The 108,197-nt window shown below is 36.0% G+C and overlaps 1 protein-coding gene across 2 annotated transcripts; it reads left to right on the top strand.

Moving 5' to 3' along the window:
* The first annotated feature begins 27,353 nt into the window (after positions 1-27,353).
* On the top strand, positions 27,354-107,908 carry elfn1a (extracellular leucine-rich repeat and fibronectin type III domain containing 1a). 2 transcript variants are annotated; one of them, XM_032588336.1, is made up of 3 exons: positions 27,354-27,878; positions 82,944-83,034; positions 101,288-107,908. In XM_032588336.1, the coding sequence occupies exon 3, from the start codon at positions 101,674-101,676 to the stop codon at positions 104,038-104,040; it is 2,367 nt and encodes a 788-aa protein (XP_032444227.1). In that variant the 5' UTR covers positions 27,354-27,878; positions 82,944-83,034; positions 101,288-101,673; the 3' UTR covers positions 104,041-107,908. The 2 variants fall into 2 exon arrangements, with proteins under 2 accessions (XP_032444227.1, XP_032444230.1); XM_032588339.1 differs by lacking the exon at positions 82,944-83,034.
* Positions 107,909-108,197: the final 289 nt, after the last annotated feature.

The following is a 108,197-nucleotide window of genomic DNA, read 5'->3' as shown; positions in this document are numbered from 1 at the left end:
AAACTAGTTTTAGTCAGCAGCATACCAACAGAAATAACCCCAGTCCTAATCCGCAGTGGAGGTCAAGCCGGTTCCCCTCACACACTTGCAGACTCCAGTCTTCACCCTGTTTCACTCTAGCAGATGTTTGGCCCCACTCACTCTACCAACTGGCCCCAAGTCCTGATACAGACTTTCCCTAACGGAGTCAGGTGCAAAATTGTGCTGAAAAAAAAATGTGTTGATTTTTATCTGAAAAATCAACTTTTTTTTTTTTCAGCACATCAACATGTTGATTTTTCAGCAAAATCAACATATTGTCAAATTAACTCAATATTGGCACACAAGACATCTTCTATAAACATCTCAGTCTAAATACATCGATCGTATTGAAAACCAGTGATGTGAGCTAAAGAGAAAGGTTAAGGTTGCAATTTATTAACAGCAGGGTTGCCACTGGCTGTGATACAACTGATTAATATGTAAATTCAACTCCACTGATTAAAGGTTAAGAATTAAAAGTTGGATTTCTACATCTTTTTGAGTAAAAGTTTAATTAATTTTAAGGATTTTAAAACACCTCTGCCAGACTATCCAATAGTTTTGGACAGCATTGTTTTAGAGATTATAGAGACAAAGAACAATCAGCACAGAACAGTCTGTGCTTATTGGTGGAAATTGGCATAACAAATACTTTACTGTGATGAACGCATTCAGAAATAATATTCGTGTTGAAAAAACATTCTTTCATTCTTGCTATCTCTGTAGACACTTTCACCCATGAACTGAGCAAAAAAAAAAAAAGAAAACGATCGTTAGGCTCTGGCAAGCGAAAAGCAACAGCAGACACACAAACACACACAAAAGCAGAACTCCAAGCAGAGTTCATCTTTCCTTGTTTTCTTTAAACCAGCAGCTCAGTTGAGCTGAACACTCTGGCTCATAAACACAGCACAAAAAGTCCCATATGCACAAACAGTGTTTCAGCTGAGTTCACAAATTGTTTGCCCTCTTTCTTTCAAAACTCTGTGTGCTTACAAATAGCACGCCTAAGAACCAGAACAGGAGAGTAGACCCAGAAAGCATCTGAACTGTAAGCAACTTGTTTTGTTAAAGTAAGGTTAGTAGGTAAAAAATATATAATTAAAGACAGTTTACATGAATTGATTTTGACTGTATGAAGAACATTTAGAAAGGTTTAATGGGGCTTTCTTTTCTCAGAGTTGAATTCAAACTTCTAGTCAAACCTTTTGGAGTCTTCTTTTCCTGATTTTTGTACATTTTTGGATGAGTTGAAGGAAAAATTACTTCAACATTGGATCATCTATTTGAGAACACTTCTTTGTGTATTCATATAGAATCCAAGCATTGAGTGTGTATCCAACAATATTAGATTAATGGGATAATGCAGCCCAGTTCAGTTTTTTTCTAACTACAATAACTGCAGCTTACAAGAGTTCTTTCAATGGAAATCTTTTTGATAGCCAGAATGAATCTTTACAAGGTTTATATTGGTAGTATCTCTACTTGTCTCAGAGGTATTGCTCTAATCAGACACTTCAGTATGAACTGTCAGTTATGAGTGACTAACTTTCAAATATTAAATTAAATCTTTCCATTTTTTGTTTCGATTTTCTGGTTTCTTTCCATGAGCTTCACTCTATCAGTCAGATTATTTCATTAACAAACTCCTGTATTGTAGCACAGACGTGTGGAAAATAAATGACAGCTGAAAGCAGTGCTGTGGTAAACTAGCAGTACCAGCCAGTGTGGCCTTGTCCTGTTACTTGTAGCTCTCTTAAGCACTCAAAATGATTAGCTATTGCCCAACCTGAACCAGTGCCAGGGTCAAAGCACAGTTTTAATGTAGTACAGACTAAACTGGGCTTGGGCTGTATTCCAAAAGGACAATTTAAGGGAATTACTGGAGGCAAACAAGTTGTCAAGATACCATTCCATCAATGAAAAGCAGCAAAAAACATTTTGCTACCTCAGAAAATATACCCCTCTCCTGTGGCCTTTACTAATTAGCATTCAGGCATATCCTGAATTACCTTTAAGCTACAATTCAGTGGCTAAACGATCATTATGTGCGTAACACCCCCCTTCAAACGACCACTGGTGCTTCATATTGTGTGATTCTCTTGTACATGTGACAAATGACTAGTGGGTTTGTCTGTGTGGGCTGATGCACAGAAATCCATAGTTACATAATAGCACCAGTCCCCTGATTTCATTTCAGTACCTTTAAAGAGCTCAATTATTTGTGTTTTGAAAGAGGTGAGAAGAATCTCTAATGTTATTTTGTGCATTCTCTCCACTTCCACCGCCATTATCTGTAATGCTTCAAGAGACAGCACAAACAATTGGCTTCAAAAGCACCAAATGACCTGTTAGATTTTTCTTTTTTTTTAATGATTTTGTTTATTGATTGTAAAATTGAAGTCACTGTTGGTCAAAATGATTGACAAAATCAAACAAAAGTAGTTAGTTGGTTGTTTTTATGTCTCAATTGAATAATTTGTCTTTTATTTCTGTTGGTGTCAATGCAGGGATTTCAGTCATGTTGTTCCAAACCAATAAAACCATCCTGTAATCACCTAAAGACCTTTTTTAGTAAATCAAATATCTGTTAACATGTAAATGTTTCTAATAAGTATATACTAAAATGATCCAATTTAATTTATGACCATATACTTAACTAGCTTATTCAATGTGCTGATACCACCTAAAATTGGAAATACATCATTGTTTAATTTCAGAATTTAACCATAAAATTTTCTTAGGAAGAATGCCACAGAAATGCCTTTTAGTTTCAATGCAGAATTGGTTTTCTGCTAATATATTCAATGGTCAACATATCATATTCCATTGGGATGAATGTGACCTTTTGGTTGAATAACATAAATGATTATTACAAGTCAATTAACTGCCAGTTATTCTAACCACAAAAAAGTAAGAACATTGGTAATAGAAAGATGCGGTCTATGGAACAAGTTAGTTGAAAGATCTCAAATATTAGGCAAGTTCAAGGAAAATAATAGATAATAGCATAAATAATTTATGTAGCAGAAACATTTTGGAAGTATCTTTTGACCAGTTGTACAGTGTATCAATTTTTAATCATCAAATAAGTACATAATCAAGCAAATGTTTGTCTTTCGAAACAGAAAACAATGTCTTGTGTTTCCACCACAAAGCAAAGTACACACAATATATATTTATTGCATCTTGTGAACTTCTTTTGAAACAAAAATGAAAAAAAAAAAAAACTTTGACCAAGACTTGTGTTTAATCAATGCTAAATGCCTGCACTGTTTTTATGTGATCTGCATTACAGCTATTGGCACGGCTCAGGCAAAGGTTGTGTGTAGAGGAAATGATCTCTTCTGCTTCATGGAATCTTACTATAGTTACTGATTTATAATTGTAACAAACTCCGTAAAAAATCTTGGAGGTTTCTCAAAAATAACTCACATTTTAAAAATCCTGAAATATCACAGTTGAGCAATTGGTCAGGAAGCCAGTTGGGGGCTGCTTTGGCTTTCAGTCTAGATGCGAAGCACATCATGCGTGAGACTGATTAGCCTCGTCAAAGGACATCAATGCCAGTTCTGATACATGTTAAAAAAATTATTCTACATAAAAGAAGTGAACTAAAAAAACTGCTTCTTATCTCAGCTGTACAGCTACCTCAAGTAAAGCATACCCTTACCTCCTCTGACTTTCATTTACCAAACCTTCTATCTTTTTGTCCATCGAGCATTGCATGTAAACTAAAGTCAAGTACTGTGTGAGAAAGTTAAATTTTTATATAGCAAAGGTTTTTTTCTTCCACTTTTCCACCGTTAATGCCGTGTTTGACCTATTATGAGACTCTGGTCTGAGCTGATGGACAACACCTGAGCATAAATATTCAAACGCTGTGGCACCATCTGTGCCGCCACATTTGATAGAGAGCACTCATTTCATGAAACAAAAGCTGTAATGCTGCACCTACTTGTAGAATGGCAGTGCTCTTGTTGCAGCTCCGTGAACAAAATGACATTTTTCAAAGTGGAAAATCATTCACTCTGTTTTATTTATTTATTTACACAGAGCAAAGATTTTCAAGGGGTACCTCGCTATTACTGTGGTTGACGAGACAAACACCCCCACATATAAGACAACACCATCACAAAACTGAAATTAAAGAAATTTATACATGTTAAATATTTTTCGTTTCTCTCTGAGTTCAATTTATGATTCAGAACAGAAACCACAGCTACATAAATAAGAAATACTGTCACATATTTGTTCCATTGATCTCTCAAACTGTCATATATTATCTAGAAAGGCATTTATTTCTGAATAGATACAAAAGCACCTTAGATATTTAGGATTCTCACTAAGAAGTCTTAGATGTTCAACCCCAGAATGAATTGTTGTTGTGATTCGCAATGAATTCTGTAAAAGGTTTGGTATCTGAAACTAATATAAAAGTTTCCAACTCAGGATTAAAAATGTTTCAAAAGGAGACAATTGAAGTGCATTAAGAATAAAAGCAAAGTAAATGAAAAAAAAATACTTAAGAGATATTTCTTTTTCCTTCATTTGTTGTGCAATGTCTTAATTGGGGGCCAAATTCAAACAATATACAGAAACCTTGTGGATGAGAAGGTGTGAAAAATTGTGATAATATGAAGTGCAAGCTGGAAACAATAGTTTATCACAAAAAAATAAAAGCACTTACATTCCCGTAACAGGTAGTCTCTCTTTTTTTTCTTTTTTTTTTTACCAGGTATGATTATTTTTAATCAAACCCAAACCATTGTAGAAGTGTATTTTTTAAGAGACATATATGATGGCACCAAAATAAACCAAACCCCTCTTGTACAAGGATTTAAAAGGTATAGAGAATGTGTGCTCTTGGAATGAGAAATGTTTTTTTGCAAAACCAATCTTGGAACTAGACACAAGTGGGAAGCATTTTAAAAGCTTCAACAGATGTCTAATAAAGGAAGGGTTCAAAATATTCTGCGGACACAATGAACCACCAAGGGTCAAAAAACCGGAAGTCCTTCTTGACCAGTAGGGAGCAAAGTTGATCCAAGAGGAAATGGGAGTGAGAGAAGTGAAGTGTGTAAGGTTTGAATGAGGTCAGTGAATTTGGTAACTCTCAGATGGAGTCAGAGAAAACTTAAGAGTCCTGTTCCTTTCTGCACATTAAAGATCAGCTCTGTTACAGGACAGTGTTGGGTTGGCAAAGCACATGATTGTAGTCATGGAATGAAAGTCCTAATGTTGCAAAAAATATTAATGGATTATTAGAATGAGCACAAACTAAAATTACCTTGTGATGAAAACTTGCATTAAACTCGTATTTCTGTGTTAAAATGTTTGATTTTTATTGGTCTGGTGTAATATTTTAATTTTAAATGTAGTGTTTTCATTAGCTGTAAGCAGAAAATCATCATAATTAACAGAAATAAAGGCTCGAAAACTTCAGGCTGTGTGTAATTAATCTTTATAATGTGTTTCAGTTAGTGAATTGAATTACTGAACTAAATGAACTTTTCAGTTTTATTCGAATTGATTGAATGGGTCTGTAATGCTCATCATGGATTTTTTTTACATTCTCATCACACTGAAGACTTATATTGAGATAAATTTCCTTTGTGAGCCTTCCAGTTTATCAACATGTAAAGTGATATTCAAAAAAGCTAGATGCAGTTCTGAGGAAACATCTCAGAAGATTTTTTTTAAATGTGATTTTTTTTTTAAAGGAATAGAAATCCAGGAAGCAAGAGTGAAAGTTTGTTCCTTTTATTCCTCATACAAGTCTTCTGCTGCTTGATATCCATCCTGCATCTCATTACAGAACACACGTATTGTCTCTGTTTAGTTTCTACGCAAACTGTGAAATATTGAGAAACACCTACCACCCAGTGATATCCTTAATTAAAGTTTAAAATGTAAAACATATGGCCCACTGCATGCTGTTGACACAGCAGGAAGTAATTTGTTTAAAGTATTAGCAACTGCAATAAACAGTCATACCTGCAATCCAAAAAACAGTACATTGTAAGCAGAGAGAAAATAAAACTGCAGATTAAAACACATTTAGCGATATGCCCTGTATCTACTCATTGTAGAAAGAAAAAATCAAGGACTGCTTTACAGATGGAGTAAGTAACCTTACCATTATGTTATGGTGCAGCAAAAATAACATTTAAATCTCATTAGATATTCATAATTTAGCTTATTTTAAACCCTCACCAGTTATTTGTTTAAATAAAAAGTTCCACCTACAAATAAACAGCACAGTGGGGGATTTCTTACATTTAATTAGTGTTATATTGTTATGCCACTGTTATATGTATAGCTGATTAAGCTGCATAAACAGCCTTAAAATACATTCAGTTTTTATTAGCATAGCCTAATCCCACCCTGGCAGATTTAATAAAAGTGAGCTTTGGCCATTTTTTAGCTGCCTTAACGTTCTGCTCGCTGTGCATGGCACCAAGACAAACCCGGGTCCCAATCCAGCCATACCTGTCACAGTTCCAGTTTTAATTTAAATTTTTTATTGCTTAAGTTACATATGGGGAGGTCTTATAACCCTTTATTCTCTTGTTTCCATTTCCTGGCTTATGAACATTAGAAGCTATTTGCCTTACTTAAAGGGAATTTATTTAGTTTTAATTTCACGGAGTACTTTAACAAATATTAATGTGGATACATAATCAGTCTCAATAACTCTCAGAATATATCATATAATAAGGTATACGTAATCTGTTGCTATTTTACACTAAGGTTTATTTTCAAATGATTTAGCAACTCATTGAAGAAAGACCAAAAATACTAATACTAATAGGATTAACTGTTTCCACAGGGAATTGTAGGATGAGAATAAATTTTCAATACGTTATCTAAGTTGATTAAAGATTTACCTTCATCAAACATTCTTTAATTTCTCTGACTGGAGTTGCATCTTGGCTTTTTTGAAAACAGAGGGAAAAAAATAGAAGGAACTCCAATGGCTGGGACATCTAGCAAACTGAACAAAAACAACAGAGACAGAAAAGGAAAACAGTAGCCACAGTGTGTCAAACGGTGTGTCAGTTTATTTTCTCCAGATCCCTTGTGTTTCTGCTCCATGGGTTTCTTGGTTTTCTTGGTTGGAAGAACAGTCAGCTGTGGATCTAACAATATCTATCTTCTTGGAAGTCACTCCTAAAAAGGCAAGCAGGTTTTTGGTATATTTGGAAGCTCCTCGCTTTGGATTTGGAGACACTTGGTGACACTCTTCAAGTCACTCAGGGATGTTGAAAGTCTTCCCAGGCATGGGAGCAAACCCCTTTTAATTTGTGAATTCTTTTGTGTTCCTCCACTGTGTGCTACCTGTGTTAATTGGTCTTAATTGCTCTCCTCCACAAGCTGTACAGAATTTTCCCTCATTATGCTCTTCTACTCTCAGCATTATTCTCCAACCTTCCTCTGTATTTCTCTGGTTTTCAGGTTTCATTTACTAGTTTTTTCAGTTTATTAACCAGGTTCCATGTTCTGTTCTCCCTGTGCATTGCCTATAGGCTTTAGTCCGTTTTTATTATGAAAGCCTTCAAATCAACATGCTGCTCCCGAGCTCTTGTTTGCATTTTGGCACTGCACCAAACTCACAATTCATGACAATTGTGTCTTGGAATACAGCCGTCCTTATGAGATATAGGTGAGATTTGTGGTGTTAGTAAGAAGAATTTCTTTTTTCAATTTTGAAGAGTGGCTAGGAGAACTGACCCCAATGTCACATTTTAATTGTACCCACAAAACATAAACTCATAAAAGTTCATAAACACTGTGGTCATTTTCACAAATGGAGGTGTTGCACATGTCAAAGAAGATAATGTTTGTTTACGAATAAAGTCCTCTATATATCCCAGTGCTTCTTTTTACCACTTCAATTTTGGAGAGGACCAAATGGAACAATATTTTATTTTTATCCTTCATTGCAGTGAAACCACCCGTTAACTTTTTTGTTAGCTGCCACTATCAACACACTTCATAAGAAAAAAAGTTACATTTATGATATAACTAATGTCGCCTGTTTACAAAACTACTAGCGATAGACATCATGATTATTTTTACGATAAGTTTCACCCTTCATTTGTACACTCACCTGTAAAATGTCACACATGACCATGTCAAAGGCAAACCTTTTTTTCCCACTCATTGAGGACCTGATAAAAGATTTGCACAATGAGTTCTGACAATTCCATTTAGACCCATGAAGCATGTTGAAGAATACACTTACCAGTCTGTAGCACAGTGTGAATGCTAATTGATCAAAGTTTATCACAATGATGAGTCTGAATGACAACAACCCTGTTTGGCAGATAAAATTATCATTTTAAATGTCTTTCTATTCTGCACCCTTTTCACCCTCATGACCTCTTCCCTGAGTGAAGATGTCCCATTGAATATTAAATAAGCAATATAAAGATTCCGACTGTTGAAAGGTCACAGGGTCTCATTTTTCATTTAGCCTTTGAGACCATCTCTGTCTACTGAATTACAGTATCATTAGCAAACTAACTCTCAGTCCAGCTCGCTCTGTCTTGATGTATATGATGACATTTAGTTTCTGAGTGTCACTTCAAATGTTCACTGGAATCTATGATCTTTCTTTATAATAGAATAAAAATACCATCTGTGCAACTAGAATTGAATGATTTATTGATTTAAAAAAAAAAGAAAATTAAACATTCCTGAGTCTTTGAAAAGCACAATCGCATCCTGTATTTTTCACCCATCTGCCATGCTGAGTTGCCAGCTTCTATACACTAGTTTGTTGTTTTTCCAAACACATTATGCTTCAAATTCAAACTTTTGCCAGAGTAATGTCTGTCTTTGATTCAGAATAGATGAGGAAGACTGCCTGTTGAGAGTCAACCCTCTTTCAGAAATTAGAAAAATCCTCGCTTGCAGCAAATTTAACTCATGTGTAAATTCAGAATATAATTGGGTGCACACCAGCTGTTTCTCATCAGAATAATGAGTCTGTTTTCCTTTAAAGATAAGAATGGGATTTTTATTTTGAATGCAGAATGCTCAGCTTCAGTTTTCTGTCTTTTCACTGATAGTGTGTCCTAATGGCATCATTGCAGCCTGAGGTACCCAGAATGTGTGTCAGATTGCCATCTGCCTAGAAAGAGACAAAAGGAAGGTTTTAACATGACAGGTTGCTCTCAGTTAGATCTGAGCTGTGGCAAGCCTGTCTTTGTTGGTCAGAACACAGGGGATTACTTCGTAAGTGTCCCAACTCATCTCGGTTTCTCTTAATGGCTCATTGCACTCTTTGATTGTATGCAGATGAAAGAACCTGATGAGGTCAGTTTTTGTGCACATGCATAACTGCAGGGTCTTAGATCTGCCACTTGAGTCCAACCTATTAATGATTTCTGGGACTCCAACGCTTACATATGCAATGAGAAATATAAAAGGTTAATAGGTATTTTATTTTCTCTGGCTGAATGATGTCTGGAGATCTTGGTCAAATCAAACTCCTTTCTAAATAAAAGAGCCTTCCGGCATGGTTCGTGATTGGGAATAATAGCTATTTAGTAGCCATATTGAATAGCAGATTTAATGTAATGCATCTGCTTGCACTGAATCAGGAAAGGGACCATATACAGTCTTTAACTGGATTATTTCTCCTTTTGCCTTTTTAATGAGCAAACACCTGAAGAGACTTATCAATATGTGCTTTCTACTCACATTTGGTCAAATTACTGCCCCACATTTGAGAAATAAAATACAATCAAATCAAAGAACAAATAACTGCGCAATATCTGATTAGTGATCTAAGTCCTCTTCATGGTATTTGAAGTGTTGTTTTTTTGTCCTTATTTCAACATCAACCAAACAAGGACATCCTACAGCCATGTTAGCATCTCTCTGAGGGGTTGATTTGAGTTAAAGGGTAATATAATCATGCTTAAAAGTATGAAGTAGAACAAGCTCAAGAAAAATTAGCCACATCTGCACTCTATATTTATAAACCAGCTTAAAGCATTTCTACTTGTTTGTCTTCTCTCCCAGTAAAGAATATTTGTGAAAGCCAGCGGCAGGCAAATTTTACACCTGATTGTTTTGACATTTACCAGCATAACACTGCAAGGACTGAACAGCAAGATACAACAGATTCTTATGCAGTATGATGTAAAAGCATATTCTAGATACCACTGTAAGCCCTTATTGCTGATTTCCATCCCCAGCAAAATAAATACATCTTCAGGAGTGCATGCACTTTTATTGGCTGGGAGAAGTAGACTCACAGGTAGTGCAATAAACTGCCAAACATTATGTTGCTGCAGTTTGTCCTTTATTTTGTCTTCCAGAAGAAAGGAAAACTCATCCCCTGAATGAGGAACAACATTTACTACTTTTCACACCATCATAATATGAAGGAGAAGAAGGTCAAATAAAAAGAGAACAATGTAGGTTATCTTGGAATAAAATCAGACAAGTTCATTACATCTGGACAAGGAAGAGTACCTAAACATCTGTTATTTTCAATATTTCACTATTTAATCTGAGTTATAACATCGGAACCAAAAGTGTTTAGTTTACATTTCAAACTGTCTCAAAAAAGTCATTTGTAATGCAAATGTATGTTTAATGGAATAAAAAACATTTTTTTTAAAATTACAAATAGATCTGTAAATCAAAAATACATACAAAAATTGCTACACAACCAGCAATTTGATAGTTAATTGTGTTGCTTTATGGGAAATTAGACATATCCCTCAAAAGATAGCAAAACAATGTCAAAGAATCTATGAAAAAAGAAAGTTTTAATTTACATTTTACTGTAAAATGGCAAGTTGAGAACTATTTAAACACTCTCAATAATCAAATTAAAAATCTTTATTGGCATTATGCTAATCAAGCCTGTCATATGACTCCTGACCAGCATTTTTCTCTTCTATTCTGACAATTTATCTTCTTTTGATGCACTTCAAGTATTTTAGGTTGGAAGATCTCCGTGTTGTTTTTTTGTTTTTTTTCCTTTTGCTATTATCAGAATTTTATTTTCTGTTCCATATTTAATGATTGAATGGAGATAGGCACCAGCACCCCTCCCGACCCCACTAGAGACAAGGGTGTTAGAAGATGGATGGATGGATGGATGGATGGATGGATGGATGGATGGATGGATGGATAAAAAGTCATTGGTGGTAGCATAGGTAAAAACACACATAGAATCTCTTGATTAGACCTGTGTAGCACTTCCTGTCAGGTTATTGTGGGAGTCATAAATCACAATACTGGATGCTGAACGTAAGGTGACCTCAACCTTGGCAAAGCAAAGACACCTGAATACTTTCATGTGTAGAACAGAAAATAAAATGTACTTCACTGAGTGTTGGCTCAACAGCTCAAAACTTGCCATCTCGTTCTGACCAAGCTATTTTGTTATTTATAAGAGCACTGTTTATTTCTGCTTTAGCGGCAAGAGAGTCGCAATCTTGCTCCTGTCATTTTGAAGGGTCTGGTTTTAAACTAAGCCAGAAAATGGCTATTGTCAGAAGGAGAGTATTTGTAATTTCTCTCTGCTTTGTCTCAATGAAACCCAGAATCTCCCACATGCCTGTTCAGCTTGACACAGAGCAGTTTAAAAAACCTAACAATGAAAGCTCAAACTCCATTCTCCAGACAATGTTGCCAACAATCTATTTGGAATAATTTTGTAATGTTTGTACTTTATTGTCAGCTAACAAAATATTTGTATCTATTTTATGCTAGGCATAATTTCCAGATAATGTCAGTAACAGCGACAGTCAGTCTCTGCATGACAGCAGCTCGTTGCCCCTGCAAAAACTAATCAACTGCTGTGAGGACATAAATGATGTTTGCACTAGTTGCTTGATGTTTTTCCTTTGAATATTCACGTATGGAACAAAAATAGCAGCATAATGCAGTTTAAAACAATGGAAAGTGAAACAAAATTATCTGCCTGGGAGCTTTGTTGCTGAGGTTTATTAACAAGTAACTTGCTGATCCACAAATTTATTACAAACTTCTGCAAAGCCTTTAATGAGAATTCTTTAATTTGGTGTGACAGAGCAAAACCAAACACTCGAAGGGAGCCTCCGCAAATTTCATTTGGACTTTAATTTAATACCAAGACATTTATGGATTTGACGTTCAAAAAACAATTGAAAGAGGAAAGAAAACTTCTAGGTGTCAGAGGAAACTGTATAATTGAAAATGAAATCAAGAAGCCCCCGAGGAGACCCAGTAATTTACATAATAATGAATAAGCATGTGTTATTGTGTAGTCTGGTACATGCTGTTTAACAACATGAAGACTTTGAAATGGTCTGTTCCCGGGCTTTGAACCTCTTGCTGCAGAGCTGATGACTTTGCTCTCAGCAAAATGACAGGAAAATAATGAAAAACCATGTCGCTCACATCCGAGTTCTCTGTAAATTCATTTGAACACATCTGTTCCCCTGGAGTGTCATCAAGTGATGCAGCTGTGAAATGTGAAAGCATCATCTCTTAATGGATAAGAGCACAAATGGCTAACATTACCCATCAGCCCCTCATTTATTTAGAAATAAAATGGGCCTATTTATGTACTCAGTCAGCTTTCTCTCTTCAAGGGCCGACTGAATGATAAATAAAATGAAATTGTCCAAAAATGTTGAATTTAAACCGGCTATCTAATTTATCAATTAAAAGAACATGCTTTGCAAGGGCCATATGCCTGTCATTAGCAGTCTGCTCCTCATTGTGTTGGCGAGCGAGTGTTTTTTGCCCTTGACCTGGATAAAAAACACACACACGCTGAGTTTGTGAAACACGTGCAGGTGTTAGCTCGGGGTGGGAAGTGAGTAGACGTCTTCATCACTAGCAGTCAGTCATCAGGGTTGTTATTGCTCCTCTCTGACCTGCTCTGGGCTACTTGACGCCTGAATCATTTTAATAGTTTCATCTTGTGGAGCCGCAGACGTACAAGGAAAGATCACCGAGATTGCATCTGCCTCACTCCAGTGATGTCTGTCTGTGTCAGGCCAGTGAAGGGTCAAAGAGGTCTGGGGCTGAGGGAGCTGCAGTACGGTTTGACAAAGTGGCAACAAAGCCAGAGTCTGGAGACAAAAAGGAATCTGGCCTTTTCAAAGTCATTGCACACACAAATGTGTGTGTGTGTTTTTTCTGTGCTCCAATGTTGAAACACATTTTCATGTTGGTTATGAAAAAAAAAAAAATCCAAAACAGGGATTGATGGAATGAATATTTGATCATATTTTTTGGTCCTTTGGAACTACAGTAGTTGTCAGAAGTGGACTGACCAACAAATACCTTCTTACAGCACAATGAAAACAGTACTTTCTGAAATATCTTGATTTGTCTTGTTTGTCAGATAGGATTCTAATTTTAAATGTTATGTGTTGCCTCAGCAACCACCCGAGCTTTGGGTCATGACCGAAAGAACGAGATCGCGGATACAAGCGGCCGAAATGGGTTTTCTCTGTAGGGTGGCTGGGCTCTCCCTTAGAGATAGGGTGAGAAGCTCAGTCATCCAGGAGAGACTCAGAGTAGAGCCGCTGCTCCTTCACATCGAGAGGAGCCAGTTGAGGTGGCTCGGGCATCTGGTCAGGATGCCTCCTGGACGCCTCCCTGGTGAGGTGTTCCGGGCACGTCCCACCGGGAGGAGGCCCCGGGGAAGACCCAGGACACGCTGGAGGGACTATGTCTTTCGGCTGGCCTGGGAACGCCTCGGGATTCCCCCGGAAGAGCTGGAAGAAGTGGCTGAGGAGGGACTATGTCTCTCAGCTGGCCTGGGAACACCTCGGGATTCCCCCGGAAGAGCTGGAAGAAGTGGCTAAGGAGAGGGAAGTCTGGGCCTCCCTTCTGAAGCTGCTACCCCCGCAACCCGACCCCGGATAAGCGGAAGAAGATGGATGGATGGATGGATGGATGGATGTTTTTATTAGCTGTAAGTAAAAAAAAAATACCCAACAGAAATAAAGGCTTTCAAACATCAATCTGTTTGTAATTAATTTATATAATATGCTTTACTTAGTGATAAAGTAATTGAAATAAATGGGCTTTTCAATAATATTTGAATTTATTGAATAGATCTGTCAAACAGCAACTGATGATACAATCTGAACACATTACTAAAACTGGGAGGTTAAAATGACTTATCTTGATAGAACAATAATGCAATGTTAAGAAAATTACTTTTTAACAGTTGATATATAACTTTAACCAGATAGCTTCTCCACATAAACGAAAGCAGTAGAATCTACTAAAATTGCAAAGGATGTGCTCCGAGCAAATAAAAAAGGAGCTGAGGTTCATCGGGCTTTTACATATTAGTCCTTTGAGATCTCATCAGGGGAGAGAAAGCTCAGTCTACAAAGAGCCCACAATACAATCAATAAGACCCCAAGAATCTATTGCTAACATGACCAAATGCCCGAGGAAGTCCTTAGATGTGGTAGAGACTTTGCTTAGTTTGATTTACAACAGCAACTTTAGAAGCTTAAGCATTAAATATATATATATATAATTTTTTTTCAGCTTCCCACATCACAAGGTAATGTGATTTTTGTTTTGTCCTTAGATCTTTCAGTTATGGAACAATCTTATTTCAATAGCAAAATATTGGACGTAGAAATGCATAAACAATGTTTTGTTTCCTTCAATCTGCACTCTTCCCTTGTTCCCTGTTAACTAAATTATCTGTAATGAGTTAAATAAGGATAATGAAGCTTTTGACGTATCCTTGTGGAATTTCTGCCTTCAGTGAAATGCAGTGAAAGTCAATAAATGTGATGTGTGAGTGCAGTTGCAGTTTGTGTGTAATATATGATGCCTTAATTAATGGTCTTGGAGCCCTTGGACAAAGTAAGACAAGCTGTTCCTGATCCTTATTTCAGCTGTCTGTGCTACTCATGCGAACCATGGCCTCATTTGGAAAATGGCTAAACAAAAGGCAGGTATGAGTGATGCCCTTTGACTAGGAAAATTGAATAAACACATTCCCAATATCATGAAGATTAAAGGTGATTGTGAGGTTACAGAAGGCTCTGTATGTATATATACAGCAAGGCTCTTTTCAGATGAATACCCCCATATGCTGCATGCTTCACTCATAAGTGCTGCGGGCCTGAAACAAGCTTGGAGCGGTCCTCAGCATGCTTCACACATGCTGCTCTGTCTCTAAGGCTCTTGGGTTTGCATGTGTGAGACCAAGCACAGGCAGAATTTAAACAGATTTGGAGACACCCTCATTTCTGAGAATCAGAACACATTTAGCCCTAATGAATATGATCCTAATTTTCTAGCTTTTTCTGAGTTAGACTTTCTGAAGTGCGCTGGAAAGGAAACATTAAGTATTTTACAATTTTCTTTTTGCTAACAGCTTCTAGCCATTATATCGAACAGCAACACCAGCTGCTGCCCTTAGCTAATCTGTACTTTTGAGGCTTTAGTAAATAATGAATGTGGAAGCATTTGCAGCTCTTCCTGCCACACCGAATAGTTTCAGAGAACTAAAGCATTTTTCCTAATGTGCAGCAATTATTAAATGTCACTTCAGCAGAAGAGTCTTTCTGATCCATTTTCCTTGTACCTTTGGAATGCTCTTCTTAAAGAGAGTCAGCATTGATGTAGCCTCTTGATTCAAAGCGGGTTCCTCTAAGAGTGGCTTCTTTAAAGAAAAATGTGACTTGTGATTATCTCCACTACTTTAAAATTAATTTTGGATGTAATGGGTTGCCAGCATTATGAGGTGCACACAAGTAACATAAAAGGTTTTACAGTATTAATGATACTTCCATGAAAAAATGATGCAGTTTAATAGAAGTAAGACTCCAATATGACATTTAACATTTATTTGAGGTTTGGAGTTTGCAGTTCAAAAATCCATCACCTTTAGTGTGACTTGTTAGGACTCTAAACTCAGACTGACTCCCTGCATTGCGGAAACTGGTCACAGACTCCGCCCACAAGATGACAAAAACACAAACAAAACAAACAGACAAAAAAACCAACTAAACAATTATTTCTAACTAAAGTAAACTCTTATCAAAGTATACAAAATAAATAAAATAATCACGGAAAGAAACAATACTCAGTTAGAAAACACAAACTTAATGCAACGTATTGATGACGCAATTATTATGTCATCACGTGACTCCCTGCCGGCGCGCTTAGATCCGGAAATAGCTTTGTTTGAATATCTGAACTGGGAAAATGTTTAACGCTGGAAATTACAAGCTGGAGGAATATGACGCCTGAGGCAATAACACCGTGTGTGCACCCAGTCGAACCGTGATTGTGCTGAAACCAAAAAGTAAGTTATGTTTGGTGTGCCGATGTATTCAAGCCTTTGTGTGTTGGCGTGGTGCGGGCGTATGCTTACATGTCGGCACGGACTTTGCTGTAGCACTGCGACCAAAGTCATGACGGCTCCTCCTTCACAAAGAGACAAAGAGTAAATTTTCTTCTATGCCATGTTTGATACAGCCCGTATTTTTATAACTGAACGTAAACACAGTTACTTGACTGTGCTATCAAATGGCACTATGAGCCTTGGAAATACATAATATCGTGACCATCCAAGCCAAGGGAAAAAAAAACAGGAGTGGATCAATGAAAGTCCTTAAATCTTAAACCAATTCATCATTTGAATGATGAAGTGCTTTTTTGAAAACTACATTCTCTATTTAGGTATTTTACTTAGGTTAGCTTCCAGAAAACTCCAAAATAGCAGAAACACAGTTCCTTAAATCAAGGTTTAAAACCCACCAGAGTGGGTTGATTAGGAGGAGCTACTAGCTAGAAAACTGCTCAACATATTTGATGTATTTGCTTGATGATGTAAAACATCTTGAACTGTCTTGTTGCTGAAATGTGCTGTACAAATAAACTTGGCTTATCTTTTCTAACTGTCTCCATGTGTTTTGGTGTGACAAAATACAAAAAAATCAAGTCTGTGCCGGGACAAATACATTTTCAGAGTGTTGTTTGATGTCCATTGTAAACTATCAGTTCATAAACCGGAACTATCTGAAAATCCTGCTGTGATTTCAGCGTAATCTCAATATTTGTCCATTTTTTTTAGTCTCCAGATAAAATATATTTGATCCACAAAATACTCATGCATGACTTCACTTGCAGTCATATCATGTTTAGCCAGGAGTTACAGTCTGAGAGCCATATCACTACAATATTCTAGTTTCATAACTCATCACTTAGTTATTAGCCATTTTCTTATGTACTGCATTTGTAGGGTATTTAAGTTCTTAATAGTCAGTCTGTTTTCAAATATTACAAGGTGGCTGTCCTAAACAAGATTTGTTTTTGTCCCTAATATGAAAGAATATACACTTGTCTGAACTATTTCTGACTCTTAAAGTCCAATAAAGTAAAATTTTAAAGAAATCTTACTATTCAATAAGCTTTGGCATCTATAATTAGAAGGATATTGCTGAAAATCTATTTCTCTAACTTTAATTTTCTGTGAAAATATTTTAGCCCAAAAGCAATATTGACATTTTTATAAGTCAGCCTACAGAAAACGTATAGATGCACATGACAATGTAGATGTTATTGCTGCTGGTTTTGGGTAAAAACATCATGTCATTTTTATTAAAGCAGTGATTCGCTGTAGAAGGACATTTTGAAAAAGATTCTTCTGAAAAATGTACAACTGGAAAAAAAATTTTAAGATTAAATTCCCATGTTCATGGTCATTGATTGCCATTTGAAGCTTGGTTTATTTTATGTGGCATCAAAACCATGGAAAAAGTCAGCAAGAGAATGGTGCTGTCATCTGTCAGTGTAACAGTTCAGCTTTGTATCTACCCCCTCATGTCAGTGTGCGCGAGTGTCACGCTTTTATTGCTTTATAATTCCTATAACAGCACCTGTAATAATAGCTGAACATGTGCCTGCCGTGTATGCGTGCACTTCACTTACCCTCCCCTCACCTTCACAGAACAAACAGTGTTCAAAAAGAATCACACTCTTTTGGCCCGGGTTTATCAAACAGTCCCTTTTCTGTTCACCATCGGTCAGGAATCGCAGACCAAGTCACAACCTTTCAACCTCATTCTCTTCTATTCAAGCAGCTCTGAGGTGCAGCAATGAAAAGTTTCAGAGGAACTCAGGCTTCTGTTTCTCTAAACTCATTTTCAACCTCCACTGATTTCACAATCTACTGAGCTTTTTTCATGATTACGTGAGCTGGGGAATCATTTAGACAACACGGTGTAGGTGGATGTCCTTTTGTCAGTATGCACAGCATCTGTGTGGGCTGCCTGCTGGCCTCAGCTCTCTTATGGATGGGGCACTGGAAGGCACAGGCTCCCTGGCTGCAGTCTGACAGATGCAGACTGGTGGGCGCCTGATTGCTAACAGCCCGCAGACAGACGCACAAACAGTGGATGCAGTGAACCAACTCTTGGTGTGAAATCATGGCCACTGTGGGGAAGAGATACCACACATGCGTGCCTGAGTCCTCCTTGACCTTTGACCTGGCATCACTTTGTTTGTATAATGAGTCATATGTTATGAATGAAAAAACAATATTGTGTAGGATGAGGAATGTGTCTACAGTTTTGATGCATATGTTAATGATATAATTACTTTATTTGTTGCTTTCAGAATTTACATGAAAAGAAAAATATGCCTTTTGTTTGGTAATTAAAATAATGTCATCCCTTTGGTTATAAGCTACAGTGAACCAATCTTGGATTGCATTGTCTATACTTGTTGCATTTAATCTTGAATTACTTAAAGCACAAAGCCAGAACTTAAAATTGCATCAGTTTGGATCTGTTCTGTTTTGGCATTCATTTAGTTTACCCTTCTTTAAATAGAGCAAATAAAGCATTGCATGTATGTTGTTTTGTGTTAATGTCTGGTTTGTAGGATTTTTTTATGAAACCAAAATGCATGAATGCACCATTTGCTCTCACAGAAAGTCTAGGCAGGTTAATTGTATAATTTGAATAATAAGGTTTTGAGTTTTCTGCATTTAATGAAGTAGCTAGAGAGAAGGACGTGGCTAGATAGAGATGCTGGTGTTGGATTTCAGAGAACGTGTGATTATCAGAATTAGCCTTACCTCACACAGGTAGGTTTCTGGCACAGGGCATAGGTTGAGGATCCTGTAGAGGCTTAACTTGATGGTGGGACAAGTAGGCTGTGTTTTCCTTTGCAGGTTTGCTGATGGCGTTTTTGGGATGGATGAATAAGAAGGAGAATGTTGGCTGGTTAATCAAGTATTTAGGTCTAGCAGTGAAGAAATTAATAATGAATAAATGAATGAAGGTAGGATCCTGTAGTCTAAGAGACCAATATTCAAGTGGTCTGAATCAGGGAATAGTTTGTAAATTCAGAAAGGAGACCTAAGGAGAGTTTCAGGTGGAATATTGTGACCATGACAGTAGAGCTAGTGAAGGCGTCCAAAAATGTGGTTATTACAGTTAATTCATAATTTAAAAAGGTGGGCAAACACTTTTTCACATGTAGGGCCAGGTTCATTTGGGTCACTTTTTTAACCTTACTAAATTAATAAATAATGTTTTTAAAATGACATTTTGTAAAAAGAAATCTTTATCAGGGTCAATACTTTTTAACCACGCTTTATGTCCAAAGATGGAACCACACATGGAGGAAATCGTCAAAAAAGGAAAGGAGGATCATTTTTAAAACATCACAATGTTGGATAAAATCCATTAAAGGCAATAAAATGCAAATGTCAGTTTTTACAGAGTTCCTAACTAAGGAATGTCAATTCTTGTTTTTGTTTCCTTTTTATGTGAAGGTAATTCATATTCCTCAATTACTAAATTATTGCCAGTGAATTGGTATGATGTAAATAAAACCCATAAATATTGCCATTTGAGACAAACATATGACGATGCTTATCCACAAATTTTTAACAACAAAATAAAAAATTAACTAAATTGATTGAGTTGGCGTTTTGAACACAAAACCAGTGCACACCCAGAAGACCAAAAGTGCTTTTTGTACAGTTATGTTCTTGCCTTGACTCAGGGCTAAAGTTTCAGAATGTTAGGGACATTGTAGAGTCTTATTCAGGCAATTGGGGTTAAGGAGAGTATCTGTGTAATCTGTCTCTCTGTGAAATTTAGTCTACTGTGACCTGCCCATGTTGTAACTGACTCATGCTTGGTACAAGCTAGGATTGGCTAGGACGGATGGATGGATCTTTAGTGGTGTCCCAATTCTACAGCACAATCATTACTGGACCAATTTTTGCTCAGTGTAAATGCTGAGTAATGGTTGCCCCATTTAGTTTCTCAGGGTGTAAAAGTGATGTGTTCTGGGTGTATTTATAAACTCAGAAAGTAAATGTCGAAGTGTCAGCATTTTCATCATTCTGCAGACGTGGGTTTGACATGAAGTATCAGGATTATTATTTCCTAGTTTCTTTTTATATTATCCATAATAAGTTCTGAATAATCTTAATGGGCAGTACATCCTTCACAACTGAGAGATTTTCCTCTCTTTCACATCTCTGTTGGTGTGTGTGTCTGCACTGTCTGGTTGAGATGTTTCTAAAGACATTTTGTATGATGAAAGAAGGCATCGGTTCCACTGGATGAATAATTAACTGGTTATTTTTACCCTTTTGGGGGTATGAAGCGGCTGCCAGTACGTGTGCAGACAGGTGAGAGGATTGCTGACTGTATAAACGATGGCATTGAGTCAGAGGATCTCATGGCTTCATGGGCGTGCAGCCAAGCTTGTTAATAAAAGGCTCCATGAGCGGCTTGTGCTGAATTCAGAGTTTCAAGTTTGAATAATTCAAATGCAAATGTATTGTGAGTTTATGCGACAAACTGCAATGCTGTTCTTGTAAATAAAGCCATTAAAACACAGAGGAGGGATCTAATCGAGTGTTTGTGTTGTATCTGCTTTCTGTAAAGATTTCTGCATCAAAGTTAAAGTAGTTGTCATCACAAAGAAAGTAAAGAAAAGTCAAAATATCTCTTGTGAAGAAGAGATAGCCTTTATGCTCAAAAGGTTAACACTAGCATTTTCTTATACTGTCTAATATACACAGTTTTCTATCTAATTTAATGGATGTGGAAGGAGAGGAGGGTAAAAACAGACTTAAGGGGGGATAGAGGCAGTTTTAATTATATTTGTTTTGAATCCCCCTGTCAAAATAGCCTCTCATAGTAATCTCAGTAAGCACATTTGAGCTGGACACTATTTAGAGCTCCGTTCCCCTGGTAATGGGGGAGGGCAGCCAACCCTAAACCTAAACTAGAGTATCTCAGCTGGGAGAGCTGAGAGTGCCACCATCGGGTATGTTCAGCCTTTCTTCCATCAAACCCGTAAATAATCCTCGTTCATTTCATAGTCACAGGGTGCAGTCTGCATGTCACAGCTGTTAGAATAGCCTTGTCTTCTTTGCAAGGCTTTTAGTGTAGGAGGTGTGTTTATACCAGCGGTCATGCTGAGGCAGCCACCATAGGAGCTCGGCCTTCCTCCCTGAGTGTTGGCTGAGTTTGCCCACGCTCCCCTCTCCACTTGTGCTGTCTGTCTCTTCCAGCACCCAAATTGTCAACTATCTACACAGGGAACATGTAGGATTAAGGGTGCCAGGAGTGGACATAATTTTACAATACAACATAGCAGTTATGTTGTTTTTCCTCCCAAGTTGTTGGGGAAATTATGGTGTAAGCTTGACACCTTGACTGCTGGATGATAAGTGCAGACGCAGGGAGACAATAAACATCATGGACGGTAATACTTTGGTTTAAGTGACATTTCACTTTCCCTGCAGAGCCACTGATAAGATGATAAAATCTTGAATTTTTCCACTTGTCTTTGTCGACAGCCGATTGATATTTCAGAAGCACAAACTGCATTTCAGACCTGTGGAGATGCGTGACATGAAAATAAGTTCATTGGTTGTTCACTTGGTTGCTTACTGCAGACCTCTTTGTAGATCAGAAACGGAAAGGCTTTTTGAGTCTTGATGTTTGTGCTGACTAAGTATTTAAATGAATTTAAATGGCACTTGCACAATTACTCATGGCTTCAGATCAATGTCATTCTGTCTCACTCAGTGGGCTACTCAAAGTAAAGGTTACGCCAAGGATTAGTAAGACTTCAGCGGTTCACTGCATTTGATTTAATAAACTTGTCAGAATATATTATGATCAGACTTCCCTTTGTTGTTTTGATGTTTTCTTGTATCATTATGTGACTCATAATGAACAAGAATAAGACACATGTTAACTTCAACTCAGATATCTTATATTGTGTGCTCTCCACAATTATTGACTCACTTAAAGATGTCTGAAAATCATTAAATATATTACTGTGTAATTGCAGTAGTATGTAGTTTGTCACATGTTGAGTTTTTTTAAGTTTCACTTTAAGTTTCACTCTGCATAGACTATAAGAAATTTAATTGTGGATTATTTTTTGAAGGCACAGTTTTGAAGACCAAAACACTTAATGGAATTCTCTCTTGTCTTACCCATTTTGAAGGGTGTCTAGGAAAAATGCACATCTGTATCATGTTGTGTTTAGAAATAATAATTGGACTACAGCATCACAGATCCTCCACCGTATAAACAGTAGACATGATATGTTTTATTTCCGCGGATTCATTTTTTGTTTTATGCCAAATCCACTTGTTTATAATTGTGCTAATTGGACAGAAAAAGCTTCATTTTGGCCTCAGCGACCATCAGTCCTGATGGAGACTGTAATGTCCCCAAGGTGTCATTATTTGCTGCAATTTTCTATCAGTCAGCTTTTTAACTTCCCTGATAAAAAAAAAAAAAAAAACCTGGGTCCTCATCTAGCCTGATGGCTAGTGGCTAAAAAAAGGGCATCTTAATTGTGTTATATAAGAAAGAAAGTCAAACATTACTGATGAAAGGTTCATTGAACGCTGTTTAATTTTTAAATGTAAAGTGCAATTTAAAATGTATATCAGTTACATTAGTTTTCAAAGCATCGTTTGGGGTTCCAGCAATTGTACCACATGGTATATTTTCCTAAGATGGATTTTTTTCCCCCCCAATGGATGGTGTATCCAACTTGAAGTTGTTTGTGTTTCTCTTTACGATCATACTGTTGCGGTAAAATAGTAATTTATTTTATGGAGTGTTTTTTGACCCATCTTCATAGGGGGTGCCAGTAACTGTGGAAAACGCATTACAGAGGCTAAACAATATGTTCCACTCTTTAGCCTCTAAAATGGGTTCCCCTGCACTTCACAAACATCGAATATCCCATTATGCAAACCAGCAGTCACTGCCTCCTCCTCTGAAACCTGAAATATTGCTTGCCCTGTCACTTGTCTCAGCACCAAATTGACTTAGCCAAATTTAGGATTTGAATAATGTTTCCCACCTTTTTCATCTCCACCTAAACTGAGTCAACTCCATTCAGTGACACTGTAATGCTTCTTTCATTTCTGAGCATCATCTGTCCTCTCCAGTACAAAACAATTCAACCTACCTCAAGGTGAAATCAGGACTATTCTCTATTAAATCAATTCAAATGACAGGTAGACATCCTCACAAAACCACAAAAATATTTTAGAGTCTGGCTCTCCAGCTCAACTAAGCATCCTCACATAGAAAACTTTATAAGTGGTCATATCTATGTTTAAGCAAAATGATGTATGGTTTTTATGTTATTTTTAAAATTAAATCCATTGTCATCTTGCCATATTCAACAGAATGGAAAATGTTGTTTTATTAGTCTCTAAAAGGCCCATGGTAACTATGAAGGAGCTGCAAAGATCCACAGTTAAGGTGTGAGAATCTGTTGACAAGACAACTGTGAATAGCTGAAAAAAGCCATAAGAAGTCTCATTCTGGGTTTTTGACATGCAATGTAGTGGGTACAGCAAATGTGGAAAGGGAGACTTTTTTGAAATATATGGGAAACATTTGGTGTGGTGCAAAACTAACACTGCAGATCACATTGCACATTGACACCCATGGTGAAATATTGTGGCAGCATCATTGTGTGGGAATATTTTTTAGCAGGTCAAAAAACACCAGCCCTAGCTGATAAAATGCATGGAGCTAAACACTGTTTAGACCAGAGGGAAAACAAGAAGCAGACTGCAAAATCTGGGATTGTACCCAGATTGCCAATGTGCCAACAATGGAATGGTTAAGATCAATGCATATTCACACATTTTAATCATCCACATAAATTTCATATTTGATAATACATTAGCAAGAATATCTGGCAATACATGGAAATTCATTTTCAGAGACGCTCACCATCCAGACTGAACTTGAGCTATTTTGCGAATGACAATGGGGAAAAAATGTCTTACTTCAAAAGCCTTGTAGCTGTAATTACAGTAATGCAATCAATTATTTAAGGGGTCTAAAAACAAATGAAGTCACATTTCTTGGATTTTCATTAGTTACAATCTTGAAAACCCTATATGGTTTTTCAAATGTTTTCCCAATAAGCACCACTTTTGTTTTGGTCCATCACATAAATTCCAATTAAATGCAATAATTTGTAGCCATAACATGACATAATGTAAACAGGTTTTGGGGTAGTATAGATTAAACAGTGAACTGAGAGGCTATGGTTCTTTTAGCTTACATGAAAATGTCTTTTACATGTTTCTATATTGGCCTGTGCATTATGAATTATGAGTGTGTCATGACTTTGACTTATATACATAAAGGGAATTAAACCTTATAGATAAATGTCATGTGAGCAATTGTGTCCTCAAGGTAAATTTAACTGGAAGATTAATCATTATAAATCTTCCCCACAACCTGCTTCAATCTTTGCGCTACAAAAGCCTTAAGTTTCTGAATTGTCATATTTAGATCATACCTGAACAATTGCAATAATTGAATTTATATTTTTGTAATACAGGCAGTTCACTAATCATCTTTTTTATGTAAATGTTTTAATCTTTACATTTAGGGGATTAGATGTAATTGAAAGTGTTAAAGTTTTACTCATTTTCTGTGGCTGTGCCTCTTAGCAAGAGAAAAATGACTTCTGAATACGACTAAGTCCTCTTCAGTCTTCCACCTGTTTGTCCTGATATCATTAAAGCTTTGCTTTTTTCATTTACGGTGTTGTTCAGTGACAGTGCAGGGCTTTGAGGCTGCAGTGTTTGTATGAGGCCATGTATCATGGGTTGTGAAGACATTAGGGGGCATGATACATTGCGTCTGTCATTCTCTGAGCTGCAGCTGCATTGCTGTGACTTTCTTGGCCAGGCCGTCCATCTCCACATTTCACAGCTCCAACGTGACTGCAGCAGGGAGATGAGGAATTTGCCTTGTCCTTGCCAAGTCCCCCGTGCAGTCACTTGCTTCCTCTCAGAGAGGAGCATCTGCATCCTGTTTGCCGCTTCCTGGCTTGCTTGGGTCATCCCCCAGACTACGTCATTACAGAGGACATCAGGCTGTATTCTCCATAAATTAAATCTGGGACTGCATTTGCACAGGGACACACAGTCTGAGTTTAACCCTTGAGGTGCACTTCAAGTAGCTGTTCTGTTATTGTTTCTTTTTTTATTTATGAAGCCTATGAATATGTGCTGTCAGTTTGATCACGTCTATAAATACCCCTATGGTGGTGTTTCTTGTTTGCACACAACATGTAGAATGTAGAAAAACTGTTTAAATAAATAACGTGTGCAGTATTATGAACTTTAACTTTTTTCTAAGCAATATTTTGTATCATATTTTGTTCATACAATTTCACGTAGGTTGGAACATGAATTCTGCATTATTGTGTTAAATAATTTATCAAAGATCTCTATTGACTTTGTATCTCGGGGGTGGTGGCATGACCTCTCTTTGAAGTGAAGGCTTTTTCATTGGATTCTGTGATTCTCTAACATTTTAACCCTTAACTCTAAAAACCACAAGCTTTTATTTTGAGTGTTCTTTGTCAATCTAAAAGGGGGCAAGTTATGTTTTTGTGTACCTGTTCACTGCTTGGTGCAAGTCTTTATTCTATTTTCTTGAAGGTTACGGCTGAGGTCAATAAGAGTGGTTCAATAACACTACACTGCACAGTTTGTTGTCATTCGAAACCAACATTTACCTGCCACTTTATTAGGTACAGCATTTGAACTCCATGCTGGCAGTACAAGGAAAACTTTACTCATTTAAGTATCTAGATGTGGTGGAGATGACTTACAGATATTTAAACTGACTATCAAAATCATCCAAAAATTCTCACAGAATCAGAAAAACAGACCATTTGCTGTTAGATAATAACAGTAAAATGTGGTTATAACTCACACAACTTTTTTGGTTGGATGAATCTCATTATGAGCTCATATGCTAGGGTCAGAATTTAGCAAAGACAACATGAAAGAATGGCTTTATTGCTTCAACTTTTGTCTTACACCAAAAGTTGAAGCTGGTGATAGTAGTATTGTGATATGGGGAATATTTTCTTGACACACGTTGGGCCCTTTAGTACTGGATGAACATTATTTAGATGCAAAAGCCTGTTTGGGTAATGTTGCTGACCAGGTCCAACCATTTTGATGGATACGGCATTCAGAATAATTCACCAGAATGCAAAGTTAAAATCTTCTCAGAGTGGTTTCTTGAATATGGCAATGAGTTCAGTGTATTCCAGTGGGATCGGCAGTCGCCAGATTTGAATCCAATAGTTCAGCAATGAGGTAGAATAGATGTGTTAATAAAATGCAACTGTAAACTCTGGAGCATCTGTGTGACGCTGCCATGTCCAAGAACCAATAAAGTTTCAGAGGAAGGATGATATTTTGCTAAGTCTATCCTACAAGAAAATAACACATTTCAAAAGCCAATTTTGGGTTGGATTTGTTACTAACAGGCTGTACCTAAAAGGTGGCCACTGAGTGTGGAGCCCATATTCTCAGACAGATGTGCGTTCGGTTCAACAGGCTCCTCTTTTCATTTTTCAAAACACAGTTACCAAATAGTGATAAACGATCATATTAAAGTGGCTTTTGATTTTAAAGGAGCCCCCTGCTGGTTGCATCAGTAGGCTTATTTTTCCTTGAGGAAGAAACTAATCGCTGGCTTGCCATACCAAATGAAACACACCCCCGACCAGTCTGTGAAATTGGATAGTTTGAAACTGTTTTAAGTGTGGAGAAAAAGTTTGTTCATTGATAACAGTAAGTTATTGGAGCTCCAAATCAATAAGGCATAACTGTCTTTTCCCCTTGTGACTTGAAAATGGTTTTTCTTTCTTTCTTTTTTTTGTTTTTTAAATCAAAGGAAAGTTTATGAAGCGTTTTTTTCACGATGTCAACAGGGGCTGCTGCTATAACCCTCCCGGCACCCGTCTTCAACCAGCAACCATTTATAGCCTCGCGGTGACAAACAATCTTATTATGAGATTTAAACTTTGCCTCTGCCAGTCTGGAGGATCAACATGCGCTCCCCTCCCCTCGCACCTATTCCTCGATGTTTCCCCAACTGATACTGTAATATCTGCCTACCTACACGCCTCCCCGTGACAGTGGTTAAACGCCGGTGTCAGCTCTCGGTGTAATAGAAAGACCCAGGCAGGGCTCTGGGTCTCTTCAGAATAACATGAAGGCGAGCGACGAGAGGAGCTCAGTGCTGAATTAAATCAGTCTCCGCTTAATGGATCTCCTAGTCTCGCTTCAGGCAGGCAGTTGCTGCTGAGCCGTCCTCAAACCGACAGCAGCAAATCTGGATCTTTTTTTTTTTTTATTCCGATTATTAATTTTACTTTAAATCGTTGCTTTTAATCTTCAACGCAGTAAACGACTCAGTTCTGTTTGAAAATGTGTTGTGCTCGTGGTGAGATACAGTAAGCCCTCCGCTTAGTATCGGGACGAAGGTTCCTGCTCTGCTATCACTCAGCAGGTAAGCTGAATTTTGTTTCTTCTTTTACCTAACTTTAACGTTGCAGACTTTGAAGAGCATTTATTATGATCTGCTTCTATGCTTTGCATTCACATGTTGCTAGCGGTAAATCTCCAAGCCCCATGTTGTGATTTGAATAATAACGCGGCTGAAGTGCTTTGGCAGTTGTGTCAGTGTGTGGAACAAGTTAGTAATGCTTACCTCTTAAAAATTAATAGTTCAACTTGCGCACCAGTCTGCGCAAGCCGGTGGATTTTGCACTAGTTTCAGTGAGAGCTCATGCGCCCTGACATCAGATGGATGGAAACAAGGCACGGAGAGCAATTTGTCGCGCCTGTCGAACCATCGACATTTAGTTTCAATTTTTGTCACCCGAAATTGTTATTTACTTTGAGCATAAGATTTGTATTTGTTTTTCAAGTCCGTTTAAAGCATATCGGGTACTTGGAAGCTGTAAACCTCATACTTCAGCCGCTTCAGCACCATGGCCAGCTCCAGATCGCTCTATTTGATTTACTTTACTAACTTTATTTATTAGATTCATAGAAATAAACAAATATCAGATAATGGGAGCTGTTTTCAGAACTTTGTTTTCTTAAATATTTATTTAAGACATAAATACCGCTATTTTCCTGGGCCCTCGCACATCCTAACAACGCATACAAAATGAGAGCCTGCATCACAAATCTGCACTTACTTTTGACACCGCCAAGAAAAGTCAAGTAATACAAACTGAGGCAACTTTAACAGAGTCATTTTAAGCGATCAAAATATTTCATGCAATGCTATGCACTATAGGTGCCCTGTTCTCGGAGTTGCCTTGTGCAGTCTCATTCAGATTAGCTGAGGATTTTGCTGCATGTGTGCCATCTGTCTGAAGAAAGCCCACTAATTGTTGTATCCTGTACGTGTCGCTTAATTTTAGCAGTGGAAGTCTTCATATGGAGTGATTTCTCTTTTTGTAAGTCAGTACAGAATTAATCTTATCGATGTTGAGCCTGCTGGACAGTCTTTTCTACAAATAAAGAATTACTGGTGAGATTGAGAGGGGCATCAGTGGGGTCTATAACGCCAGGTTCACTGTAATGACAGGTTACACAAAATAATAAAAAAAGTGTAATCTTCTTTTATATTTTTTTTCCTTAACTAATTCTAAGTGATATCTATTAGTGGTATTAAAAAAAGCTAGACTTCCTTTAAAGATCCTAAGCTCATTCTAAGCTGCTGTCAGTGTTAATCTTCTTCCAATATTTTTTTTAATTATTTTTGCAAAGGATACACCTGTATTAGGATTTACCAGCCAAGTGAATCTTCCAACTTTTGATGGTAGGAGTTGTGACAGTTCCAAAACATCTCCGTTTTGCTGTTGCTGCTAAAGATGTCTCCTGCATTTGCCTTCCACATCTCCCTTTTCCTGTCCCCGTCTTCCTTATCTTGATTATACAGCTGGATGATTGAGTCAGCTGTTTTGTATGCAAGCTGCCTTGGCTCGGCTCTTTGTGGAGGAGAGAGAACGAGATCGTGCTGAGGATACTGAGAGAGAATTACAGAGGCTCATGACCATGAGAAGCAGAAAAGACGAGGCTGCCCTGTTCGATAAATTGCTATTTGAGGGAGACCGATATCCTGGGGGGGACAGTGGTTTTAGAAATATGACTAACCTTTCTAAATGGAAATGGCATTGTGCATTACAGTTTTCCACAAATCCTCACGTGTATTGATGAATCCAGATCGAATTCAAGTTGACAGTTTTCGGCATAAAATCTGGTTTTGTAACTTAAACGTATGCATTAAAAGTGCTGTGCCGATACAAAAAGGTTTATTCATGTATGCATATTTTGTTCTCCTATCTTGTCAGTTCTGATCTTACACTATATACTTTGCCCAATAAAGCTGATATAAACATTTTTAATCCGTTAATCAATTTATCAAACTAGAGTAATATTATAAAAAAGTTAGAAGGGGCTAAATAAATCAATGGAGCACTGGTTGTTTGGTTAGCAGCGTGCAAAACTGTAATCAAAGGGACCAAGCAGGGTTTGTAGACAAAGCTGTGAAACATATGGTACAACAGCATGGTCTAATTCAGTGGCACAGTTCTTGACAACCATTAATACTTATTGTGCTGTGAATACTGTGTGCCATTTTACAAGAGCAGTTCTGCCACCTCAGTTGCAAGTGTCACATGTGACTCTCAGCTGTTTTGTTAAAAGGAATAATGAGGCAAAGCTTCTTGGTTTATGATGAAAGGACGGATCATAGAATTAGCCACAGGAGGAAAGCGAATGAAAGGGACAAACTGTTTATTTGGCGGAAAATGAATAAAAGACGCAACATTTCACTGAAGCCTAACAGCGTATAGTGGTTGCACGATCCCCTGTAACATTTTTCTGTATTACAACCACAAACTTCAATGCATTATTTTAGGATTTTATGTGCTTGACCAACTCATGAACAGAAAGATAAAATATGTGTTCTAAATGTTTTAAAAATCAAATTCTCGAAAGTGTAGCCAGCAGTTTAATTAACCTCCCTTTATCTCTAAATAAAAAAACCATTTCAAACACTTGCCTTCAGAATGTACCTAGCTAATAACGATAGTCGGAATGTGTCAAATTCAATCGCTTAATAAATACAGCTACTCTCTGAAAGCCTTGGAACTGCTGTATATCAGAAAACATTAGTGAACATCCAGCATCGTGATGACAAAGGAACCCAACAGACAAAATCAGAAATAATGATGTCAAAATATTTTAAGCACGATTATGGAGTAAATATTTGGTAACTAAATGTACCAATTTGCCATACAGTACTGTGGTGTCCAATCATCTGAAATGGATGACCAACAGCGTTTCTTCACACATACATCGTTTTCATATAAAGACTTTTAAAATAGGTGTCACAATTCATGATGTGTGTTTTGACAGCAGCTGCTAATCAATCCATCAGCCTCTAAAAGTCTAATCTAAGAATTGTTAGTTTTCATTGCTTTTGACAGAGTTAGCCTTTTATGTGCAGAAATCATAGTGGCATTATAGTGTACCACACTTCACTGGAAGCAATGCAAACGTATAATCAGTTACTGTTCCTTTTAATCTTTCCTCACTGGTATCAGTAATGAGTGAGATGCTTGCTATTTTGAGGACACAGAAGATATGAGTGAGCACAGTGCAAAAAAAGACAGAAATAAGTTTGATAAGAACCATCGGCTAAATGTTTTTTGGGGTCGTATTATAAAATGTCAGCTTTAAAAAAGCCTATTTTCCACATCCTTTGCTTTCAAATTTTATACTGCAGATTTCCATCCTTCCTATCAGGTTTTTCACTTGAGTCCTCTCAACTAATTCCTATCCAAATCAGGGACGTCCACGCTTTCTGTCCTGTGGCCAAAATTGTTGAGTCAAAAGTACTCAATAACAAAACATATAGGAAAACTAAAAGCAAATAAGGAAGTCAGATTTTGTTGTTGTTGTTTTGTAGGAAAGGGATGTTATCCATCGTAGATCCAAAACTCCAAAATTTGTCTGGGCTCGATTGAACAGGTTTATTTTCAGTTTTAAGAGCAGGATTTAGATCACTTTCTTTCAAAACACAAGCTATATTTAGTCAAGTTTAATAAATTGGATAAAGGCTGATTTGGTTGCAGCAAAGTTGGCTTTTCAGTAAAAGTCTTTGGATATACGTGTTTTTTTCCTATTATAAGAGCTTGGTTATAAAACGATTAGTACTTTGTCTTGTACTTATTAATTCCACTGTAGGAAAATTATGTCGGTAATTTTCACCCTGATTTAAAAAAAGCCTCCATCTGCATTCGCCACCTGTTCTGGACAGACCAAATTAGCATCACTCTTAAACTGCAGTTGAAGGCCTCACAAAATCACTACAAGGTCAACAAATGGTCCCTGGGCCACCCTTTGGAAGCCTCTGATCTAAGTAATAATACAGACAATATCTGAACGTATAATAAGGGGGAAAACAATCATGTGAAAAATTAGGATTTGAATAGTAATCTCTCACCTGCTTTAGTGCAGTGATTCCTGTTGGACCATCTGTTTAGAGATGCTTGTGGTAAAGGACAGGCCCACCAGAAACGTCCTCTGAGTTCTGCTTTGGGACGATTGGTATTAAACCGAAGTGTTAAGGAAAGTAATTTAGTGCTCTGTATAGAGGAACTATTTGCTGAGGATTTCCAATGTTTAACGAAGGCTGTAATGAGCAGATAAGGCTGAAAAGACAAAGAAAAAAAAGACTACCTTTCAAATGCAACCACCCTCAGGCACATTTTCCTTTAGACAATGCAAAACAAAGATGTGCTGTTCCTGAGATTATATCTCCTTCAACTCTTAGAAAAATATTAACAAACTCCATCTTGAATCACCACCTTATGAGTATCTGCAAAGAGTAATTTCAGACCTGGGATTTAAGCCTATTTAGGGGAAATATGTTTATAAATTTACCCGGAGCTGTTGATTGAAAGTGGCAGAAGTATCTCAATAAATTCAAAGCTTGTCTCAAGAGAAAGGAAACATGGCAGATGCAGCTATTATCTCTTAAAATTTCCATTTATTTACCTGCAAACTTGTTCCTTATTTCTTTTTAAAGAAAGTACAGTAATGTAGCAGAGGAGTTTATATTTTAAAAACTGATCACCTAAGACAATATGTATTGTGCACTTGAGGGAAAAAAATGTTCAGCAGACTGTAAGACCAATGAAATGAGGGGGGAAATGTTGGAATGTGCAGATTCACTCTGGGATGTGAATCAGTCATCATTCATTTGGAAGTGAACAAAAATGAATCCACCGCAGAATGCCAGAAACGTTCGTGTAGTTTCCTCAGCCACCTGCTGGTTGCCTTATGATGCACAAAACCCTTTAGTAAACAAGCATCATGAAATGGCAGAATGAGGCATATTGAACGCTGCTCTGGCTCTTATTTGCTATCTTTTTGCAGAATAATTAGTTGCTGGGTTGCATAGCAGTGTATCTTCAGGCACCTGCATCGCTTGATGAATATCCTTTAGATAACAGCCCAATACAGCTGGCCTGTGAAAGTCCTGTCAAAACCTAGTTTAGGAACGCTGTTTCAAGTGTTAGGGGATAATCACTATCACTGAATGACTTTTCTAGCTGCAGATTATGCATGTGTTAATAAACATAGAAGAAAGAGTTGTGTTTTATGGCATCTCACTTTTATACGCGCTGTGAGTATAAAAGTAAATGAGACAACTGAGAAACCTAAAAGATGAGCATAAAAAAAATCTTACCAGAGAATAGTCTTTAGATTATTAGAAACGGAAACGACACATAAATGCAGTGCTTTGTGGCTCCATGGTCCATGCTATTTGCTGCATGTATTTGGCATAAAACAAACACATAGTTGAAACAGATATGTATAAACACTGCGTTAGAGGACAGTTTTTTTAAATCTGTGTTTTATTTATGGCTAAATACTTCTTTTTTTTTAGCTAAATCATACCACAGTGTTTCATAGTTTCACATTTCTAAAACAATTAAATATGTTTTTGTTTCCACATTTGTTGAACTGAAATTATTCTACAGGCCTCACACATTCTAGATCCCAACATGTCAGCTTTTGAGTGCAGTTTTGACTACTGGCAAGTCTCTTAAACACTAGTCTTCAGTCCTGTCACAATACCTTGTGAATCAGAGTATGGATAGTTATAAATTACATTACAAACTGTCATTCCTGTTTTACTTAGGTATCTATTTTTTTCTTTTTACAAAAGTCATCATGTGATTTCTTTAAAAGGCTTCTTGGACTGAAACAGAGATCATATGAGAAATTCAGATTATTCAGAAACAACAGAGTGAATGGTATGGATTACAGAGGCACTCAGTCTTTACCGCAGCTTTATGATGGAAAAGGATGAACATCTTAGATAGGATGCTCTGCATAAATTTTCATCAGCTATACTTGCAAGGACAGAGGGTCTTTTTTCTATGCGGTCGTGATGCTTTTCTTGAGCACACTTGAGCTTGAAAAGCAACACATTTTGCCTGCTCAATCAAACTGAACCTAGAAGAAAACCCTAAAGGCTTCCATGAATTAAATTCAACAGAATGAGTGTGAAGTGCATCACTAGGCTTGAATGTACAAAGCATACGCTGTTGGTTTGGCGAAATTGAGAGAAAATAGTATTTCATAGTCCAATATAGATTAGAGTTTAAGGACATCTTCAGAACAATAAACATGCTTTCCGCTACATTTTCAACTCAGATTTAATGATCGAGTTGTATTTAATGGACATACAGAAAAACATACTCTTTATCAGTAAAAGTATGAACAACACAAAACTAATTGGGCCTAAAATAAAGTTTGTTAGCACCAAAGCCACTTTCCAGTTTGTTTTGCAGACATCTCTTAAGAGCAGTGACAGTGTAAAAAAATCAACTGATTAGATCACTGATTGGTAATGCAGCATGATTAAGCAGTTTGTAGTTTCATACCAATTAGAAACATTTTAAACCATCAGCCATTGAAGATGACAGATGCTCGATGAATGAAGCAGCTTCCATGTGCCACAAAGACTGCTTTTCATCTAACAGGAACATCGTGGTGCCATGAGTTGCTCGATGGTAATCAATACATGGCCTCTCCTGTCTATAAATGCTGGGAGACTCTAGTCTTTGCTTCGTTATGATCTAATGCTGCGCTTGAGAAAATTAACCAGTTACATGGTGTCAATAAACATAAAACCTTAATTATAACATTTCTCATTCATGCCCTCCACACAAGAGTTTATACCTTCCTGATCTGTTGAATCGTATTCTTTGTCAGCTATTCAGTCTTTTAAGGGTTTTTTTCAGTATTTCTTTGCAGTCAGTGAGTTTTTAAAATCAAATAAAACTACCTTGAAGGTTTTTAATTTCACACTTCATGGCAACTCATTCTACCTCATTCATGCTATGATTTAAGACAAATGTTGTGTTAGAGTAAATGAAAATACTTGTCAATAACATCAATAAACCTGAGTTTGTTGCTAAATATCTCAATACCTTTGTATTATCTTTAATAATACAAAGGTAAAATTTGTCAAATTTGACTGGATTACTCCTGCCTGTAGCTTCATGTTCCATGGTTTGCCCTGTCATGAAGGCTAACAAAATTAGCTTGCTTCTGAAATTTGTAAGAATTAGGAATGCCATAGGATTTAGAAAGTTTGGTGGATATCAGAAATGCAGCAGTATTAGACATTTTCTTAAATATGTTTGACTTTGTCGCATGTATAGATAGAAACCATATTTATAATCAAAAGATGCAAAAAAACACATTCTAAAGATGATGAAATGAAGGGGATTTTGTGGAACATCAAGTTTTATTGAGACAATCTTTAAAACAAAATGGGTGTTGCTTTTGGTGAGCTACTATTACTAACAGTGAATGTAAGCTGGGATTAATTGTGTGGAATTCAAAATGGTTTTGACCTGGAATGCTACGTTTTTCATAATATCACTTATCTAGTATGACTTACTATATGTACTCTATTTTTCATCCCTTAGATGTTTCACATGGCCTAGAGCTATTTTGTTTAGCTTTGTTTCTGGCTTGAAGAATCCACTGGCAGAGCTAGTGTTGCTGTTAGCTCTGTTTTTCTTTTCCATATAAAGTACACTCGGACCAGTGCTTCTGTGTTTTTACTGGGTTTGTTCTGTTGTTTCAACCACCAGTTGACTCACAGTCACTCAGCCTTTTTTTGGTGGTTTAGGACTGGGACAAAATATGATCTGCTTGTATTAAAACAAAAAAGAAAGAAAGTTGAGAATGCAGAGAGTCGTTCCTCTTCACTGTCGCCAAGCGCTTGCTTAGAAACAGGGATTGCTGCAAAGTCAGAGAGTCAATGCAATCCTCTGCTTTCCTTGATAGATAAATTTATGATAGTGGCTATTAAAAACTGAATATGTCTGCACTATAACTCAGATCCAGGAATTACTACTTTATGATATAAATCTATCATATTGATTAGAGTATAGATATACTGTATATGTATTTTGGGGATTTAATAATAATTGTTCAATGGTTAATTGAATCATTTGTCCTGTGAAGTACCTTGAGATAATTTTTGTTGTAAATTGTTGCTGCATTAATAGATTAAGTCCAATTTAATTTAAATAAAATACGATAGCTCACTCCTAGCTGCTCTTTTACAGCAAAATCAATAATGAAACACCCCTTTTGTGCTGAGTGCTGCAAAAGATTTATGCTCATTAAGGAAACATACATAATAATGAAAACAGAAAAGTGCAAGAGGGAATACATATATACATACTTTTGGAATTAGAGAACAAAAAACACATCAGATTCTCTGATGTTAATATATATATATATATATATATATATATATATATATATATATATATATATATATATATATATATATATATATATTCAAAACAATGTCAGTTTCTGAGACTTCTGGCGTTTTTCTTCTTCTAAGCTGTCACAACATTATCTATAAGGCTGTTTATTTTAATGTTTGCACACCTAATTGCCCTTTAACAGCTGAGCAAACATTTTTTAAGTGCACAATCATCCGAAGTGAAAACTAAGAAAGCGAGTAGCAATCAGATGAACCAGCCCAGGATTCATCTCCACTTTGATGCTGTGCGAAGGTCATAGCTTAATCTTCCTCCGCACAACAGCCCAGCACAGTGTAGAAATTTCTGATGAATAGCCTGAGCAAGTCTATCGCTTCATGTTGAAATGCCTCGTTGAAATGCTTCTGAGAGCTCAATAGCTGTTGGGGACTCTTAAAAAAACATTTATCTGACACGAGAAACCGGATTACTCTATAAAGTATCAGGATTAAAAAAAAAAATCTGATTAAACTAATTTGCCTAAGTAAATTTATTCAGTTGTTACCATTTTTTAAGTCATTTAACTTAAATGGATAATTTCAGAAAACATCCTAAGCTAATACATTTGTGGTTGTTTTATGTATATCTATTGTAAAGATAATGCTTTTTAAGTTTTATTTCTACTTAATTTAAATTTAAAAAAGCTTGGCACTTAAATCCATATTTTAATTAAAAAGAATGTATAAAAGTGACTATTTTAATTTCTTGCAAGTTAAATCTCTTGGTTGTCTTGCATGTGATTTATCCCATAACAATCCAGCCATATGTTTATCCTCTTAAGTTTGTTTTTTCTGCATTCATCTTTATTACAGCTAAAAAGATTTAAACTTATCTCCAGTTAACTTTCATTTAGCACTTGTGTTATTGTTGGACCAACATGATTAAACCCATAAGATTTGTGCCTGAACTGAGCTCTTAAAATGGGGATCAGTGACTTTGAGACTTACATGGAGAACTCACAAAGTCAATCTGCACCAAATATTAAAACATTGCAGCTTTAAAAGTCAGGTCAGAGGGGCATTTTGTACACAACAGTGTGAATCACTCATCAATAATTCTAACAACTGCATATCAAGCCTTTCAAGCCTTAATTTTACCTTGGTTCTTCTAGTATTCGGTTTAGAAAGCAGTTACTTAGGGTATTACTGTGAGGAATATGTTTTAACAACTTCTGAGTGTGCAAAATGCCACAACACCTCTAATGCATCTGTACAAATGAAGCACAGTTTTGGTTTGTGAGTCATAACTAGTCCAACTAATTACAAAAATAATGTAAGCCTGTGAAATAAGCATTAAGAGTTAATGGTCATTTCAAAAGGAGATAGTGATTAAATCTGGAAATTATCAGCAAGCAGTGAACATGGAACACTGTTACCATAGAAACTGCTTCCAAACTTGGACCAAACATACTAGCAACTACTTATAAAAAATGTGCCAGTATTCACACCATTTGCAGGCCATGGTGTACTATAGCACTCATTTTTGGAGAGAACTGCTGAATACTTGACTTAGTGTTCATTGACACTATCTTGAGGCTTTAGTAGTAATGATGAAGCAAATTATTCAGATATATTTCTACACAGTCACCCCAGTAAAGCCTAAGTCAAATGTCATTTGAAAGTAAAGCCTTCAAATGTTAGTTTTGCATACGGTCTTTACTGAGACATATTGCACTGTAGAAAAGCATTTTTTTTTTTACAATTCACACAGTTAAGTATTCTGCTGTAAAGTTGTTGAAATTGTCTGAACTACACTGAATGTAAATTCCCTAATTGGTGTGCCATGACATCTGTTTTGCTCTGATAAATGCTTTGGTATATAACGAAGTTTGTGATTCAGAATATCTGAAAGTCCTTTTCTTGGCAGATTTTGTACAGCTTGTAGAAACATCACTATTTACCTTGATAACGGTTGTGTCGGTGTCGGATGAATGAACAGCAGCAAGACGTGAACATCTTGTGACCCCCAAACTCATTCTCCATAGTCTTGACAGCACGAGCACTTCTGCTAACATCCCCTTTTTGATTATTATTATCTTCAAGACCGACAGCTGGCAAGAAAAATGGCCCATCCCCAGCTGCAGTGCATCAATCTGACACCCCACCTGTTGTTTCTTCACTCATGCCCTCCATCGCTCATTAAACAGCACTGCCTTCCAGGCCGAATCAGCTCAGGCTGGTGATTACCCACTGGGAGACCAGAGCAGAGAGATGGGAGGGATCTGGGGTGCCAGATTGTCTGGCCTATGAGGTGTTATTCCTTAACTAAAAATTGAGATTATGTGGAAAGTTTACATGCCAATTATGCTTTCTCACTTTATTGAGGCCACTTAGAGTTTGTGTGAAGTCATGCACAATGAACACAGCAGGCGCAGTCCTTTGAGATTTATTTCAAACAAAATCGGGAAATAGAATAAAGTGGAGCATTAAGTTTTTTCAATAGTCAGTTGTGTTGGTTTTACATTCTACCCTCAACAAACTAAATTTCCGGGACAATAAGAGTTATGAATTAGTCCCGCTTATGTAGCCCAGGTCTTATGTGAGTTTTCAATCATACCCATTCAGCTTTCAGTCATTGTAAAATAAACCCCTTTTCATTGATTAATTAAATTTGCTGTTTATAAAGATTTAATCTTTGGAAAATCTGGATTTTTTTTACCAGTGTTCTCCTTGGACTGCCATACTTTAGAGTGGTATGAGCCTGCCGAGGGCCTAAAATATTGGTTTACTAGCATGTCTTACAGATTGTATTTAGTGAGATTTTGAATTTAGTTCAACTCCCAGAAGGGTTGTTTTAAATATATATTTTTTTCTGTCATATATAATTTCTTTTTAAGAAAAGAAAGGGAAACAGGAAAAAAAAACAAAAAAACAAATGGAACATGCAATTTCAAAAGGCATTATAGTTTCCTCTCACTGAGGTGCAAATACAAGTCTAGAGATGTGATTGGCAGTAGTTAGCTTTTGAATAAGTTAAATGCTATAATAAGCAAACACATTTTGCTTGGGGGATTTTATTCCTCATCTTTACAGACATTGACTGCATAATAATGTGCTTTATACCTATGAAACACTATTGAATTTTGTATAAATGGGTATTTTTTTTATTTTGTAATGCTATGTTATTTTTGACTAGGTGCAATGTGCATTAAGGTAAATAATGAATTAAATACAAAATTATCTGCTCCTCACAGAACACAGCTTTATTCAAAAGCCTTACACCTGTCTGCAGATTACTCAGGCAGTTTTATTTTTTCACTTTTTCTTATTTAAGAAGTAAAATATATCAGGTGTTAAGGTAGTCCCTCTGCTGAACCCTTCTTTTAACACTCATGTAAACCTGTCTTTTTCTAAAATCTCTTCTGCAGATTCTTCCTTATCTAAAATTCTGTTACAAGCAATAAAATTCATGAGTTCTGGTCAAAAATCAAAGCCTGCCCGGCTTAACCTAAATTATTATTATCAGGCAGCTTTTGGTCAGTAATTTGCAGCTGCTAAATAATGATAGTGTCTCTTGTATAGCAATTTCAGCAAAGTGATTTCCAGAGAATGTTTTAAGACCACAATTCGAGTACATTTTCATTCAACACACTATACAAAGAGATCATCAAAGAGCACAAATAGTGGAGTGGAAACGTGTTTAAAAAGGTTTTGAAGTGCAACAGGAAAAAAAATAAAATAGTTACAACATGTTTATACCAAAAAAGACAACATGTGGTTCTTACTTTGTTTATCCAGTCCCCAAAGGCTGATGTTTTTCAACTAAATGTGTCCTTCTTGGTCAGTGCAAAACTTGAGAACATCATTCAGCATTTGAATCAAGACGCTAGCTACTGAGACTTTGAGTTTAACACCACTACTTTTTAGCCAGATTTTACAATTTCACATCATACTTTTCTATAACCTTTAATAATGTTAATGTTTTAGGGTCAACTTATGAGGCTGTAAAACCATTATGGGTACGATAATGTTGCCTTCAAAGATGCTCAAGTTACCAATGTGATTTGCACTAATGAACCTCTGTATTGGTGATAAAAAGCCTTTTTATCATTTCTATCCTGTTCAAGTTGGGCACCTTAATGAAGATGGGTTTTAATTTTGCCCACTTATGTTTCTGGTGTTTGCACCAAAGAAATACACTGTTTCAGAATTTTTTTGAAAGTGTTTTTTGTTTTTTTTAGTTGCAATGATCTCACTTTGTTTTAGTTGTGTGTTTTGTGTTACACTTTCACTAGGAATTTGAAAGTCTTGATATATCAGCATCCCCCTAAGATTTGTTATTGCTGTGACTACATGTATCCATGAGTGACATTTTCTGTTAAGATGCTGTATGGAATACCTGCACTGTTACAACCAGTCTACTACCACAGTTACCGACCTGGACGAGCTGTAGATCTGCTCCACTGGTGTAAATTAAACCTAACTTATGTTTTTTCTATCTTTAGGTTGAGAGGCCTGGAAAGTCTAGCCTTAGTTTTTAGTGTGTTTGAGTTTCTTTGTGAGGTGAGCTAGGACAGCAGTGAAGAGAAAAGTGGCTTTAGATTACTTTTCAGGGCACCAATATGCCTGGCAAATAGAAAGCTCCCTGTTCTATCAAGGGCAACTGATAAAATCTTCATAAGAAAGTAGAGAAGTTTATATGAAAATATTTAATAATGTGATCGGGAGAAAGCTATACAGTGAACAAAGCTTGGCTCGGAGAGACAAGGGCAGTCAGAGAGAGGACGAGTCTTAGGTAAGTTTGCTGATCTTTTATCAGTGTTATGAAACATAGGAACCAGTTTTTATTATAAAAGCAAAAAGATGACAGACTTTGTGTGCTGAAATACAGTGCTTTGTATGAATATGGATGACATCTTATGTCCGTTCTGACAGAGAGACTCGGTGTAGTGGAGCATAAGTAATCTTGAGTCATCATAGAGTATGCCCACTATTCTTTTGATCCGCATCAATTTCAGTAATTTACAGCTATTGAACTGAACATCATCTCTCCCTTTTTAGTTCTGGCGCTGAAAACACAGGTTTTTACCAGACAAAGACTGTATATTGTTTCACAGTTTTGACAAAGAAAATGTTTTAGAAAAATATTAAACAAAAGCTGTGTAAATAAAGAATATGATCAATCCCCTTTGGACCACTATGCTGCTGGCCACACACTGGTCAGATTTGAAGAGACAGATGGAAGGATTGGAGTCGGGGAAAATAGACTTGAAAATGACAGCGTAGGGAACAAGAGAACATAAAATGATGAAAAAACTAATAAAGCAAAAGTATCCCCACAACACTTGGTTCTAAAAAAGGCTTTTATTAATTCATTGATCTCAGCTCTTGTTTCTCTTCTAAAATAATAGTTTTTTTCATACTGATTTATTTTGATTTAATTATTTAAACATGTAACATTATTTTTGTTTAAACCTGAAAGAAAACCACTATAATTGTCTGTGAAATCTAGTATTTAAGTGTTACTAAGCGTTGGAATTTCTTATTTTTAAAATTCAGTAGTTTAAATTAGTAAAACAGAAGAACTCATTGAAAAACTAAGGTCTGAGCAAAAAAACTGTAAAACCTTACTTTAAAACAGTTGGAAATTTATGGAATGAAATGTTAGAATAACAATAGAAACAAAAATAAAAATCTGGATGCTCTCCATGATCTGCCTGAATTTAGAGCCGCCTTAGGCAAAACACAGGTCCTCACATTCACAACTTGTTGCCAAAAACGCATGTGAAATCTTCATAGACTTGAGTAGGAAAACCTAAAATCATTTAGATGTAGAGAATAAGGAATAAAGTCCAATGAATTTTCTTAAGAAACACAAGCGATCTTTTGCATGATTTGGGATAAAGTGAGGATATCCGACAGACTGGGTCAAACTGTTGTTTTACTATTTTGCTGTGAAATCTTTACAAAATACCCACGTATACAAACAACCACCTTTTCATTCTTGTGGATGCAATGAAATGATAGTTTCCATTTAGAAATCTAAAATATAAATTTCTTTACCCTTAAAACTGTGACTCTAATTCTAAGGATGCTTCCAGGAGAGCGGGTGGTAGTGTAGAAATATGTCTGAGCAGTTGTTACAGCTATATGTATTTATATATATACTGTATGTTTTATTTGAGGACAGGGCTTCCCTTGGGGGCCTGAGAGCCTATTAGCCCTGCGGGGGCATCTGCTCTGGCTTCAGTCCGCCTCAGGCACACACCCTCTGTCAGTTCTTCTGTGCCCTGCCTCCGGTCCCTCCTTCAGGGGGCTTCTCAAAGTTCTACATCTGTTATGTCACCACAATGTCACTGTTAAAATGACAGAAAACTTGCTTTATTGCAATTTATCTTAATAACTCAGTCGCTGTAGCTTCACTAGACAGTTAAAACAGATAATTATAAGGAAATATGATCAGAGCAATCTATCCATCATATAAGAAGCATAATAAAAACCATAATTTGTATCGGAATTGGGAGAATGTATGTTGGAGATTACCCTTTTAGTACAGCATGAATAGTGAAAAGAAGCTTAATCAGAACATAAGAGACTGAAATTTCAATTAACTTTTTCTTGATAGTCTTTAAAGATACGAGCCTGATTAAAAAGTATAATCCATTTTGAGCAGCATACAATCCACATCAGACAAAGAGGACATGTCCAGAAGGAAAAGTGCACACAGCAGGAAGTGTTGGGCTCTGTACCTTGATATTAGCAGTTCAAGACGGAGTAAATGCTTCCATTTCTGTCTAATCTGATTTACAGACCAAAATGCATGTGCCTGAGTCTATATTTCAGTGTCATGATACCTTTAATTAAAATGTTCGATCTTTCACTTTTGATTATTCCCAGTGTTAAAGGGTTTCTAATGGCTCTGTTAGATCTGGTTAAGAAGAGCACCATGCTCTGGTGTGAGACATGGAATACTGTAAACAAAATAATGTTTTGCTCAGATACTGCCTTCCCATGTGGGACTAGTAATTAGAAAACGGAAATGAACACTGTCACTATTGATGTTTTTCATGTCTTAGCCAAGAATCCAGATTTTACAACTTTCCCAAAGTTGTTCCCTAAATGCATAGATTAAAAAACAACAACAACATCAAGAAAGTGCATCAGAGAAAAAAAGGTGCACCATGTTACAAATGTGTTTTTAGGAACAGATTTCAAAGTGATTACTTTGCAACTTTTGTATAAAATATGCAGACTTCATCTACTAAGCTGTAGAAAACAGAAATAAATGAAACATAGGAAGGCCACTTGCACATGAAAGCTTTTAAAGATTTTTGCATCTGAATGCATCAGTCACCATGAGCCAATAGACAGCAGTCAGGTCCCTTGGGCAATCTTGGCTGTCGTCCATGCAGTTCGGACAGCTGCCAGAGTTTCAAATGAGTCAGTGGTTGCGAAAAATTGAAGGGACCTCCCTATAAAGCGGGCAAATTTGAACTTTCTCTTTTATTGATTCAAAGTTAAGCTTACTGTGGAAATTAACTTCTTGTAAAGTCATTTGGAGCTTCTCAGCTCTGATCTGGTGCTTTCATTTTATTCTATAGAAAATTGATTATGTTTAAGGCAATGTAATTTTGCAAAACCCAAAAGAAAGAAACTTTGCACTCATGCATTAATGCAGTTATGCAGTCAAAGGGATATTTTGACCCTTTCAAAGTTAATCTTTTCATTCTAATGTGAGCAGCGATATCCAAAAGGGGCTTGTGTGATCCCTGCAGTTTATTTAAAGCAAATCCTTATCACTAATATAATGTATATTTTGTTAATTGTATGTCTTATCAAAACACCAATCTGTTTAAAGAGGAATATTGATCATCTTTGGAAAGATTTTATTAATATCTCTATTTTGACTCCAGATTTAAAGTCTTTTGCACCACTCATTCATCCTTCATATATTTTTCATGCGTCAGCCTACCTGCCTGCTGCACCCTACGCTGCACTACCTTGACTCATTTGCATTGTATGCATCAGAACAAGTGTAACCCATGTCCACACGGGGCTTTATGCTGACCCAGTGTCACAACACACATCCTATGTAACCCACAATGTCCTCAGTAGGATTTTGGCTGTGGGGCTCCGTCAGTTGTCATATCATGTTCTCTTCCCCTCATGTCATTATTCTGAAATGTCATATTAATGCAAAATATCACTGAATCTTAAATAATGAATTCAAGTACCTTAATAAATGGTATATTTTTTAATAAATGTGGGAGAAAAGATTGACGATTTAGAAGTTATATAGATTTATATGTTTTTTATCATTATTGTTATTGATTTACTTTGCAGATCACTGCCTGCAGCGTGTGTGGCAATCATGTTATATCCAGTAATTATTCTGTCAAGCTGGACCTTCAAAATGTTCAACTGCTGCTCCTCATGAATTTGCACTCAATTTACAAGTACGGCTGACACGATGAAGGATTCGGTGATGGCAGACTGTAGGCAACAGTACAGCTCTCTTAGTTTTGCGACAAAAAGAAATTACATCCTTCAGAAAATACGAAGCATTGATTTTTGTTGTTGCTGAGCTTAGAAGCCTTCTGGGACTAAGTGAACTAAAGTTACAGACCAGTGCTGAGTAAAAGAAAGAACTTAACTTGCTTTGCTTTTTATGTTTATTGGCAATTTTCGCTGTCTGGTTTAGATTCACATTTTGGCTGCTAATCAATTCAAGAAACCTTGAAAATACATGTTCGACATTTTTCATCTTATTATAATCATCGTGCTGGCAGATACTCTGTATTCACCACAATCATGTTAGTTTTTGCAGCACAGAATGAAGAAACAGGTTCGTATAAAATTACACAAGAATCCTCTTGCAAAACTGGATGGATGCCAGCGGCAGCTTTTAAGGGAGCAGCTAGACAGATCTTCTCTTTTCTTTTTAATGTGCTCTGGATACTCAGCCATGAACGCTTCCAACACTTGCCTACACACACATTCTTTTTTTATTTTTTGTATTTGTTTCTCTGGAAGTGGCCTTTACATCTACATCTCACTGTCTTTGACTTTTCCCAAAACACCAATGGTGGTTTTAAATGGCCAAGCAGGTGGAGTGCTTTCCCTTGTATATTGTTTTTATTGACTCAGACAGTTGAGGAGCACACTGCGAGAGGCTTGAAGATGGAAAAGGGAGTGAGATAATACGCTGGGGGTAGTTTCTGTTTAGAGCGTTGTCAGTTCTCTGACACTGGACATGGATAAAACACACATTTGTCTTGAATTCAGTGGGTCCTATAGTATTTAGTTTTTTCACAATAATTAAAATACTTTAGTCATCTACTTCAAAAAAGAATGTTTTAAAAAAATCCCATGCCTGATAACTTATGAACAAATAAATGACTTCAGTGGAACCTGGAGGGGATCTATATGTGTTTTTAGCACGTCCAAATCCAACACTGGACTCTAACTTCGGAGACCTTACAGTTTTTTTTTCTTTCCATTTTAAGCTAAATATGAAAGGAAATATTCAAGAATACTTAAATTTTATAATTTAATCAATCATGAATCATGAAGAATGTAATTTCCATGTGTTTTACTTTACAACAAAATAGGCTGCATGATGGTCGAGCTGTTAGTGCTGTTGTAGATGTACTATTCTCCCCAAATCAATGTGGATTTTCTCCAGCCATTATGACTACTCAAGTTTCCTTCTGTAGCCCAAAAACATGTTCATGAAATAAAGAAAAAAAGCCATTTAAACCAACGTGGCCCTGTGTGAAAATAGATTTATCACCCTTATTAAATCATGAATAAAGTGTGAATAATCACATTGTTCAGATGGCTGAATTCCATTTCACCAGCCACACCCAGACCTGATTAGATCCAAACCGGGAGATTATAACAATCACACACAGTTAAACATTGTAGTCGTAGTGTGATGGTGTGAAGCTACTTTGTTCCTTTGTGACAGTTGTAAAATCGTTATGTCCTTCAATTCAAACACATTCAGGTTAACAAGGGTGATAATGCAAAACACAGCCATTTTGGTTCCAAAAGCACAAGATGAAGGTTTTGGAACATCTTGGTTCAAGTCGAAACTGAGATCAGATTTAGATGTTTGTCAGGACATCAGTCAGTCTGTTCATACAAAAAAATCCAAAAAACCCTCTAGTCTTGTTAAATTAAAACACTCCTGGAAAGAAGATTGGGGCAGAATTTACTTTAATTTAGTGAATTCTTCTTCTTCTTTTTTTTGTTGTCAGATTTTCACCATGGCGATCGATTTAAGTAACTCATGCAGTTGTTGCCACTAAGAGTTTTGGAATGGATTTTTGTCTTTGTTGTAGTTTATAAAACCTCCTTAACTCTGTTGTTTTGATTGTGCATCATTTAATCCTGCTGTGTGTTGCACATAATGATCTTGCAAATCGAAAAAAATCCACAGGTTATTTTTTATCAGCATCACTGTGTATTAATGGGCTCCAGGCTAGACTGGGTCATTATAACCAAAAGCTTTTAATAATCTCATCTCGGACATCCTCCATTTAAGGGCCTCATCTGATAAAATGTAAACAAAAACAGCCTGAAAACAGTCAGGGGGAAGTAACATTAATTGTATTAATGTATGTTGTATTAATGGATGGATTGATGGACCACAAATGTTTTTTAAGCCTTTTTTTAAAACACAAACTATATTTTGCAGTTTGTTTGACTGCATCTTTTTTTCAAGAGATCTTCACTTTGGAGAGAAGGAAGCACATTCAAGATCTTTTAAAGCACCTATCTTTTTGTTACTATCTGAGAATTTTTATTGCTGATCTCAAAAGAAAGAATATATGATATAATGGAGAAAGTCAAGTTCTAATATCACTATCTTAAATTATTTTTAAAAAAATAATTGCTTGACTATTAAAGAACTAAAAAACCCAATGGCATTTACTAAATATTAGTAATTAGACATTTTTATGTAAAACAAAAGAACATGAGGGACAAACGTACTATTTTTAAGATTTTTTCATTTTAAAAAAAATCTATTTTTACATGACATTAAAACATAACAATAATAAAAAAGGTATTTATTTGAAGACATGTAAGAACTGCCGGGTGCTTTTATCGCATGGATTGTAGATACCAAGGCCACACAAACGCCCTGCCTCTCTGGCAAGCTGTGAGCTCTCCCATGCACTCCTCTGAATTACCTGTCAGCATCGATTACAGAGAGACTCTGTGGATGGGATCTTGGATTTTCTCTCCCTCAGAATTAAGATAAGCTCCTGCCTGCCTGTTTGAGTTGCCCCTTCTTGACCCACCTGTTGAGTGTGATGTGAGATGTGAGTTCCACCACTGTGGCCATATTATCCTCCAGCAATGCACACACATGCACTTGTGCCAAGCTGGCAGCACTCACTGTCCTCATCTGTTTCATTTCTCATCGTCCATGTTCCTTGTCTCCTCCTCTCACCTTTTGTTTTCAGGCCATTGTTTTTCTCCTCTCATCTCTAACCCCTCTTGCTAAGCTATCTGTCTGCTCCTATTCAACCTCATCTCTCTCCCCACACTTTGTTGACAGCAAATTTCAAAGAGAATGTTCTCCTTCTGCTCTTATCCATGCAGAAATAACACATTCTGCTTTTTGAAATTGGATATATAAGAATTTAAATGGGCCATATCACTGATAGCTGGGGTGCACAATATTATCTGCCATTTCAGCTTAGATCTGAAGTATCTAATTTATTTTTTTCCTTTGGATTTAGTTCAAGGTTGCCAGTTTACACCTTGTACATCGTAGTGATTGTCCCCAGGGTGTTTTTACATCCTACTAAGCTTTCCAAAATACTTCAGTTGGCTTCCTCTTTGTTGTTCCTTTCTTCTTTTTCTTTAGATAGATATTGTACACGTTCTTACAAGGTTAAACAAGAAGTGGAAGTCGTCAGTGTCCTTGATTAGTACTGTATATCTTCACTCCACTGCAAAAGAGCTAGCAGAAGTGCTCATTTGAGATGTTAATCAACTATTTGATTAGATGAATGGATGAGGTAAAGGGGGGAATGTTAGGGGGTGATAAAATGTATGTTATGATGGATTTCATTTGTGCCCTAAAGTTGAAATTTACAGCTTGCAAGTCATAAAAATGTACTGGGGAGCCGTTTAAGATCAGAAAAAAATTACTTAAAATGTAAGTAATTTTATGTCATTTTTAAATCAAAATTTTATGTGGTGATACATGGAGCTATTATGTAAACTGTATACTCCACAGTGTTGTATAAAGTACTGAAATCTCAGAGTCAAGTAAAAGTACAAGTACCTCTCCAAAATATGACTTTGGTAAAAGTCGAAGTCACTGACTGAAATGTTACTTGAGTAAAAGTCTTAAAGTATTTGAAACTTCTTGTACTTAAGTATGGAAATTACTGTAAAAATGGATGTACTCAAGTAATGTAATGAAAAGTACAAGTAAAAAGTAAAACAAAGCAAATGCAGTTTGAATGACATTTTTTATATTTTGGTAAACTTGTCAAATACACTTAAAATAATGTACCCAACCAAGTGCAGGCAAAATTAAACCTGCTAATAGATATACCTGCAGGCATCATTTAGTTAAGAAAATTAGGTGCTTTACCTATAGCACAAGGTTAACTTAACCTGCTTTACAACTGAACCAGCTTCTTAGTATACCCTCCAGGACAGAAAATACAAAGTTTTTGTAAGGCTTAAGTTTTCCCTTCAAGTAAGGTCAGTGCTGAAAATGAGAAAAATAAATAGTACAGAAAATGCGGCCAACATGAAGAAAAAGATCTGTTACGATTACTCTACTTCACAAATCAGTGAATCAGTCAATGCTACAGTCAGTAGGTGGTGCACACAACTGGTCATTATGCAAAAGAAAAAAAGAATTGGGAGGGAAATACAGCTTATTGGCATCTGTAAACCTGGTTTTGAACTTGCATGCCTTTCCTATATTCATTAAATTTAGTCTAAATTGCTATCGCTATGGCTTCTGTCCCCCCTTGAACAGAGGAGTCTAGGTAGCCTGCTACAGTCAACATTAGGCCTAAGCTAAATACACCACGTGTGGAACTGAAACAATGCCAAACAAAGTTCATTTATGGTCAAGATTTCACAATACAGTAGTGCCTAGTGACCAAGCTATAGTTACTGAAACAGGAGGATTATAACCATTTCATAAGAAGTTACCTCGATGTGTTTCTTCAAGTTGGACGGGGAGTTTTTGTAAGATAGAATTTCCATGTGACTGCTACTGATTGCGAGACTTGCTTTGTGTTTAATGGGAGAAGCGAAACAGGTGTATCCTAATTAAAAGTAAAGAAATCAAGAAATGGCAAAAAATGTGGAATGAAGATAAGAAAGGAAGAAGATTATATGAAGTACAAAAGTCAGTTTGAATTCGAAGCATTAATGAACGAAACAGAAAAGAAGAAATAATAATTAGTAGATTAAGAGTAGGTCATACCTACTTAAATGACATGCTTTATACAATAGGGAGGAAAAATAATGATAAATGTGAGAGATGTGGAGAGAAAGAAAATGTAGAACACATATTGAACTGTAAGTCAAATGAACTCGAAAGGGAAGAATTAAAGAGAATAGTTAGAAATATGGGGCATGAATGGAATCTTAAAGGTATATTAGGAAATGAAGGAAACATAACAGATATTCACAAATTAAGGAAAGCATTGTTTATTTATCTTAAGAATACAAAATTAAAAAGTAGAATTTAATAGATATGAAGTAATGCTTCTACACACTCATGTACAGTAGGTGGCGGTATGCACCTTAAAGTTGCTTGTGATCCGCCATAATAGAAAAGAAGAAGAAGAAGAAGTATCCTATTGGTGGTGATGAACAAGCCCAGGCAAGCAGGCTACAGACTTTGTTCGGTAGCCTACTTGCTACTTGCTAATCAGTAGGTGGGGTCAAAACACTTGCGTTTCTCTCTCTCGCTTTTTTGTAACGAGTAACTAAACCACACATTGAAAATGTATCGGAGTAAAAGTACGCAATTAAGTTCGGAAATATAGTGAAGTAAAAGTGAAAGTCATCAAAAATTTTCATACTCCAGGAAAGTATGAAGTACTCCAAAATATACTTAAGTAAAGTAGTGAAGTATTTTTACTTCGTTACTATACAACACTGATACTCCAATGGTTTAAATCACATTAAATCTGTTTTACAGGCACTATTTCGCAAACTTTGTTTGTGGAAAAATATATGACACTCTTTGGATGTGTTTCTACCTGGCAATCAAGATACACATCAGAGAATAATGCTCCTGAAGTCTGGCTCTGTACTAAATGAGACAAGGCAGGTTGCCATGGATTTCTTGAGTATGTCAAAAAAAAAAAAACTCTAGCACATAAGTGTTGCAACTCTGAGACTCCATATCAACATTTATAGACTGGTTGAAAAACCTAAAACCTGGGAAATGATGCTTGCTTTTTGTGCCATTGGATCATAAAACAAGAGCACAAAAAAACAAAAAAAAAAAACAGCCATCCAAATGTTGAAAACAGTGTGTAAAGTAAAACAGACATTTTCATGAGCTGATCAAAGTGTAAGTCCATAACTCTTAGAGTCAAAGTGTTCATGTAAATCCAGCTTTAATGTCATTTTTTTTACAGGCATTAGCATAATCATCCTCTGATTGCAAAGGCAAAAGGCTCTCTGTCTTTAAATGTGGCCAAATTGTCCAGAAGCACAAGCAAGGTCTCTTCACTTCCTAAATTAGAAGCAGTAAAACAGTTATATTGAATTTCTTAGACAACCCTGAAGGTTATGGGATAAAAGAGCATAGTCCAAAATTTTCAGCTGTGCCAAATCCAACAGCATAGCTGGTTTGGATCCTCATACCAAAGTAAGACTCTTTCTGATGCTAACTGCAACCCAGCAGCATAATACATATTATGCTGTAGGACTTTATATATCATATAAAGCCCTACAGCATAACAACTGAAAGTAACACTTACTGTACATGACTATGCAAAAAAAATGCATTTGGCAGTGCTATAAACTGTCAAATCCAATTGTTTTGTCCCTTGCTTCTGTTTCTCCCTTTTGCATTTTGAAGATCAGTTTACAACATAAATTGCAATACGTCTAACTTGCTGCCTCTTATTTTGAAAAAAATAAATAAATACAAAAACATTATATGGCCTGATAATCTCTTTCTATATAAATATATGTTGAACTACCAGTGCACAAGTGAAAAACAATGTAGAAGTGACCTTGAAATCTACTATACTACCATAAATTTAAACTATTATTTCAATTTAAACTAACTCTTATTTCCATAAACACAATGCCGGATCCATTAAATGATCTAAAGACGGAATAAGAAACAGAAGCAGCCCAGAGACTTTTTTTTTTTTACTTTGTCACCTCTTTGATCAAATTTGTAACATCTGAATAATGTAAAGCTCTTTAATCTGTGGTTCAAACAAACAATTTATGAGTCTTTCAAGTTCATTTCCTATTCATTACCAATGAGGGAGCTCCAGGCTGTGTATCAGTTTGACACTGCAGTAAAGTATTGGTTCTCTGCCGTGGAGAGGTAGTTAGTCAGCTCTTGGAGTTTGATTATTCCCCCTAACACCCTTGGAAAATGATATGTGACTTTGTAGTGTTCCTAAACCATCTGGAAAGGTTTCATCAAGGAAAAGAAGTTGGTCCTTGAAGGAGTGCTTTCCATAATTTGTGAGGCTTCAGGTCTAATGTTGAGTTGATGAGAGATTTGTGAATGGTAGTCTGAGATCTGATATAATTTCAGCATAGGGCTGATTACATTCTCAATGGTGTGCTGGCTTTTCAATATGTTGGGTTAAGGAGACATGGGGAAATTGCATCTTTAGCGTTCTCAGGAGGAATTTCATTTTTACTTCCACTGATTGGACTTTTCAGCGCAAGAGGAGACACGCTAGGACTTCATAATGTGGTTTTCATAAAATTGAATTTTGAGGAAAGGCTTTTCAAAGAATTGCAAAACAAAGGTGGTTGGAGTTTAACGAAAGCCATTTCACTGAAAACTATGACGTAGCACAATATGGAATGTTTGGGAAAGTTTGTTCTACTTTCTATTTGAATTGTAATGTCACATTTTTTATCTATTTTTTCATGTTAACATAATTGTCCCTGTGTCCACACAACACATACACACTATATATAGTGGAATTTATATTGCTTTACTGAAGACTTTTAAGTAGTATAACATATTTTGAGTAACTACTGCATGTTCATTTTTCAGCAGAAACCAATTTTCAAGTGTAACAGTGAGTCAGGTAAAAAATTCTCATTCCCCGCCTTTATCAGCTTGTCTCAAACATGGCATGTAATTGTGTCCTCGTCGAGCCATATTGTTATCGTACTTAGAGCTCCTAATCCCCTCTGGTAATCCCATCGACTTCACTACGACTATAAACCCCCTGGTTGAGCTTTCCTGAACAGCTGTCAGCTGCTCACATTTCACTGTCAGACTGTTTCTGACAAAATATGAGTTTATTAGCAAGGTGTAATATGCATTTTCTTTTCTTGTTAGCTTTCTTTGACTGACTAAGTGTGCCCTTATGAAGATGTGAAAATGTGTGAGGTGTGAGAAGAGCAGCTCTGTAATTGGATTCATATGGAGATGATCATTGTACCCATTAGTGCCATTTGTGTACAGTGATGTAGACTCCATCTTTCATTGCCTCTCATTGCCTCCTGCTTTCCCCTTGGAAATGAACAATTATCTTCCGTAAATTGATTTCTGCAACACACCAAGTTGCACATCAAATACAGGCACATAAAAATCACTCTGTTCATCTATTTTTTTTTTTTTATAGCATGTAAAGGCGTTCATTTTGGGCTTTATCAATTCATTTGTACAAATAAACATTTTGATCAAGGGAAAATTCAGAACATACAGTTACTTTTATGTTTGCTGGCCTCTAAATCTGATAATCTTTATGCTTTGATTTCGCCTCCTGCGTTTGAACTTTAGTAGAATTGAATAAAATAGATAAAGGACCCAATAACTGTGTTCCTAAGGGTCAATGCTTGATTCAATTGATTCAATTGCATTCAATAGAAAAAAAAAAAAAGCAAAAAGCCTTAAAGTAGAAAAAACACACTAAGACAATTTAATCTTTATGGAAATTAAATACTTATCAGCCCCTAGTGAATCAAAAACTGAACTACTTGGGGTTTGAGCTGCTGAGGAGATACATTTAATTATCTTGTTAAATAAACTTGGCCAACCAATGGCCATTTTGCACTTTCCCTTAATGGACAGATTACCAGTCAGCCCTTATATATTCACAAGTTTCTGAAATGGGAATGGGACATTTTACTTGGGCACAGCAGATATATCCTGGGGCACATGCCTGAATAAAACTGCTGATTAGAAATATTTGGATTATTTATGTGTTACTAATTTACATCACCATTACCAATGATCTCCTGAGTCTTTAAGAATATAAAATCAGCAAGCTTGTATTGGAAGGAAAATCACCTAGTACTTCTTGTAGCTGACATTTATCTTTAATTTATGTCTTTTTAGAAACAGCCATGCAGATTCTCTTCACTTCAGATGTTACCTCAGCTTTACATACTTTTGATGAATCCTGCTAAAGCTAAAGCAACTGCAGTAAAAGTGATTGTCAAAACTCTTAAACTTTAAATGACATGCAGTAAACACAAAAAATCATGTCAATGTTAAAATAAAAACATTCAATTAAATAATTGAGTTGTGGAAAACATTCCGTTGTTTTTTTTTTTTTTGCATTATACATTTTTAAAGCAGATTAGCATACAAGACCAGAACTAAAGAAAGAAAATGAAATCAATTTGTTCATGCAGTGCTGGATTGGGAGTGCTTGTAGTTTGATCTCCACACATATTCAGAAGAACATTTTTCTTGTGTGGGGTTATAGAAGTATGAAAGTGGTGTGCTTCTGTATACGAGTTGGTGTGAAGTATAATATGTTCTGAGAAGAAAGAACGTTGTTCTTGTAGCCTCGGGTAAATTAACAAATTTCTCTGGTCTTGCAGAGTATGCATTGGTCTGTACTGGGAAGGGTGGAAGATGTGTTGCATTTAGACACAGTAGCACAATAAGAATTTGTTTACATATATATGTCAAATGTATGAAGGTAACATTAGTTAAACATGAATAAATTAATGTTTTCTATAGTTTTCATGAAAAAAATATGCATTTCCAGTGTGGGGTTAAAGTAGCAAAAATACATTTCTCAGTATTACTTCCATAGCCTCCAGCAGCATGAAATTTTGAGGAAAATATCCCTGCAACTTGTTTGCGTGGAGGATTAGAGAGGAAATCTACAGGAAACTAGAGCTAAAACTCAACATTGTTTGTTTCTGATCTTGAACAGCTTGAGATTTCATTACATACAGCATGTTCACAAACGCTGTCCAAATGCTGAAAGAAAGCCAAGTACCTTAAGTACATCCACAAAGACTGTCGGTTGACAAGTCCCAGGGGAGAGGTAAAGAAGCCTTTCCTCAAGGAGCCAGAGGCAGGACGTGCTCTGTGGGTGCATGAGCTTCCCAGGTGTTGTTTAGGATGCAGTTTAGACCTCGAGTCTCCTTTCTGCTGCTGCCTCCAGGCTGCCCAGGCTCAGCTCAACTCCACAGGCTCTCTGTCTCTCTTTGTTTATCCATCCTGCCTCCACAGATTCCCACAGCAGAGAGAAGAGCCCTGACCAGCACTCAAAGAGATGATGTTTTATGTAGCTAGTTACATGCATTGAGACCGGGTGTCTTTAGAGACGACTGTACGTTTATGCTTTTAGGAGCATCTGTTTCCAACATGTCTCATTCTGAAGGTGTTGCTTCTTTTCTTTTATAGTTGGTATGTGAATGTGTTGAGTAGACAATAGATATGTGCTTTACATAGCCCCTGTAAGGCATCTTCATTGGGCTGACAAAAGTTGAAAAAGATTGCATCATTAAAAAAAAAACCCTACATGTAAGACTACATGCAATGTAAGAAGAGATCCTCGGATCAGAGATTTGTGGCCAATTTCCAATCACCTTGGACCTCTGACTTAACAATACCAAATCTTTTTGATTCTGATTTCTCTTTAAAGAATTAGATTTAACAAAAGAAAAAGTAAAACAATTCTACTCTTTCCCCCTGTGAGCGTTCATCAGTTATTTATATTAAAAGGGAACTGAGTGAGAGAAAGCAAACAAACTGATTTGAATTTATCTGCCTCACTTAGTCAAGCTATTTTTGTCCCACCTGTTAGTAGGTATGATGCATTCACTGAAAGAAAAAGATAGGATTTTTTAATCTGGCTGCTCCCTCATCAGGTTTGATGAAGTTGAAAATCATTTGATTCCAGTCAATAGCAGCCTCCTCAATGCTTGTTTGTCAAATATTAAATAGGATTCAGCAATCATTTTTATATTCACAGTACAACAAAAACATCGAGTAAAGACCTTGTTCAAGGAGACGTTGATTTTGTTAAGAGACTTGAGTCTATTTCTATCTTTACTCGTCCCATCACATACTCAATATATTGATGTAAGCTAACCTCCTCCTTGCAATTTCTTTTTCTTCAGAAAACCCAGAAAATTAATAGTGTGCTTTGTTCAGTCAATAAAAAAAGAAGCATGAACCCATCCTATTAATGTTTCATAAATCCCTGTGTAGCAATTAGCTACTGTGACTGATACTGCCAAAAAGCAAGCAAGCCAAATAAGCTTTGTCATCATAATAAACCTTACCGTGTCGCTGATGGTTTGTGTGGTCTTTGGGGGACTGGCCTGGCTCTCACTCAGGGGCTTATTCTGGCTGCTCTGTTGGGTGTCTGCTGCCATCATCTTTGCTGTCTGTCTTACTCACAGTCTTACCGCTAACACTGGCATCTTCACTCCAGAAGTCAGAGGAGCAAGCCAAAATATGTAATTCTGAGATTTGTTGTGCAGCTACCTCTAGTGCCATTAATTTATTCATCGCATTTATGGCACCATTTTTACATGGGGGTACATTCAGTTGCATTTGTATCTTCATGCCCTACCTCTCCACATTGTGTTTTGCAGGGGGTATCTGGCATATCCATAATAAACATAGAACAGATACTTTGATAAGATTGCTGTCAGCAAATGTTACCTTGCTACAAGCTGGGACTCATCTTACTTGATTTGGTTACATGCTAAATAGCAGCAGAACTAATGCAGAAAATGTTTGTAGTAGAAAAAAAAACCTTCTGCTGCTCATTTTTTTCTCTCCTTTCAACAGACAGATTTTTCACTCATGAAGTTGTTTTCTAGTGATATCAACCACATTTAGGTTACCATTCATGTTCACCCAACTGTATTCACAACATTCAAACACTGCTACACAAATCACGTCGAGCTCTTCAACATATTTTAGTTGTAAGATAACCAATGTTTCAACTGATCAACAGCAGGCCCACAATTATTATTGCTGCCTTTATTCTCACTTTCCTTTCCTTTCATTTTAAGTTTCTGTTTACTTTTTTTTACTTTTTTTTTACACAGAGACAATTACAGTGAAACCTACAAAGACAAATTTAATTTCTTTCCCTGGGATGTTTGTGTAGTTTAAGTTTGTATTTGGAAACAAGATAATAATGGAAATTAAAATGGTTCAATCTAATTCCCCACCCACACCACTGTCAAATGTTCACACTCACAATCACAGTTGTTTTTGACACAATTAATCCTACACTATATAATTGCTACAAGCACTGTCCAGAGAAATAATGATGAAAAAAATAAATATGAAAAACAGTTTCTCTGGAAAAAACCAGATGGATAATTAAGGGGAAAAAATAAACAACTTCTACTATGACTTAAGGGTCGACATCATGGCGTGTTTGCTATCCCTAAGCATTCTGCACCCAAAACCCAACACACAACCACAAATTTGGTGTCACCGAGGTGCCATACATACGCTTTAAAGTGTATGTCAAAGCTTATAAGTAAAAAAAAGTGCACTTCAAAGACACTGTTTTTGTTGCACTTCAAAGTGTTAGATAAATTACCAGTATTTTGTAATATTGTTTTTATATAAAGTTTTGCTGCAAGAAAGAGCTTTATTTGGGTGATGCTACTCACAGAAGTATTGCTCTTTTTAAAACATCGCACGCACTTCTGATGGCTCTGAAAGTGAGCATCTGCATCATCAACTGTATTGCGTACAAGAAGAATCAAGGGAAGAAACAAAACAGAGAGTGCATTGTAGAAGCAGCACATGGAGCATATACTGACAAAACAATGAACAGGCAGCAAGAGGGGTGCCTTGGGCTGGCTTTCGCTTTGGATTGCATGCCTGTTGAAGTTATCCTACACATATTTTTGAGAAAAATGTATTTTCAAATCCACTGTATTTAGTGGTTATACTGTGATATATAAATATATATATATATATATATATATATATATATATATATATATATATATATATATATATATATATATATATATATATATATATATATATATATATAAACACGTCCAACACTTGTTGCCAGGGGTGCCAAGATTAACCGATTTGTGTGCGTTGTTTGCAAAATCCACAGCATTGTTATGCTGTGGATATAGCATAACAATGAAAAACAGGACCTAAATACAGAAAGAAGGTAGTTGAAAAAAACCTTATAAGTTTCGTTTTTATATGAAAAAAACTTATAAAAACTAAGGTCCAGAGAGGAATTCAAAATAAGCCACATAAGACCTACAAGGGAACAGGCTTACACTTGGTAGTTTGATTAATGGACTGCACAGGTGAGTTAATGAGCAGATGGGAGACTGCTTGAGGGTGTGGGAAGCTGAGAGACTGAAGAAAGCTACTGGGCAGCTCTGGGAACACAGACACTAAGAGAAGTAAACAGTAGCAGTGATATAAACCTAGGAGTACACAGAAACTCAAATACTACCGATCCTGAACAGAGTTAACAAAGGACCAGGTAATCAGGAACTAAGATAAAGTAAATGAAACTATCAACTGCAACTCTGAGCAGAGAAAAAAAACCCAACATATTATATATTAGAGTTGAAAACAAAACAACACTGAATCTTAAGACTAAGGTTTTAACTAAATATGAAAAGGCAGAAAAATACTAATATAAAGAGAAGTCCCAAATATTTGATAGAGCAGTTGTGATTAGTTTTAGGTTTTGCATTAAAACTAGGTGAATAACTATTTCAAGTCTGTCCAGTAAAAAATTATGAAATTAAGCTAAACATACCAAATGCATTGGTAGTTTTTATAGTACACCTGATGTCCCTGATTAAAAGACATTGTGTTTCCTCATGTGGATTAAATATTGTGCTGCACTTTCATGTATGACGCTTTAATTTGGTTGGTGTTCTACCTGTATTTCAGGGCAGTGGGGGGCTGGGTTGTCTAGTTTTAAAAAAGAAATCACAACAAAGCTATGATATTCTGTATCATAATTGTGATTTTAACTAGACTTTTATTCCCTTTACATTTTCCATTTGTGAGGAGGTATAAAGTCCTTGCTTTGAAATATTTGCATATTTTTTATTAATCATAATCTATAAAAAAAATAAAAATTCTGGCCAAAGTTGTGTTACTGAAAGACTGATAAACTTATCTGCTGCATGGCAGACGTTTCATTTTGCACTTAGATATCCCTGCAGTGGAATTGTGTAAAAAAAGAAAATCTACAAAATGTTTCCACTTAGACGAAAGGCCTCAAGCCTTTGCTTGATTTTATTTTATTATATTTTATTCTACAGTTTAATATTCCACTGAATTAAAGCACCTTATTGGAGTGAATCTTGAGTAGTAATGTATTATTTTATGACATAAATCCTCAGAAAATGAAACAGATTTTTGTATAAGATAAAGATAATCTCAGTAAACGCAAAATGTTGTTTCCATATGATGATTGTATTTATTAAAAGAAAATTGCTTCCCAATCCAGTTTGATTATATGTGAATAAGTAATTACAAATTTTTCTGTATTATGAATAACTGTAATTAATTATACTGTTTCAGTTTTACTAGCTACACCCAAGAATGTTTACTGCCTGATATAGTGTGATGGTTTTGGACTGGTTTGGTCCTTCGGGGCCTCTATGAAATACCATATTTGATGGAACCATGAATTATGAAACTTCTGAAGGAGAATGCTCACCAATCAGTCCATGACCTTGGGCTCGAGTGTACTTGGGTAATATGGGAAGACATACATAGAACAGAAGCAGTCCACTTCTTAATAGTCCAAAAAAATAAAATAAATGTTTTGAAGTGGCCTAATTCATAAATCTGAACTTAAATCAGGCTGAGGAACAGAATTATGAGTTTAAATGGGCTGTTCAAATCCAAAGCCTTTAAATCTTCCTGAATTACAATAATTCCACAAAGACGACTTCTTCCACAGTGACAGACTGATTGCCAATTATAACAAAAGCTTTTTGCAGGTTGCTGCCACTAAGGGTTTCACAACCAGTTATTGGGTTTGGAGTAATTACTTTTTTTTTTAAAGTGTGTTGATTTTTTATCTCTAAATGATCATTGGAAAACTCCATTAAGCATTTCCTTTGGTTATCTCTGTCTGATATTAACTTTTGTTTGTTTATTACAGTTATTATTTACAATTGTTAATATCTGTCACAAAAAAAAAACCTTTCCCTTTCCCACCACTGTGTATCTAGTATATCAGACTGTTGGCAGTCAAGGTCTGTAATGTAATAAGATTGTGATTTTTCTGTTACCATCTTAATGAGATTTGGTCTTGTTACAATGATTCTCTGTGAAATTACAGCATTTTGACCTGTCATAATTCTGTAAGATTATAATTCACATTGACACATAATTACTATATTATATTGGCAAAATTAGAACTGAAGGGCATAAGGAGTAAGCACCAGTTCCTCTAAAGTTACTTTTCAATTACCTGCGCAATATTGCCAAAAGTGCCGTCCTCTCACAGAGGAGTTTCTAATTTTCAGTTCTGCTAAATAGGAGCTGTTGTTTCTAACTGTGCAAGTGGATTCATCATTTTTTTTTGCTTAGTGACACTGGCAAGGATCTTACATCGTTATCACTAAGTAGCAGTCCTGTCCTGAGGCTCAGAGGGAACATAGGCCAGTTAGCTTGATGCAGTGTAATTTTACAGGATTTTGAACCTCTATATGTTAAGCTACGACCTGCATGTTGAGATAACATGCCTCCTCTCCAATGCTTGCTTGGGTCCACATCGGCACACCGGGTTAACACAGCCGAGGAGTGTGGTGAAAAATAAAAATGCAGCAAACTGTGCATGCGTTTTCAAGATTTTGACAAATGTGCTGCATCTTCCTGGGTGCTGGGGCATGAGTCAATCACAAGTCTATAAGCACAGTACATCTCTGCATGTCCTATCTTCCCCGAGCTCCTTCAATACATTACAGGGACGGACGTGTGTCAGGTGATGAAAAAAAAGTCAAGCGACTTACACCAATCATTTGCTGCCTGACATCTTGGCAGTTCAGCAGCTTCATGTAAAAGGAAGGATATATTGAGGTAAAGTGTTGCTCGGGTTTTCTTGGAAAGGACGGACCTCTTCCCACAGATCAGCTGTTAAATTCACTGAACTGAAAATCAGTTCTCTTCCTGCAGTGCGTGCCTAGCTAGTATGTGTGAAAATATTCCATCTTTGATAAAGTGTTTCTTGCACTATATTCCTCTGGGTGCTCTTCATATTTGGAGAATGCTTTGTGTTCCAATAGTTTGTAGTTTAAGGCTCGAGTGTTCTGGCAATTTGTACACCCATTCAATATAATCATACACTATTCTACAGCAGATGTTTTAGCTTAGGCAGGGTTGGCCTTGAAGGTGCCAACAAACATGAGTGCTAGCATTTATCTTGGACGAGTTTAGATGAGCAATATACCTTTTGAGAGACAGTCTCATCATTTCTGTTGTGCTTGTGGGAGGTATTCCATGAGTAATTGCACAAACAAGCAATAACTGGATAATAACAACAATAAATGTAAGACTTGTAAATGTCGAGGTATATCATGGACAGGCTGAAAGCTCATCTCAGGGTTTGTAAATGTTTGTAGTGGTAAAATTATGTTTTGATTATTCGAGATGTAAACCTGTTTTACAACTGTTTTATTCTAATAGATTTTTGCAAGAAGAAATTACAAATTTCAGGATTTTGAATTAACTTTTTGTATATTTGTCAGAAGGATGAGGACTGACCTAATTTTACTTCAAATTTTCTCATCACTTTGTTTCTTAATCTGAATAGAAATAGAATAATGGTCAGTATAGTCTGTAACTTTTGTTATTAATCACAAATAAACTAACTTAAAATTCCTACAATTTTTTTTTACCAAAAATAAAACATACACTTCAAATAAGATTGTTTTAAATAAAAGCAGAACAATGATCTTGGAGAAATGTGATTGCTGACAAGTCTATTTCCATCCAGACAGAATGATTCATAGATGTCTATCTATGACGTCTACACTTACATGTATCATCAAAAGCTCATACTGACCCAGTGTTCAAAGGAATATGCACCCCTCTTTGATCCTTAGCTGGCACATTTTATTCATATTTTCTAATTACACAGATGCATCGTCACAGAACCGAATGTTTCATAATGTGTACTGGGGGGTTGAGTCATTGTTTTGAAGGTGAACTCTTGCTGACTTTCATGATGTTCATAGATCCATTCATTTGGTACAGCTCAACAAATTAGCCAGACTGATGAGAAATTGCCATGAGGTTCAAAGTTGAGAAGCATAACTGTAACTGAAATCCATACTCGGGGCCTTAAAGGCAACTTTGCCTCAAACTTCTGCATCTCGCCAAAGTTAAATCAGCATGTTCAGTCAGGCAGGAGCCTAAGTCGGTCCTGCGGGAACAGATTGAAAACTCCTCTTTGTTACAGTTTGTGTAGTGAAGTGCAATTACAGAGCCCTCTGCCCTGACATAAGAACTGTAACAAAATTATGCTTTGAAGTTGGTCCAATACAACTTGCATTGTTTAACCTCCAGTAACAGGTCAGTAGCTGTGGCCGGTGTGTTCCAATACATCTTGAATCATAAGCACATCTCCTTTAAACCTTGACCAGAAAACTACATAAGGGGCCAAACAGGAGCAAATCAGTATCCTGGTTTGTATTTTTGTTTGCTGAGGAGTGGACCTTTTTTAATATATATGCAGATCTTTTATGTTTTTATACAATTTAAAATGTTAATGCAGCAATGGCAGTTCTATAAAAAAATAAAATAGTGCAGGTAAATAATCTAAAATACATGTGGTAGTGTTTATTTTATTGCATCCAACAATAATATATTTTAATCATGACTAATTCAGAAGACAAAACTGAAATTTCAGAGGTCCTATGAACATGCTGGCCGTTTATTACTGATATTTGTATAACTCCCGCTACGATTCACAGATATTTTTCCTACACTTCTCTCACACTGAACTTGTTTTATTCATGACAAAACCTCAATGAAACATTAGAGGGCAGAGTATATTGAATATGCATTAAGGCGGTGTACCTCTTTATGAACTGTGTCATATAACTTGGTTTAAGAATCTGGTAATTCTGCACTCTCAGGTAATTTTACACGTTTCCTCCTGGCTGGGTGTTAAATTTTGCAGAGATTTCCTCCTCGTTGCACACTGATGTAAGGCTTTCAGCTGGCTGGTGTGTATCCTGGTAGAATGACATATGGCAGGGAGGCAAGCATGAGTGATGGGCAGCAAATCACATTTAGGTGAACGCAATCTCTGCCTCGACTTTCGTGTTTCATAAATGATGCAGCAGACAGAGGAAAACATTTGGATTCCCCTGAAGCAAAGACAAATACCTTTTTATACCTCACTTTAGAGTGCACTTAAACACGATGGGGATATTTTTGTTGACCGTCAGTGCAGATAGTAGAGGATTCTGTCCAAGCATTTACCAGAGTAGGTCAAAAATACCACTTGGCTTGTTTAACTTTGACCTGAAAAAACACTTATCTATTTTAAAATGGGGCACGAATCCACCACAAGCAGATCTAAAGCTTCAGCTTTAGTAGGGCAGTGTGGGTATAGAGCAGACAGGTTTGTACTGGGGGTCAGGGTTCAAACAGATTGTCAATGAAGCAAACCTAATTTGTGATGGTTTCTCTCGTGACAACTGTATTTCCACTCTGATTTGCTGAAAATAATTTGTAGAACATTTGGGAATAAATATAAGTTTTTATCCTTATTATGATTGCAGGTGCCACAGAATTGTGAGGAATAGCCTGAGTTACTTCAGTGGCAAAATATAAATTTTTTACAACCTCCGTAAGGGTATAATGTAATAGAATAGAAAAGGCCTTTATTGTCCCACAGTGGGGAAATTTAGGTGTAAAGATAATAATAATAGAATACTCCACAAGATTATTTTTTGTTTGCTTGTTTTACTAAAGACACATTAAGAGTATTGAAAGTGGAGGATGTCACTGTCCTTTTGTCACTAAAGAATTTTTTTGTAGGTTTTATTATTTTATTTCTTTAAGGACAAAGAAGACCATACATTTTTACAAACCCTTTTACAGTTAAACTTGACTGACAGTTGCAGAGCACAATGTAAAAATGTGAATTAGAAAGGTCTGCTAAAACTTACAAGCGATAATACTATAATTAAGAAGCATATTAGAAGAAAACTGTGGCTACTGTGACTTTTCTGCAGCAGTATAAATTAACTATTTTACTTTCATTTGATTGTTTTATATGAACACCTCAGACTGACTTGTGTTAGACTTGCAGCTGTGTATGAATACGCATAGCTGGCTGCCTGACACTAAATCGGGCTAAACTTTGCAAATAGATTTACATTTGTTAAATGGAGGAAAAATGAGACTTTTTTATTACTTAGTTAAAACTCAGAAGTCTGAAGGAATGGTAATGATGCCATGGTTTAATATCCCTGTGATTGTTAACTTGAGGCAGCTTCTCAAACATACTGCGTTAGTGAAAAACGTCATGAAAAAAATCAAAAGTATCCGATATTGTGGAAATTCCACAATATCGGATCATCCTTGGTTTGATGTTCCAAATGCACCATGTTCATCTTGCCAAACTCTTTATAAATATGCAAAAACACCATGGACGTGTGCAAAAATTTATGCATCAACCTCACAACAAAAATTAGATGTTGAAGACGATGAGAGAGACAAAAATGGGACAAAATTCCAACAAACGTGAAAGGATAACAACACCTTTGATAAGTCATGCACTTATAAAAAAGCAATTCTACCACATAGTAAGGGAATTTTTGTAAACTTTTAAATTTGAAGACAGTAAAAAAAAAAAATAAATAAATTGTTATCAGTTCTCATTTGTGAACTTAAAACAGAACATTCTTAGTTTGATTTGATCTCAGACAGCAAAAAAAAAAAAAAAGGTTACATGCATATATGCAGTGTATGTAAATATCTGGTTTCTACTGAATATTGGTGCTGCTTTTGAGAATTAGAGTGATGCATCCACCCACTCTGCTGCACTGGAGACTAGAAAATGACTAAATGAGATGCAAAGTGAAAAGCACAGAGGAAGATAAAAAAAGAGAAAAAAGAAACCAAATTAATGTTCTTCTGACTCTGACAACTTTTGGGCTTTTGTGTGATAGCTGGTGGCTGCGAAAAGATAAGGTTTACTAATGGGGTGCTGAGAAAAATGTTTCATTTGTTACCATACATTACTTATGAGACTGTAGAGTAATATAGTGGTGGCACAATTCATATAAGCCCTGAGAGCTTTAGACTGGGGAACCTGTTGTAGAACTTTCAGAACGCATTAGTGAGATACTGAAAATACTTTATTATTTACTAAAAACATATACTGTATATATATATATATATATATATATATATATATATATATATATATATATATATATATATATATATATATATATATATATATATATATATATATATATATATATTTAGAGACTTATATATATATATAAGTATATATATATCCAAGTATAATCTAGTTCTCCAAGTTATCAGTCTTCTTAAATAGTTTGCTAGATAGATTTGGTTTGCATCTACAGTACAGACCAAAAGTTTGGACACACCTTCTCATTGGATTCAATGAGAAAGTGTGTCCAAACTTTTGGTCTGAACTGAGTACAGACCAAAAGTTTGGACACACAGTTGTGTCCAAACCTTTGGTCTGTACTGTACATTAGATAAAGATTTCTACAGGCAGATTGGTTTTAGCAGCTGTTTGGTATTTACAAATCAGAACTGGATATTTCTGCAGATCATCAAATTTTTGTCCACATTTTTTTTTTCTTGTGCTGCCTTGATAATGATATGGATCATTTACTTTTATAGCTTAACAATATCTTTCAGCTTTACTTCTCTTAACATCTCATCTATTATTTAGCAATGATAAATCCAAACCCTAGTGTACAGTTTTAAAAGGATTTCAGCAGATTTAATCTTAGATTAGTAATGCAAAATGTCTCTCATTGAATTTATCTGAATGCTGTACAGAATTACAGCATGGGCAAAGCAACATACTGTCCATTTTTCTTAAAATCTTGATCAGTCATATTACAAATGAGATAATTCAGCCCTGGTGCTGGCAGTTTTCCCTCTGCTGATTACACCCCTGTGTTTCTGTCTGTTATATTATTACATAACAATAATAATAATAACAATGGTTCCAGGAATATGTGCATAACATTATCAGTCAGAGCATTGATTTAAAGTTTACATACTGGCCAGAATCCAGAAATTATCTCACTTATTTCTAACTTCTATAACTTCTGAATTACATGTTGTGTCTCGAAGGCAATTAGACTATAACATATGAATTCTAAAACAAGATATAAAACATTGCTTCTAATATATGAAGCTATGCATAAAAGCATCACTTAATTCCTTCCTGGAATATGTGCGCAATTTTCAAAGGATATCTTCAAACTCACTGGAGAGGCTACAGTGAATCTGAAGACATAGAAGACCTTGAAGATCAAAGTATTTTGTTTTTTAATGAATCTTACTCACCTAAAGCCAAAAATGTGGCACATATATGACACCACCTCTTTTCTTAATTACTGCGAAAAGACATAATATTTTTGTGTAGTCACAGCTCATATAGGAAGGAGGAGAAATATTTCTGGACCCTTTGAAATGACAACCTTTGAGTTTTACTGGTATACCACTGTAAAAGCCTGAGCTCTGATTTATTTCTGTTTTTTATCCCATAAGAACTCTTATCACCATATAAATTTCAGCTTAATTGTTGAGTTACTTAACTGTCTGGAATATTAGAATGATCCTATTTTTCGACAGTAGGTTCTTATCATAGACTTTGTAAGTGTGTCATAGTGAAAACAAACACACACACACACACACACAAAAAAAAACACTGACAGGTTCTCAAAAAAATCTTGATTTCTAAACCTTGGACCAGTTTATGTTAGATCAAGGTAACTGCTTCTATACTCTGTAAAGGGTTTAAAGTGAATAACACCGTTTTATCCTGAAAGGATATAAGAGTGAGTAATCCCAGTCGTAAAAAAAAAAACAACCATTCAGTCATTTTGCAATTTACTTTGTAATTAATGACTGTTTTATGTCTTTAGATTTGAAACATGATATTATAAGAATAACCTTGAATGTAAACACATCATAATGTTATAGGAAAATTAATGTCACCACAACATTTTATTTGGCATTGTGCAAAACGTAAGAATGCTTTTTCCTGAATGTTGCACACACATGCAGTGCTTTTTAAAAATGCACACCACCCCTGTTACAAATAACTTCAAAGGTAGTGAGAGTATGGTAGGTCAGTATATTAAAGAACTACTGAAAAATAAAAACAAAGTGAAAAACACCCTAATCTTTAGAGACTTGATATTAAATAAACCGATATCCCACATCATAAGACCCCAGAAAATGATCAACAGGTTAAAAACAATGCATGTGTTAGTAAATACATTTTTTACCTTTTTAATGATGTATTGAAAGAAATTCTGGAGACAAAGAAAAATAAAGACCAAGAATGTAGTTAACCAACAGATGCTAGAAAAGGCACCAAAACCTAGCACAAAGGGAATGATGTGTCTGAAAACACCAATGTATTTCTCAGATAAGTTAAGACCCCAGTTTGTGGCCACTTAACATATTAAAGAAATAGATTTATATTTGCTTAACTCAAATGAGATGCATGCAAACACAGCCTGACTTCTATCACATAATAACATAATAATCCCCCTGTATACGGCAGTATTGAAAACTTTCACTCAGTCAATGTATTCCTCCCAGAGACATACATTAAGTCCAGCTATTTGCAGCACTCCTCTCATCCCTGGGAACTGTCCAAATCCTGTTGCATTAACAAAACTGAATATGAGCTCTCTCCCACTGATGCTGCGTGACGTTATGTTCCTACTTTTCCCTATTGAGCAATTTAAAGACGTGGAGATAAATGAAAGCATTACTTCCTGTCAGTGCTCTGAAACCAAACAGATGAGTATTTCATTGAACAGAGAGGCGACAAAATCTTTATCAACAACTTTGATATCACCAAGTAATCTCAGAAAGCAGCTGCGATGAACCTTTTGGGTTTTATTATTTCTCAAATTTCTCAGATGATAGCATGTCACTAAACACCTTACTGCTGTCCCCCCTTTTGTCATTGCAGCTCAAGTTCTATTAGACATTAAACCCTCTTGAGAGAAAAGAAGATCTAGAGAAGATGAGAGAAAGAGCCAATGGGGGTGAAATGGGTCTGCTTGTGTCTCCGGATTACTAATGAGATGTTAGCTTCAGTGTGCATGGAGCTGTCAGGTAGCCAAAAAACCGTCATAGATTGATAATGATAGCTCTCACCATGGTGGTCTAATGCATTCTAGACATAAAAGAATGCGTAATCTTCTTTCAAGATAAGAAGATTATTTAAAATATCTTGTTTTATTATCTGTCTAAATATAGGTATTATTACAAATATGCAATTTATTTCAATGGAACATTTGTTAACTAATTATACTGTTTTGTTTTTGAAAGAGCTGGGATACGGTTGGAATTTTTGATGTGTTGTGGAAAAAGACATATTTGAGCTCACACAATGATTGGAAAATAAAAAATGGCAGTACACACAGTTTAATCATTTATATCAATGCTCTCCAGTTAAACAATGTCAATTAACTGTAGAATGATCACACATGTAGAAACACTTGGTGGATCCATTGAAGAGCCATGTGTAGATGATTAAATCAGTCCTATAATCAGTATAAAAGTTTAATCACTCATAATCATTACATTTTGACTACAGTCCTGTTCAGCATGAAAGAAACAGACGAACTGGGGAGAACGTACTGCAGGCTGTTAAATCCAGACATGAGTGCGATTAGCTGCATTATAGACAGTCGCATCAAAAAAACAGCAAATCAAATTGGAAATCACTGATGTTTCTTGTTTCCCTGATCTAATTTTTAATTAGCGTATTCAAATCTGCCATGCTCAATGTGCTAAATGTACTTTTAAACACCTTCTCTTTTGCTGATGTCTTCCTGACCTTACATTTGTAAATGAATACTCACCGAATAAGCATGAATGTTCCTCATTGTCACTGTCCTGCATCTTTATATTGTTAGATTTCATGAAAGCTTTCAAAATATGCTCTTAAAAACATTACACTCTCGCATTACTATCAGACTAAAAATAATTTTTTGAAAAGTATTGGGTGTACATTCAAATTTATGTACATATCTGTTGTTTTTCGTGAACTCTTAAGTTTACATGGTTATATTTAATGTACCTGCAGTCAGGGTGCAGACAAACAAGAGTCAATTTCCTTGTTTGTGCAAAGAAATGTGGCACAAAAAACTAATTCCCTTGCAGGAATTTCCTGGTCAAAACAAGCAGCCCTACAAAAACTAATGAAGATATAAAGCCAAATTAACATGCCTAAAATAGATTTGGGGATAAAAAACAAAAAGCATTTTGCAAAAGCACTTAAAATCAGATGTGGTTGTCTCTTAATTTGTTTTCATCCATCAAAAACGAAGAAATTACAAGATATTCCCCATTTATGAGTCAAAGCCTGTCCTTACCTCAAAACAAAGCATTCAAAAGAACATATAAATTTTTAATGTGTTTATAGACCAATATATTGGGTGTTTTTTAGTTTTGAAGCATTTATTGCCCTGAAAAAAAAATTCTAATTATCTGCACTTAACCTGCTGATTACGGGTCAGAACCGACAGAGAGAAAATTAGTCAATTTTGATCACTGGCCAATGGATTTCTGCCTCATTAGTTGTAACAGAATCAAGCTTTTGGAGGCAGACATTTTGAAGCGAGATTGGGCTGAAATAGTAAACAGCAAATTTTATTCTGTAACTATCTAAACAGATAATAAATGGATGAAATTATTATTTTTGCTATACTTAATATCTATATTTAATTTAAATGTATTTAACATTCTCTTCAATTATGTAAACTGATCTATGAAAAGCATAACAACATACAGTAGCTATACATGGTAGGACTGTGTTTTAGTATTATTTATTTTATTTTTTTTGTCAATATTTATTCATCCAAGATGCAGCATAAAAAAATTTGTGTTAACATTAAACTGAGGCGCTCTGTCCAATAGAGTGAGTGGCAGGCAACTATACAAAATTCAACAAAGTGAGTTCCTAGGTGAGTCAGATTCTGTAGATAATTTGAGTTGGGACCATTTTAGTTTTATTACTTCTTCCTCTTCAGTGATCCGCGGTGATTGTTAAAAGAAAGAAAAATCCCACAGCAACGACTCACACTCACTGCCTTTAGCTCCATCAGACTTCAAAGTGCATTACCAGTCGCACTGAAACTCTTTAATGAATCAACACTGGCAAGTCTCATCAATATGAAGGCACTGAATAATGCCTTTAGTGCAGGCGCTTAGCTTGTTACCGTATTCATTCTTTCAGTGCTGATTGAGGAAACAGGGGGAGTGTATAGCCTATATAGATGCAGTACTCATTCATAGCATCAACCTAATTGAAGTCTTTGTAATATCTCAATTTGATTAATTATTTATAGAGATATTGACACCATTCTAATGATGTGGTGAAACTTACATAACGCTGGAACAATCCTGCATGAAATGCTTCATGAAATAATTTCCCACTTATTGCACATTGTAAATGGAACCATGAAATGCAACACCAGCTCCTGAGCAGGTCTCTCACAGTCAACAATACCTGTGCATGTACGTATCTCGGGTTGCTTTCTACTCCTTCTATTATAGATGATCTTCGTTCATTTTCCCTTTTTAATTATTCATATGATTTAAAGGAGCAAATTACACTAATCATCCCTCATCTAGCAGTAAAAGTGAAGAGGCCAAGATGGGCCTCTGTTGTATTTTTTGGTTTGGAGTTTGGTGGGAGTGATTTTGCATATTTTGCCTGAATTCTTAAAATAAAAAGCAAAAGCAGACCTTTTTCAACCAAGCGTTTGCTGACTCATGACAATTCATCCTCACAGCCAGTGACATTGGTGTCTTAGCTGCAGCGTAAAGGCAGCGCTTTGCACTGTGATTTATTGAGTGGGCCCGCTGCAGCGGGAAGCAGGGAGAATAAAGTGCTCTCACCTGGAAAGTAAGGCTGACTGTGGTCTGAAGAGTTTTTTTTCCCCCCTTGGGTTTCACTGCTCACATTACTGTAAAAAGAGCCAATGAGGTCTGGATGATTCCATATTCATGAGTGAATTAATGAACAGTTGCAAGAATTGTGTCTTTGGAGGCAATTTACTTCTTACATTTATCAGTGTTGAATATATATGAATGAGTAAAGAACTAGAAAAATAGCAGCGCTTATGGCTTGTTCTCACTAGTGAACACAATTGGTTGGGAATGTGTTCTTTTTTGTTAAATATGCTTAGCTAAAAACTCCAGATATGTAAACTGCTGGCACACAATTACTGCCAAACGGTGCTTCTTGCAACTCGGCCTTGCAGGTTTCTGTGTTAACATATCTGCTGTGAGGGCCCCATGGCTCTATACGCCTCTGCCTGCTGAGCTACGTGAGTTGAGCAGAGTGGGATATCTTCTGCAATTTTTCACGTCAGATCATGTCCACAATATGCATCACCTTGGCAGGATATGTTTAATGTGTCCTCCTTTTTCTTTCTTACTTCAAGCAATACAGCAAATTGTTCATGCTGGGCTAGCTGATGCATAATAATAAAGTTAAATATGAGGACTTTCTCACACTTTGACGGTTTACCCTTGGCAAACAGCTCAAAGGTGCTAACTGAGGATATTCACACTCTGTTAAGTTTCCCGTGATCCCATCAATTAAAATTTAGCTTCTTTTGTACAGAAGGCTTACACCTTTTGTCCTTAAGACTGCAGAGAAAAGCCTGTCATAAAGCTGTCCACACAACCTGGATGGCATTCTCACCAAATTGACACAAATACATCAATTTGAGTAGTACAATAGATATTCGTAGATATATTCGTAGATATTATGTATGAAAAATAGAAACCAAAATGTATCTTTAAGGAGTAAGCTAAGGTTAGCCATTTACAGCATTGATTTGATTCTAAAAATGTTTTATTTGTGCTTGGTATTGTGAAGAGTTTTTATGAAAACAAATATGTGAATAATAAAAAAAACACATTAAAAGGGATAGCCCAGTCTTTTTCAAATACTGAACTTTTCTTTTTCAAAAAATGAATTCAAAGATTGCCCAACATGTCAGCAATCTTTGTGGCTCCTGGTCTCTTGTTGACCTTGGACCTGAAAAATTACTTGAATTCTCACAAGACACGAGCTTTCACAAGCTCATGAATTCAAATTAATGCTTTCATACTTTAAATTGTATGCAAACATAGTCATAATTTTAAGATAATTTAATAATTTATGCAGCTTGTATCCAAGTAGGGAAAACATTTTATACACACTGCAGCTGGTTGTAAATAAATCAGCCCCATTTTCACTTCTTAGCAGTTCAAGGTCATGTTATCGTCATGTTTTCTTTTAATTTTACAAAGAGCATTTTATTTTCAACATGTAATGTGTATAGTGTGTGTACATTACTTTTGAGCTAAATGATTTGTTGCTGAGAAGCTTTGGTGTCAGGAGCTAATTTCTGTAAACTCAATTTTAGAAATGTAGCAGTTTCCCCCTTTTTATTTTTTATTTTATTATTTACAATTAGAACTAGTGAAAGCTAATTCAGCTGAAAAAAATTACCATATTGAAAAAAATGCTTGAACGCATTACCTCTTTGTACTCTTTGACATACAAAGAGGAAATAATAAACTATCGCCTCTGATCATTTAACCCTTGGGTTACGCAGCCTTCCTCGGGGCTAAAGTACTTCCACTTTTTAAAATGCTTCCACATTCAGGAATAAGTTTTTTGGCATGCAGGGAGTATAAAAAGTTAACATAAATAAAACAGAAAATAAATTAAAATGTGTACTTTAAAAACTTTTTTTTTTACCAGTATAACAAAAAATAACCAAGACAGAGTCTGCCATGTAGTAATTGTAATTCATTGTTTGTTCACAAGTAGCTGTAGAGCAAGATGTGTTAATGCAGAATGCAAGGATGGAAGACATGATTGGGGTCATTGGTGCTAAAGTGGCGTGGAGGTTAATCTGGAAATGGCCCCCGCACTTAAAATTCTGCCTAAAGCCTCATATAACTTTAGTCTGCCTCTGATTGACTTTACTTGCTTATTCGGTTAAAGAAAGGGTTTTTCTAAAATTAGCTGTATGAAATAATGGTACTGCAATAAAAAATGATTTATTTTAAGATTTGTTACACATTATTAACAGGGTTTGTAATAAATGTGCCTTACACTGCAAAGAGAAAGGAGAGAAAAGGTTTTTTTTTATCTTCCCTGCAGCAACATTCAGCACTTATTCTGCCAACCTTTCTGTGTCATGGTGGAGCATGTTTAATAACATATATTTATTATATTTAGCGATATACCAATAAATTGTTTTCTGCATATGCAAGCATATTAGTAATTAATCCAAACACATACACTAATTGACAGGCAATTTTTAATTAGGGTTAGTGTATGACATCAGGTTTTTCTATTAGGCCACAAATAGCTGTTTTACTTCTTTTTCTATTGTAATTATATATTCATAGACTTCAGCACCAGACATGAAACAAGAAATAAGCAAACAAATGGAATGCTAAACAGAAAAGTGATTTCAAAGAAGAACAATGAAACGACCTTTTTAGGTGTCAAATTTAGTGTGTGATTTTGCTGTTGCTGCTCATTCTTCCACTCCCTACTCTGTTATTCTGTTGGGGTTTTGTGTAAGAGTGAGCCACAAGTTATTTGGCACTGCTGGTTTTTGTGCTTTGATGAGCATGTGAAACACTGAGTGACAAATGGTTGGACAAGAGGGAAGAAGTCTGTGGGATGTTATTATCCTGATTTTGCTGACATGTCTTTGTTTTTCAGCTTCATTCAGGTTTTGTAAATAAATCTGTGTGCAATAAATCCAATTCAGATGTTAATTCCTATCATCAACAAATTAGTTGACAAGTAGGAAGAAGGACAGTCAAGACATCTTGGCATCTTTCAAATAGGATTCTATGGTGATTTAAGCCATGAATTCTCTTTAAAGTCTAATACAATTGAGATTCAACATTTTAGTTTTATTATCTAAACTCTGCTGAACTAAATTACACAGTTTAATAAAAAGTCTGGGTATGTTTTGTTTTGTCTACGCTTCTGGCCTAAATATTTTTATTGCAATTTTTAACTTTAGTCTTTGGTTAATTGCTCACAGTTAAGCACTGTGTACATCGTAGACTTGATGTGCAAGTCTCTGACTCACAGCTGGAACTGAGGAACATGCACTGCTGCATGGATTTATCTTTAATTATTGCAGAGGCTGTCAATTTGATCTACTGTGCATGTGAATCCTAAGTGACTTCTACCAATACGATACGAACTTTATCAAGGAACAGCTTTATCTAGAAAAGGTAATGCACAGGAGTTTCACAGCAAAATCAGTGATCCATTGCACCAAGTTTTACCTGAGATGACTTCACCATTTATTGTGGAGTCGTTACAAGTGTCATAAATTCATATTTTGTCATGCTGGCACAAGATCTTTAAGATGCTGCTGAATCCAGTGTTCAGAGATACTGAACATCTGTGATAAAAGCAGAACACAGCATGCGTTCTAGTCTACAAGTGCACAAAGTAGCGGGGATCCTTTCTCTTCCTGAAAGAAGCCTTTGCGCATTTGTCTGTTTTTCACATGCACACATCTCTCACAGTTTTAGAGTAGCAGGACAAAATAATGCCCTTTTTTTTGCAGATCTTACCCTGAAGACAGTCGGCAGAAAATATTAAAGGGAAGAGCTAGTGCCGCATAGAGGCTCTGATATACTGGTCACCCTTGACATTCCACCCTACTTAATCCAGATAATAACAAATAACTGCCTGTGTCACTCAAGACATCAGTCTTTGAGTTGTGAGCAATAATGTTTTTGTAACCTACATGTGTGCTATAAGTCACTCTAAGCGAGACACATGGTCGCACTTTTAGTACTCATCATAGCTCATCGCTGTCATGAATGGAAAGGAGAAACTAAGAGACAAAGACCAGCTATTAAATGAATTCCAAACCAAAACCGCCTGGGAATGTGTGTAACAATAGCTTTGTAGCTATTTTGCCCCAGGGTCCAGTCTGCTCACAGAGCACAGAATGACTTTAACAAAAGCACACAAATGCATCTCTGAAATGAAGCAAACAGCAAAACGTTCTTTTAGTTTATCAAATTTTCAAAAGATTGAACTTTTAAATGCTATAACAATGTAAGTTGTACTACATTACTGTCAAATCCTTACATAAAACTACATATTGAAATGCTGATTAAAGACGTCTGTATCTCTAGTGCACTACTGCAAAGTTATGCAAATCCTCTTCCTGCTCAAAATTCTTCTTCTGAATGTAAATGCAGGGTAAAAAACTCCTAACTTATAAATCCTTACTGATTTCCTCTCCAGCTCAAGGTTTTGCCTTTGATTTCTATGCAGCATGACGACATCAGCATTGAATGTAGCAATCACCGAATCTTGGCTTTGCATTTAATTCATAAACATTTTTGCTATTTCTAAACTTGATTTTAACCTGCTAGTGTATTCCATAAATATCTCATTAGAATAAATTTCATAATGACTGATCTTACTGATCTGTAGATTGGAATCCTGTCATGTACGCTCAGTTGTATATTTTTTCTAAACTTTAGTAGCAAAAACATGTCCTATTTTATTTGAAACCATGACATCAACATGTTTACTCTGGACTAGACAGTATACTACCCCAGTTTAATATTGAATGACTGAACACAACACCAGTATCTTGCTTTCAAGAACCTATTAAGAAACCTGTTCTGTCTGTAAATATATGTTCATTCACCTTGTATGGCATCCACTATTGTTAAATGTAAAGTAAGCACACTTGTCTTCTATTGGAAATGCAGTTTCATAGTTTATTCTTAGATATTCACTCATGAGCACATACAGTACATACATCTACTGTACATATAATGTTTTGACACCAACGCTTATATACATCTACATATAAGTCTTATTTGTTCAAGGCTTATGTCTGGGTTTTTACAGGTAACTATGTTTTTGTATTTTCAATTGGAGAAAGAAGATGCAATGTTTCCTTGTCTTTGCTTTGAGAAACAGCCATTCAAATATTAAATCAGGAATTTCCCCTGCAAAGTATTGGCAAAGCAGTATGCGAATCTAATTACTTTAGTTCAGACATTTTATGGGCAGTTGGAAAATCGCCTAAGTTTGGATTCCAATACAACCTCATTTCCTTTTTTCCTCAATTAAATCCTTGTCAGACACCAGCACAGGTTGAGTCAGCAAGTCTAACACAATGAGCCCACCTAGCAGCGTGCATGAGAGGCATCCAGTCACACGGCCAGCCGCTTCACATCCGAGCGGACCTTTCAGAGAAGCACTTTTAGCCAGCCTGCAACTGCAGTAGGCTTCAAAGATTCATTGCGCTTTTGTACTCCCTCCTCCACACCATCTGTTATGCTTTTAAGGACAGCTAGGTACTTCTTGATTGACTGCTCCACTGAAGTGAATAACAGGAAACATTCTCACCAGCATAACCTCGTCATAGCTTTGCCAAAATCAAAAATGTGCAAATTTATTACAAATTTCACAAGTGGTAGTGATTAATGCAACTGCCACATTTTCTGAACACACATTTGGCTCATAGTATTAATTGAGTGTTTTTGATAGCTCTGTAGTGTATTGTACAGAGACTTATAAAAATATAGCGATAACATTTTATTTGAGGGGATGTGCATAAGATTGACATGACACTGTCATAAACATGACATAACACCTGTCATGAACATGTGGGAGTCTTGCTAAATGTTTATGACTGTTGTCATGAAGTGGAATTTGTTAAATAATGACATTTTTAATGCAAAGTTGCACCTATAGTGGCATTAAAAGTTGATTAAAAGTGTCAACTTTGCATTTGTCTGTAAATAAAGACACTGAAATCACTGCCACCTTAGTTTATATGGCAATGGATGATTATTTTATTTTTATTGTTCTTGTTTTTGTTCTGTCTGTTTCTTGCTTTTTTATGAACCATAATTGTGTCTAAATAAATAGGATTGATTGATTGACTTTCAATGCAGAATTCCATTAAAACTTGAAATAAATGTCCATTAAAGGTGTCAACTTTGTATTAAATATGTCATTATTTAGCAAATGGCACTTCATGACAACAGTAGTAAGCATTAATAAAGACTCCTTCATGTTCATGTTTCAGTCTTGTGCACACCCCTTCAAATAAAGTGTTACCAATAAAGCTTCCACTTGAGTGGCACAATACTTCCAATCAATGTGGCATAGTGAGGGATTTTGACAGTTTGCCCTATTTTATCACTTTATGGCCAAAAACTTTAATGTATTTTTAGGGCATCTTTATGCTATAGACCAAAACAAAGTAATTCTGAGTTAAGAAGTTACAGGATAGTCGTCTGAGTTATCAGCATATAAACATATAGCATATAGCCGGTGTACTGCAACTCTTAGATGTCTCCCTGTTCTAACACACTTGAATGCAATAGCTGAATCACCTCCTAAGTGCAATCAAGTTCTCCAGAGTCCTGCTAATGACCTCATTATTTGACTCAGGTGTGTTGAAGTAGAGATACATCTAAAAGTTGCAGGAGACCGGCCCTCGAGGCCTGGAGTTGCCCACCTCTGGTCTATGGGCATGTCTCCCAAAGCATTATACCAATGTAAGCCATTTTAATCATTAAAACCCAAAGATTGATTGCTACTTTTTAAGGGCAGCAAATTCTGATAATATAGAAGAAATCAAGACCCATTTAACTACAACAGATTCACCTTGAAGGAAAAAGGAATTCTGAAAGTTTGTTTTTTACTATGAATGTCTCTTTCCAGGAATTACTTGATATATCCTTTAAATTATCTGAGAATATTTAGATAAGGTAGAATAGCAAAACTGAAGTCAGATTGGAATGTCCTCTTTTGTTAAAGGCAGTTTTGACTCATTATAGGGAGAAGAGGTGTCATCCAAACACAATGTTTGATCTGAGGTTACATCAGAAGGTAAAGGTTGTTAGGAAAGTCCATGAACAATATTGGTGTATGATGAAAGAGAAATGACAAAAAAGAAGTGCAATTAGCGTAATAATATTCCTTCAACATTTTTGTTATGTACCAAATCTATTAATAGGCTAATCTGCACAGAAACTTTGGCTTTCCCATTGATTGCCCCTTGGAGAAAAATACACTAATTAAAAGATTGTTTAATGTTTTTTTTCTTTTTGCAGCTTTACAAACACAACATTTATAAAGTTACTGAACAGACTGTGGAGCAAAATGTGAAACAGAATGCTGGCACCAGGAACATATTATGTAATATATTCAAGGAAATTTTGGAAACTTCAGTCTCTTCATCAACTTTTGCTGTCAACATTTTTATGTCTCACAAAATGAACAGAAAAACTTTTTTTCTATATAAACTTTACATGTTTGTGCACTGTAGCATTCCTACCTTTTATAGAACAGCTGTAGATTGTCATCCTAAATTACCTCATTAAAAGTTATCATGGGACAGAATTACCTGACAGTGATTTAAATTCTGAACACCAGCATCAAGCTGTGGACCACAGCAATCTATTTTTGTCCTCATAGCTACGTGCACTCCTCTGCACCTCAACAGCTGTGCAGAATCAGTCAGATTAGTGCCAAAGCTCAACCTCTGAATGCTCCAGGTCAGCATCACGGATGTGTGCCAGACACCCTCTGCTCTTTCAGACCATATTGGGTTTGCTGCTCCTCACCACCTTGACCACCCTGAAGCCCCCACCATCACTCCTCCTGTATGTCTTCCTCCATCCTTGCATTTCTAATTATTTCTGAAAAGCAAAAAGAAATAGCAAGATAAAGATGTCTTTTGAGAGCAATAGTGTATTTTAAAGTGCATCTTCATATTGAGTAGGCTCTAAGCAAAATCAGATAAAAGCAGTGATCTCTGATACTGAAAGATTGTAAATGTCTTAAAATTTAAGATTTTAAAGAAGTAGGAAGTTTACAAGTTAAGTGCAAAAAGTAATCTTCATAGTTTGTTGTACTAACATAGAAAAAATGTTGAGTAAACTGTTCTTGAGCTCAGTTTGTTCACAAATACATGTAATAAAATAATAATCAATTATATGTGACTGTTTTTTTCCATTGGTTTATTGTGCGTCACATCACGTGACATGTCTAATTTAACACACCTGTGTGAAATAAAAGGTGTTCTCCTTCAAAGGATGTGTAGCGCATTAAATGTGTTTAATGTGCGTCACATTTAATGCTCTGCCAAAAGTGAATCTGCTAACAAAATTAAACTTAGTCTTCTCTCCTAGATTCCATCAAATCTGTATTAAATGCTGTTAATGGAAGCAATATTCTTAACCAAAAGAGTTGAGTTTAATTCAGCTTGAATCCCCATAAAACCTTAGACCAGCTCTGACTCCAAATGGTAGATAAGGAGTAATAAACATTATTTATTATTAATATTACACAGGTAATGTGATGTGTATTATAGGCAAAGACATTTGATACAGAAATGATCTATGAGGTTTAAAAGACTAATCAGAAACAGTAAAAATAAACATTTCTAATAGCATCACCTGGATGTGCAAATAGATGTTTTGCTTTCATTCCAATATCGTTCAGAATATTCAAGACTATAGAGCCGATGGAAAAAATTTAAGCACAAAAGTCTATATCTAGGGAGTATTCACCTGATGGCTGCCCAGAGCAGTACAACATTTCCCCATTTTCATCTACAGCATTGTGAGTAGTGTGAACCAATGAAAAAAACTGGTGCTTCCAAAATCAATAATGCTGCAGGATAACAAGGTAGCAGTTGTGGAAACTTAACCTCCCCTGCTAAACTAATGGTGGTTTGTTGTCGTACCCTCATGGGGATAATAAAAGGCTGTATTACAAGGGTAGATGATGCAAAAACAATTTATCACAACACAAAAATCCATTTGCACTCATGTAATTTGCAAAAATCCTTTTCACAGTTGCCAAGAAATTCTCACTTGCCTTTCATCACCTACAAAAGCTTTGTTGCACCCTTTGGTCATAAATGTTAATGAACAGACAGTCCTTCCATGCCATTCTACAGTGAGTATTAAGTCTAGTTATTTTGTACGGGTTAGTTGCTTGCTAGCGATGTTCGAAAATTTTAAAATAAATCTACATGTGGAAAATGGATTGGTTATGGTTGAATAAGACACACAGGACACATGGGGTTTGATACCTAGAGGACAAGAGTTAATGTCCAGTGCTGAATAAATTGCCTTTTTAATGAACCCACATTCAGATAGGCTAAGGTATATCAAAAGTCTTGGTTTGAGTTCAGACTATAATGGTATAAGGTAAATTCCATCATTTGAGTAAAATAATCACAGAATAAAATAAAACAGAATCCTGTCATCATCCAGACAGGATTCTGTTAAGACTTGCTGGTATAAGTGGATGTTAAGAATATAAAGACCATTGGATGTTGGTGTGTGTGAGAAACTGACATGTTTTTAGCACACCAGAGGATTTTAAGCTAGGATCTCTACACACATTATTGGAAATTAATGAATGCTTGCTCAGTTGATATTTACCATTATGATTTTTTAATATTAATCCATTGTGGGGATCTCAAGGCATTCCTATACCAAAAGTCGTCTACAGTTCCTTCAGTGTGTTGGTCTTTTCCCTGTCTCCTCACAATAGTACATGAACAGAAAATCTCAGAAGAGTCACCATCCTAATGAAATACGTAAATCACAGCAGAAGACTCCTTTCAGTGAAGAGGAGCAATGGCTCTACTCAAACGTAACCCCTGGGTGACAGAGCTTGTTACCTATTACTCTAAAACCATGCCCAGCAACCCTAAGGGAAAAGCTTATTTCAGCTACTTGTATGCAGGATCTTGTGCTTTCAGTCAGGATCCGTTTTCATGATGATAACTGAGGGTTGGAACATTGACAAAGCGTTAAATCAGTAGCTCTGTTTGTTGGTGCACTTTCTTTTCTTCACCACAACAGAGCAGAGCTGTGTCTGCATTACTAGAGATGAGACCCCAATCTCTCTGTCTCAAGGAACTTGAGACAGAGATATATCCTATACTTGGAAGGAGTCGGTTGAGAACTTGAACTGACTCACATCTTCCACACTTGGCTGAAAACCAATTGAATTACAAGAGGAACCACATTATGTGCAAAAAGCAAAAATGAGACCTACAGGTTCTCGAAATGAATAACCAAAAGCCAGTAAAAGCATCCCTGGCACACCCCACTACCAAAAAAATGCCTCATTTAATGCTGTTTTAAACATGCAGAAAGCACATCTGGATTAGACAACTGAAACTGCGTAGACCCCTGAGCAACTCTGCAGGAGGAGGAAAAGGAAGATATTAAACTTTTGAAAATTGTCTTGCAATAAAGAAAACCCAAAGTCATGAGGTTTTAAATTTAAGAATTTTTCTTCTTTCACAATTGGAGTTCAATCCCAAAAGACAATATCTCTGTGAAAGACAAAAATAAAAAAGAAAAACAGTTTTACCCATGTTGTATATTTGTATACTTGTTTTTTACAAAATAAATGTTTATAGAACATGTTCAAAGTATGATTTTCTAAACGTGTTTTTAGGATAAACTCTGTCGCAGTGTGCCAGGTCAGAGCATGCAATGAAGAGTAACCTGCTCAGATTCCATCATGTTATTGTGTTGAGTATTTCTGTTGAAAAGTGTATGAGACTGCTATGCTAATGCTTACAAGGACAGTCAAATTTTTTAAGAAAAAATATATTTTGTAAAAGAATATATCTACTTATATGCTAATATCTCACCTGTTCATAATGATAATTTTTCATACTAAGATGATTATATGACAGACTTTTTCTTATCTGAAGCCCTGCAACATTCAGGAAGAATAATTACATTTCTTCCATATAATGAGCACCTTTCTGAACCGAAGTCCCTCATGGAGAAACATTTTAACCATACCTAATTTGTGGCGATGATTTTCATGTGTAAGTGTGAATGTGTTTGAGAGAAAATGACAGAGGAACCTGCCTCCCAAAGCCCAGTGGAAAAAAAAAACATGGCAGCAGGGGCAGCTGCAGAACTGACCCTGCCAAGGACGGAGAGCTTCCCATGTCTGTTCAATGCTGTGAAATGGGTCATTGAACAGCTAAATGGTGTCATTATGATGAGTAATTAAAAGAATACAGCTGAAGACTCCCAAACTACCCTTTTCTCTTGGTTCAGCTGTGTTGTGTTGTCATGGTTCTTTGCAGAAATGCAGCTGCTATAGGCCACTTTAACTATCACCTCTTTCACTTAAATGCAAATTGGTAGCTAAGTGAATTGCATTAACTATTGTCTTTTCATTTAGCAAAAACCTGTAGATTCACATTGGTGAGTGATGAAGATTGGATTTTGCCCATGCTTTTCATCTGGTACACGGCGCCACACACTATGAATCAAAAGACATGAGCGCATCAAGCTGTTTTGCTTGGAAGAGACACAGTATAAATACTTTGTGCCCTACGATGTGTTTTGAAGACATTAATATCTATGTGGGAAGGAAAATTGCAACCTTAGATTGCAGCTTCCATAGCTGGTCTGTAAACAGAAATACAACAAAAAGGATAAAAGACAGTCAAGCAATAAAGGATTTGTGTTTCATCTCCATTAAGCTTATTTCAGGAATACAAAGTCTCCATATTTCTTTTGTGCAAAGCTTATTCGATGTCGTTACTTCAGCTTCCAATAAAAATGCATGAAAGATGTGCCAAAGTAGTCTTCCCCAGGGCAGCATAATGCATTCTTACTCTCTTTGTAGGGAAGTCATTAAGATGATGGAGAGGTAGGAGGAGGTTCCATGTTTGATTAATTAGTAAAACTAACTTTGGCAAGACCAGGAACTGAAAGAGAGGATTTCATTAGCTTACGCTTGTTAGATAAGGTTAATGAGGTGACTCCCACTGCTGAAAAAACCTAGTACTGAATCCGTTTTTGACTCTACAAAGAGAAATAAGAAGTTTATCCTCTGAACACAGAGTTTTTGGGGAAAATCATTGAGATGTAGAAGGAATAGAAGGAATGCTCTTCCTTCTACAGATGCTCTTCTATCTATAGAAGGAAGAGCATTTACATGCATCTTTATCATTCTTTGTTTGCAGAAATCAGCGAGAGAAATCCGGCGAGATCTGCCCTCCTGGAGGCTATCAGGGATGTGTTCTATAACTGAGGCGTTCAACCCAGATTCCAGCAGTAAGTACAGTGCAGGTGTTTAGCACAGATGTGTACATAACTTAATTCAGCCGAGGTTCTGCATGAGCAAACGTACCCCTAAGAGGATCACATCACTAATCCGCTGGTCAATACATATGACGAGAACAGTACAGTGCCAAAGCCAAGTCATTTAAAGGACATGTCATCCTGAGTGTGGACAGCATGAATATCCCTCTGTGGGATTTAAGCTGTGTTCACATTCTAAGTTACACAGTTACAGTTTTAGCATAAAGTTGAGCAAAATAGCAATTTAACCAAATTTATCTTTGTTTTTTGACAGCTTAAAAATGTACCTTTCCTCTTATGAATGGTGCATTTGCTGTACATTTCACTCTTTAAGGACTGAATGCACCTTTATATCAGTTCTGTCTGGCTATAAAAGTGAAGGGTAAGTAAATGAATATGTGAAACAGACCAGAGTGTGTAATTACTTTTGTTAATTTGTAACTAATTAGTCTTTAATCAACTTAAGTTTTAATTCAAGAAAATGTTTCTAATTACAATATTTGAGCCACAGAGAGACACGAGTCATTAAAGGCTACATGTCTAACACTCTGCCTTTTTTTTTGTTTGTTTGTTTTATCAAATCGGAAATTCTGTTGTACCTTGTATTTTTTTATGGAGTAGTTTTCAGTCTCTGAACCATACTAAATATTGATCTTTCATAAAGGATTCAATAATTTTATAACCAAGCTGCTTTTGGTTTTTCAATAGATTTAAGAAATCAGTTTTAGCTCTTTTTCCTTTTTGTATCTGGGTACAAGTGAAGGCTTTCGATGGCTGGTGTAGGAACAGAGACAGTAGATGCATGTGCGCTCCTAACAGTTAGTGCTAATTAAGTGGACCTTACTAAAGAGATTTGACCCTATGAATCACCACAGACTCATTTTCTTGCAATATATTTTCCTAACTGGTACAACCTTTTAGCTCAGCTGACTCACATGTTACTCAGGTGTCATGTAACAAAAAGCAATAGGAGGTGCCCTTTGGATTCATTACTAGATTTGTCATATGGTTCAACAGAAATCAGAAAGAGTTTTTTGTTTCTCCAATCAATTATCCCCTTGTGTTATTAACTTCACCAATGACTCTGAACTGTAAAAAGTAAGAAAATAAGCCTTTTTTGGTTACACGATATTACTTAATTTGTTGTGTATTGTCATACAAATAAAAAAAGAGAATAATAAATCTTGTTAATTGGAAATGAATTACAAAGATGTTTCAACTTGGCATGTGTACGTCTACATGTATGTCTACACGTATTTTGTCTACACGTAATCAGAGTGAAAATTACAACTCATTTCAAGTCATTAGTCATTGGAATGAGTGTTCTTCGGTCTGAGTTACAAGCGTTTTAGCCCTATCATGCTGTATAGTCCCAGCTCCTCCATCAACCTGAATTTCTAATCGATGACACTGGAGAAGAGTTATTTGAATGGATTACCGTAAAGAGCACCATGGATTAGCCTCAGAGAGACTTGGATCCCACAGGGAGTTTTAAATTGCTCACATAAAGTGATTATAAAACATCTGTATGGTCGGCAATTATACAGCTTGGTTATCATCAAAGTAATGCCAGCCTTCCTGGTGATTTGCTGGTGCATTTACAATACTCCAGCTTGTTAAACCTCATTTTGGCTGCAGTCCATGTTGGTAAAAATAACTAACTAGCTAAATTTCTACTCAAGGCTGATGCAACTGGCTCATTCATGTTTTAGATTGAAAAGGATGTTTGCTTTTCACAAATAATGGAAAACTATAAGTGTTTTAGTTCTAGATAAGCGATCTGCTTTAATGCTCTCTAAATTTTTTTTATAATTTATCTCACTTTTTCACTATATAAAGTTTTTGGTGAGGACCACATCTATCAAAAATGTAAACAGTATTTTACTGACTTACATTAAAGGCTTTGCTGTGCAATGGGGGAAAGCGTTATTAGCAAACGCCCCACAAGTTATCCCAATTTTAACAGTGCCAGACATCTTTATTGACGCCCCTGGTAAAGCTGTGTAAGAAGCTTTAAAGTTAATTCAACTTTTATTGCGATTCTCTTGTCTCACAAAAAAATACAGAAAAAATATAGAAAAACGAAACCTCTGACTTGAGTAAATCTAGGGAAAAATCCCTAAGAACGTACAATTGTTTGTAATAAAGTCAACAATAGCACAATTGTTGGGACTGTTTTTCGACAATGCAATCTTGTTCAGTCAAAAAGACAACACTCAGTCTTTGAAGACATTTCACACGACTGTTGGATACAGAGAGATGAATCTTGGGCTGTTTCTCAATTGCACAAACACTAGATTAAATTGTCAAGACAAAACAAATCTACTTCACAGGTTTTGCACAAGTACGGGAACTGTGACAGCCATGAAAATACATTGATTTTTATGAATAATTGTAATTTAATTGTAATCTTTCATTTGTAATCTTACTATAGTAGTAAATACCCAGTGACTAATTTTATTTTAATTGCTCTGTTAAGAGAAGCATTACCACTAACATACTTAAAAGTGGCCACAAGCTCCTTTTCAACATATTTATAATTTTTTGACACTAAAACTTGTTGCCAAACAATATGCTCTGACCAAAACATATGGTGCAATTAAAGTCAGAGAAGAAAGTCTTTTGAAAACTATAACTTTAAAAGTTATATTTTAAATAAAAAGTTCTTTAGCTATGTTTATTTTAATTAAAGCAATAATTTTCCAATACGAGTTGTTTTTCCTACTGAATAAAAAGTCTAAAACAAGCTTTGTTTGTTTGTTATGGTTGTTTTTTTTTACTTTTCTGAAACTTAAGTGTGAAATTTTGCTGCAGAGAAAGAACCAAAAAAAACAAACAAAACTTACAGCTTCATTGCCTTATCATAAATGTGAAAGGCAAGAAATCTATGGCAAATAGCTCAGACAGGACGCAGCATGTAATAAAAAAAGAAAACAGGAACAGAAAATAAACACCTAAATGTTAGAAAAGTGACGTCATCAAAAGCAAATGTTGGAAACAACCAAAGACTCGATCATCAAATGTCCTTTTTGAAAGAAAAGCGTCAAATCTTCCACTAGTTATTGACTACCACACATCCAGTATTTGGCTTCATTGAACAAAGCTCCTTTATACCAACGTAACAGAAAAGAGGCAGCGTTTGTGCAAACTGAAAATGGATGATGTAATTCTGAGGGTGTTTTGCTAGTCTGTAATTAGACATCTGCACCAGCCATAACCGAGGATTGGCACTGTAGAGTTAAATTCTTTACAGATTTACTCCAGCTGTGGTTTTGCATAATTCTTGAGAAAAGCCCATGTGTTTAGAAAAAAATGCACAACTGTTTCAAAATGAAATGTTACTTGTGAAAATTAGACATTGTTTTCTTTTGTTATGTTTCTGTGACACAGTTAAAGACCAATTATGTAAAAAAAAAAAAAAGGACATTTAAAAAATGATATCAGGCTTTTGACAGACAGCTGTCAGAGTTTTACTTCAGGCTCCCTAATGACTTTCTTTCCACACTGCTGATAAAACGCTGTGGCACCTTTTTTTCTATATGACAGGATACTTCTCTCAAATCAGGACACCTCAGTTCTCCGCTCTTATTACATGCCATTTACTTTGTGAGGCAGCACAAGACAAAGTCTTTTCTCTCATCTGGAATTTAGACATCGAAATTAAATCAGAGCTAAAAAAAACAGCATGTTTGATGTGTTGTTTTCAAACAAACTGAGGATTTATGTTTCCGCTCACAATGCAAGTTATGTTTCACAGTATATCCATGGCAAATCAGACATAAGGATGCATTATTTAAATGTTCTCAGTCATCTGGAAATAATCAAAAAAGAAACCAAAAACTTAATTCTAGTGTAAAAATAAGATAAAGACAAGAAATTTGATTTGTTCCCTAAATAGGCTCTGAGGTGCCATGTCCATACTATAGTGACTTATGGATCACCTCAAAACATAAAGTCTACACCTACAGAGGGCAGAATTATCACCATAGAAAAACAAAGATCACTTAGGCTTCAGTTTATCGCCTACAGAGTAGAATTAAAAATCAGAGGCTACTCGTCCCTAAAGTAGATTTTTCTTTTGGCCATCTGCTTTTGTTTCTTTCTTGTAAAAGCTGCCCTTTGTGTTAATGCCATTTTCTCCCTAATGTTTCACATTAATTCATTTTTGTAGGATGTTTGCCAGCTCATTTTGACATTACATAATGCATTTTATGTAATGTCAAGTAAAAGTATTATTTCAAATCAAGATGTTGAGAATTGAGTCTTTGGAACCATTAAGGTGTTTTTTTTTTCTGAACCTATCAAACTTTTGCAAATCAATGGTAAATGACTCACTGTCGACAATAAATTGTAATGAAATCTGTCAGGTGTATAAGCCTCCCTTGGCATCCCCACTCGTGTGTAGTGTCTTTCATAACTCTTTTTCTGGTGTGAAAGATGACAAGACTGCAGGATATGAGACAGCAGGCCACTGAAATGAGAAAACTGTCACAGCATCATTAGATAAACCATTTGCAAAGCGCCTATGTTATTAGGTCTTATTCTCTGTTATTTCATTCCCTTTTTTGTCAACATTCTCCAATAACTGGGAAAAAGTAGACATCTATTTAAGAAGAGGCTCTATTATTTTCACATTTTGTAGCCTTATTGTCTCTTAGTTTTTTTGTTTTTTTTGGAGAAATAGCGCGAAAGCTTATATTTTTACCTTAGAGGTGTAAAGATGTGTATCAATGTTTGACTCCTGAACTGGGTGGCAATTTGTCAGGGTAGTGGTGCAAGTTCCACAACAAATCATTCTGGCAGACTGCTTTGAAAACCCACCGTGGTTCACGCCGCCTTAGTAATCTATTATGTGAAAAAACATGTTAGTGATGTACATTTTTATTGCGTCAAGGTTACTGTACAGTAGTTAAATACTGTGAAGTAGTTACATTTTATTTATGACTGATCTTTGGCAGAACCAACACAAGGACTACATGTACTACTATAATGTCTTTAATATTGTAATGACTGGGAAGGTGTGCAGACAAAAGTGAGCTTTTGCCTTCACAATCATTAGTCATTATTTAATAAGGCTGTGAGCTTCTGTCTTACGAGCCCCTGTCAGGAAGTCATCTATGAATCCTGAACTTTAGGGGTGTCAAATCCATTTTTCACCAATATTTTTTGGGGGGATGTTTCCATCTTCAAACTAAGGCTGTAGGCCTGTTCGCTTCAAGATGCCCACACCCTGCTGCTTTCTTTCTGCTGCTAAAGAATTCATTTGCATGTTGTATTCTGGAGAAAGTTTGCAGATTTACCCTGATAGCAAAAGTTATCTTCACCAGATCTGAGCCAAATATAGGTGAGCATTTCGCCTAAAGCCATAAACATACTTGAGCTCAGATCTCTTTTTCCAATGGCCTGTTACATCATTGGTGATGTGTTGACGATGCAAATTAGCCATGCATTCTTTTCAAATGTCCATCTCATTCAAAGACACCATCTTAATTAGTTGTTAACTTTCCCCACTTCCCAAAATGGCTCATATTTACTCTGTAAATAACCTTATTTTAAACACAAAGTTCACCATTTTAAATCCTCCAAAAATGCAATTGAAAACATGGGGTTTTTTTTCAAAACTTCTACTAGTTTATTTAGCAGAAATATATTTTTTTCTTTTTGTCGGTTTTCTGGTAACTCATTAACTCATTCCTACATATTTTTAGGCCATCAGATTCACATTTCTGTTTGAACAGCCTTCATTAATACAATACACGGCAAACCAGGTTTTGGAAAGCTGCTATTATGGTCTAACTTCCTTTTGAATATTGTTTCTTCTGACTTCCTTTTGCTATTGTTTCTTCATTTATTTCTAAAGGAGTCTTCGAATATCTACACAGGGCTACTTAAAGCCTTCACTACACCTGTGTCTTTCTTCTGCTGGTGATCTTTGCTTATTGCTGAGGCACAAAGTGAACATTAACTTGCGTCTTCAGATTAGCTTGTTTCTTCTCTGTTTTGATGTGGTTCATTGATAATTCTGCACGTAACATATCCTCTTTGTAGTTCCAAATCATTGTGTGTGGACAAATCCCATGGATAAAGTTGTCCTCATGCAACACAACCTAAACACTTTGCTTTGAACATTGTTAGTATTAATGACTTGTGTTACAGCAGTGTGCTCCTCTGTTTCCAGGTTTCTCCTACAAGGGTGTCATTTTGCTTGAGCTGCAGCTCAAGCTGAACAACCTCTTGTAAAGGGTACACTGACAATAAGACTGTTAAAAAACCTGAGAATTGTTCAAAATTGCATTACATCAAATATATTATAATTCCCATATTTAAAGTATGTGCCCCACTTTTACATTCCTGCCCACATTTGATGCATTGGGAATATCATAACGTCTGAATCATAATTATAAGACATGAACTGGATTCTAATTTTGAAATTGCTGACTTAAAGTGTAATTATCTGCTGATAGTATGATGAGTCAATCGAGGTAGCAGTTAGTTAACCTGTTTATTTCTGAAAAACCTATTAACTAAAAACAAATCTGAAAAAAACCCCGAAAAACATTTATCTCATATTTGCACAAATGGTGGGGCATTTCAGCACAATGCATATAGGATTGTTTTTTGTTTTTGTTTATATTGGTCAACACTAATAAAATCACCCCTAACTAAGCTTTTAGGAACTTTTCCTAAGAAATAGGAAAAACTAAGGGTACTTCCCATTAATTACCCCTTTTATCTAAATCACAGTCTTTCGAACACAATGGCTTGGGCAAAGTAAACTAATCCACAACCAGATTGGCAGCTCAGGGGAAAGTAGCAGTCATCACTGAGTTTGAAACCTTTCTCTCCAAGGATTGCAGTGATTTCAATACAATTTAATGCCCATTGTCTTTGTCCATTATGCATTTTAAAAGTTACAATTATGATCAAAGTTTCTCTTTTGGAGAAAGAAGTAGATTTGCCTCATCAGTTCTAGGAACCCGTTTACATTTAGAGGATTGTTTTAAAGTGAAACATCAACTACCAAATCTTTTGAAAATGTTTTAATGTTGTGGAAAAACTCTAATTTTCAGCAATTTGTGGTGTACTCTTTAGAGAATCTGCAGAGGTTTCAAAAACATCATATTCTATCCTGGACACTTTCAAGGTGTTTTTTGCCACTGATTGACTGCAATTGAATTTCAAATGTTTGATGTACCACTTTTAGAGCACTTGGAATAAATATGAAAAAAAATGGCATAGATATCTCCCAATTCACCAAAGAAGAACAAAAAAATTTCCCTGAAGACGAGCTCTCCTATAGGTCAGTTTTGTTAAGATATGCTACCGAAGACCAAATATTTATGTGCAGAGGATATTTAGCATAACTTTTTATGGTTTTCCAAAATATACCTTGAAATAAAACAGCAACATTAATATGTAATAAAGTAATGTATGTATTACATATTACATATTTTCTGGTACTTTTAGTATAATGAAAAGCAATTAAGGAATTCTCACTTTTGAGGAAAGCTTCAGAAAGATTATGCTCATTCTTAATGAGCTATATCTTTCCTAAGCTTCACAATGTACACTTATTTTTTATGCAACTATGAACAGTTTCATGTTGTAGGAAAACAATAAATTATCAGGTCATTAGCAGATTTAAAATATGATGAATATCTGAAGGAATGAAAAGCAACACATGCCGTTATAAATTAAACTGAAATTAGAAGTGTTTGAAACACAGACGCTTGCCAAGTGCCAACAGAGCAATAAAAGGAGTAAACAGCACCCAGGTGCAGATAATAAAATTCATAGACTGAAAGATTATTTGGGAGTTTTAACAGCATTATAAAAGGAGAACTTTTGACAGTTTTATCAGGCTGATCATGATATCTTCAGTATATCAAGTCATTGGATGATTTGTCCAGTGAAGTGATTTAGTGAAAGGCATAAATTAATACCTGCAACCTCAACAACTTGAAGCAATATTGTTTAGAAGAGTGAAGAAAAACTGTTTCACAAACATGGTTTCATAATAATGTCATCTGAAACATGAACAATTCAAGTTTTTGTTGTTGTTTTGTGTTGTTGAATACACACTGATATTGGGGTTGTTTAGAGGGCTGTTTTAAGTGAAACATCATCTTGGCTTAGATATTTTTAAACTAATACAATAAAATAAAATGTTTACATATTAGATTCTGATTAGGAATGTCTCCCAAAAATAAGTCAGTAAATCTGACCAGTCTTTATTAAATACATTGTAAGTTAAAATAAATGTATTTATACAAAAACACAGCTTATTAAGCATGTTTCAAAAAAATTGTAGACAACAACTAGAAAATTTCAGAAGAAATTTAAAGGGGGCCTGCCAAAGTGTGCCCGTCGGTTGGAACCCAGCATTCTGATGCTATAAATTAGCATCAATGCTAAGTTTAGCTAAAGTGTAGTCAATAGCATCTGGATGATCAAAAGCATGTTGACATTAGCCAAAATGCTAATGTTAGCCTAAATGCTGTCAGTGGCATGTGGGGTATCACTAGCATGTTGTCTGACATTGGCTTCCTCCATTCAGTATACTAATGCACTAGTGGGGGGCAGTGCACTGCTAATGTTTGTGCTGAGAGAAAATGTGTTAATGTAACCTGAGGGAAAAAGATATTAAAGGCTAATATTAGATATTAGTGCACCGCCTAAGGCGCTAAACAACTCACTGCTTCGCAAGTCAGTCACTGCCCTCCCTATGCATTGCTATGGCAGGCCCCAATAAAGAGGCATTCTATTGGGTGTAGAACAATAGGTGACTTCCATGCATTACATGGAAGTCACTGCTCTTCCCTGTGCATTGCTAGGGCAGGTCCCAATAAAGAGACATTCTATTGACAGAAGAACAATAGATGCCTTCCATGTATTACATAGGGAAGGGCAGTGACTGCCTTGCAAAGCAGTCACTGCCCTTCCCTTTGTAATGCTATGGCAGGCCCTAACTAAAGGTTAAACATCACATAGAGCACCTGTCCATGGCCTCTGCTTAGTAATTGTAGAACCTTATGCCACATAAGAGGTTTAGTAACTACTTTTTTTTCCTTTTCTTTTTTTGCAAAAATGTGTTATATAAAATAAAATCAAAGATAACTGGTTACACGTTATGTGGTCCAATATTGACATTTTGATACCACCCTTAAAAACATCCTTGCTGATCTTTTTTTATTAAATAAGAAAACATATACTATAATTAAAAGTATAATAAACACACATTGTGTTCATGTGAGAACTATTCAGTTCTATTAAATTCAGTTGATTTATATGCATTGGCACCAAGTCACAACAAATGTCATCTCAAGGCACTTTGGAAAAAATAAAAAGTGACAGTGGACCAGAACTTGGCTCAGTGTGAGCTGCTATCTGCCATGACTCAGTGGGGGTTTGAAAAGACAGAGCCTACATGCAAAAAAAAAGATAGAAAGAGAGAAACACAAAAGCTCTGATCCAGAAGTATATTCTTTGTTAAACAAAAGTAAAAAGTTAATGGCAGTAGTAACTCCTTTAGTGGCCTTATCAAGGAGAAGCACTCAACTAAGTTCTGGGCTCTGAGTTTTTAAGTCAATACAATCAATTGCAGAAAACAAGGGTCACTTATTAGGAAAAATACTTGGAAAACATAAAGTAAATGCTTTTTCAAATAGACATGATAAAAACTACTACTACTTAAATGTTTTACATTTAGCAACTGCATCCACTAAACTGACTGGAAAATATACCACTAGTGGATTTGTAATGTGCTGAGCTGTCTTTTAGTGTACTTTGATTTTTAACAATGGGCCTGTTAAATCTTCACTGTCAACCTTAAACCCTGGTTGCATCCCCTGCTCCATATTAGGCTCTGACAAATATGTCCTGTCAGAAAAAAATACCTTTTATTTTCAAATCACAGACAGTTTTATTTTGGAGGTGAAACTATCACACAAGGAGGTTGTTTCCATTTGCCACCATGGAGTTCCCTTTCACTTCTGAACTTAGAGCAGATGGATCAAACTGCAATACGAGGCAGGCTTTCCTAATATTCTTTGCTAGAACCAATTGATTTTTCTTCCCGTCACCTTGCTCAGCTGTAATAGTCTTTTCTTTAAAACAAGAGCAGGTTGAGGTTGGAATATGATGATCTTATTGCCTGCCAAGAAAACTAATCTGCAGCTGATTTTCCAGAAAATCTGTACACCTGCTTAAGAGAGAGACATCTGTTTAATTAATATGTCACTGAAGTTCCTTTTTGCTTTCAAGAACCACCATCTGCTCAAATGTTACATTCACTGAGGGATTACTAAAGTCTAATACAACGAAGCAAATCTGTTTATATGATTAACCCATATTTGGGTAAAGTTAAAACTACTAAACAGTCAGTAAGTCGAACTTACTCTTTCAAATCTCATTCATTTAACGTAAACCTGTCTTTATGTCGGTTTTTTAGGGGAGATACTAATCTCAAAGTGATAATGTGCACTTCTTAAATGTGTCAGGTAGCCCTGCAGGGTCAGACAGATCTGCACATTAATGCTCCTCTTCACAGCCTCTCAATCAGAACATGGAGGGATGCTGAGCTGTCAGTCAGACGCATGGCCCTGCAGGCCAGTATAATTGAATTAGCTCCAGTCTTTCACTGAAGGTTAATTGGTGTTGAAACTTTGCCTGAATGTGGCTAGGTAATTGACAAAGATAAGGAGGGCTGTCTTATCTCAAATTTTTGTCAGCATGCATGAACTTTATCACTTCACTAACAATTAGACATTGAAACTATAGAGGAAGAACTCCCTTCACATTGTTCGGTTTAAATCCTTACAGACTGAAGTTTCCACAACTTCCAGGCATGGTCAGGCCTGCACAGGAGCGCCCACTTTTGTTCAATATGTCATGAGTCAGCAGCGGCAGACATGGCTGGCAGACGCTTTGGCTTGGAGGGCAAAATAACGTGGCACGTTGATAGTCAGTTGATGGCCTGGAAAATTGCATTTAAACCTTCAGGTGTTATTCTAAGTTGTAGCTTATTCTCAAACATACTGAATTAAATTAAACTCTACTTTGCTCCTGTCCCTTTGATAAATGTTCTCTATATTCCAGTTACTTCAACCCTGCTCAGTATGCATCCTGTAAAGCTGAACTGTTATGGTTTTATTATAGATTGTCATTCCTTAAGTCAACAGCAAAGAGATTACCACAGAAATGCTAAGAAGGTGGTGCAGAGGGCCGTGCAGGATGGACTTATCTTCGTTCTGGTTAGTAACGATTGCAGTCAGTTGCTTTAATTCTCCTCCACGGTTTCACTTATGCATCTTTTTCAATCAGTGCACCATGATTCAGTACCATTCTCCATAGCTTATCATTTTCATAAGAGGTGTCACCTAAAGTCGAGCCTTTAGTTTGTAATGAGATTTTCTAGCTCTTGTCTAAGCTTAAGTCATACTAGGTTGTGAGGCTGCTGAAGGACTCTTGATACAATGAAGAACAATAAAGGAAGATATAGGGGATTTATAAGAGATGGCAGGGCAGTAAGTCATTTAAAGTTTCACAAAGTATGACACCTGCATGGAATACCAAGTAAGCTGAAATAGACCGAGAGACAATTTCAAATTCAGATTGCCTCAGGATATATTTGTATCAGCCAAACCTAAGCTCTCAAGGTCTCAATTATCCAAAAAAGACAGTTATCTGACATTTAACACTAATGTATCATCAGCATTAATTGAGATGGAGCAACTATTCAGCAATACTTATTATCTAGATCCTGATTTGACGCTTATTGCTATGGAACTGACACTAATTGGCAGCAGAAATATTTTATGACCCACATTAATTTAATGGTTTCCAAGAAATACCACAAAAATTACAGAGGTACTATTTTATTTTTGAGCATATTGTGCTATATAAAAGTCTCAGAAATTATATAAGGATTATATGCTATATAGTAAGAAATCAGCAACTGAGGAAAACAAGCACTTTATCATGCCACTGTCAATCAAGTTAGTCCTGCCTTTAAAAAAGGGATTTATTTTTATTTTTTTTAACATTCTTACACACACACACACCCACACACATTTTATATTCAGGTGCTTTTCAGATGCATTACATTGGGCTCTATAATCTTGCACTGTATACTTACAGGTGACTTTACAAGTGTAAATATTGTATATACATGCATGTATTGTTTGTTGCTATGGCTTCTTGGTTTTGTTTATTTCTTACTTGGTTGGTGTAGAAGCAGACTTCTAGGGTATTGACTTGTATTCACTCTATCTTTGTTTTTCTCCCCCACTATCTCCTTCTTTCCTTTTAAACCTTTTTTCCCATCTTTCTCCCTTTCTTTTCTCCTTTCTTTTCCATCTCCATGTCCATTACATTTACATTAAGCCCAAAGCAATTTATAATTATGATTTTATATATATCAAGTGGTGCAATATAGCAAAAGCTTTAATGCTCCACTTGTCAAAGTAAATCTGTAAATCTGTGGAACAGGACCTATAAAATAAAGGGAAAAAACGGGAATTTAAGTCAAGCTGGAAAAAGTACGGATGACAGTATGATAAAACCATGTAAAGAAGTTCTAAGAGGTTACATTTAATCTTAGAAGTGATGTAAAAAATCAAAAGTAACTTGAAAGCTTACTGTAGAAAAGTAAGACTCTTCTGACAGCATCTGGTGGCTCATCACTTCAGGCAAGAACACAAAGAATTTAAACTGAAACTAAGTTGCTAACAGAGGTTGCAAAGCCAAATGATACTTTGAAGAACTGAGTAGCTGAAAAGAGGCATAGCCCTGTGTAATTGAGTTTAGATTGCAAGGTACAAGACCAGATGTCACTCTGATGGCAAACAATAGTGACTTGAATTTGATAGAGGGGTCAAGCACAGGTTGGTGAGCGGGGGAGTGAGGTGCCCTGGACCACCCCCAGGTATAACTCCATGCTAGCAGACTTACAAGAGGAGCATTACTGTAGACATAAGAAAAAGTAACAATGTCTTGTAATGGAGATTTGATGGTGTAGCAAACCTGTAACTAGCTGATTTCTCCTAGTTTCTGGTGTGCAAAACAACATGACCAAGAAACATAAAATAAAGGTTAGGATTAAAAACTGATCATCAGTCACAGAATGCAATAGGGACCAAGTAACACTTTGGGTTTTGGTGCAACCTTGAATGTGCAGGCATCACAAGCAAGAAATCTCAGCAAAATAAATTCAACAAAGTGATAGAGAGTCTAACCTACAACTTTATAAATTGCAGTCTGATATCTGTGGCATCCTGAAGACTTACGGTTCAGTAGGAAGGTTAACTTGACTTAATACGCTCATGTGAACCTGAGGAAGTTATAAAAGATTTATTTTTTCTCAAACATTGTTTTGCTTCCCACGCAGACATGTAAGACAGTAATCAAATCTTTCTGTATAGAAATTAAGGCTTTTAGAAGGAAAACACAAAAGTTGTGTCTTGATGTGGTATAGGTTTCAATTTCAAAATAAGGTAAAAAAAATTACAAAGTCAGACTAAGTGAAATGCATAGAGTGCATAACCTCAAGAAAATACTGAAGCCATGAGAAATGCATCACATTCAGCAAATTAATAATACATTTTCTAAATATATTTTCAGAGTAATTAATGCATAAGATAAAAGTTGTCTGGTATTCCTTTGCACAAATGTGACCCTGTTCCTCTGCTCTCCAAAGCAATTCAACACCTCTATGAGCACAATGTTTTTCTGCCCCAAGAGAAATTCTTCCATTTCAACTCAATTGATTCCTCTATTCCGGTTTCCAATCTCTAACTTTTTTTTTTCATTTCAAGCAAGAAGTGCATGCATTGTCAATGACATCAAATAAAGGGCAGTCATTGGTATGGATGAGGAGGATCCTCAGAGATTGAGGCACCTTCACTGTCACAAAAGCACAAGATAGGAAGCCAAGGGAGAAACAAGAAAAAGAAGAGCCTTTAACAGTGAAAACAGATTCTTTGATATAATGTTTTTATAGACACTTGGAGGCTGAAAAGAACAATGGTGGCTTGGTATGCAGCAGAATGTTTCTTTTCTGGACAGGCTCATTGACAAAAATAGGAGGGGACTGACAGGCAGAGATAGCTACGGAGAGAAGTGTTGTTTATTTGCATACACAAAGCTCTTTGTTGGGAGGGTGGGCAAAGTTTTCAATCTGTTTTCTACATGTGGTGTTCTTGATTATCTGTCAAAATTACGGTACCTTGAAGACTTGGTTAGATCATCAACGCTCAGGATGTCAGTGAAAGAGAACACACATTTCAAATCTCCAAATGTGTTTTTTGATCTCTCCTACTCATGACGAGACATTTTAAACTGATTGTACACCATTTAACATGCATTTTCAGAACAGTGGGAAGAACCCTGTTAGAACAGGAAAATGTCCAAACTCCATGCAAGAAGGTGACCTGGATTCAAACCCCAAAATGTTCTCGTTACAAGACAACAGTGATATCAACTTCTCTACCACACAGCCAAAATAACTCACATCACTTCTTTAATCTTTAATTCTGCAATTCAAGTGTGATTGTGAAATTTTAACACTTAAAATTTTGTAATTTCATGTACCTTTTCTCATACAAGGTGAGTAAATTATTTACTGTACGGCTCAATACAAAGACCCTTTGAACGGGTAAAACAGAAACCTTCAATAGATGCTTCAATAGGTTATCCACAGAAGGGGAAAAGAAAAGAAAAGGCTTCATTACCGAGCACATAAAGCCTAAATGGAAAAGAGTCTGTGGAATGGCTGCCTGTGTGTGATAGAGGCATACACTCAGCTCTGATGCCTTGGGTGTTCTGGCCTGCTGCACTAAGGCCTCACACTGGACCATACAGATTGCTGCCATTATGGAAAGTGGGTCTGTGGTGGCAAATAGACCTAAGCTTTCACAAGGCAACATGCACACTAGGTGCCTCAGGCTCATTTTGTGATCTGACTGCAGACTTTGGTGTAATTTGCATGAAACTGAAGCTCTGAAAATTAATTTTAATGTAGCTAGTTCTTTTGTTTATCCCATAACAACTTAAGACTGTAGGCATTGTTTTTATTGCCATTTGTTGTGTATTCATTAGGTCCCAAGTTGGATGAGTTAAATATTTTATCATATTTAACAGCACATCCTGTGTTTTGCCACCCAAAAGCTAAAGTTTATCCATCAGTGGAAGCATGGCGGTGTGTTTCACTCTAACCCTTACATAGGGGAACTATCCTCTGTTTAATTTGTGCAACAGTTTCAGTGGTAATACAGTGAGTCACTTAAGAGTGAGTCACTGTGGACAAACAAAACACAACCAATGCATTCTAAATGAGGGGGAGGTGGGAAACTTCTCAGGTTTAACTTAAACTTCCATTTAATGGCTAAAAGCATGTTGTCACGCTGTGAGCAAGCGGAGGCCAGGTCAGATGTTCAATCTCTGCCATGCGGTATTCGCAATAAAGGTCATAGACTGAGAAACAGTAACAAGGCCCCCTTTTCCCTAAAATATCTTTTGCTTGGCTAGATATTCTGCAGAGCTGTATTTTTCATATTCATTTCATGGAACATTTGATTTGGAACTTCTTTCCTCTCAGGGGTTTTCAGAGTGTTTTTTCTTTAGTGCTCCTGTGTCACTGCTCTTTTGTCATCATGAAGGTGGTTTTATAATGGCAGCCTTTGGCAGTCTGTAGCAGTATTCACGACACCATTTATTCCTGCACTTTAACTGTACTCGAATAGCTGACCAGTGCTTTTACTTGATTATCTAAGCATCATTACTGATAATTTCATTGCACTGTGTGAACTGAATAGAACTGGACTCAAAAAATGTTTGAAAGCTGCTTGTCTGTTTTAGCATTTTGAATAACAATTGGAGCATACACTTTTCGACAGTTAAAAAGAAAGCTCAATATTTCCCTCTTGTTTTTCCGTTTTTAATCATAAGCATTACTCATGTTACCCCAAAACTGTATTTATTACACATTTGCTTTATCTTATTAATTCACTCCGTTTTTATCAGTAGAAATGCATTTGCTGTCATTGTCTAATACAGAAATACTCCTCTAACATTGCAGCATTTAGATACATCGGTTTTTCACGGATAATTTTGTCTTCTGTTAAGTACAAACATTCATTCCTGCATGATAAAATCAATTCAGCGGATTGCTTTAAATGACATGTTATTACTGTTGATTGTAGTGTTTTATCCATAGATATCTGTGCAACAAGAAGTTGTTTTTTTTGTTTCCCTGTAAACAACACTGCAATGACCTTTGGGCAGTTAAATGCTGTTATGAAGTCTGTAATTTTAACAGCATTGTGATGTAACAGAGAAAAGTTGATCTCAGGATTATACTTTCGAGCACTGACAGTCAAATATTAGTCACAAAACATACCTTCCAGTATAGTCAGACATTTTACTGCTAACTATACAAAAGACGATGGTGTTGGTCAAGACTGACAATATCTAAGAAAACTAGATATTGCTGCAGAGCACAAAGCGGATGTGTTGATTGTGGCTCCAAAAGGTTGGTTGTTTATATTGATACACACATTTAAGTATATGATGTTCTCTAAACAGTATTCAGACAGGAAAACAAATGTTCCTGCACATTAAGAACATAAAACTCTACCTAACATTAGATAAGTAGAATGTTGCTTAGTTGTAAAAAACATTGAAACAATATTGCTAACAAATCAGACAAAGAGAACAATAATAAGTCAGCTGCAGCTACAGGCACATTTCAAATTTTGACAAGAAAAATATTTAACATTGGTCATATGTTGTCTTTGCACAGACCACAGATTCAACCTCATCACCAGATTTTTCTCACAACACAAAATGTGTCTTAGTCAGAAATTGTGTGAACACATTCAAATCCTGCTGCTGCTCTCTTTTCCCTTCAAAAACTCATAAAAGTAAAAAAAAATATCTGAAATCTTTCTGGAAATGCCTCCTGATTGATTTACAGCCTTTTGAAGCCAATGCCTTTAATTATTCAAATATTGAGAAAATAATTTTATACCAACACTACTATGAAAAAAAACTACATGCTCTGCTCTGCTGCTTTTTCTTCTATAGTGACACTTAGCTTTAAAGAATCAAATACATTTTCATTTTATGAAGGAATAAGAGTGCACCTAGTGTAGTTTTCAAATGATGATTTAGTTTATTATAATAAAAAAACCTTGCCAAGCCAAGGCGGTTCTATATGAATTACGATACTCTTCCATTCTTATGTCATGTATTAATTATTAGCCACCTTCTTTTGAGTTCTGTTTTACTTGTTACAACCAGGCCTGACTGCCTGACCTGCAGGATCAAATGTACACTTCAATAGAAACTGTCTGACAACAAAAAGTTGGTGAAAAAAAATAAAATATCCAACATAATGTCATAATCTGAAGAAATTCAGACATTTATTAGTCTGGAATCAGTAAGAAAGCTACTTCTTAGGCTTTGGTTCTGCAGCAAACCACAATCTGAGCCATTATCTACAATTGGAGAAAACATGGAAGAGTACACCTTCCCAGGAGTTACCAGCCTCCAAGACTGGTGTCCATGAGACAGTTCCAAGGGAAAATCTGTTATTTCAGTGTCATTTTATAACATGTTTAATGATCTCCATCATTATGTCTAACAAATAAGTACAAGTAGAACAAAATAACTAGGGGCAATTACTTCTTCATTGCATTGCTTATTTTTGTTGTCAACCCTTCTTGCACAGGCCAAATTCATGGGATTTTTAAATACGGTATATTCTTTTCATGAAATTTTGATTGAATATATGATCGATGTACAAGATTTATCTACTTTATATAATACAATACATTGATAGATTTTAATTCATGCATAAGGTAAAAATGTTAAATACATTGATCCAAGCTGTCAGTTCACATGGTGCTGTGTATGTGATTTAACACGGCTTCTTAACATGGACCTCCTGCCTGACAGTCCTCAGGTTAATGGTGTGAAAACAGGGACCCTGCTTTACTCAACCTGTCAAGTGGTAATTGGCCTACAGTTTCCCTTAATAAGAGGGTGCCACAGAGACTGCAAACACTTCTTAAACTGTGTACGAAATAATTGGTGAAGAGCAAATAAGAAGGGCTTGAGTAAACACAAATCATGTCTTTATATGTAACATTTAACAGTCAATATAAATGTTTCATTTCTTATGATCTAGGCTTATCATCCACTTTCTGCTCTTGTTTTTATATTGCAGGTTATTCATCTGTGCACATGAGAGAGACAGAGAAAGGAGAGACTTGTCAAAATCACCAAGATGAGACGGTTTAATGATGGTAGCCTCTGAGGACAAAAGCTCAAGACAAGCCGAGGCGGTGAAGTCTCCCTTTGAACATCGCCTCAAAATTGACGCAAGCATATCTCATTGAAAAGAAACTGAAAAAGGATAGTCAATTATTTTTTTTTATTGGTATATGGGGACAATATGCATCATCTCACACCCATCGATAAACACAAAACAAGTAATCGTAATTATTGTGGCTCTGAAAACAGCTGAACATCCTGCTGCATCCCCAACAGAATCAAATCAAGGTACTGAAACAACTGTAATACTAAACCCCTTTGGTTTTTTTGGATCCATACATGACTTTAAGAAAAGCACAAATGGCCTGTAGATCAGACGGGGTGATGAGTGCCTTGTTTTGGTCTATAACTCTTATATGTTTGACTCACATTGGCAGAGTAAGTGGTGACTGCTGGTTGATTGAGGGAGAAAAGGGCTTTGTGTGGCTTGCAATTTGCAGCCAAAATCAACCACCCTACGAAGCCATCCCACAGCATATCAATAACACCATTGTTGACCTTCGTCTGAATGAAAACAAAATCAAAAGTATCCATTTTTCTTCTCTCAGTCGCTTTGCCAACTTGACCTACCTGAACCTGACCAAGAATGAGATCTCATACATAGAAGACGGAGCCTTTTCTGCTCAGTTTAACTTGCAAGTTCTCCAAATGGGCTTCAACAAGTTACGAAACCTGACAGAGGGGATTCTCCGGGGTTTAGGAAAACTGCAGTACCTCTACCTCCAGGCGAACCTGATTGAAACTGTGATACATAATGCCTTTTGGGAATGCCCCAACATAGAAAATATTGATCTCTCCATGAACCGAATCCAACAGTTAGATGGGTCCACGTTTACCAGCCTAAGTAAGCTCACCACTTGTGAGCTGTATACAAACCCTTTCAATTGCTCATGTGAGTTGCTGGGGTTTGTGAAATGGCTTTCGACTTTCCCAAACCGGACAAATGAGCGGATGGTCTGTGACTCTCCTCGTGGTGTTGCCGGTTACAGCTTACTAAGCCAGAATCCTAACAACCCCACATACCGAAATGCACTTCACATGCTAACAACTGTGTGTACCGATGACTACGTGACCCCATTTATTACTGTCTCTATGGAGTCCACAACACTACCACCTGACTCAACACTTTGTGGGCTGGAAGACTGTTCCTCAGGCACAGAACCAGATGACACAACCATTGGTACAACTGAAAACGAGGTGCAGGGAACCCCTGTGATGAATCTAAAGGCAGTAACAAACACAGTTGCTACCGTTACAGTTCAGTTTCCTGATCCCTTCAAGAAGCTGTATTTTCTGGTTCTTTACAACAACAACTTTTTCACAAACCTGGACAGGCTCTATAAAGTACAGGAAGATGTTGAGATTAAAAACCTTCAACCCCACTCCAACTACACAGTCTGTGTTACTTCAGAACGCAATTCTCTGAAACAAAATCACACATGTCTGACATTCTCCACTGGCCCTTGGAATGGAAAAGACAGAGTTGTAAACAATGCAACTGCTACTCATTATATTATGACTATTTTGGGCTGCCTTTTTAGCATGGTGATTTTTCTGGGAATTGTGTATTATTGTTTGCGAAGGAAGCGTCAACAAGATGAAAAGCAAAGAAAATCAGGAAGTCTTAAGAAAAATATAATGGAACTCAAGTATGGGCAAGAACTAGAAGGAGGGACTATTTCTCGAATGTCACAGAAACAGCTGCTGACTGGAGAGAGCATGGCCCGTATGCCCTACCTGCCATCTGCAAGTGAAATTGAGCAGTACAAGTTTCAAGAGATAAGTGAGACTCCAAAAATGATGAAGGGGAACTACATGGATGTCCGGAGCATGGATCATCATGAGCGCAGAGAGTGTGATATGGGAATGGCTGGGAACAGTCAAGGATCAGTGGCAGAGATTTCCACAATTGCAAAAGAAGTCGATAAAGTCAATCAGATAATCAACAACTGTATAGATGCCCTAAAATCAGAATCAACTTCTTTTCAAGGAGTTAAATCTGGAGCAGTGTCGACAGCAGAGCCCCAACTGGTTCTAATATCAGAGCACCCCCAAAGTAACCCTGGCCTTCTTTCCCCAGTGTATAAGGACAGCTACCATCACTCTCTTCAGAGGCATAGAAGCTCTGATGTCTCGCCAAAGAGGCCCAGCACTGCCACAGGCGGGCCCATGCGAAGCCCAAGGCCTTATCGCTCCGACTCCAAGTACATAGAGAAAACCTCCCCAACAGGAGAGAGCATCATTACAGTAACACCTGCTGCAGCCATCTTGAGGGCGGAGGCAGATAAGATCCGCCAGTACAGTGACCACCGGCATTCATATCCCGATGCTCAGATAGAGGAGCTGGAAGGACCTGATAGCCACAAGCTGTTGGAACCCCTTACGCACTCCCGGTCCAGAGACTTAGCCTACTCCCAGATGTCCTCTCAGTATCACAATCTAAGCTACTCATCCAGCCCTGAATACTATTGCAAACCTTCACACAGCATCTGGGAGCGATTCAGACTCCACCGCAAGCGACATAAAGATGAGGAGTACATGGCTGCCGGCCATGCTCTGCGTAAGAAAGTTCAGTTTGCAAAGGATGAGGACCTGCATGACATATTAGACTACTGGAAAGGCGTTTCAGCCCAACATAAATCATAATTCATCTAGGTGTTTTTAAAATGGACCTTCTGTTGCTAAAATGACACAAGAACATCATTTGACATTTGAATCAATGGATACTTCTCTACCATAATTAACTAATCTTTCATGTATATCACACTCTCTTTTGACTGTGAAGAAGATGAGACAAGGATTCTAAAACTTCTCTTATTATCTAAAGCATTCATCTTGGAAAAAATAGATTGCAAATTAATTATATATATGTTACAATGGATATTAGGTTTTTTGGGTATCGCATGGCCAAGTCCTGTGACAGTGGATTTGCTGTTGTGTAATATGAATCTACTATATGAAGAAAATGAAACTTTAAAATTTTTTGAGGAACTATTGGGACCCACACAAGCAGAACACTTTTTTTTCTTCCTCCTTGCATATATTTAATTGAAAAATGTGTACAGATATGGGTTTCTATATTTGAAATGTTTGCTGTGTAAATGGTGAAGTATTAGTAGATGAATCAGGTTTATCAAACTGACTGCTGTCTCTTTTGAAAATAATTTGTTAACGTCTAACTTTAGCCCTAGAACCGCAGTCGTTCCAGTACTCCTCAGAACTGCCATAGGTTTTATCCCCATTTCTAGCAGCCTTAAAAATGAGACAGATTAAATTTCAACAAATTGTATTATGATCATTTTAATAGTTTTATTAACTGTATGGAGAAAAACTATTTCGCCAATTTGTTGTATGAAATTGCATCAGGCACACATTTTCAATCATACTTGATAAGTAGTAACGCAGAACTCCCTTTTTATACATCATCCAAAAAATTTTCTAATATCATGTCCAATATCTCTTCTGTGTTTTTCTTAATTTAGCAAAGGAATGAAGACATTAATCAAACAACAAACAAAAAAAATAATAAATAAATAAACAGAGGAATAAAAATGCTATGAAAGGGAAATAACATTTTTGATGAAAAATATTTTTAGATTAATGTTACCTTCACACATTTACAAAGACTGACTTCAAAATCAGTCCCCATGCTGTTTTATAGATGCAGTCAAAGTAAAAAAAAATGGAAAGAAAATACACCTTCTAAACTCTAATGTGACAGTTCATATCTGATCCAGTCTTTACTAGGTTGTATATTTGTCCGAATATAATCTTAAATGCCAAAAATGCACAGCAGATTCCACAATGTTTAATAATTTATTAAACAAAGACAAAGCCAAATATAGACTGGATTTGTGGTTTGGTTTTTTACCAACTTTCTGGGTTATTGCACAGTTCTTGTTCTTTTATTGGCAAATTACAGAAGCCAATTTGTGATGGTCCAAGGATGTACACAATGCAGTCAAGTAATCTGCAGAGCTCAAAAATAAAATTAGGAATAGAAAACATGCAAGCAGCCCCAGAAGAAGATCCACTGGGTCTGCTATAGTGAATGTGAGCCAGCAGTTTATGGCTAATGGAGATTTGTCCTGGACTTTACTCACACATGGGTAATATGGCAAGAGTGTTTTATTGTCTTTTAGGCAAATATAATGAGCACTGTATTTGATACCGTTTATGTTAATTACTTACTTTGCAGTCCTTGGTTAAAAGGTAAAATATTCATTCTCCCATATCATACATATCCCATAACTAATGCATTGCTAACGAGGGACATTTTAGTAAAAGCCATAAAGTAGTAGACACCGTGGATTCAAGTCTTACTAAGAGCTGAGAATGTATAAGGAGTAAAAATGACCTCTTTGCGGTTCTAGTGTTAAAGTAAATTCAAAGAATTCCACCAGTCATATTTTTGTTATTTTTCATTCAGTTTTGAGCTTTTTACATGATTCAGATGGATTCAGTTTTTTTAAGTTCCCTGAATCACAAAGTGCAGTATTTACTGGTTGGTTCCTGAAATACACCCTACTGGCAAAAATGCAGTATAGAACATGCTGATGTTAACGTCTGTGTTTCTGTTCCATGAACCGCCATTTGTATCTTTTGTACCAAAGTAGAAAAAGCTAAAAATGTTTACAACTTTCCTGCCTAGTCTGGGGATCAAATTACCATACAGTAGTAGAGCAATATAATTTTAGTTATTTATTTTTATAAGCTCCTCCTTTAAATTTACAAATTGGGAAACCGTTGTATTCAGAAACAGGATTTTACTTAAAAGCCTGCTGTAAAACATTAAGACTCCAATGGAAAGGCAGCTGTACATTGTCATTATTTAGGTAGACAGAAAGCTGCCCTGCAGGGGAGCCCAATAGATGAATGTAACAGATACATATTCTGATCTGTCTATGGCAGCTTTTTCCATGTATTTTCAAAAAGATTTTTGAATCATGCTATTATCTCTTGTGGATTTCACTTTTATTTTTCTTTTGCTTCAATATTTCTTCCAGCCTGCTATATTGCATAATAGGTGATCGTATACAGGAACGAAGATAGTTTGTTATTCAGATTGGCCTTGTTGCTTGCTGAGAAGTTTAATGTGAATTTTATCTGCTTAGGCTGTTAAATCATTTTGTATATTATGAAAGCAAAGTACCAGGCACACATCAACATGCTAAAGTATAGTTTTCGAATGTGAAACTGAATCCTCTGACTTAATGGCTGTGAATTTATAAATCATGATTTTTTTTTAAGTAAATATGTTATTTCAATATTTTTATTTGTAAGATGTTTATATATTTTATTCCAACAAGGCTCATGATGATTCATCACATAGTTAATAACATTTAAGAAATATATGTTCTGTCACATAATGAATTGTTGCAATGTCAACATGTATAAAGGAGCTAAATATCTTTCTCATCATTGCTTCAACATATTAAAATACATTGTATAGCAACCTATTTACTCACATTTGAAAGAAAAAATAATTTAAATGTTATCAAAGCTCAAATTGTTTAAAATCAAATTTTAGCTCATTCTCTGCTACTTGGCCGTAGTGTTAACTATTCCAACCTCATGACACCAAAGTAAAAAAAATATATTAAATTATTTAAAACTAATTTGATGTTTATAGCTCAACACTTGAATACATTTATTGTGACTTTTATTAGATTCCATTGTGGTTATTACCACGCTATTAAATATAGTAACAGACAATAAAGTAACAGTAAAAAACATTGATTCCAGTTTTACCCTGCTTTCTTAAAAAGAAACTCCAACTTCCCTCTAAACTCTGGCTAGAGTAACATTACGCAGTGACCTGAGGTCCATCCAGATTAAAACATAATACACAATCTAATTAATGGATTAATAAACAAAACAGCATGCCAGACATGTGTGTACAAGTTATGTATAGTTCTCAGACATGAGTTAAGAACCTTTTCAGAAACATTATTAAGTTGATTGTTTGCATTTGTATTTCAAACCCATTTGTACATTTTCTCTTACATGACTCTGTCCATCTCATTTAAATGTGTCATGATATTATTATTTTACTCTATGATGAAACATTCATGAGCCTGATGTGAATGTCTTATTTACCTTGTTTTCTGTTAAATGGGTGTCTGACTTAATATTTCAACCGCCTTAAATTTTTTGAGATTTAAGTAAAAGTGTAAATTGTTGTATTATTTCTAATGTTTATATTGTTGTTAAATCTTCATTTATTATTTTTATAAAAAACATTTCAGTATGTTTCAAGAGCTGTCAGGGTTCTAGTTTATTTAGCTACTTAGAACCATGTTTTTTATATTGCATATTGTAGCACTTCTGTGTCTAATAAGAGTTCAAAGTGATGAGGAAAACATATAGAGAGTGCAACAATTGTTTGAGTGCATCAAAACAAACAAGAGCACAAAGATGTGTTTTTTTATTATTATTTTTAATTCTTAAAACTATGTTATCTGCTTTCAGACAAAGTACTGTGAAATAAAGTTAAGGGTGCACATACAGCAAAGTCAGTATCTTTATTATGATTGTAACACTTTTTAAAATTATTTTTACAATGATAATAGCTTAGTTTCAAGATTGTGTGAAATTATTTGTTGAGTGTACATTGAATGATTTGCATAAAAGTGGATATAAAAAGCAAATTACTTTAGGTCTAATGTACGGCCTTCAACTTTGGCCATCTACAGCTGACATTAGATTGTACAAAAGGACACATCATTACTTTTTCTAATTATCTGATATAAAAATCAGACCTTGTCCTCAGTTGGAATTTTTTTTTCTTTTTTTATTCAAAT

This window comes from Xiphophorus hellerii, chromosome 16 (assembly GCF_003331165.1).
Source record: "Xiphophorus hellerii strain 12219 chromosome 16, Xiphophorus_hellerii-4.1, whole genome shotgun sequence".
NCBI lineage: Eukaryota > Metazoa > Chordata > Actinopteri > Cyprinodontiformes > Poeciliidae > Xiphophorus > Xiphophorus hellerii.
The sequence above is the reverse complement of the archived record's forward strand: the minus strand, read 5'-3'. Positions and strand labels throughout refer to the sequence as shown.

What these genes read in the sequence shown, in the direction of transcription:
- elfn1a (XM_032588339.1), top strand. Translation starts at nt 101,674, where the DNA reads ATGACTTTAAGAAAAGCACAAATGGCCTGTAGATCAGACGGGGTGATG.